Source organism: Dermacentor variabilis, unplaced genomic scaffold (genome assembly GCF_050947875.1).
Source record: "Dermacentor variabilis isolate Ectoservices unplaced genomic scaffold, ASM5094787v1 scaffold_12, whole genome shotgun sequence".
In the NCBI taxonomy this organism is placed as follows: domain Eukaryota; kingdom Metazoa; phylum Arthropoda; class Arachnida; order Ixodida; family Ixodidae; genus Dermacentor; species Dermacentor variabilis.
In genome coordinates, this window is record NW_027460280.1 from 48,823,474 (window position 1) to 48,945,369 (window position 121,896).

The 121,896-nt window shown below is 46.5% G+C and overlaps 1 protein-coding gene and 1 non-coding gene across 3 annotated transcripts; both read left to right on the plus strand.

Moving 5' to 3' along the window:
• Positions 1-28,372: 28,372 nt before the first annotated feature.
• On the plus strand, positions 28,373-100,077 carry LOC142566213 (uncharacterized). Of its 2 annotated transcripts, none has more exons than XM_075677054.1 (3): positions 28,373-28,488; positions 38,084-38,108; positions 92,079-100,077. In XM_075677054.1, the coding sequence occupies exons 1-3, from the start codon at positions 28,444-28,446 to the stop codon at positions 99,260-99,262; spliced, it is 7,254 nt and encodes a 2,417-aa protein (XP_075533169.1). In that variant the 5' UTR covers positions 28,373-28,443; the 3' UTR covers positions 99,263-100,077. The 2 variants fall into 2 exon arrangements, with proteins under 2 accessions (XP_075533169.1, XP_075533170.1); XM_075677055.1 differs by having other exon boundaries at positions 28,432-28,488; positions 38,084-38,112.
• A 20,127-nt stretch (positions 100,078-120,204) lies between these two features.
• On the plus strand, positions 120,205-120,277 carry TRNAK-UUU (transfer RNA lysine (anticodon UUU)). Its single transcript has one exon. It is a non-coding gene; the product is annotated as a tRNA-Lys (tRNA).
• The last annotated feature ends 1,619 nt before the right edge of the window (positions 120,278-121,896 follow it).

Genomic DNA, 121,896 nt, shown 5'->3' on the forward strand with positions numbered 1-121,896 from the left:
TGCTCCGTATATATTTAGGTATATGTATGCTATATGCCGTGCCATGCTATATGACATGTGGTATATGCGGGTTATATTGCCACACCATTCTATCACTAAAGTTGCTCATACAAGGTCTTACATTCTTGACAAAATATTCCAAGAATTTCGAGAATGGCAGCACGCAAACAAATGTCATGAAAAAACCCACCGACAGTGCATGCTTTTCATCTTGATTCTTAGCAGACTTAAATATTAAAAGTGCGAAACAAGAACAGAGCTCAAACCTGAAATCGATCGACGTAACTTTACTGGTGCGGCTGTGCACTATCTACGGGATCGGCCCAGGAAAGAGGTTTCAAACACAGCCGATACGAAAAAGTGGTGGTAAAGCCGCTAAGAAATGCGTTGCCTTTAATTAATAGGCATAAATGAAGTTGCCCGATGACAGGATTCAAACAGAGGACCCCTGTAGCACAACAGCTCGTTTTTACTTTTTTTTAATTGAAATGAATATTAGGAGAGGTTGGCGCCTTTATGGTGGCACCGGCCACTCCTTGTCACTCGGCAAAGGAAACAAATTTGCGTAAAAAGGGAGAATAGTGACACTAAATATGACACTCAGTAGAACACTGGATGAATAAAAAAATATACAGTCCAACAGTACATGAATCGCAAAATTTTGTGCATCAGTTCAGTACACGTACGCATATATAAAGTCAGATATTTTGAATAGCCAAGGCACACAACGCATGCAATACACTGCAAGTACAGAACAGAATTATACATTTTGCGTAAAAGTTGCGATCGCCACATAAATCAATTTTGTACCCAGAATAACATTTATGTTACTCATTTAACGTGTTAGGATCACCTGAAACTTAATATTTTCCCAAAATGTTGGTGTCCTCTAAAAACTTTTCAGAGCAACAAGTGCTCTTTTCTGAAGGCCCGCAGTTGGCCATGGGCCAAGTATCTTTTTTAGGGTGAATGGGCTTCTGTCTAATGTCAACAAATTTGCTTGCAGTACCCTTCTTTGTGGATCGTATTTCGTGCACTCCTCGAGTGCACGAAATTTACTCATATAATGAGTAAATTTGTAAGAGTGCCAGTTGTTGTGCGGCTATGATGAACATGTCGCTCTTAGATATAATCCCGTCAACCGATAATTCTATTTTAGGACATGTTAACATCCAGGGAGGGTAACTAACATCCACTTTGCATAATTCAAATCTTGGTAATAATGCTTTATGTTCTCGAACAACATCGTGAATTTTACTTTTGTTTCTTTCGGTAAGCGCGAGGTTTAATGGATGCTTCTGGTGCTGGGATAAATATGCCGGTATATTTCAACCGTTCTTATGACTGGAAATGGTGGGTTACGAGCTACAGCAATTACTAAAGAACTCGAGGTAGCCTGCGGAACCCCAAGACACACTCGCAGCCCCATTGCCAGTAAACGTTGAAGAAGTTACTCAGAAGTCTGCGAGAAACCATGGAGAATAGGTGCCGAGTAAGCAATTTTTTGTTTTATGAGTGCGTTGTGAACTTGTAGTGAAGAGACTGATCCCCGCGCGTTGTGCCAGCGAGTCGCCGAAGTACGTTTATTACAGCATTGGTCTGCTTTTCAATTGCGCGGATGTGTGATGCCCATGTCAGCTGGCGGTCAAGAATAACTCTAAGAAATTTATGCTCTTTCGCAAGCATCAAAGTCTGCCCATTAAGCGTAAGTTTGAAATTATTCAGCTGTCGTCTAGTGAAAGGAAGTACGGCTGTCTTTGCGTATGAAAGACTCACGTCTCTTTCTTTTAAAAAGGTGTCGATACTATCAAGACCCTGTTACAGCGTTGTTTGACTGTCTTTTATATGAGACCCAGAGGCCCATATGCATATGTCATTTGTGTACAGAGAATAATGTAGACCAGACGGTAGTTTTTGTGGCAAGGCTGCCATGACACAGTTGAATAAAAACGGACTGAGAACACTGCCCTGCGGAACGCCCTGGACGTGTGATGCTATAATAGTTACTCTCTCCTTCTATTGTTTCCATGAACATGTTTCTTTCGTTCAAGAAATTTGATATCAATCGCAGTGGTCCACCGTGTAGGCCAAGCTCTAACATACCAGCAAGGACGTGTATGTGACTTACAATGTCGAGTGCTCTTTGAATGTCTAAGAATACTGCTACTGTCACATTTCCACAAGTTCGTTCATGTTCGACGCATGTGGCAATGCCTAATACTGCATCCATTGTACACCGATGTTGTCGAAAACCGGTCATGTAGTTGGAAAGCGCATTTGTGTGTTCACACCGCCATTGCAGTCGACTCTCTATCATCTTCTCCATTAGTTTAGAAAAACAGCTTGTGAGACTGACGGGTCGGTAGGAGTCAAAAAAAGGGGGAGTCTTTCCTGGTTTCAGTACTGGAATTACCCGAGCTAATTTCCATGAATCTGGAAGAGTCTCTCTTATTCAGATATCATCAAATATCTCCAAAAGAGCCATTCTTCCTGCTGGACCTAGGTTCTTTAACATCAAATACGTAACACCATCTGGGCCTGCGGTTGTTATCGTACGGCATGACGAAAGAGCACATTTCAATTCATTTAAACTACACTCACAGCCAAGTTGAGGATGTTGTGACATAAAGCACGCACGAACCTTCTGTTCTGCTAGTGTTGTCAAACTTGTAAATTGTAGGCAAGTAAACGGAATTCCTGGCCTGGATATAAATTGACAGAATTCGTCAGCAACAGATGTTTCCGGAGTGCTTCGAGCTACGGCAAGGGCTCGGAAGGGATGGCTCTGGGTAACTACAGACCACTAAAAGATCGGACAACTGACCGTATTCTGGGAACTGGAGTAAAAGGAGACAACGACGCGCAGTATATTCTCGCCATCTTCTCGTACCTAATTTTTGTAAGCGTCTGCGCGAAGTTGACTGAACTTTCTGTGCCATCTTGTAGTCATCCAGTTTTCCACTGCGGCGGTAAGCACGTTCTGCGCGTCTTCTAGTTGCTCTTAGACATTCATATTCCCCGTCGACTGCAGCGTATTCATTTGGAACAATGACTCAAGTCATTGTTCCAAAGTCAAAGCAATTGCTTTGTGCATATCTTGTAAGACTCACACAATATATCTGCAAAACTTTGAAAGTTCGGATTTTCGCCCAATGAGGTACTTAAATAGCGACGAAAACTTTGCCAATTAGTATATTTTGAGTAGCGCTGGGTCCCTTCACTCCGTATGAGACGATGTTTTACCAGAATCGGAAAATGATCACTACCGTGCGTTTCTATGTCCGTTGACCATTCAACGCCATTAAGAAGGTCTTGTGAGTAGAGCGTAACATATATACAGCTTGAGTAACGAAACCCCTGCAAGAATGTTGGAGAGCTGTCATTTAACACGATCAGATTACTTTTTTCTGCGGCAGAGTCTACAATGCTTCCGCGGGAATCATTATATTCACTGCCCCAGATCGTTTTTACTTAGCTTACTTTTACTTCAATTCATGCTACCACTACAGCTACGAGTCTTAAATTGCGTGTAATATTCTAACATGTTGCTATCGCATTCATTGCCTCACCCTTTTGGTGAAACTGTGAGATTTTTAAATTTGACGAAATTTTTAATAAACGCCTGCGGCAGATAGCATAATCCTTGTCCTTGAGCTGCATTATTCGAACAGGAGGACATTACTAGCACGAGAAATAGAAACACATATATTCAACTAATTAAGAAAAATTCACTAATTATCTTTATAATTATTTACTGTATGGCACATGTTGCACTTTACTAATTGTAGCCGGTGAGCTTGCAAGACGTATGCACTCGAAATGAATTTCCAGGATGACACCAGTTTCGATATATTTTTTCCCAATGTGTAGGGCAGAATACATGGGCTTTATAGTTAGTTTTTTCAATGCATAAAAGAGCGTTTTGTTAAAGAAGTAAGCGAACAAGAGAGCATTTTTACGGCGAATTTTATGGCACATTTCTTCAAACTGGTGTCTATCTGGAAATTCAGTGGCCATGCTGGATTTTTGTTATTAGTTGAATATGTGTTTCGATTCTTCATGCAAGTAATGTTCACCTCTCTGAATAATCCGTTTGAAGGACTAGAATTATGTTATCTGCAGCAGGCGATTAAAAAAAAACCCTTAAATCTTTAATATGATCACGCCGTATAGGTTACTGTCCATATCACGCGTTCGCCAAATGGCAACGCTAGTCGACATCGCGGCACGTCATTTTGACCCGATTATAAAAGACCGCGTCGTGTAACCTTGTTCGTATCACTTTCACTCCTTGAAAGACGCTCTTCATCGACGTCGTTACGTTTTCACAGCGCAATAAATCAAGCATAGCTATTCCGCCTAGTTCTCTTTCACCCTGGTTTTGAATACAAGCCTTGGGCAGTAACGGCGTAAGGAAGTATTAGAGAAAAGGGAGGAAAGTCGACGTCATAGCGCGTCTTATTGATGATGCGGCACGGCTGGCGGGCTGCATTTCCAGCTTCGGCGCTTGAAGAAACGTGACACACACTGATGCGGCGGCATAGCGGTTAATTGGTGGCTATCAAACAGCCACTTTCCTATCAATATCGCATCCAACCGAATTTTGTTTTGCTGCACAAACTGCGGCAAAAATACTCGGCCTAAAACTTAAAATGTCCATCCAGCAAGACACAGAACTGTTATCATGAAATTTCGATACTGTATCGAATATTGCAAAGTACGTTTTGCTTCAACGGTAGAGTTATGTGCAAGTTCAGAAACAATCAATCACCACTACCTTTCTTGAATCTAAAGTAATAGCGCAAAGTTAAACAAACATTCAGTATACAGAAAAACGAAGTAAAATATCGTTTCTCTTTTAGGATACTTCCACACACACACACACACACACACACACACACACACACACACACACACACACACACACACACACACACACACACACACACACACACACACACACACACACACACACACACACACACACACACACACACACACACACACACACACACACACACGCGCACACACACACACACACACACACACACACACACACACACACACACACACACACACACACACACACACGCACACACACACACACACACACACACACACACACACACACCCGCGCGCGCGCGCACGCACGCACACGCACACGCGCGCAGAAGCCGCTATCTTCATTCCTTCAGGGGGCAGGGTGTTTTTTCAAGCTGCACTTGCAGCTTTTCTTCGCTGTCTCCCCCAATCTGTTGGAAATAAAGATATATTCAATTCAATTCAATTCCTCGCTGCAGTGAAGCATACTGCTAGGAAGAATCGGGACACCTCAATTCTGACAACAAATGCACAAAAGTATAGATAGCAGGTCGAATTGGTGTGGTAAGCGCGCTAAAAACGCAAAAACAACAAACATCTTTTTTGTGTGTGTTCGTTTATAGGGCTGTTTCATCATGCACAAAAGCCAGGTGTCATTCCGCTTCAACATCAGACCTCACCTGCTGCATAGAGTGAGTGAGTGAGTGAGTGAGTGAGTGAGTGAGTGAGTGAGTGAGTGAGTGAGTGAGTGAGTGAGTGAGTAAACTTTTATTTGGTCCAGCAAAACGCGATAAAACGCGCACCCGGCTAATCCCACGACGGGACTGGCAGATCTATAGTCTGCCGGCCCGATCGCGGGCACGTTGGACGGCCAGGATTTGGTCCTCAAGGACGGGACTTCGCAGGAGCGCGTCCCACTCTTGCTTGGTTAACTTCGGGCCCAGCGACCCGCGCTCCCAGAGTATTTGAGGCAAAGTAGCAACCTCACCACAGGCCACGCAAGAACAATTCGGATGAATCTCGGGATATGTGCTGTTAAGGGACGCCGGATTTGGGTAGGAGTTCGTTTGCAGGAGTCTGAGTGTGACCGCCTGCGGCAGCTGCTTAGCTTGGAGTGAGGCGGCGGGAAAACCCTTTTCTCTAAGTAAAAGAATTTAGTAAGTTCATTGTGCGTTCTAGGAGCGTCTCTGTGTCCGGGGAGAGAGTCGCCCGATTCGAGGGCAGCCCGGTCGGTAAAGCCACGCGCAGCCTCGTGCTGCATAGACGGTACACGTGTTTTATACCCCCTTCCTTCCCCCCTTCTCGCATGTCTTCTCCCAATTCCTGGAAACACCCAATTCTCCCTGTAAAATGAATCTCTCTTTTAATGTTTCAGGATGAGGTGGCGCTATGAACTCTCCGTCGCCTCGTCCCGAGAACTCAACCCTCTGATACCTGCAGTGTGATACTGCAGATATATAGCGGACGCTAGCAATCTCTGGTGACAGTTTTGCTGGCGGAATGCGATCCCTTGAACGTCTTTTAAGGATTCATATATGATGTATAACAGGTTGTAAGATAAGAACAGTATGTATAGTTCATGCATGAGACAGTGCTGGAGGGGGAAATTGGGGGCGGTTAAGCCGTTTTTCTGACAACTTCTTTTTAGTAGATCTATTTATAATATTTTTGTAAATAGAATTACATATTTTCTTTTGTACATAAACGCTTCAGGTGTCTGCCCTTAACGCTGCGCCCCTTCTCTAAGTAGAAATGGCTCGCAATTAGTTGATACACTGCGACTGAGCCGCAGTAGTGTTAAAAAGGAACTGTCATGAAGCATTGCAGCTTGATTTTGCCGCAAATCGTAAGCCGAGCATCACCATTGCTGTCGCTGTTTAAACGGGAAAGTCTGCTGTGCGATTCTCTCTACAGAGCGGAAAGCACAGCCCGAACAAGTAGTCGTGTCGTCACCTCTGCCTGTTGGTCCTGTGCTCTTCGCTCTGGACAACGAATTATGCCCTACCAACAAGCCCAAGAATATACATTTGTACTCTATGTAGCTAACCTTAATTGGTATGCATACATATGCGAGCAACATTTTCATCAAAACGCGCTAACATCCGAGAGGGACGAACAGCCTAAGATAAACGAGACCCGTCGCGGTAGCCAAGTAGCTATGACGTTGCGCTGCTGAGCTCGAGGTAGCGGGTTCGATCCCGGCTGCGACGACCGCATTCCGATAGAGGCTGAATGCAGAAACGTTCATGTACTGTGCTTTGAATTCACACACACTTTGAATTCCACATTCGAAATGAATACTTTCTCGTCAGCTTATAACCAAAGCCTTATATGATGGCCGTATGGAGGCCACATATTCATAGTTCGCATCCCGCTGATGGGCAAATATCGGATAAATCTTATTTTACGCGGCGTACGAGGAAGCGCGTCCAGTTCTGTGTTCTATGTGAGTCACACGCGTGATGGATGGATGGATGCAAAACTTTATCACGCGTGAGAAATATTTCAATTTTCGGCGAACGTTGCAGGAAAGACTTTCTTCCTGCAAGGATAAAATTTACGCAATATTACTGGATGTCGACTGTTGCGGGTAGCGGTACGCTTTGTCGGATAATTAATCAATCAATCCAATTAATAGATATTCCCAAATAACTATTGCTACAGGTACACAAAAACCTTGTGAAAGCGGCCTTGTGAGAAATTAGAAACTAGTTTACTCTCATTTCAAAAGTCAAGCCTTTGTTTTGAAGCTTCCTTTTTTTCGCCAAATCAAAGGTGCCAAATAAAAAAATTCACCAAGGGTTACGATACTCCCTAATGCGAAATTTGAGCGCAGCTCTGTGCGTTTTCATTTCGCGATATATTGGCTGGCGCGGACAATCTGCCTCGTGCGGCACGTTGCAAACAAGCTAAGTGTGGCGCGACTGCTTCTCTAATCGGGAGATAGCGAGAGGCAGCCCGCGGATGACGCCTGGGCGCGATTCAGAGCAGTCGCCGCAGACAAACCTCCGCTCATGAAGCGCTTTGTTTTGACGCGCTCGCCGCATGCCTTATCAATGGCGTCGTCGGTGAACAGACGACGCGCGCTACTCTGGCGCTATCTTGGGTCGATCGTCTCCGCAGAAAGCCCCATACACACTAGCACTCAACTCTGTAGATGCGAGATGCCGCGTGCTTTTTCGTTCGTCTGCTGACAGGTTGGCGCTGTGTTTACGTTCGTCGTCCTTCGTTCTTAACGCGAGACATGGCTTACGAAGGTGACGACGTCGTTGCCACTGATCATAATCATGTTGGTGTGCTCTCTTTTGTCGCGGCGTCGCCGCGTTCCAAAGTCAAGGAGAATCGGATATGACACATTGACTCCAAAAAACCTTTCCATCAGGACGTCTAGGTTTAGGCGCACAATTGTAAAACACAATCTCAAATAATGACAATCTAAACGAGCGCGAACGAGACAAAACCAAGCAAACCAAACAAGCACGAGCGAGAGCTGACGCGAGCAGAAGATAGTACGAAACGAGCGGTCCGGCTGACGCCAGATATGAGAAAGCATCGAGCGGTTGGACGGGTTCGCATGACACTATAGTTTCCCGCGCGCACGCTGGAGACACTGGAGGCGCTGGAGACGCTAGAGCAGGCTGGAGACAAGGCAGTGGGGGAATATGGCATAGGTACTAGGAATAGCAGGGGAGAGTTATTAGTAGAATTTGCAGAACAGAATAATATGCGGATAATGAATACGTTCTTCCGCAAGCGGGATAGCCGAAAGTGGACGTGGAGGAGCCCAAACGGCGAGACTAGGAATGAAATAGACTTCATACTCTGCGCTAACCCTGGCATCATACAAGATGTGGACGTGCTCGGCAAGGTGCACTGCAGTGACCACAGGATGATAAGAACTCGAATTAGCCTAGACCTGAGGAGGGAACGGAAGAAACTGGTACATAAGAAGCCGATCAATGAGTTAGCGGTAAGAGGGAAAATAGAGGAATTCCAGATCAAGCTACAGAACAGGTATTCGGCTTTAACTGAGGAAGAGGACCTTAGTGTTCAAGCAATGAACGACAATCTTGTGGGCATCATTAAGGAGTGCGCAATGGAAGTCGGTGGTAACTCCGTTAGGCAGGATACCAGTAAACTATCGCAGAAGACGAAAGATCTGATCAAGAAACGCCAATGTATGAACGCCTCTAACCCTACAGCTAGAATAGAACTGGCAGAACTTTCGAAGTTAATCAACAAGCGTAAGACGGCTGACATAAGGAAGTATAACATGGATAGAATTGAACATGCTCTCAGGAACGGAGGAAGCCTAAAAGCAGTGAAGAAGTAACTAGGAATTGGCAAGAATCAGATGTATGCGTTAAGAGACAAAGCCGGCAATATCATTACTAATATGGATGAGATAGTTCAAGTGGCTGAGGAGTTCTATAGAGATTTATACAGTGCCAGTGGCACCCACGACGATAATGGAAGAGAAAATAGTCTAGAGGAATTCGAAATCCCACAGGTAACGCCGGAAGAAGTAAAGAAAGCCTTGGGAGATATGCAAAAGGGGAAGGCAGCTGGGCATGATCAGGTAACAGCAGATTTGTTGAAGGATGGTGGACAGATTGTTCTAGACAAACTGGCCACCCTGTATACGCAATGCCTCGTGACCTCGAGCGTACCGGAATCTTGGAAGAACGCTAACATAATCCTAATCCATAAGAAAGGGGACGCCAAAGACCTGAAAAATTATAGACCGATCAGCTTACTGTCAGTTGCCTACAAAGTATTTACTAAGATAATCGCAAATAGAATCAGGAACACCTTAGACTTCTGTCAACCAAAGGACCAGGCAGGATTCCGTAATTGATACTCAACAATAGACCATATTCACACTATCAATCAGGTGACAGAGAAATGTGCGGAATATAACCAACCCTTATATATAGCTTTCATTGATTACGAGAAAGCGTTTGATTCTGTCGAAACCTCAGCAGTCATGGAGGCATTACGGAACCAGGGTGTAGAAGAGGCGTATGTAAAAATACTGAAAAATATATATAGCGGCTCCACAGCCACCGTAGTCCTCCATAAAGAGAGCAACAAAATCCCAATAAAGAAAGCTGTCAGGCAGGGAGATACGATCTCTCCAATGCTATTCACAGCGTGTTTACAGGAGGTATTCAAAGACCTGGATTGGGAAGAATTGGGGATAAAAGTTAATGGAGAATACCTTAGTAACTTGCGATTCGCTGATGATATTGCCTTGCTTAGTAACTCAGGGGACCAATTGCAATGCATGCTCACTGACCTGGAGAGTCAAAGCAGAAGAGTGGGTCTAAAAATTAATCTGCAGAAAACTAAAGTAATGTATAACAGTCTCGGAAGAGAACATCAATTTACAATAGGTAGCGAGGCACTGGAAGTGGTAAGGGAATACATCTACTTAGGGCAGGTAGTGACGGCAGATTCGGATCATGAGACGGAAATAATCAGAAGAATAAGAATGGGCTGGGGTGCGTTTGGCAGGCATTCTCAGATCATGAACAGCAGGTTGCCATTATCCCTCAAGAGAAAAGTGTATAACAGCTGTGTCTTACCAGTACTCACCTACGGGGCAGAAACCTGGAGGCTTACGAAAAGGGTTCTACTCAAATTGAGGACGACGCAACGAGCTATGGAAAGAAGAATGATGGGTGTAACGTTAAGAGATAAGAAAAGAGCAGATTGGGTGAGGGAAAAAACGCGAGTTAATGACATCTTAGTTGAAATCAAGAAAAAGAAATGGGCATGGGCAGGACATGTAATGAGGAGGGAAGATAACCGATGGTCATTAAGGGTTACGGACTGGATTCCAAGGGAAGGGAAGCGTAGCAGGGGGCGGCAGAAAATTAGGTGGGCGGATGAGATTAAGAAGTTTGCAGGGACGACATGGCCACAATTAGTATATGACCGGGGTTGTTGGAGAAGCATGGGAGAGGCCTTTGCGCTGCAGTGGGCGTAACCAGGCTGATGATGATGATGATGACGTCTCTGAAGAGATTGCTCTCATTGGTCTCCGCCGTTCGCGGGTCGCGTCTTTGATAATATCCCGCTCCGCGTTCGCTCTTTCATCCTTCGCTGTTGTGCTCGTTCACTCGGCCACGCCGGCGCCGCGGCCGACGCTCGCCGCAAGGAGGGGGTCTCTGCGCTCTAAAATATTTTGTGGCGTCAGTGCCTTCGGCGTACACGGCGCGTTCAAAAGCACTTGACGTCGCCCGCTGCCATTGTTACGCCAGGTATACGCAGCCCAAGTGCCCCTTCTACAGTGCTTCGACCAATTTGGTCAGAGTGTCCGTGGCAAATTATGTATTTTGAGTAGCACGCAGTTTTTTGCTTCATTTCACGTTCTGTGACATCTTAACGCAGCACGGCGGCGCACCTCCGATGTCACGAGCCCCTCCGCTGCGGCACACGTAATCGTTGCGAACGGATGGAAAAATGGTTGCGTTTAGCACATTCTATGCAGTTTAAAGTTCAATGTTTTAATGCTTTGGCATTCTTAGGGCACTTCACGCACTTTCCGAGGCTTTCATTCCTCCTCTTCCTCCTCATTCCAGGGTTATCTATCTATCTATCTATCTATCTATCTATCTATCTATCTATCTATCTATCTATCTATCTATCTATCTATCTATCTATCTATCTATCTATCTATCTATCTATCTATCTATCTATCTATCTATGTTTGTACTTCACCGTTTTCCCGACTGCCTAGTTAACTGCGTATTCTGTGGTTGAATTGCTAGCGCATCGGGCTGAGGTAACAGGATTCAACCACCGTACCAACTTGGATCACTGAGTAGATGGCAATGTGTACATGCCTGCAGCTCTTCAACGAACCTCTATCATGTGCACGCTGGCATGGATCACTTTATAGACGCGGGACTCGGTGTCGCTATTCGAAGAAACTCTTTGACGCTGACTTAGAGTACTCGGTATGTGCCACTCGGCCTGTGTTGTTCTAAAATGAACCTTTTTGATGCCAACTTGGGTCACTGGATATGTGCCAGCTGGAATAGGTGTGTGCCGCTCTTCAATGAACGTATTTGACGCCAACTTGGGTAACATGGGTATGTGCCAATGGGAATGTGCCGCTAAACATCGACGAAAAATATCCCTTAAATTTCTACCGATGGTGAGCGGAATTGAACCCACGTCACAAGGGTTCCTGAAGGACAGCATTCCGACGCATTAGCAGTATACGCGACAAATGCACTAGGTATGTGCCGCTTTTCGATGAACGCCTTTCATGCCAATGCTTTAGAGAGCTGCGCTATGAATGCACTAGGTCAGAATCGAGTTAACACTAGATTCATGAATGCACATTAATCGAGCTAACACTGCTGATGGAAAGAATACCTATCATATTGGCTTAAAGAAGCCCTGTTTTTTTTTTCATTGATAATTATTAACTAAAAGTAGCGAAAAATTGCTTTTGGCCCCCCACGCGGCAAAAACACGAAGATGCACAAGTGGCACATCACGTGACCTTCTACTGTGTACGCGCTCCTGAACTTTTTATGAGTATTGAAATGCAGTACACTTTCTTCTAAGTTTTTTATAACCTACATGCAGATAAGCCTTCGTCTGTAGTGAGTAGAAAAGTGGCGCTTGCTTCGTCTTCGTTTTCGATGAGTTGGCTTGGCTGGTCTTTCGACATAATAACGACGCCGGGGGTCAGCGAGCCACGACGTAGGCGTGTACTTGGGGGAAAACGCGGTACAAATATAAGAAAGGTTTGTACAACTCAAACTTTTTGTACCAGCCTCTTATTTTTAAAGGTGGTTGAAAAAGTAAAAATACTTAACGAAAGGTCAAGTGGTTAACCACAGTTGCACTCACTCCTGTGAGAGCAGAACGATGGGCGGCTTTCACAATGTGCGGACTATCGGCATCACTCTCACTTCTCAGCGTTGCTGGAGGAAGGCCTCTTCCTTTTTTAGAGGCTGCTCAGATCGAAAAATTCTGCTTACAAAAATCCACGCGCTTTTGGAAGTAACTGCTGCAGGTTCCAACACTACCGAGCGTCAGCTTTTCGTTGAGCCATATCGGTTGTCAGTATTGGACGCCGCCAAGCTAGGGTGCAAGCTTTGGAGCGTCACTATGGCAACAAACATGGAGTTTACTACGTAGATGTTGCTGGACCAAACCACGGGGGATGGTATACAGCAGCAGTCATGCATCAGGGAATACAGGTGGATGAGCTCACTTTTCGTGCACCAGGTACAACACAAGCAGAGGAGGTAGCGATCGCCCTAGCTGCCTCGGACTCTAATTGGAGGCGGCCCTGCTTGATTGCTCAGACCTTCAGGCCCAAAAGGCCTTGATCAAGAGAGCCAGGCTGGCGGCTTCGACCAATGGGGTCCCGGACTAGGGACTCCACCTAGTATGTAGGGCTCCTGCGTGAGTCCACACCTCTCTTTCTTGTTTAATAAATGCTTTCCACCACCGCCACGACCTTCAAATTTCACATATGAGGAGCGCAATCTAACCCATGTCACAAGGTTTCCCTAAGGATAGCAACCCGACGCATTAACACGCTGCGTCACAAATGCACTGTGTATGTACCGCTTTTCAAAGAACACCTTTCACGCCAGCGGTTTAGCGAGCTGCGCCATGAATGCATTTGGTGTTTGCTGCTCTTACATGAACGTCTCGCCAACATGGCTCACTGAGTGTTTGCCATTGAGTGCACGGCAAGCGAGGGAACAATTCTCAGGCACGGGCGCGCCACGCTTCTAGTCTCGAAGGCCACGCGTGGACTTATCGGCAGCGCCAGTAGATGGCACAGCATGTCCACAAATAAGTGCGAGAGAGGAGCACGATTGCCGCATGACGCGTTTCTCAGCGTCACACGCACCGACGCGCCATGAATTTCGAAGCCATGCGCAGGCATCGCGGCGGCGGCGCTAGATGGCGCCGAGTGTTCTTAAGGAAGCGCGAAAGAGGAGCACCGCTGCAGTACACGCCTCATACATGATCCGTTTAGACAGTGGCAATACGTTGTGTGGCTATATTGATTCAATGCTAACGCATTACCGTCGACAGTACTCGTGAGATGGGTTTTGCCGAATTTTTTAAAGGCTTTAATTTCTTCAGTAAAATCTCGAGGCTTTTGGGGCAGTTTTTGCAGCTTGGTCAGTATTCGCACTAAAATTAAATTTCGATTTCCAACTTCACTTCATTGCGCGTTTTCACTGTATAGCGTGCCGTGATGCAGCGAATATGCAGTACAAAGCCATATGAGAACATGTGAGATGATGATGAAATGTTCATTCAAGAAGGATGGTGCTCTAACCTGCGGTTCGTCGCTGATAACGGGGTGTGAGTTCATCGTAGAAAAGACAAAGCTTGCTCCCAGGAGTAGCATCTACAACCTGTGTAGTCTCCCATAGTCTGGCGAAAGTCAAGCGAGTCAGTTGTCGACTGGATCCAGAACGCAGCTTATGCTCAATAATACTTTTCTGCCAACGGAAGAACGCGGAAGAACGGACACGTTCAGCCCCATTCCTAGTTCACCACTGCTCTTCGCGCTAAAACAGGAACAGACTACTGATTGCCTGAGCCGGCACTCACTATACCTGGGTTGCCTTCATGTACATCGGTTGTCAGTCCCTTTGAATTTCTCCTATATGCGTAGCGGAATCGAGCCACGTCCCAAGGGTTGTTCAAGGATAGCAACCCGACGCATTAGCAAGCTGGGGCACAAATGCACTGGGTATGTACCGCTTTTCAAAGAACGCCATTCACGCCAGCGATTTAGCGAGCTGCGCTATGAATGCACTGGGTGTTTGCCGTTCTTCAGTGAACGTCTCGCCAACTTACTTCTGTTGCTGAGTGTGTACCACTGAGTGTGCGTCAAGCGAGGGAATAATTCTCAGCGTTCTCAGGCGCGGGCACGCCACGCTTCTCGTTTCGAAGGCCACGCGTGGACTTATCGGCAGCGCCAGTACGGATGGCATAGCATGTCCAGAAATAAGTGCGAGAGAGGAGCAAGATTGCCGGGCATGACGCGTTTCTGAGCGTCACACACACCGACGCGCCATGAATTTCGGAGACCATGTGCAGGCACCGCGGTGGCAACGCTAGACGGCGCTGAGTGTTCTTAGGGAAGCGCGAAAGAGGAGCACCGCTGCCAGTGCACGGCTCATACATAATTCGTTTCAACGGTGGCAGTACGTTGTGTCGCTATATTGATTCAAAGCTAACGCATACCCGCCGACAGTCATCGTAAGATAGATTCTGCCGTAATTTTTCTTTTCCTCTTCACGTCATGTACTACAAGGTTGAACTTGTTTGGGAGACATAAAATCGACTCAAATACGAGCTAAAGTCATTGTACGCAATGAAATAGGCACACGCGTGCTGTTTAGGACGTCGCACAATTGGGTTCCAGCAGAACGTTCTGACACGTACAGGAAGTGTGCCGTCGTCTCTTCCTGTCCGTGTCAGAACGTTCTGTTGGAAACCAATTGTGCTATGTGCAACCAACGAGCTCAAGCAAACACTATTTAGAACGTTGTCGCAGTTTCACAAAAGGCCAAGCAGCTGCATTGGTATTGTTGGATTTCCGAGGTTGGAAGTTTCCTCTGGGACAGAGTTACTGCTACTCCGGGACGCCCGGTAGCTCCCTCTGCCAGGTCGGTGTCCCGAAACCTATAACTCTCTCGCTTCAGAGACGATGTTGCGTACTCAAGAGTGCTGACGCTTGGCTAAGGAACAATTAATTTGGTTTATTTAGCGCTTTTTGCCGGTATTAGGCCAAGAAGAAAAATAAATATGAAAAGAAACATGAGTCGACAGCAAAATGTGCACTGGCGTGAAAAGTCTCAGGAATTGCTTCCTCACACCTCCGCGCTGCGGCTTTTTATGCAGTTCTCTTTCCCCTTTTTTTTTGCTCGATGAGGGAATTCAATGTCCACCTCTCGGCCAATAGGAATTGCATAATCATCATCATCATTATCATCATCATCATCATCATTTTATTTGTGTCCGCTGCAGTACGAAGGCCTCTCCGAGACTACGATCTCCAATTACCCCTGTCCTGCGCCAACCGATTCCAACTAGCACCAGCAAATTTCCTAATTTCGTCGCACCACCTAGTCTTCTGCCGTCCTCTACTGCGCTTCCCTTCTCTTGGTACCCATTCTGTCACCCTAATGGTCCAACTGTTATCTAATCTGCGCATTACGTATACATGACCTGAATTACAGCACAGTCCGCAAAATCCCACCAATGGTGTCGCACTACTTCGCCGGACTCCGCCTCTCGTGTCCAAATTTCGACCCGCCTTCGATGCAATGCAGAGGCAATTTCAGGTGCAACCGGGGTCGACGCTGTTCCACGGAAAGTGTCATAGTTGGCCCTTTGTAGGCTTGACCGTCGCCGCCGCTTCTAAAGAGTGCGGTGGTAGTGGTAACCCTGAAGGGAGGTTCTTTATCTGCCTGTAAATAGCTTGCGCCCGATCCCGTCGTGGTACAGGCGGGCGCTGGTGCCTCGAGTGAAACACATGAAGACTGACTTTGCCGTTTAGAGACACACATGGCTGATGACCCATTGCAGTTTGGGGCCCAAATACTTGTCTCGTTCATCAACTGTGGGTCGTCGAACAGACGAAGACGCGAACATTATTGCTCGTCAGTTATCTTGAGGTGAATCGCGTTTCTTCGCCAGGTCTTTGGCGTCGAAAAGACGATGTAGCCTGGATGACATTTGATCGGTACACTCGCCAGTGCAGCACCCTTTGTCCAGAAGGACTGGCAGGCACAACATCACCACGCAGCGGTAGTAGGCGCTCGACGGACAGTGGCGTACCAACTATTTCTCGGGGGGTAGGGGGGGGAGGCAAATCGCAAACGATCTGATCTCTCTCTCTCCACACACACACACACACACACACACACACACACACATATATATATATATATATATATATATATGTATATGTATATATATATATTCTCGCAGTGTCGCTAGTTTCGAGAGGCGTAGCATCGATTGCGATATCAAATTGCAAATTATTAGACAGCCATAATAAGTAAGGATAGTAGTTTTATCAGCCGTATGAACTTGCAAAACACTCGCTTACTAACTAAATTAACAAGCATGGTGTCAGCGCGCACAGGCAAACATGCACGCATCACACTCGATGTCCGCGGACACTAACTGTCAAAACGCTGGCGTGAGGAAGCGCGGCAGCAACAGCGAGCGAAGTGACCTTCGTTCTGTCTATCGCTTTAACACAAACTGAGCAGCGAGAACACAGCACACGCAAAGCTACGAGCCATCGGCCCACCTAGACTGCGGCCCCAAAGCTGACCGCTTTCAAGACAAAGCCTGCGCGACCGCGCCATACGCAGTTGCTGCCGAAGTACAGCGCCCCCCCCTACTCCCCTCCTCTCGCTTCCTTGCGCGCGACTGCAGGTGGCACGCGTCCTTCCAGCTTTCCTTCCTTACGCAAGCGAAATTGCGCCGCGATCGGCGGCTCATCCTCGCACGCTTTCACATACGGCGCGCAGCGACGGTGTTATCGCCCTTGGAGTTTATAGGGAACACCACGGCAACGGCGACAGCAAAAATGCGCCAGGGGTGTCCATATAATTGCTATCAGAGTAATAAGTGAAAGAGCCTGGAAATGCTTCTGTCAGTTATATTTGTATTTAACAGACATAGACCTATTTATCAATCCCACGTGGTGAACCATGGGAGCCCGAAAATTGTTTGGATTTGCATTCACTTCTTGCAAGTATATAAAATCTCAAGATGATGTAGGAACAAAACGCAATGAGCGCCTCACAGAGGTCCCGGATCCCGCCCAGTAACAGCAGTACAGCCCACATAAGAAATGCACATTTGCGACAAACAATTTTAATAATTCAACAGAGAATTGTACTTGGTGTTTAAGTCTACAGCATAAATGCATCGCTAGTGTAAGTAATAGTATTGTCGAGATTATACGTAACGAAGTACTATCAAAATAAATTACTTGCAATGTTTACAAAAACACAGACGGCAGTTGTGTACGACCTTGGAGATATACAACCCGATTTCCAGCGAAGCTGTTTCTTTTGAACAGCTACAATAAAAAAAAAGTTGCCGCATATATATATATATATATATATATATATATATATATATATATATATATATATATATATATATATATATATATATATATATATGTGTGTGTGTGTGTGTGTGTGTGTGTGTGTGTGTGTGGTGGAAATTTTTCAACACATGTTACCTCGCCATTCAATTTTAGTTGGTAGCTGGCTTGATGATTTACCACGGTGTGTTCCCTCCCTCCCTCCCCGCCCCCCTCGCTAAATTTCCGCTAGATTTGATATCGGTTGAGTCCACAGTTCTCCCAGGGCTACGGTATAAATTCTTTGTTAGGAAAATACATTAATAAAGTTCCCAATCGCTTGCATGCGTAATTTACTGCAAATGTCATAATTAGTCCTCTGTCTTTGAAGTTTAACTACATATTACCCACAATGCGCCCTTTATTTTCAACAACTATCAACAAAGCGCCTTGTTTAGTTCAACGAGGACATCTCTGAAACCAAGTCGGAAGGTGTTATGGCGCCTCAAAATACGGAAAGGAACACGACGGCTTAGTAATTACTTGCAATGCTTCGAAAAGGACCAGGGACGTTAAATTTTGTTGCACAGTGCAGTTACCATGTCCCCATCCCTTTTCCAAAGTAGATAAACCTGTTGTAACCTACAGCTACGTTGGGGCATTAGGTAGCATAGCTGATGGCGGCCAAATGACATGCTCTAACACTCGAATAAGAATTTTTTACAAAAGCTGTGTTTGATCCAACTGCATTTAACTTCGCACAGAGATTTTCTATAGTGTACTACCAATTTTCGTTAAATTTGGTTTTCGCGGCTTTTACAGTTCTGCCAGGGCAGCGTGCTCAATTCTTCCCCGCTCGCTAGACACGCTCATAGCCCTCTAGAGTGCTTGCATACGTAATTTATTCCGAAAGCCCCAATTACCCATCTATTTTGAGCTTCACTTGCACATCACCCATTAACTTGCCCTTACAGTCACCAAACATAACGAAGCGGACTCCTTTAGTTCAGTGAGAACACCAGGTGAGAGAGAGAAAGAAGGATGTATAGAAAGGCAGGGAGGTTAACCAGAGGTGGTTCCGGTTGGCTTCCATGCACGGGGGAAGGGTTCAGGGGGATAAAAAGGGAAAGAGAGTGGAAGGGGGAGAAAGAGAGAAAGAGATATAAGCACGAACAAACCGCGTACACTACAGAGCGGTAGGGGGCGGCGTTCTTAAAGGCTATCGTGAAGCCCCGTAGACCGCAGGAACCTTAGTGACGCGAGTAAGGCCTTCGGCGGGGATCTTCTTTGGGAGCACTGACCTAAAGCTTTGAGTTCTGATAGTGGACGATTGTCCACTATCATAACGCATAACGCATGAAAAAGAAAAAAAAAGGTTCAATGGTTATTCGTAACCCTTCTAAAAGAGCTTTGAGGTCTGATAGTAGACGATTGTCCACTATCATAATATATAACGCATGAAGAAGTAAAAGAAAAAAAGGTTCAGTGGTTATTCATAACGTTTCTAAATGAGCTTTCAGTTCTGATAGTGGACGATTGTCCACTATCATAAGGTATAACGCATGAAAATCTAAAAAAAAAAGGTTCAATAGTTATTCTTAATGCTTCTAAATGAGCTAGAAACGTTAAAACAATGCGACACATTGGAGATAAATTGCTGCCTCTTGCTTCATAGTGTAATATATCTGAAACGCAGCGTTCTCTTGGGACATTGGGAAACGTAGCTAACAGCAGCAGCGTGATACTTTCGAACACTTGCTAAAAAAATTTCAACCTTGTATTTGATCAACCCTCATTTGCCATTGCACATAAACTTGGCGTATTGTTCCCCTTATGTTCGCAAAATTTGACGTCAATTGTAGTTGTAATTATTATGCCAGCGCAGCCGCCTAGGTTTTACACCGCTCGTAAAACAGACCAATAACACTATGGCCCACTTGCATACGTGTTCTACTGGAAAATGCGCACTTAACTGACCCATTTGGAACATTGTCTACACATTGGCCATACCATGACCCTCATTTTCCCCAGATATAAATAAGATGACTTGTTTAACTCACCGAGGACACTAAAGAAACAGACTACGAATCTCGTATGCTGCACGGAAGCACATGGAAAAAACGGGGGTTCAGTAATTTTTTGGAACACTCGCATTTAAAGGAGAAAATTGAAAGTTTCGCAACGCATTGCGCTTAAAATTATCTCTATTTTCACGGTATTTCAACCGTCTCTTATGCTGTTGTTTTAGGAGTCTGGGAAACATTTCGATTAGCGGCAGTGTGACGCCCTGGAACACTTCAATGAGTAACTTTCTACAAACGCTGTAACGAACCTACACAAAATAAACATACCTTGCTGGTGACTCAAACATTGCTTCGTACTTCGAATAAATATACACACCATGCCCCGCATATTTTACCGAGGATACCGGTTGAAAACAAACTAAATGGCGTGTATAACGCATAAAAGTTGGGAGAAAGCGACTATTCAGTAACTGTTTTCAGAGCACATAAGCAACCTATAGTGCAAATTTTCAGTACACGTCACCAAAAAGTTACCTTGATTTTTTTTTTTTTCAAAATACGAAATATCTGCTATTTTTCCTCCTGACAGTAAACGTAATAGTGTAGCTCTTATTTAGAAACAGCCTGAAAATGAAATTGTCACAGTCAGAAGTGATACATGCCTTTAGAAAAAATCAAGTAAGTGTTCTATTGGTATTGAAGTGGCTCTGCACGTTCGAGCAAGGTCATTTTCACGAGCACATCTAGGATAAGTCGTGATTACACAATAACATTCGACAGTTAAACCCGTAAGAGGTTTGATTAGATTTTTGATGGCGATAAAATAGTGAGTAGAGATACTGAGCAACGCTATGTAGCCCATCTCCGGACAGGCATAAAAAGTTCCAGCATTTGATAATCCAACAATTTCATGCCGCAAGGCACACCAATCGTTGAGCGCGGCTGATTATAAACTTTATCCGGACCTCCCCCTCGCCCGCAGGTTAAAAGTAGCAAGCTGATTCGAATACGGATATAGTAGTCCCAATAAACTGGGCATGATGCAAGTTGCGCAAGCGGACATTTATTACTGCGGGAACTGCCCAGCGCCAGGCGTTCTCTGCAACGCGAGGGTGTATGACGGATCCCGCGCGTCGTCTGCCACAGGACGTCCTGAGAAAGCACAAAAGACAATGCTCGCTGTCTAAGTAAGGGATGCGTAGTAGAGAAAGGCATTACTTATGTGGCCACTCTATTAAGAAAGAAAATTTAGCTTCAGCTGTGCTTTTGTTGGACTTTTCAGCATGCAGCCGAAAGTGCCCGCTTTCAAAAGTGTGTGTGTGGGGGGGGCGCAAATGACATACTTTGCCACCCCCGTCTCACTTTTGAAAGTGCGGGGGCAAGTGCCCCCCCTTCACCCCCCTCCCCCAATTAGATACGCCTATGTCAGCGGACCGTATCTAACGGTATCTAACGGCAGTGCGTCGAAGTAGTCCCAGCGCTTACGAAAAAGTCACAGGCCTTTCATGGACTACGCACCTGGACTACGCACACCCAGCGCAGTCACAACGTGAGCTGGAGGAGCAGCTCCACAGGAGCTCCATTTTCGGCAGTACGTACGAGAGTTTTGGCGGCGAAGTCTTTTTGAGTCGTCTTCACGAGAACGATCTAAACTGTCCACCCGGCACAGCGGTTTGCTGAGCCCGACGTTGCCTGGTCGTAGCCGCGCGCGTAGCTCTAGGATTCGCTTCTTCAGAAGCAATTCGTACCTTGCGAGAAAGCGCCATAAAGTGTACCGACCAGTAAACGCAGGTATCGAAACTACGCGGCGCACATGTCCCCTTGACCCGTACTGCGGCCCGATACGATGCTGTTGATGATGATTTATTGGCATCCCCTTTGATACGGGGTGGTGACGAATAGTCACCTAGCCCGCTTGAGATAACCAGGTCCAGCTACATGCAACTGCTACATGCATCTGCTACATGTCGGGACACCTGGTGGTGTACAACGCAATTACAATGCTAAGTTTGCACATATCGACGCTACGCGGTTAGCATGTCACATCGCGTGACAAGTGGCACGATTCGTTGTTGATGCTGCTGCTGCTGCTGCTGCTGCTGGCGCTGATGCGGATGATGATGATGATTTATTGACATCCCCTTTGAAAGGGGGCGGTGACAAACAGTCACCTAGCGTACTTGATTTAATCAGTAATGTCATACATGTTTTTAATTCTAGCATTTTTGCATACATCTCCTTACTCTTCTTTTTCTTCCTCAAGACAATCCATCCATTTCTTGGCCAATCCCCAATAGTGGGTAGGAGCCACGTATTTGGTAGGAAACACAAATTGACTTGTACCGCTACCTACGCAACTGCTACATGGCGTGCGACTTGGTGTAATAATACGCAATTGCAACGCAAAGTGCGCACGTATCGACGCTACGCGGCACGCACCTCACATCTCACGGTCGGCCCCAAACGCCGGTGACTAATAAACGCCTTTACAAGTGGTGGAGGTTGCTTCGGCCTACAACGTCAACCCTGGAACTTCGATCCTGTACACTACGCTCAACAATGCCTGAAGACGCATCCCAGCAAACGCCTCCTACTCCATCCCAGCAAGTGCCTCCTCAGTTTACTTATCTATTGGATACTGTTATCCTTAGCAGGCCCTTGCAGGAGTGAACAATAAGTGCATATGTATAATTGCCAACAGAATATAAGAATGCACATAAAGAATAGTTATCACACTTCGCCGCTATGTTTTATGCGACAAAGTTGTCTACATATTTCGTCAAAAAAAAAAAACCAAGGAACATCCGAATTTACTTGACTAATTAAGTGTTACACACATACAAAACTAACAGTCTAGGAACGAATTTAGCGATCTAACAACGTAGCAATTTGAAGGAATTACGCAAAAAAAGAGTCCTTCGACTTCAGCGGTGAAAGCCTCCAAGGATTCAACATTCGAGCAAGTACATGACAGATTGTTCCATTTTTCTATGGTAGACGGGAAAAAAAGAGTATTTGTAGGTGTCGCACCATGCTATAAATGGCCTGATATACTTGATATAATTTATTCTGGACGAGTACTGGTAGGGCGGCTTGACATGGTCGTTCCTATTAATAGCACTGTTATCGTGATATAACCGATGCATAAATCCCAAAGAAGCAACGCGCCGGCGGACTTCAAGTGTCCGTGCTGCAGCGCCATTACGCAGTATAGCGTCACACTGTCATTCTTGGAATGTTTAGAATAAACGAAGCGACGCACCTTGTTTTGGACTGCCTCTAAATTGTTGATAAGGTACACTTGGTATGGGTTCCAGACTACATCGCCGCATTCGAGGATGGAGCGTGTACCAGAGATTCATAGCATGACAGCGTGACAGTTGGAGGTGCTGTTGCAAGCTTCCTGCGCAGAAACACGAGCTGTCTGAATGCCTTTTGGCACGTGTTGTTAATTTGTGTGTCCCATTTTAATGTACTCGTTAATGTTACCATTGAGTATTTGTACGATTCTCTCCGCGCAACCTTTGGTCCCCTGAGGTTGTAGGTGAAGATCGAGCAATCGCTTTTTCTTCCGTGTTATTGACATGCATGCTGTCTTAGTTGCGTTTATTCTAATTTCCCATTTTTCGCACCATTTGGTAATGCGGAGTAATGATGAATTTAATTTAAGCTGATCCGCCTCTGTTCGAACTGTTCTCTATATGACGCAGTCATCTTCAGATAATCTTAGTGTTAAATCCTTTTCGACTTGAAGGTGCATTTCATTCACCTATATTAAGAATAAGATAGGACCTAACACAGTCCCTTGGTGTACTCCTGAAAAAAACTTCCAAACATTCTGATTCTGCGTTGTTCACTTTAACGATCTGAGTGCGGTTATAGAGGTTACGCGCTTATCCATGACATTGGTTTTTCATCTATTACAATGTTTCTAAGCTTACTTATTAACTTCCAGTGTGTTACCCTGTCAAACGCTTTTGAAACGTATATGAATATAGCGTCCACTTGGTAGTCTAAAATTTATTACTGCGGCAAAGTCATTAACTGTTTCTAAAAGTTTTCTTACTGTCGAAAGACCTTTGCAGAAACCATGTTGTTTAGTGTACAACAAGTTGTTTCCTTCAAGATAGGTCGTAATCGCTTTGTTAGTAATGTGCTCCATGTGCGGCAGCTGGTTAGTGATACGGGTCCGTAATTGTTTACCTGTAATTTGCTGCCGGCTTTGTGTATGGGGATGATCTTTTCACGAAGCCAGACCAATGGAACACCAGCTGTTCTAAGGGACGCTGTGAAAATTGCATGAATGAAAGGAGTCACTTGCTCTGCGTATAGCGTCTGAGAAACATATTTGAGATTTTGTCGGGTCCTGGGGACTGTCGGGTCCTGGGTCCATTTGTAAACGAAGGTTTAGAATTCCTTGTGAAAATTCGACTGGCGCTATTGTTGAATCATGGACTAGCGTTCCGTCGTGCTTGGGATGTTCTGAAGCGCGAGTGAAAGCAGGCTGAAAACGTTCAGTGAACGCTTTTGCGACAATGGAAGCATCGTCCTCAATCGCACTATCTATTTCTAACTGCCCGACACCGTTTTCAGCCTTGGAGAGATAGCGCCAAAATTTGCTTGGTTCATGTGTCATGAAAGTTGTAAGTGTGGTAGAAAAAAAAAGTGATTACGCGCTGTCCTAATTTCCTCTTTAAGCTCAAGGATTAATTTACACGGAATTCAGCGGAGTCGCCTCTTCTTTTGCGCATGCACTGCAGTTTTTTTTTTTTTTTGCAAATACTGTTACACGACATGCACGGTGATCTACATGTGCTTTGACCGTTTTAGTTTTGTAGGGACAAAATTTTCTTCAGAGCACGCAGTCGCTTCATTAAACTTTTTGTCACAAATTTTTTACTGTGCCGTATTTTTCAAGACACGTTTTCAAAACGCGTATGCACGAACTTGCGCTTTTCTACGCCTTCGTGTATGCACGTTTCTTTCGTTCACAAGCTAATTAAAAGCAGAAGTGCCGTCTAATAACTGAGTCTAGTTCGAGTGGCAAATGCATCTGTGACTGCGAACTGTCCCAGATGTAGATCGCGTTCTATGAGTGGTTGTTGTAACCTCGAAAGGAGTACAGAGATAAACTCTTACGGTGCGGAATCTACCAACGAGCAATACTTAACTTACCGAAAGATGTCTTCTGCATAGCTTCCGTATCTCAAACATTGTTTCTCGAAACAGTAATTTATTCATTACACGGTAAAAGTGAGCCTTTATATATAATGAATATTTATAATTAGTTTTTCAGTAGGCGTTTTGAGCTCCTTTGAGACTGCTGCTCCCGACGTCATCGACAGAAGCGTGACGTCGCAAAGTTGGCGCACGCAGTTTACGGCGAGCGCGGAAGTGGCCTATGTGACGCGCATATATAGCAGGCGTATATGCGCGCACCGTGTCATGGATAAGTGAGGGACATGCGCAACGAGACGTCACTGCTTTCTGCGATGGCGTAATTAACGCCGCCGCTTCCATGGCTTTCGCAGTTGCAGTTATTCAGGTAACTGTCATGCTTCACTGTTCGTGGAACGTCACGGTCAGCGCCATACTTCAAGAAATGTCATAGTAAGGATGAGACGCGTGTATACGTGTATTTTACATTATAGTTTTTTTCCCGCTATTATCTCTATAAAGAAGAAAAAAAAAGAAAAAAATGGAGGCTGGGAAAATTAGCTGTCCGGATTTCTCGGACGGCGAATGTTCAGCGTTCATCGTACTTTACGTGAGCGCTACACGCTTATCAATTAATCACTCGAATAATTCGTAAATAAATTGGTTCTATTGTTGTTGTCGTTGTCAAGCCTAACTTTGTCCTGACACTCTTTTTTATATGCGCGCACCCTATTCATATAAGACGAGTGTTGTCTCTACTACTATATGTGCAGAGAGAAATAGGGGGCGGTGTTTTGTGCGCGCTAAAAATGTGGGACGGCAGTACTAGATCAAGGTAATGTCGCAAGCAACACGCAGAGATCAGGCGTTCTGTGGGCAGCATACTCAGCATACTCAGCAAACAGCATACTCAGCTCGTAGTACTAACACAGTATATATACAATTACGTTTATTACATCTTATTGTTTGCTCCTTTCTTGCTCAAAAATGCATTCTGTTTATTTTCACTTGTAAGAAAATCTTTTTTTTTTGCTTTCAAGCGCCTTTTTATTTTCCTCACTGCGGCGTCCTGAGCGCTCGACCCAACGCTGTCTGCGTTTGGCCCAATTCTGAAGCTCTGCTGCTCCTCTAAACCCAAGAGCATGCAGCCTACGCAACGCGGCTTGGGGACCCAGAGTCTTGGGTCCACAATTCTAAAACTCTCTAATAGAGAGTTTCAGAATTGGGGGCCCAAGCAGCTTGGGGACCCAAGAAAATTGCGCGCCACAAGTGCGCATGCGCAGAACCCAAGCCAGTCTTGGGTTCTTGCGTTCGCGTTAACCCAAGACCCAAAAATCGAAAACTAGCGTGGGCCCCCAAGCCGTCTTGGGCCGCCCTCGTGGGTGACAGTGATGACGTACAGGAGATGGTCGCAGAGCAAACTTTATTTACTTCAACTGATTTTCGCCATTTCACGCAGGTGAACTCAGTTTTTTCGCAGCGCGACACAAGAAAACACCAACTAACAGCACTTCGCTTCGATTGGCTTTGCTTGGCTTAGAATCGCACACTTAATTCGTAATACTAACCGGTACTAACACAGTGATTACGTTTCTAATATTGTTCGCTCTTTTTGATCAAAAATGCATTCTATTCGTTTTCACTTGTAAGAAAAGAGGCTCCCTTTTTTTTTTTTTTTGCTTTCAAGCACCTTTCTATTTTCCACACTGCGCCGTCCCGAGCGCTCAACCCAACGCTGTCTGCATTCGACCTAATCCTCAAACTCTGCTGCTCAACTAAACCCAAGAGCAACCGACGCAACGCGGCTTGGGGGCCCAGTGCCTTGCGCCCCCAATTCTAAAACTCTCTATTGTCAAAATAAAAACAACGACAAGTGTTTCCACTCAGGCACTTACACATGTTACAAAGCGATGGGTCTGGTAATATTTTTTTCTAATTTCCCTCTGATATCTTACGTCAACGCCGCAAACTAGATCTCAAAGACAAAAATAAGAAACTTCTACAAAATCAAAGAAGTGCACTAGCTGTAGTTAGCGTACTGGAGAGTCGTCAAAGTTAATTAAGTACTTATATGTCAAACTCCATATATATTCAATTAACCTTTACTTATGTACAATGACTACAGTGACCACTGATTTACAGACACGTTTCGCAAGCATTCTGTCACTGTTAACCTAACGGGATTATTTCTTTTTTTACTTGTTCTCTTGCACGACTAAGCAATACATGGTCGAGAAAGTGGACGACTGTGGTAATGGAGTCCGTTCAAGCTACCGCGCGTTCCCTACGAGCCTGCATTTTAGTTGTTCCTCTTAAGGAGAAATGCCGTGCCTGGCTAAGAGAAGAGCGGGGCCGGAAGTTTCGAATGTGCGCAGGGCAGGCTCCGAGATACATGTCGCTTACTGCGGCTCTGTGGGAAGTATGTGAGCAGCGGCCTGCCCTGGGGGGACATCGCGTATGCCGCGCCTGGCCAGCTAGAGCAAAGAACGCGAGCGCGGCTGTCGTAGGAAGGACTCCTGCCCCGGCAGCCGCCGATGTCATGTTTTTTGGCCGTCACGGTCTTAACTGCCTTGACTAGCGTCAACAGCGATGCCCCTGGGCGCTACGATTTCGCCGGATGGCGACGCCCTGCAGTCAGCGTGATTAGTCTGGTTTTGTGAATCCCAGCGGCGCAGGTAACACGCGCGCTCCCGTGTCTACATTGGGCCGGAATCGAGGTCCGGATAGCAGCAGCCACTATTAATTCTAGATTGTGGGAAGCTTGACGCAAGCACGCACACAATGCTTGTCAGGCTCCGTCAAGCCGGCTGGGAGCCTGAGCCGTGCTTCCTCGAAGCAACCTGGTCGTCAAGCACAATCAGCCAGTGCCGTTTACCTTTGTTCCTGGCGCGCTCTTTCTTTTTCTCGCCGATGCCCTCCCCCACGCCTTCGCTGAATCTGGCCGCAGGGAGGTGGGTGCTCCCTCTGGACCCCCGCGAAGAGGGGGGAGTGGGGTGGTGGGAGGCCACACCGCGGCCAGCGGCGGGTCCAAGCTCTGCCCAACGCTGGAGTCAGCGCGCGACCCCCCGCCTTCCCGAAAGAGCGAGGAGGGCGACTCTTTAGGCCGCGCCGCCCCGGGGAGGAGGGCGCGGGAGAGGAGGCCAACACAGGCAGCAGCGGGGCATGTTTCTTTTTCGATCGACAAATAAAATTTACGACCGGGGCTTGCATAAATAGATTCGTCTTTTCTTGTTTGACAAATCGCACCTGTGGGACTCCGATATCTGTGACGCGTCGTAGATTCATTTGCGTGCACCCTGTGGGAACGGTGTGTATCCACGATATGCGATGCATCGTGAGGCAGCTCTTGTTCTCGTCCTCTTCGCTCTGAAGGTGAGCCCCTGGCCGCGCCCGGCTGCCACGTGCCCGTGTGTGCTGGCCGTCGGTGGTGCGTCCCTTCGCGCGGTGGCCTCGTCGCGTTGCTGGCGGGCAAGGAACGCCCGCTCTTCGTCATCGGTGTGTCTTGCGGATTACTTGGCGCGCGAAATTGCGGAACCTGTGCGCTTCGCGATCGTCATTCGTTGGAGGTCTGTTCGAGATCCTGCGACAGGCCTAAGGCGATAGCCGTGCCCGTGCGTGCAAAAGCGCACGCCGAGGGCTCGGCCTGCGGTTGCTACCCTGTTTCTAAGCCCCAGTGCCGGTCGGTATCGTTTTCTTCGTACATGATCGCTCGCGCCGGTAAGGACATTTTATGCCTATGTGCCGTGTTTGTGTCGCTCGATATGTCCCTGCCTGCCCCCAGGTGACCACGCTTGGTTTGAGATCAGTTCATCCTGATCTTACATTTTCGTGGCGTCCGCGCTGTGGTTCGCGCGGCCGACTTTATTGCGCGAGTGCGGTGAACCAGCAAGCGAGAGTTGGAATCGGCAGCTTACGGCTCCGGGCGGCCGGCAGATTGGTCACGCTCGTCCGGCGTCGCGGCAGTCCTCTGACCATCTGACCATCAGCTTCATTAGCGACAGCCGACCGAGGCAGCTACGACAAAGAGAAGCAGCGCCGCCCACGCGGCGCCCATCAGTCCGCGCGCCCCAGCGGTTCCGCGAAGACTGATGTAATCAGATGTGGGGCCGCTTCACGCGCGCACTCGCTCCACCGCGAGGAGCGACGTCAAGGGGCCCGAAGCTCGTAAAGCAAAGCAGCTGACACAAAGGGGCCAGCCTTCCTGGAAGCCGACGCAGGTGACAGGTCGGCCGAACAATGCGCGGCCGACGCGCTGCACGCCGCTCGATTGGCGTCAACCGCGAGCGACGTCGCGCGAAATGGCTCATTGTGCGCGCGCTCCCCGGAACCACAATGGTAAACCGCCCCGCGTTCGGGCGAAATTCATCCCTCGAACGCGCTAATCGCCGCTAAATGTCTTCGCTTGCCTTGCTAGCAGCCCAACTTCGTGGTCGGCCGGCTAACGAAGGCGCACAAAGCTTCACGTCCACATTTTATCTTGGCTGGCTTTCCATTTCCCTAGCTGTTGAGTTTTCAATTTCGGCCCAGAAGGCTTGGCGCGCATTGTTGCGTGAGCGACGCTCACCTGCGACGTCGATTGGCGCCTCTTTTGCAGCGCGCACGAGATTCGAATGTGTCCTTGCCGCCTGTGCACTCCACGCCAGACGGATTCATTGGAGCCGCTGTTAGGGTGGCTTTGGGAGTGGCGCGAAAGGCGATCGGACGGTGGATTAAGACAGACGGAATGGTGGACGAAGCAAAAAAGCGAGAGGAACCACAACTACGCGCATGCCTTCATTCCACTCGAAAATCAGGGCCTCTATTAACAAAATATACGTAAGCGCAATCCGCGATTGGCCTCGTTATTATTCTGACCGCTATCATGATTGGCAGGAGTCAGAACGCCAACCAAACAGGAAACTTTCTTTCATGAGCGGTTTAGTGAGTAGGGGCCCTGGGCACGTATTGTCATGCCATGCGCCCGTTTAACATGCTCGGCACAGATTTCTTGCTTTGGTAACACACAACTGGCAGAGCGATTTGCAATTCTCAGCAATCGCATGAACCTACTTCTTATATCGTACGTGACCTAGTGCTGTCCGCGAAGAGTAAATCAGGACAGCGAATTTTTTGTATGTATTTTACAATTTAAATGTGATTGAAAGTGGTTACCTTAGGCCTCATCGCACTATAGAGATTTTTCCAGCATTGATTACTTTTGAAAGTTGGCGGGGAAATTCTTCCAGTTTATCGCGAGGCGCTATGGCTCCATCATTGTTCACCGACACGTTCGCGTAAATGCAAATCGCCATGCTCCAGGATACGAAGGCGATACTCTGCACTACGAACGAGAGGGCCCGCATTCACAAAGAATTTCGTACGGAAGAGCGGTTCGTAAGAACAGGCCGTGACGAGTCATGGCACTGACCAATCATGGCGCTGATCAATCAAAGTACTGTCATGGTTGTCACTCTGCGCTCAATTTCGATTCTTAAATTGCAACATTCTAAGGTCGCTGCCTCGTGTCACATGTGTCGGCATTAAAAGCTGAATCTATTGAGTAGCAAAGATGTAAAACGTGGAAATTATATGCGCTACTGCATGGCTAAGAAAATCGCTGAGATATGTGTGCCCGAAATAAATAAATGGCAGGGGCAGAATTCACAAAGCTTTTCGTTCGCAAGTGCTCCTGGCCATTGGTCATACGCCTTCGCTAATAATATATCTCCAGCATCTGGAGTGGCTGGAATTTGCTCTAAGGATCAATTCTAGCGTAATTTTTGTGAATACGTGCCATGCGTGCCGTGTTGACGAAGTGATGGTCAATTCAAACAAATGAGAATGGAATTTCATTACTATATGTAAAGTTATGACAAAGTTTAATATACAGGAGGAGGTCCCGGAGGCGGAGACTGAACTGGTACCTCCGACATGCAGTTTTTAATCATCGCTGGATAAAGCTAACCATACCCGCCTTTAATTCAGACTACTTCATCTCAGGGTAAAACTTAAAACATTACCTCCAAACTGTACCTGGAAACTCATAGTACAATTTCAGTCCCTCTGTAAACTATCTCATGTAGAAATCAAAGCAACCAGTGTCTCTTACAGTCTGCTTGCAGCAGCTACAAGGCGGGTGGCAGTGGGCAGGAACCCCCCTCTCCACACATACACACAAAATTTTATCAAAATCCTGCAGGAATGTTAGGAGTGGAAACAAATAAGGGAGATATGGAGCAGTAGAAAATTTAAATGAATATTGATGATAGCAGACATTCGAAAGAAGGACGCTCAAAAAGGTCAGTGTAGTACGTTGTCAATCCGTTGCCACGGGGCACAACTTTCTTTCTCACGAAAACCTTTTATTGAAATGTTGGAACTAGGCCGAAGCTTACGCCGCTTATTTTTCCTTGAACGTCGCTGGTAATCTTGAAAAAGAGTTTAGTGTATCACACGGACAAGATGACTTGTCTGAATCAAAATAAGAAGCTGTGGCTGAAAGTATGCATTGTGCGCTCATGTTGAAAACTCTGACAGATGTGTCAGAGGTACCCAAACCGAAATGAGCGACAACGCACCTTTGGACTTTCGGTGCCTTACGTGCTTGCTGAGATACGTTGTATGTCTGGTCAGTTTTCCTGGTTGTATACATCGTTAGTTTTCCTGGTGGTTAGTACACCTGGTTAATTTTTTTGACCTAAGCTATTGGACCCAACCTAGGTTAACCAAATGTGGCTGCGAATTGGCTACATACTCTCTTCCCCACTTCGAAGCTAAGAAAAAAAAATGAACCCGAAACTGAAAATCTGCAGAATACATTTAAGCAAGTACGTACGACATATATTCATATGCGTCTTAAGTACAGCAAGCGCCGCGTGCAACAGGGATGACAGATACAATTGTCATTACAGTCTCTCTGTCTCACGCATACCTCGGAAACGCAGTTAAGGAAGCAAAATGACTGAGTTCCTCAGAACTTCCGCGTTTGCTGTATATATTCATCATGTACTTCTGGATGGTGCGTTATCTGTCAGTTAGAGGATAACAAATAGTGCAGTCACACGAAAAATCTTTACGGATTAAGCTCTTTCGATATGCGTTTAAGAGTGTAGCTCGGTTTGACGAGCACAAGCCAGGATGCAAGGAAACGTCTATAAATCGTTGTCTTGTGTCAGAAACTGCTAGCTTTGCTCTCCTGCGGGGTGTTGGTGACGCGGCTGGAGCCCACGCCACTCCCTTAATTCGTAAGGCCCAGTATAAAATATACTGCTGTAAGCAAATACGTTCCTGGGCAAGAAAAACCCAATCATGCCCAAACCTACAAGTTTGGACGACGTTGAACACTGCACCAGTGGCATTCGACTTTCCAGTGGCATAACTTCGTTGCCCGAGCGTCTCTTCGGGAGTGCTATTTCAGAGTGCTTGCACGATGATCCTTTGTTGCAAAGGAACACGTTGTGGGTTTATGCACTTCGCGATACACATTTGCATACGAAGAAGTTACCAAGAGAAAAAAAGCTTTGTGTCATCTTTCTTAGCGATAAAAAACTGATCAGTGCCGAGTTAGTGGTCATGGGAGCAAAGGAGAGAGCAATACGCACAGAAACCTAATGAATCTGAGGAAAGTTACTCTTTCGTCAAATCTGCTGATTTGGCAAGATACAAAAGTAATAGAGAAAAAACGTACTATGAAATGTCTGTAAGTTCACTCGCGCGACAATGAAGCTTTCAATATTGCACACTCGTTCAAAATTATGTTTTGAAAATGGAGGAGCGTCAGTGTCGAGTTTTCCCTAAATCGCTGTGAGTGTTCGTTCTCTGTGTTGCTTGCAAAATTCTCTAGACCTGTGTATCCTGTGTAGTGAATGTACAACTTTTTTTTCTAGATCTTTTCTATTCCCTGCATGCACTCGAGATGTTATTTGATGTTTTTTTTTCCTTTGTCATGTTCCCACCACGCATCGCCGAGAGCCAGAACGTGTGTGCTGTCCGCGACAAAGGTGGGGGGCAATCACCCGGCGCACGACCAAACGCAGTCGTGCATGAATGAACATATTCGCGTTGCACGCAATCAAACCCTCACGCCTGCTTCCGGACTAACGACGGTATTGGCCGCATTCTGATATCGGCCGTCGAAGACCGCTGGATGACGTCAACGCTTCTGGCATGGAGCGCCTATATGCCACGCGGCGTGCTGCTTCTCGTCTTATACGTCAGACGTCTGAACGTCCACTGAGCTCTGGCCTTTTATGGATGGCGCGGTTAGAACGTAGAAACTTTGCCGAGAACATAGAATTCTTATGAGGCCTTTCGGACTTGCTGACCATGCAAGTGCCATAATTATCTGCCTTGTTTTCTTTTCTTTTTCTGTTGTAATTGAGTGGAAATATTATTTTGTCTACAGATAAAACTATATACACGTTCTACAAAAGGCATGATCTTATATGGCCAGGAGAAACAAGGGGAGGGGGTGACGACAGTGCGTCCCCGCTACCAAAATTCCATCTGAATTGGAGGGTTGGCGCTATCTGCCATGGGAGATTCTTAAAAAAAATCTTTATGGTCTAATAAAGTACCTGGCGCTAGTCTCAGGCTTTCTTCTGAAGTAACATTCTTTGTGCACTGACCAGTTTTGATTTAACAATTGCGACAGATGTGCTTAAAATAATAATTTTATGGGAAATTGAGCACTTATTGATGATTATCTCAGGATATGTAATGTATGCACTGACATAAATTTTCAAGAAAGATATTATTTCGCGTCGAATCATAAATAGTAAATGCAGACAGTCGTCGAATTTGGTGTAATGTGTCTCTGCAGCAATTGATTTCCCTTTTACTCCACCTCGTATCATCTGAACCGGTATTCGAAAAAAATGTACTCGCACAAGAGCTTTTTGTAAGAGCACACGCCAGCCAATCGTGATGACAGACATATAATTAGCGAAGGTGTATGGCCAATGGCAAGAAACACTTAATTACGAAGAGCTTTGCGAGTTCGGCCCCTAATGTTTTGTTTCACCATCAAGCGACTCATTGTCAAGCAAATACCGCCGACGAACCTTGATAACATTTCTGATACAATCAGAACAATTTTATCTATAATCTGCAGGACTTTACGAGGAAGTCACGAGATATGAAAATCGGCCAAAGTTTTATCACAGCCATGTGAACGCTAGGCTGGGCGACCTGTTCGGCCATCTGGAATGTGGCTTTACTTTCCATGTGTTGCACTGAGCGTCAAACAGTAAAGGCGTGTGGAACATTTGCTGGAGTCTCTTAATCACCTGGTCGGCGTTTTTACGCGCATGTACAGTCATGCCAACGGGTCATACTTCCTGGACGAGCTGATTACTTCCTTCAACCGTTTCGTGCCTGAACACCTGTAGAAAAACCAAGCAATCTCGCGCCGGCTGCCTGTATAGTTTATGGCTGCACACTCGCTTGCTATAATCGCGAAACCTTCATTATCACGGAACGTTTGTAGCGCGCCCATTTTTTCAAAGGATTCGCAGCGAGGCAACGTGACCCTTAACAACCGCTTGACGAGTTTCGTCAGCGATTGTATTCGAGGCAAGTTCACGGATTGATGGTATACAAGGGTGTGTAGGATGTGTTAGCAAATACATATTGTCACATGACCAAGCGGTTCACATGCAGCATTGTCTTCAGGAAATCTGTAAGCGTTTAAGACATCGTCAGTTGTAAACTATGAAAAGAAAAAAAAACACGGGCGAAGGCAACTGAATAACTAGAAAAAAGGCATGCCCAAAAGGGCAGGTCACCAGACTACGAATACAAAAAAAAAAAGGAAGACAGAACAGTACTGATAACTCATTCCATTTGGAACACTTTATTTTCAAGGTAGGTACTGAACGATACTAAATCATCAGATTCAACGTCTTAAAGCTACATTCGGGTCACGAGTGACCGTTGTGGAGGCTTCTGGATTAATTTTGACTATGCAGCGTTCTTTAACATGCACTTTAAGCACGCAGACATTTTCGTGTGCAGCCGGCAGTAAATTGAGGCCACTGCGATAGAGAATTGAGCCAGCGGCCTTGTGCTTAGCAGCAGAACGCCCGGGCCTATGAGCCACCTTGGCAGGTGGATAGGGAACGAGCGGCTCGAAGAGTATCGAAGCTGCAAATGCGGCTGGTGCTCGCGAGACGCTGATCGGTTTGTGATGCTCTTGTTGCATTCGTGGAAATCGTCTTAATTTTGTTTTTTTCTAGAGGGACAGAAATCTTGGCTTCAAGGTTAGCATTATTGAGGCAAATTTTATTGAATAAATTTCGTATATGATCAGAATTAGTTGACCCAAGGAGGAAATTTCTGAGTGGGCATTCTGCCCCCCCCCCCTCCCCAACCTTTTTTTTTGTCTGCTTGCAACACTACAAGTAGAGCTGCAGGTTCGCCCTTGCTTCTCTTAGACAAATCGCTGATCGCTCTGCAATAGCGGATCACTCTCAAAAAGAGCTTCTGTATTGAAATGTGTAGTTTTCGGAGCCTATAACAGGGAAGACTATCAGAGGGATTATCAGAGTCATGCCTTAACTTAGTGCTTCTAGAACGGAAGTAGACTGGCCCGCTTGGCGTACTTTATTTTGTCGGGCAAACCAGCTCTTGCGGACAATGAACAAACGGATGGGGGTAGGATCACTGTGTAGAGTAAGCTTCGCCGTAGAGGTACCGAGAGGCAGTTACTGCCGGGTGTCGGGAAAGAGCTATTGATTGGTACTTCACTGATCTCTCTAAACTAGGCAACTTATTTTTTTCTTTATTTATTGCAGATTGAAGTGAACGTGAATGTAACTAACACGGAATACTAAAGCAGAGGAAATTTCCACAGTGACATATAATATAAGACGGTTGCCAAGTGCCTGCGGAAGTGTTTAAAGTGTTACTAAATGTGCAACTTTAACAGCACTGACTGCAATATTTTTACCAATAAACGCCAAGTACAGCGATAGGATTCAGATAATTGAAGAAAATCCGTGGCACACAGTTCCATCTTACGGGCGGTCCTTGGTAACTATATCTCCTGTGTTCGCGTCAAAATCATCTACAGATTTAATAGAAAGAAACTCATGCAGTATAGCAACTCCAAATTTGACAAAGAGTAAAGTAGCAATCCCTAAAATGACTGCTATGGGAATACAAGACGTGATACTTTGCAGTCGTAAGATGGTGTACTAATGGCCTTGGAAGAAAATTCCATGCTTGCGGGCTGGCAACGACGGCGAGTAAATTAAACCACTTGCGCGGGGGCGTTGGGCCCGGGATGCAGCGTGCCAGGCTCAATAGCGCATTGGGGTGGTTTAACAGATCGTTATCAGAGGAAAACGTTTTTTTTTAATACCGACCTATCAAGCCATCGCAGTAGAGCGCGGCGAACAGACCTACAAAAACGGCTGTGGCCTGAATTGATGTTCATTAATTGTGCTGCATGTCATACCATGCCAGGATATTGTGCGCTCTCTCTCTCTCTCTCTCTCTGTACTTTCTTATCCTTCTCCCTCCCCCGTTCCCTAGCGTAGGGTAGCAAACCGGAGTTCCCATGCCTTTATCCTTTCGTCTCCTTCTCCCTCAACACGGTATAGGTGAGCGGATGGCGCTGGCGCCGACACGGCGAGGCCTTGGACGTCACAGAAGTGGCACTCCCTTCGTGCATTTCTCGCCGGGCAATAAAGACAGGCATGATGTGGCACGTAATATTGATCTATTGTGAGACAAAGACCGAAAGAGATTTACTCCCGGGGAAAATGATGTGGATCAAAAGTAGTAATATGTTTGTGTGCGCGAGCGCGTTTGCGTTCATGTGTGCGCGCGCGCATGTGTGCATGAATGTGTCCGTGTGTTCGGTGTGCGTGGGTTTGTACGGTGCTCTTTGTTTACGTGACATGAATGGCGGGCTTGAATTCTCTGCGGCGCACGCAATTCGATCAGCTAACCGACCGCAAGCGCGTAACGACGTCAGGAGGGAAAGAGAGGGCCTCCAGCCTCAGCCCTTCTACTTGCACCTGTGTTGCTCCGTTCAATGTATCTGCGGCAGGCAAGCCGCCGTGCTCAGCAACGGCGGGAAGAAACGCGCAGATCTCGATAGTGTGGCTGTGCCTCTTTATTCCGCCTCTTAAACGCATGCAGTATACCGAAATAATTTATTTCATAGGTTTAAAGTAACCCGTAGAGAGCTACCTCCAGGTAAATCGAAACAGAAAGAGACTAGCGGGGTATAGAATGCTGCGTTGGCACGGACATATGCGTGGTTGAGCGTACACATGCTCGCCATCAACAGCGCGTAGTCGCCTGGCGAGCGTTGCAGCTAAGTCTCAGAAACTTTCAACGAGCTGCCAGCGTCATACAGTTTGTATGTGAACCACCAACGTAACGCGTTTCTTTTCTTTCTTTTTTTTTTTGTTGACGCGAGCACGAAAAATAAACAAATATGATTCGGACGTACGTGCATAGTACATAGACCATGCGTAGTGTAGCTAAAGCGTCGGTATGGGGAACGCCCTTTCCTAACTATAGCTCAATGCATCAGAGCAGAAGCACGTCTCGGAAACAACAAAAGAAGTTCATTAACAAATCACCAGGATGTTTGCACTAGAAACCTATATATAAGGCCCATTTATTTTTGTTTTCGTGTATTATATAAGGTTTCTTTGAAGCGTTATAGTAATGGCCACGCAGGTCCGCTCCTTACGTGTCTGCTTCTCTCTCACTTTATATTTTTTCGCTTACAGCAGAACTCAACAATGCTACAAAGCATAAAAAAAGCAAAAGGCGATAAATATTCAAGGAATTGGATCCTTGTAAAAAATGTGTTGTGGGGTCGCTCTGTTTCCAATGTGTTTATTGATGCTAGCTGTTACCATTGTGGAGCAAAGGCGAATGTTTGCTGCCTGAGTTTCGGCAGCCCCATGCGCCGGAAAAGCTAATAATAAATCATTAATCAATGCGCTGCATTGCTTTCTTGTTTCAGATCTCGCAGCTCACATCTGGGCTACGTGAGTAAGCATTGTACTTTTCACTCCTCTAGAGTTACTCAAGGGAACTGGCATGTTTACAAGGACGAAAGAGCTACTATGCTGAATACCGCCCAAAAAAACTATAACAGTTAGGCTGGTTTATAGCAATGTTTCTGGGGCGAGGGGCGGAGGGGGGGGGGGGCATAACCAACGAGATTCTGCTGGGCGCAGCTGGCCCTTACCACAATTTCGCCATTAATGAGTTAGATCTACTTCCTAGTTCACGTAATCGGAGATCTTTATCCGCGGGCATCATTTACGTCACTTGTGAACATTTTAACACTGCCGTGCATGTTCTACTCGTGTGCGCTCCAGAGACGTTGGCTGTGTTTAAATGTGTGCGGTACTTACTCACCTTTGAACATTTAATGAATCTGTGCTCAGAACTTATTGCTTGTAAGATTTTACTGCTACCTCTTGTTCACGCTGCGACATAGCTGTGCTAGATCGTGACATGTACTGGCTTCTTTGCGATAAACGAAGAGGTCAAGGGAGTCTTGAGAAAAGTCGACATTTTGGCGACGGGAGAAAACAGTGGGCATGGGTAGCGCCATTTCAGCGGTGTGAGATCACCGAGCAGAGTCAAAACCAGCGAGTAGTGAAGCACAAGGGGCAGGCTTTATATAAGCGAGGACACTTCCACGCAAGTGTGGCTCGAGTGTATTTACGCACCATCGAGGCGGAAGAGGTTCGGCCGAATGGCAGCCTTTTTCACCCTAAGTTACGTGTTCTAAATGTGGAAATATTCATAATCTCTTTGCTGGCGCTCTTGCTTAATCGTTTGCGTTGTTATTAGCATAGGAAATCTCCAGTCTCCATAGGGCTGGAAAAGCGGTAAACTTGCACCGATGGTGTGGGTACGAACCATATACGTCTTCTGTGCCAGTGTATGAGCGCGAATTAGAAAATTGAAGGATACCTGCGAGCCGCAGGTATCACATGTTCCGTAATGTCACTGCGCGCAAGAAAAACACATTTCTTTCGTACAAACGCACGCGGTGATCGAGAGCCGAAGGAAGAGAGTGTGACTTTATGATTCCGCTGGCGAGCGGGCTCTTCGCCTTGACCGGAAGCGTCAGCGATGAATGCCAAGGAAGCACTTCGGGCGACATCATGCTCGTGCTCGACGACCGTTTAGACAGTAAGACAATTTCTGAGCTTGATGTGTACAGCTCATCAGGGTGATGGTGGACGCGATCTTGTAACTTCACGAACGTGGACAGGAAGCACGGTGTACATTGTCGCGTAATGCCAAATCGCGAAAAGTGTCCTTTCGCTGGACATTTCTCTGCGCATCAGCAGCGCGAGTCGGTTTGTTAACACTATGGTATCCTCTGTCTAGCACACCTTAGAAAAAGACATGCTCGCTTTAGCAAACGCTGAAATCATCGCGCATATACACGATTGCTCTCCCTTGGACAGTTCGGGCTGTGAAGGCGTGAAGATCTATATGTGACAACGCCCGGTAAAAACCGAATCCACAAAGACAGTTCATAACTTGTCAAACTGCATAGATGCCGTGATATTTTGCTTGTGTGGGCGACATAATTGTTGCCATAAGTTAGTACGTATGCATTTTGTTAGGAAAAAGTAAAAAATGAAAAACAAATATCTGCCTTCATTCGCTCTTGCGGTTTGTCTGCATTCACGATAGCCCTTTCTGTAAATTATGCTTGAAAGATAATTATATATTACTTTCGTGGTGCGAATTCTTACAGCTTTCCGCGACATTCCGCTAATTACGAGAAGTAAACAGCGCTAAACAACAGGACGGAGAGAGGGACACAGACCACAGCGCCGACTAACAACCTCTTTATTCTTTATTCTTTCAGTCAGCATATATATACTCTACCGCTATTTCAAAGCAGAGAATCAACAGAAATTCAGCATGCGCAGGCGGAATAAATTGCAATTTATGGCCCGTCGCGAAAATAATTTAGAAAGTTCTGGGTACCGCTCCAACACAAGTTGTTTGGCTACGCACAAATCAAAGTATGTCGCGTGCAGGTGCTCCTCTGTGTCATTCCTTTATTTTGCAGAAGAGCGTTGTTAGGATGCGTTTAAGACAAAAGGAACGCCTCAGTGACTGCGTGGTGTCTTGTTACATGGTCTTGCAATGAAATCTTTGCCACTGTCGTCCTGTTGCTTTAAATAACAACGAAGGCCCATATTCACAAAGCAGTTCTTACGATAAAGCGGTTCATAAAAGAACCGGCAGCGAGCAAGCGTTATAGCGAACGTGGGTGGCCAGTGACAAGAGGTTTCATGAAATAAAAGCTGTAAGAATACGGTACGTGGTTACTTTATGAACATGCGGGTCAGTATGCAAGAGAAGTAGCAGATGCATACCATGTAAACTGAGGAACTTGCACTTGCCAGGATTTCATCACTAAGTGCAAGGAACACTTCCGTCAACACATGCGTGTTCTTGATTAACGCAAAAAACCTAATATCCCACCCACTAAATTTTCTTTAAATTTAACACCGCAAAATCAGGAGCCAATTTATGAACACCATGGGTGGAGGAAGGGGAGGGGGTCGGTTTATACTGATCATTTGGTGCTCTATTAAAGGACACTACAGAGAAATGTGGGATTAATGTAGAATGGCAGGTCGCCGCACACTGTAATATGCAAGTCTTACCGTAAGCGTGGTATGGCGGAAAGGTACGTGAAAACACGGATGCACACGCGCGCGCGCCCACTCGGACGCACATGACGTCCACGCACGCACGCACAGGGCGAGGGCCTAACTTCGATGCATTATATTAGCATACGAGGGCTTATTCGCTAGTTGCCTGCTCCTAAGTTCACGCACTCCATGACGCCATCGGTTAAAAGGGTGTTCCGATCCGCCCCTTAGCCGTGGATGCCGCTGGCTAGCACACCCAGCGCAAACAGACAACCCGAAGTTAATATAAGGAAAGTGAGAGAAACAGAAACAGTAAATTGGATGCAAAGGATGGATACAAAAAAAGAAACAAAAAAAAGTCCATGCAGATTTACAAATACAGAAAAAAAAATCAGGAGAGAAAATATTTACGATCTTTACGTGCAGGGCCTTTCTTCATGAGGCCTGAGCGCTGCCTGAGGACAAGAACATGCCGGACCGAAATTCGCAACAGGATGTGTCCATTGCATGTGTCCGTTGCAGAAAAAGTTCAGAGACGATTGAGCACATCGTAATAAAATGCGAAGATGTTTTTTTGGTGAAAAAAAAAAGGCAGGAAATAGATCGATAAAGCCGGGGTCGTTACAGGCATAGATAACTGTACAACATAGAGATATACGTTTTAATGGAGAGATATAAGGTCAAGGAGAGATAGGCAAAATACTATAGACTGCAATATATGTATATAAAACCCGATTAACTCATGCAAACTACGTGACTACTTGTAGCCGCCCTGTTTCGAACGGGATGCCACTAGATATCATCATCAACAACACCATGGCTAGGTCTAGTACATGGCAGGGTCTAGTACACACACACAAGTAACCGGGAAAGTGTACGCAAGAACAGCCGCCGTCACCGCAGCTGAACCGGTAGAGCATCGCACGCGTAATGCGGAAAGATGCGAGTTCGGCTCCCATTGGCGGAAAATTGTTTTTTCATCCAATTTCATTTCCATTTTTTCTGTATTATTTTCACATTTCAATTATAACCGCATTTAATTTCCTCTGTGCAGCCTTAGTTTGCATTGCCCGTTGGCCTCATGTGGTTGCGACTACGAAAAATTGAACACACACACACACACACACACACACACACACACACACACACACACACACACACACACACACACACACACACACACACACACACACACACACACACACACACACACACACACACACATATATATATATATATATATAAACAGTTCCAGGGTTAGTTCTAGTAGACATACATAAATACTCCGGAAAGTAGATGGGCAAACGTCGCCGCAGTAGCTCAGTTGGTAAGATCCTCGCACGCGTAACGCGAAGACGTGGGTTCATCTTACACCTGTGGCAACTTGTTTTTTTTTTCCCACCCATTTTCATTTCTACGAATTTCTTACTTCTTCGATTCAAATAAATGCTACAAATAATTTCCCCCATGCTGTCTTTCGTGTCATTGTTAGCTTGTGACTAATATTACTATGTGACTAATAATTATCGGGCCATTCGGCTTCCTTTCGTCTCGTTTATATAAATATATATATATATATATATATATATATATATATATATATATATATATATATATATATATATATATCCCTATGATTTTGGCATTCTTCCAAGTCTTCCTTACAGTTAACGTACAGGCATTGCGAATGAAGGTTCGAAGTTTTTGGAGCACCCATGGAGGAAGGAAAAAACTGAGGAGAGGCCCTACCCACTCTGCACGCTAGGAGTACAGTGTGGAGGAAGTCACGTGGTATTTTTCGCTGTAGCGGTCCATGTTATCGGGGCACAATGGCGTTTTTGTTATGGTGGTGCATGCTCACGCGTGTGCTGGCCCGCAGGTCACGTACTGTGGCAAAGGCGTACTGTGTGCAGGATTGCGTTAGTCTCCGTTAGTCTCCCCGCTGTTGCTGTGGCCACGTGGGACTGGAAGACGTAAAAAACATGAGACGAGCGCGCATGCAACGCCGTACATCACACACCACGCCACGGACAAAGGAAGGTCTGGTGATATATTTGCCGTCTTCGGTGGATTTATACTAACGGGTCATCACAGACTGAAACCGCTGTGTTTCAGAATATGTACAATAAGCGCCTTGCAGGTCAGAGACAGCTGTGCAGGGTTCCTGCCTTTGGCGGTGGACGATGCATCTGTGGCACGCAAAACAGCCATATGTGAAGACGGGAAAGAAGTGACTGCTGTGAGTAATTAAGGGGAGAACCCTCCTTACCGCAGATATCTTATCTGTGTGCTCCTCAAGGGGCGCAGGGAAGTGAAGGTTGGTGGATGCGGTGCAAGAGTCAACAAGGCTCGACAGAAGAACCTGCGCCTGCGCACACATCAAACGGCTGACGGTCGCACGTAGACCAAGTCAACGCGCTAGGCGCGCACATACACGCTTACTGTTCGGCACTGCAGAACTTTGTTTCCGTGAAGCTCCGCTCATCGTGAGAACCTAAGGCCGCAGTCGGTGTATTTAAACGCGTAACGACGTTCTCCTCTGCTGGCCTCTTCGTGGGCCCGCTGCATGTGGCTCGTCACATCTCCGCGGTGCGCGCCCGCCCGAAACTTGTTCAACAAAGCAAAACGATTCCCATAAAGCCACGACCAGAATACGTGTTTGTTCTCGTAAGCTGCAGATGGGCTAGCCATAGGTCGTGATGTGCGTAAAGGGGACTGCCGGGCATAGCCTGTGCATACTTGCAGTGCAGTGAGAATGCACAGATTTATTTTCAGAAAATCAGGCAAAGGAGACCGGCGACACAGTCTAACTTGCGGAGTTCAATATGAACTTCTTTCAACGCTAGAGCGCAATACTCGGGCGAAAGGGCTTGGACGACGGTGTCGCGATGGTACACAGCGCGAGTGGTTCCATTGGTCGGATCACTACGGCGCGCACGTCAGCGCAGCCCGACGTGGTTGGGCGCCGAAGGTGAGGAACGTAAACACGACAGGAGAATCTGCCCCGACAAGGTGGCGGCGTAACGCCAACTTCCGGCGTCACTGAGCTCTACAGAGAGTGACGTCAAGGCCTCTCCTCAGTTTTTCTTTCATCCATGGGAGTACCCAATATCCCCTTTAATGAGGTCGACTGTTATTGCATCTTCTCTATCCGATTTTCCCGTGAACCTGTCCTTGCAAGACGCTTTGAATCTCTTCGTTGGTTACACATGGAACTTCCGTCTTCGTCACCACGTCCAATTACGGTTACGCGGCTGTTGTGGGTACTGTACAATTAACTATAAAATTCTTCTGCTGTCGGTATTATATCGTCCCGCTTATTTCGAATGCATACATTTTGTTCTTCCCAATGTGAAGATTCCTTCTCACTTAATTTCATTCTTTACTGCAATTTTGCTGATGTTATGACCGAAACCTCCCTGCCTCTATCATCTCGTTTCTCTCTCTCTCTCACTCTGAAATTATAATTTAGAATGTCACCTATTCTTGTTCGTCAGCTTTGACAGTTAATTGAAACTGATCTCTGGGGTTGGACAAATTTATGGTGTGTCCTTTCGCTATTAGGTCCTTTGTTACTTGGGAGAGCTAGCCTGCTTGCTCTCTTGGTGCCTTAAGTCCAGCTTCGCTAGCGCCCTCTCAAATCGTTTTAGTTAAGTTATTAATCATTATTTCTATGCTATACTCATCTTCGTGTTCCAAAACCTCATACTTGTTTACGAGCACTAGCCTGAGCTCAGTTTTCACCCTTCTCATTGCCAGCTCAAGTCCTCATAGAACTGTTGTACTTCTTCGGCATAATGATTGGATGTTGGAGCATTGGCTTGTAATATCTTTATTTTTATACGTCCTACTAGGTTTTATAACGGCGCCTGTTACCTTTTCATTAATGTTGTTGAATGAATCAATGCTACCCGCTACGTCCTTATGAATTAGAAATCCTACCCCGCATTTTCTGTTATCTGGGAGGCCTCCGTAGCAGAGGACGTGCCCATTAATCAGCACTGTATATGCCTCGCCAGTTCTCCTAGCCTCAGTAAGTCCAATGACGTGTCATGCAACTCCTGATAATTCCTCATAGTACCCTCAAAGCTAGCTTCTGTCGAGGGGGCCCGCGTGTTGAACTTTTCCAGGTTCAGTTTCCAGTGGCCGCCTGACCGTATTCAGACATTCTCAGCACCACCTGCTTCGTCGCCGGTCTGACCGCTGCCTAGGTCAGGTACTTCTCAGCCGCTGGACGTTGAAATCCAAGCGTTAATTGCAAGATTCATCGGGAATGTAGCGGCCATTCGAGGTAAACAAATAACACTAAGCACTCTACTCTAGTCCCCGGCTATTAAAGAGAAAATTGTGGTGTCGTCTCCCTTCTGTCCTTGTTCGCTGGCGCTAAATATGCTTTCCAAGTCAGTTTACCAACACGCCCAACAAATGGCAATGCTGATACTAAAGAGAAGCTTTTTTTACGTGGCTGCCAGGTGCTGCTGCCATCTTTCCGTCCGAATAGCTCGCACTTAAAAAAAAAAAACTACGTGCTCGAACCTTTGTCCCCCAGCACAACAGCCTGATGCTCAAAACTACTGGCCACAATGACACGTACACATGTATCGTACCAACGCGAACGGGCCCTTTGAGATGCTCGCCGCGTGCTTCACGTTGCGTGAAACGGGTGCGCGAGAGCAGATGCGCGTGCGCCAGTTGTTTTTTCTCTTGTTTTAAATGCCAGAGACGCAGGAATGAAATGGGAAAATTTATAGCATTTTTATTACAATTTATTACAAATACCGCGGGGTCAAATAGACATTATAGAGGGGAGTAGGCTATAAACAAAGCAAATACAAAAGTGTCTTATTGTACAATGGTGGCGAAGCATTTCATAAGTTGGCCACAATCTTCAATGTTTAAAACTGGTACAAGAAGGTGGTTCCACTCTTTCGCAGTACGTGGTAAGAACTGAGAACTCTGGTCACTGTTACCAGGGCCGGGTGACATTAGAAAGTTTGGAAAAAGCTCAGGATAGTGGAGTCCCAACTTTGCAAGAATGGTCTAGTCGTTGTGAAATGTAATGAGGTAAGTGATTAGTTCACCGCGCAGCTACTGGTGATAATATATTTTATGAAAAATTTACAAACGAAAGATTTTACGGCGAGGTGAGATGGGGGTAAATTTAGTCTAGACTGCATTGCAGTTGTGCTTGTATTGCGGCTGTAATTAGAGGGTATAAAACTAACGGAGTTATTTTATACCTTTTCAAGTTATTCAGATTTGAATAAGATGGATCCCATAACAGTACAGCCTATTCCAATTTTGAGAGAATTAGTGTTTTGTATTTTAATAACTTAGTTGATGATGATGATATTGAAATGTTGCGCCGAATATAGCCCAGCATGCGTTTAGAATTATTAATTACGTCTTCTATATGGGTGGCCCGAGTTAGATCAGCTGTTATGTGTATATACCAAAATACTTGTACGATGGCACAGTTTCTAATGGGAAGTTATTTAGATGGCAAGGTAGACGCAGCCCTTGACACACGCATTACTTTGAATTTGTTAATATTTAGTTCCATTAGCCAAGTTCTGCACCAGTAATAAAGAGCGTTAAGATCATATTGAAGCGTTGTTACATAGTTCTGACAAGCTATTTTTCTGAAAATTACCTAGTCATGAGCAAATAGATGAACATAAGAAAATCATTCAGGTAAGTCGCTAATATAGATTAGGAAAAGAAGAAGTTCAAATACCGAGCCCTGAGGGGCGCCGGAGTACAGTGTACAAGATTGAGAGGCAGTGTAGCTAGTTGAAACGAACTGCAAGCGATTAACGAGAAAGCATTCAATCCAAGTTAAAAGTTTAGGATCAAGATTTGGCAGGCTCAGTTTGTACAGTAACAATGGACGACATACCTCGTCAAATGCCTTCGGAAAGTCAATAAATATACAATCCGCAAATAAACAGTTTTCGATAATTGATCGCAATTTGTGTCTGAAAAGTATAAGTTGTGTTTCGCAAGAGTATGTTTTGCGAAAACCGTGTTATGATGCCGAGAAAAACGAGTTAGGTTCGGCAAAGTTTAATAATATTTGAGGTTTTACGTGCCAAAACCACTTTCTGATTATAAGGCACGCCGTAGTGGAGGACTCCGGAAATTTTGACCACCTGGGGTTCTTTAACGTGCACCTAAATCTAAGCACACGGGTGTTTTCGCATTTCGCCCTCATCGAAATGCGGCCGCCTTGGCCGGGATTCGATCCCGCGACCTCGTGCTCAGCAGCCCAACACCATAGCCACTGAGCAACCACGGCGGGTTCGGCAAAGTTTACAAGATGTGAAAACAATACATGCTCGATTATTTTACAAGGAATAATGGTGAGTGATATTGGCCGGCAATTAAGCGCGTAATGTTTGTTTGTTACCTGATTTATGAAGTGGAATCGCCTTCCTGACCTTCCAATCATGAGGGATGGAACCTTCATTAAGTGACATCGAAAAAAATTATTGTTAGTGTAACTGATGAGTAATAAACAGTACTTTTTAAGCACTTAGAGTTAATTAAGTCACAGCCAGGTGCTGAAGATTATTTAAGTGACGTACTAACATTAGCCACGCTATCATAAGTTATAAGCAATGGGTGCGTCATTAGGTAATTAAGAACATGTAAAGGTAACATATTTATGTTACTTGATATAGAAACATTATGAATGGAAACATCGATAAGAACTGATGAACACTGATTGCTGGGAATAGTATTACCGGCACTATCAACAAGAACTATCGTATCATCGTCGTTAGAGTTGATAGCCCGCCAAAATTGTTTGGGGTCAGTTGTGAGCATTGATGGAATTGTCTTAAATAAAAAAAAATATATTTCGCTGCTTTTGGTGTCTCTTGAATAGGTGTACGGTAGCGCGATTAAAAGACAGGACAAAAGAAGGCACATTTTAGTGTTGTTACGTCTTCATCAAATACTAGCTTATATAGCTACTATAGGTAGTTTTTAATGCATTTTTTTTTGCAGATTTGTAGAGACGCGTTCTTTTTTCTTTTTTTTAGAAAGATCTTTGAGTTGAGCATTATACTAAGAGGCTTTAGGATCAGTGGCCTCGGTATAAGCTGGAATATGTTTATCTGTGAGTTCGCGAACTTTTGCAACAAACATATTCCGTTTATGCTACACGCTACCACTTTCTAACTACTTTAGAAATACATCAAGAAATGATACGAGCTCGCGGTTAATACCTCTGACATCGGCCTTTGTGTAGTTACGAATTAACTTCATTGTCTTTTTTTAGCCTTGCTCTGTGTTATTTTCATATCGAATGCGAGCATTACGTGGCCATTTATACCAGGAAGATATGCTATATTTGTAACAATGTCAGGATGGGTTTTTAAGATAATGTCAAGGGTAGCGCCATGCGGTGTTAATCTCGTAGTTTGATTAACTAACTGTTTTAGTAGAACGCGGCACAAAGGTTTGCGGAAAAGACAAGTAGGATAGAGGATATATCGCTGTGCGAAAGAATATTGGGGACATTAAAATTGCCTAGGAGAAACAGCGGAAGAGATGAGTAAAGAGAAGAAAATGTATTGATTAGGTCGTGAAGATGGGAGATAAAACTTGGCGGACAATTTGAAGAACGGTAACAAGCTTCTATTAATACTAGGGGTGTGCGAATAGTGATTTTTTGTGACCGAATCGAATACGAATTGAATAGTGCCAGAAGCGAATCGGATCGTATATCGAATAGATTTCTAACAGTCTTCGAATGATGAACAGTCGTCATCATAATTAATAAAAACGATATTCACCTCCTAGTATTCTAAGAGCTAACATGATTCTGTCATTACATGACACGTTATGAAGTGTTGTTTATCAAAGAAGAAAAAACGGGGCATTAGGAACAAGCAAATAGTTTCGTCGCACGCACATGAATCTTCAGAGAGCGCGAATGATAGCTATACAGCCTGTAAAGTACGGCTACATAAACGACGTAGCCTGATCCACTACGCAAGTTCTTGTGTTTTGTCTATACTATGCCTGAGGGGGTGAACGTTTTCCACACTTTTGCTCCAATCATATGTTTAATTGGGCGCAGTTGACATTTTGAAGTATTCGAAAGGTATTCGAAAAATATTCGCATTCACGAGTAGTGACTATTCGTTTCGTTATCCGAAAGTTTCGAATATTCGTGCACCCCTCATTACAGTGGCGTAACAGCTGCGCCAATTGCGCCAAACTGCGCCGAGAGCGGGCCTTTGCGCCATCCTGCGCCAAAACGGCATTTTAGCGGGAAATTGAGCCGAGCCTGCTCCAAAGCACGCATAAGAGCGAAGCCCTCCTCCTGTCGATGCTTCGCAGCTAGCAAAACTGAAATCGAAAGCAACCGCACTTTATCATCATCATAGAAGGAAGCAGTGGCTCGTCCATACAGTTTCTCACCATATAGTTAGAAACTACGTGGGCCCGTCGGAGTCGTCCGGTATGTCATTCGCGCATTTTTCTCCGACGGACGTACAATGTAGCGCGGCTGTACCGTCTTGCTGGCGCTTTATTTCGCCGTTCATCGAACCCGCGTGGTACCGCGGAGCTTGCCGAAGGAGGATGTCACATTCTAGGATTAAAGGTAAGCTTTTTCGATGTTTATGGGTGAAAGCGGGGCTTTGCAAACGAGCCGCTGTGATCAGAAGCGCACCCGGGGCATAGTTAAGAACGGTGCCATTCTTAACTATGCCCCGCTACCGACCTCGTACGCTAATAGTACGACGTCAAATGCGGTACACGGCGAAAACCGTCACTTCCGCAGGTGCTGCCATGTTCTATGACGCAGAACTATAGCGTCAAGTTTGGGTCGCGCTGCGCTGTTTCGGTGAAATAGCATCGCCGAAGCAAACGCTGAACCCTATTTGCATGTCGCGCGTGCGCAGTGGCGCTGACGCTGTTTTCTTGTGTTCTTGCGGCCGCAAAACCTTTGCGGACCTATTAGAAAACTTCGTAATGTGCATATTATGACCTGGGTATATTTTTGATGTCATGTTCAGTGCAGGCACGCATACTGGATCAGTCTTAATTGCGGTGCGTCTTCGCACACGAGCCGTGACTGTCACCCTGTGTAGCGTCCTGGGTTAACAAACGCGTTTGTTGGTGATGTCTCTGTAGAGTCTTCTCTGTGCCGCATCGACAAACCCGTCCGTAGCGCCCTTTGTGCGTCGTTTTATGGAGGTGCGTCGCGTCCTTTGCTGACCGCGCTTGCAGGGTAAGCCTCGTGCAAACCCGTCTCCACAACATATCGACTACATCCGTTAAAATTTGCATGGTTTATGCTAAGCACACGTGCGTTGGACTCTGCGCCAAAAGTGCTTGCTGCTGCGCCAAATCGGCTCGTTTCCTGCGCCAGGACCTACGCCGAAAGGTTAAATATGACTGTTAATTATTACCTTCTGGTAACCAAACTGAACAACAGCCCATACTGATTCTATGTTGTTAGTAGTGTCAGTATATTGAGATGAAAATGCTTGCGTATTGCCAAAGGAACTCCGCCACAGTGGCGGTAAAACAATAAAAAAAATGATGGGCTGGAAGAAACATTTTTTTCATCAATTTCAGAGTGCAACCAAGTTTCGGTTAGAGCTATAATACCGGGATTGCAAGAATCTCGAAGCGATGTTAGTGCAACTTGCTTATTAATAACACTTCGAATGTTTGAAAGCAAGCGTGCATGTGTTCCGACCATTACCCCTCCCTACGATGCGGCTTGAGTGGCAGCGGGTAATGGAATATGCAGATGAGTAGGTGACATCGCATTTGCTTGGCTGCTATCATCGATATTGATGCATGAGGCTGTTTAAGTTCTTTCACGCTGACTGTAGCCTGATATAACGTGTTTTTCGTTTCGCAGTAGCTTCCTGTACTGCAGCTGAAAACTAGGTGCACCAGGTTGTTGTTGTTGTTTTTTTTTTTTTTTGCAAGGTCACTCAATTTGCCCCGGATAATACGCATTCCCAGTGAACAATATTCACTGGTTGTGACATTTCTTTCAGTTCAGTTTTTATGGAAAAAATCTTGTCTTTGACTTTAAAATTTGACAATGTAATTATAATGGGCCGGCACTTATCAGGCGAATATGCTCCTAAGTGTTGAGCTCTCTCAATCGCGTCATCAGGAAGCGCGTAAGAGGCATCTGCCAGATAGTGTCGAACCTTGTTTTTTAGACTGATACCACGATTCAAGAGAGCCTGGGATACCTCAGTAGAAAAAAAATGATTATTGCGTCTTGGTCTGTCCTTCTAACTCGCCAGTGCGCAGTTGCAAAGAGCCAAGGTGAGGATCGGTAGCTTCCAGCGAGTCATGCAAATCACTTATGGCGCGTTCTGCTTGTGTTATAGATTTGGTGTTTAGTTCGAGTGCCCTAACCACCCGCTCAAAGAACACTATTTTATTTTCCATGCTTTCTTGTCCAGCTTTGATCGCCTTTACACCCGCTGCCAACTCAGCAAACCCTTCACCTGACTGCACACAACGCGATTGTAAGCCTTTAAAAATTTGATTAACCGCTTCATTTAGATTCCAAGATGCGCGTTTAGTATGCATACTTTTTTTGTTAAATCGGGAGTGATATTCGCTATGCCTTCTCTATTCATATTGAAGATTTATTCTATCCTGTACCTCATAATTATATGTTGTTCTGCTTCAAATATTCTATTGAGAATTATGGTGGCCCCGATTCTATAAATTCTTGTAGCGCTTGAATTTTACCTAAGCAGCACCTTTGTTTCTTTTAGTGACAAGGGGCTCTATGACGTAAAGCTATTCCAAACTTTTCTATTCCATTTCTGCAATCAGCCCACCACGATAGGTAAAAAAAATTTCGAGTCACCACCCACTGCGCCTCTCTGTCACGCGACGTCACGAAAACTGCGAAAGCGCCCCATCTAATCTATGTGCACACTGATTATGCATGATTAGACCGAACGGAAGAAAAATAATTTCTGGTTCGACGCTGTTTTCGCCATTAGCGAAAACGGCGTCGTAAGACCAATTGCTATTGGTCAAACATTTTTGGGCTATGCCCACTTTACCTGTCCGTCACGCGACGTCACAAAACCACGAAAACTCATCACGTCAAAGTGACGTGTACGCGTTGAACAAGCATTAATATGCCGAACAAAAGTCACAGAAGGAATAGAAGATAACTGCCGCCGATCGCTCAGGCACTGGCTACTCGCACCTGCCGGAGAGCATGAATTTATTTGCGTATAATATAACATTTTGCACGGCAGCATAACGTTATCGAGCCCTTTCAGCACGTATGCGATATCACTCTGCCAACTCCACTTTGCTGAGGATCTATTTTAGCGGCATTGTTAACCTTCAATTGCACGCCGCCACAATTTTCAACCAGCCACCCCAAGCTATGTGAGGGAAGCTGGCCAATCGCAGACGCCGGCACCACCCTCTTCATCCGGCTATCTACTTTCACTGCGCTGGCTCGGCCCCATCGAAACCCTCTCTATTTGAGCGTGCTGCCCGCCTCTTCTCAGCCAATTATATAAGAAAAACTGTTCAACGTAGGCAATGCTATCTGCTTTGAAAGCGAAAGAAAGTGACATCCTATAAATGAGAAGCGCGATTGATTGGGCTTTTCAAGCAACGCTGCGGGTTACCGCCCGATGCTTGCGTCGGTGGTTACGTAAATTTGACGGCAGAGGTTTGGAATAAAAACAGTTTGGGATAGTTTTACGTTATAGCTCCGAAGCTATTTGTCGAGCGAACGAAGAACAGCATAGGACCATGTGTCACTTCTGTTTTATGTAACATTTCTCTTTCATGTATTGATCAAGTGCCACTTGACTCGGACAAAGTTCCTAAAATATTCAGATACGTTGACGATTTTATTGCACATTTGAACAATCGCAGTTGGGCGAAGCATAAATTGTAATAGCAAATTAGTAGACAACTATACGAAGTAAGGATAGTAGTTTTATCGTCTGCATAATCTTGTTAACACTCGCTTACTAACTAAATTAACAAGCATGGTGTCAAGCGCGCAAAAGCAAACATGAACACATCTCACTCGATGACCGCGCCCACTCGCTGTCAAAACGCTGGAGTGAGAAAGTGCGACAGCAACAGCTAGAGAATTGACCTTCGTGCTGCCTCTCGCTTCAACGCGAACAAAGCGGCGAAAACACAGCGCACACAAAGCTAGCAGCGCACTCTGCCCCCGTCGCAGATCGCTTTCGAGAGAGGGCGCTCGCGGCCGCGCCATACGCAGCAGCCGCCGGAGTAGACGACCCCCCCTCGCTCCCCTCCCCGGTTTACTCCCTTGCGCGCGAGAGATTGAGCAGCAGCCATTGTCGTCTCACCCTCGCGTGCTTTCACTTTCATATGCCGCATACGGCGCGCGGCGACGATGTTATCGCCCTTAGACTTTATACGGAACATCATGGCGACGGCAGAAATGCACCTGGAGTGGCCATATAATTGCTATCACAAAAAAGGTTCTAATCTTGTGACTCTAGTGCATAATCGTTATCATTTACAGACCTTGCGTCTGCTTGTAGCTGGTGTCGCTTCTTTGGTTTTAACCAGTGTCCTTGCTGGTTAAAACTGAAATGGTCCTTGATAACGTGGTGACGTATTCTAGTTGAGATTAAGAGTTGTAGTTTGGCAGGCCACTCTAATAGACCACCGGGTATACGTACTCAGTGCCGTACGCTGAGTAGGTAATCGGTGGTCTATTAGAGTTGCAGAGTGGGTGCCAAGGGAAAGGCAGGGCGGCAGAGTGACTGAGTGGTGTGACAAATTTTGAAATTCGCAGGCACAGGATCGAGTCGGTTGTTCCAAGACAGGGGTGATCGCAGATCGCTGCGACAGGTCCTGTAGTGGACGTAAACTAGGATGATAATTATGATGATGAATACGAATCCTTAGTGTCACCTTGAAGGCGACGCGTATGTGTCTCAGCTTGCGTATAAAAGCTCTCAGTCATGCAAGCGAGATTGATAAATGAATATTTGTTGAAATAATGTAAGAGCGAACAGTTACGTTGAAAATATACGTCCATTAATATATTACCAATGTTATCATTTTTGACTGCGCGTTATTTAAGGTTGTTCTCTATTGTTACTAGAGTAGTTTGAACTGTTTCTGTACTTCGATCATGCCGCGCTGTTTCTCTATACCTCGTTTTGGCACGTAAGACCCCACATTTTTGTTTTTCTCTATACCTTGAAGGCGGATAACTCTCCATGGTCTTCCCCTCCCGATAGCCATGTAGTCACCTTTGCGTAAGCTTGTGCGCAATATGCCGTGTGTAGATGCAGTGCGTGCGGAAATGCCGCGTTTGATATAGTCGCTTATTGTGAGCGTGTAACAAAAGAAGGTCGCGCGGCATCCATGAAGAAAGGGCTTGACCCCCCCCCCCCCGCCTTTTCTGAGTTGTTCTATTACGATAGCTTTTCCTTCCGCAACATTGAAGTCCGTGCCACCCCAGCTTCTGATTTAATTCTGTTCTATTAAACTGATAATAATATTCTAGAGTTTTGCGTGCCAGAACCACAATATGATTATGAGGCACGTCGTAATGGGAGGCTCCGGATTAATTTTGTCACCTGGGGTTCTTCAACGTGCGCCCAATGCACGGCACATATTGTTAAGAACGGCCCGCTGAAGTGCAAGTTTTGCCAGCCAGTTGCGACAGCGGCGGCAACTTTTCTTGGAACGCCACCGTTACGCTCTAGCCTCGTCGCCGTTGGGAGTAAACGCGATCGGCGGACCAACTAGTGTTACTGAATCCGCCATCGCGGACCTGATCTGCTATGAGCGGGGGAGTTGCCGCGGGAACGTCTACGGAGGCTCCTTCCCACGCGCCGTTCAAGACGCAAGACAATGGACACCACGGCGGCCGCGCTGTGGGGGTCAGCTCCGAGTTCTGCGAAGGCCGTCTGCCCTCGGGGGGGGGGGGGGAGGGACCTTGAACCTGTGCGGGTGTGTGTGTGTGTGTGTAACCCCTCGGGCCGAGAGGCGGTTCGTCTCCTGGTCGAACGTTTCCCTCACCTTGGGACCGAGGGAGGACCGAGTGTTTATAAACCGCTGTTGTGCGGCTGCTAGACTAGCGCAGTCATGCTAGACTAATGAACTGCAACGTCCTTATGTAGATACTGTAAATAAACCCATATTCCTCGTTCTCGATGAGAAGCAGTCCTTCCCTTCAACAACGTCCTCAGCGTGGATAAGTTGGACGACGGCATGGGCCAGCTACCATCTAATTCATGCCCGACTCCAATCTTGACAACTGATTCCGAACGGTGGGATTGAGCCCCCAATCCTAACAATATGCATTTCGCTCTCATAGAAATGTGGCTGCCGGGACCGGGATCTGATGCCGTGAGCTCGTGCTTATATATATATATATATATATATATATATATATATATATATATATATATATATATATATATATATATTCTCATCTCGGTTGGCTTACACTGGATAAAGTGGTGCTGGCAGCGCGCCATATTTCCCCACGCACTGATATCCTGGGACCGCATTCACTAGATGTTTGGTTCGTAGGAGTTTGCCATTGGCCGACCGCTTTTGCTAATAATGCGTCTAACATCGCTGGCACCATGATCTTCAGTAAAAAATTTTCATCGTGAAACCTTTTCCCGCTGGCTTTGGCAGTCGTTTTTCCTATGGAGTGATGGATTCATGAAACAAGGCGCTTCTAAACAACGCGCAGCCTTAGCAAAAATTTTACACGCTAACGCACGTGTGGTCAGATCTACTGAAGAATTATGTGGTGCGACTACAATGGAGATGACCAAAGTCGCTTTCCCGAGCGTCTCAGTTCCGGGGATGCTCCCTTCAAAGCGCCGAGTGGACTCCGGTCACAGGCCTTGCTGCTTTGACAAAGGATACACGTGCCCGGCAGACAAAAAAGTCAGTTTCTCCCGAAAAGCTAAACATCGATTGCGAGAACAAATTATTAGACAACTATACAAAGTAAGAACAGCAGTTTTATCGTCCGTATAAACTTGTAAACATTCACTTAATAACTAAATTAACAAGCATGGTGTCACGCGCGCAGAAGGAAACATGGACACATCCCACACGATGACCGCGCATACTCACTGTCAAAACGCTGGAGTGAGAAAGCGCGTCAGCAACAGCGAGTGAATTTACTTTCGTGCTGTCTCGCTTCAACGCGAACTAAGCGGCAAGAATACAGCACACACGAAGCTCTGAGCCCATGGCGCACCTAGACACTGCACTCATCACACATCGCTGTCAAGATAGGGCCCACGCGGCCGCGAGCTGCCGCCGGTTGTCGAACGCCTCCATCCCTCGCCTCCCGCCAGTGCCTTGCGCGCAACCGAAGACGGCGCGCTTCTTCCCCGCTTTCCTCCCTTGCGCGCGCGAGATTGAGTCCCCATCGCCGGCTCACTCTCGCATGCTTTCACTCGCACATACAGCATACGGCGCACGACCACGTTATCGCCCTTGGACTTTATACGGACCATCACGGCGACCCCAACGAAAGAAATGCGCCTGGAGTGTCCATATAACTGCTATCGCAACAATACGCGCAGGGCACGCGGCCTGAGCATCCCGAAGGAGTTCGTTGCTTCTTGAGAAGGCAAAAGCGCATCCCTCCAAGTTTGTTTATAGCGGTAACGGGCGTGTGAGCGCGTCAGGCGCGTATCGCTCGTCCATCTTACGCACGCCGCCACGGCCAATTTATCCTCTCAATAGCAAACCGTGCCACGCGTCGTACGACTGCGCGTACGCGCGTTATTGTAGAGCGTCAGCGCCGATCGGTGGCGGCAATTCAGTTTGCGCGGGCCCGCCTTTGCTTCGCGCTGTTTCTGCTCACGCTGCAGCCTGTCGCTGTCGTCGACATCAGCGTGCAAAAGATGGTGGCAGTAAATCAGCAGGAAGCTGCGCTCCGTTACGGCGCATCGCGACTCCCCCACGAGCTGCAGGAAACAGCTTGAATCGTCACTTCGCGGCACGACTGAATGACACCTGAACCACGCGCGTATGTCACAAGTTAGGAACGTGAAAGCCGACGCTAGAGTCGCTCTGCATTTTCCGAGCCCTTTCTACGTGAGCTAGCAAGCGTTTCAGAGTAAACATCGGCATGTCATTGTGTGGCAGTAACCTACGTTTTTGCGCGTCCATGCCAGAAACGGTATGCGACATAAGAAGAGACCGATCAGCCAACACGATATCATAGCAACAACAACAGCAAACAAACAAACAAACAAACAAACAAACAAACAAACAAACAAACAAACAAACAAAGAACAAACTTGCCTGTTTCGGAACATGAATTAATCGCTGCCTGTTCATTCTCTTTCCACGTGCGACAGACTGCTCAATTTCCTCTTAAGGCCGAACTATACACGTACGCTTGCCGGCGCGCGAGAGCTCGCGCTTACGCGCTTCACGCATGGGCAGATGGTGCAGGGCTGATTTTATTTATTTATTTATTTATTTATTTCACAATACTGTCAATCCCGATTGGGATTATTACAGGAGTGGGCATATGGTCATCAAAAAAGTACAATTTGAGCAAACACTGAGCAAACAAGGAGTTAGCATAGAAAAACATGGACGCTTTCATTTATTGAGTAACACACTGGTCTTCACACAGTTGCTCTTGCAGAAGAGAAAAAAAAATATAACTAAAAGACTAAGTAGTGATTGCGATTGCTTCTTCTAGATGATTGGTAAATGTTTCTAGTGTGGGCTGGGCAGTAATAGCAGGGTTTAAGCAGTTCCACTCTCGCACAGCTCGCAGAAAGAATGAAAAGAAATAAGTATTGTTGTTACAAAGAAATTCCTCTAGCGTGAAAGCGTGTTTATGCCGAGTCGGTCTAGTGAGCTTGTACTTTAGAAAAGTGGCGGGATCCAGTTTCAGTGCACTGTGTAATACCAAGTATAGGAACTTCAATCGTTGAACCTTGGCTCGAATTTCTAGGGTAGCGAGGCCTGCGCGAGAAAGAAGTTCGGTTGGTGAATCTGTACGTTTGAAACGGTTATAGATAAATCGGGCAGCTTTTCTTTGTATGCGTTCCAGCGTATGAATTTGGTTTTTGGAATGTGGAAACCATACTATGTTGACGTATTCGAGTGCCGGTCTGATGAGGCTGACGTAAGCAAGCTGTTTTGTCTGGCTGGTGGAATGCGATAAGGTGCGTACTGATGGTACGCGTCGAGGCGCGGCTCGAGCGCAGATATCATCTCCAGGCAAATATCTGTGCTCTGGCTGCCTCACGAAAATGCGAAACGATGCCTACCAAGGCGAAAACAGTAAACCAAGTGGACGCGCGCTGGCGCGCGTCTTGTAGGTTCAAACCGCCATTACTCGCGAGGTGCGGCAAACGCAAGGCGCGTGGGCGCGAGCTTTCGCGCGCTGGCACGCGTACGAGTAGTTTGGCCTCTACGTCTACACGGACACGTTAACTGCCTTGCAACCAGCATTTCCTTCCTTTAAACAACATCAGTGTTTCCTAATCTGTTTTATCCCGCGGTGTGAGAAGACATAGGCTGTTGCACCTCGAATGCCGCGATTTGCTGGCTTGCCCTCACAAAGTAATTTGAGCTGTGTTAGGGAATCACCCTTATCCAACGCCAAAAGAAGCTCCTTTTAGCCAGAAAAATAAATAAATAAATAAATAAATAAATTGTGGGGCGTAGCGCCCCGTAACTCCACAGTGCAGATATGCCGTAGAGGATGGCTCTGCATGGATTACGTTGTACCACATGAAGGTCCTTAACGTACACCTAAAACACGGTACGCGAGCGTTTTTGCGCACCGCCACCATTGTAACGGCTGCTGCAATCGGTACTCGAACCCACGACTTCGTGCACAGCAGCAGAACGCCATGGCCACTGAGGCATTACTACACGGCGGGCCATGAATAGATTCGAATGAAGAGTACTTGCAAAGTACATCTCTATGTCTCATTTTAATTTTATTTAAACACCAAGAATTAGCAACAACAATGACGACAAAAAAAAACAATGACGTCTTTCATCTAAGGGCAACTAGTTTAGAGCTGCCACCAGAAAGCCTATTTAGCCCCTTATTATTTGTACAGGCTACAATTATTTCAGACTGACACAATACTTTTTTACTGCTACAGCGCTTATATTTATTCGTACTTTCTGCAATACTCGCGGATCTCCAACATCCGTGGACTCCTTTTCAACTATCATTTTTCGCAGAAGGCATGAACCTTTTGCGTCGCGAGTGTTTCATTATGTCAAAGCTGTCAACTCGGGCTGCACTGCACGCGAGACCAGCTATCGCCAGCATGCGGCGACAAAGATTCCTCTATTTATCTTCAGCTCAATCAAAACGATTCTGCTTACCGCAAGAGTTCACCTATAGACGTAATCAATTATTATTTTAACCGCTTAATAACGAAGCTGCCCTTCGGTAGGGATGGTAATTATATGTCCATAAATGCTGTCAAAAGGAAAGCTGTGCTGTTCAGACCAAAAAACCACGGAAGAAGTTCGTAGGTTGTATTTCACGCCACTCATTAAATTGACAACCACGAGAAACGTCAGGTTATCAACGGTATCAGTAAATGTCACTTCTGTAATGGCAAAATCTCGCCTTTGGAGAAGGAGCGGAAACGAAGGACAATTGCCGCCGCCGCCCTGAAGCTCCCGCTATAGTCCGCGCTGACATCATTGATTTCTGACAGTCTAGTTCATTCCTTATCTGTAAAGAACGATTACATTTACACTGAATTCTAAAGGAATCAAAGACTCAACGTAGCAGGATTTGAGAACCTTGCCTGCGCCAAAAGGACCCAAGTACGAGAAGGTATATAACGAAATCCACGACTTCAGGCTAACGTATACTAACCTCTGAGGTGAGGAAGCGAAACTAAAAAGTGATGAGCATCTTTCTTTTTTCTAAATCAATACATATTTTGTTTTGAAAGAATGCAGCGCCAGTATAAACTGATTTATTGTTGCTTTTTAATGTTCATGAAAGACATGAAAATTATGATAATGGACACTGCACCTTAAGCTAAGTGTCTTGTTGCTTTTCTGGAAGATGGTGCCTGTAAATAAAATCATTTGTGGGGTTTAACGTCCCGAATCTCCATAAGGGATGACACAGTAGAGGGCACCGAATTAACGTGGACCACGTCTTTAACATGAATCAAAAACATGGTACTCGAGCGCTTTCCCAATTCGCCCCCATCGAAATGCGGTCACGGCGGCTAGAAGTCGAACCCACGACCTTGTGCTCAGCAGCAAAACGCCATAGACGCTAGTAACCACGGAGGGTGCACAACAGTCACGCGAAGCCACTATTTCAACATGCGAATTTGTTGCCATTGAGGACAACAGTTCTACTAAAAGAGCTTTATTTATTTATTTACTTCAGTACTCCCAGTCTAGGTTCAGACCGGGAGTCACGCGAAGCCACTATTTCACAACTAGCCACAACAGTCACGCGAAGCCACTATTTAAACATGCGAATTTGTTGCCATTGGGGACAACAGTTCTACTAAAGGAACTATATTTATTTATTTGCTTCAGTACTCCCGGTCTAGGCTCAGACCTTAGGCAGGAGTGGGTTACAATTGTTTTCATACATACAACAGATATACAGTAAACATATATGAAGAGATGCAGCAATAAACGTTAAGAATTGGAAGATTGCGACAAGGAGCTTAGTTAGTGAGAACACTGTACAGCAAAGTTACAAAAAGGAACAATATATATACAAATAGACGCAAAAAATTGACATCAAGACTCATATAGTACGTCAGAGTTATGTGTTATGGAATCGAAGGCATGTAACTATAAGATGATACTGTCGGGCACTCGACTACAACTGCTGGAAGTGAATTCCGATTGGTTATAGTTCTTGGGAAAGAGTAATATCGGTAAAAGTTGATGTTACATGAAAGCTCAGTTACTTTTGTAGTGTGATAGGAGCGAATGGGCCGTCGGTTTACGTCGCTTAAATATGTATTCTTCATAATACCTAATTGTCCGTGGTAAAAAAGATAAAGAAGTTTCATTCTCTCACGGTGCCGCCCAACTTCTAGTTTTTCAAGTTTAGCGTTTTCTAATTAAACTCTAGGTGATGCTTGCCAACTGTATTCGTTATAAACAAATCTAGCCGATTTTCTCTGTATTTTTACCGGTGTTGAAATGTTTCTTTTTATGTATGGATCCCATACAGCTGCGGAGTATTCTCGTAGTGGCCGAATAAAGGTTTTGTACGCTAGAAGCTTAATTTCTTGTGTATACTTACCCAAACACCTCCTTAAGTATACGAGTTTTTCTATCGCATTTTTTTTATTGATATGATACAAGGAGATTCAAAGCCGGGGCACAATTTAAGGCCCCAGCTTTGAATGGGTCTAGCCTACAACATACAGGGTTCAAGAATACATATCAAATAACCTTTTTTTACAAGCACCAGAATTTCTCAAGGGACGTTTTCACAGTAACACTTTGACGTAAGAAATACATGGCACATGCAATATACAAGTTAAATGACTTCACAATTCTGTAGAAGGAAGTCTCAAAAATACGAATGATACTGTCGCCTAATAATACAGTCTCTATTCAGCGGGTGGTGCATACATCGCGTAAATGCATTATCACATGTGGTCACAACAGAACAGTCAACATAACATAATCCACAAACACATACGTATATACAGCGACATTTAAATGAAAGGAACATTAAAAGCGTTAATAACGGCCAAGAATGCCGCTGTCTTCGAGAAAAGTTTTTAGTGCTTTTAAAGCGCTCTTCTGCAAGGTTGTTGTTGGCCAAAGACCCAAAAGTTTCCTTAAGCTGAAAGGTCTGCGGTCTAATGTATTTAGGGTTGATGTAAGTCGGCGTTTGGTGTGTCGTGTTGTGGGCAATCTAGAAGGAGGTGATGTATAGCTTCATCTACAAATCCACAATCACATTCGGAGGTTTCCGCACGGCCAATTCTGTGTAAGAAATGTTTTGTGTAGGCAGTGCCTAGTCTTAATCGATGAATAAGGGTTTCCATATTTCTGTGTAATGACAATGGAAGTTTGAATTGAATAAACGGATCAATATGATACAAATCCTAGGTCTTAGAATTCTGGTCAAGCCACGTAATTCTACACATATTGAAAGACGTTGTCCTTATAATGCAGCGTAATTCATTCTTTGAAAGTGGGAGCGGAACCACATCAACTTTGAGGTGTGCTTGTCGTGCTGCTTCATCGGCTGCTGTGTTGCCAAGAATGTTACAATGCCCTGGTATCCACTGGACTGCTATTTCATGCTTCGTTTGGCTTGCCTTTGTGAGGTCTTTAAGTGTTTCGTACATAATACTATCACTGACTGTTTTTCCTTTTGTGCTGCAGAGTGATGTTAGAGCCGCCTGTGAATAGCTGAAAATTAGCCATGTTTGCGCATCTCTTACTGACGTTATAAATTTTATCGCACATAATGTTGCGAATAGTTCAGCCGTTGTGGACAATGTCGCACGAGATAACTTAAATGATTCTTGTTTATTTAGGTGCGGTATAATGAATGCGGAAGTTGAAGAGGTTGCTGTACTGGAGCCATCTGTATAGACGTGTCTGTATCCTGAATACCGCATATATATGTGGTAAAGTGCTAGTTGTTGAGCAGCTTGAATCAGCATGTCTCTTTTGAATATCCCGTCTACTGACAATTCCATTTTTCGAAGTATAAGCAGCTATGGAGGATATTCGACGTCTGAGTTCCAAAATTCATTTCTTGGCAATATATGAAGACTTTCTGGAATTTTCGTTATATAAACATAACTTATATCTCGTTTCATTATGTCTAGAGTCAATGAGTAGCTTTTATGCTGTGTTTGAAGACAGAAATAATGTCGGCATGTTTCTGTAGTTCTCATAACTGGAAACGGTGATTGGCGAGCCTCAGCTATTACAAGACAGCTAGAATAATATCATAAGCCAACAAACAAAGACACAAAGGACAACACAGGGGAAATTACTTGTGCTTAATAACTGAAATGAAGGAATGATAAATTAATGGAAAATGAAAGTGGATGAAAAAACAACTTGCCGCTAGTGGGGAACGATTCCACGTCTTTCGCATTACGAGTACGATGCTCTACCAATTGAGCCACCGCGGCGCCGTTTTTCGTTCAACTTTCTGGCGTATTTATGTGTTACTACGAGAACTAATCCCATGGGAGTGTTAGCCAGCGCCACCACTCACAAACCTTGGCGACGGATGTGGAACACCCTTTCTGCCGCATCTCGTTCATTACATAACGAGGGTCTCGAATCCGGCAACAATCATGCATTCAGGTAGCACGAGTGGGTTTAGTGACCAGTTGCCTTCGCCCAAAAAGATCGCGTACTCGTGACGCCTGCGGCACGAGTACGTGATCGGCACGAGCACGAGAGCTCTTTCGGACCGGCGTCTGATGGCTCTTAGCTGTTGGTACTCTCAGTCAACTGCAACATACTCTTTTGAAATTGACACCTTCTTTGTGCATATGCTCCCATTATCCTGCAAAATTCAGTAAATATTTCCACCGTTGTACATGTATGTTGATTAATTTGATCCATTAGGCGGTACCGAAAAGCTTTCCGGTTGGTTAATCTGCTCTAACGCCTAATATGATATAGTGCATGTTCGGTGATTTACAAGGATGGGAAAATGATCGCTTCAGCGCGTTTCCATATCCGTTGTCCATCCCACACCATTCATTAGATCTTGTGAACACACGGTAACATCTGCGCAGCTTGAATAATTATATCCACGAAGAAATGTTGGCGATCTATTGTTTAAAATAGTCAAGTTGCATTTATCTATGATGCGCCGTGCGTGGTTGCTCAGTGGCTATGGTGTTGGGCTGCTGAGCACGAGGTCGCGGGATCGAATTCCGGCCACGGCGGCCGCATTTCGATGGGGGCGAAATGCGAAAACACCCGTATTTAGGTGCACGTTAAAGAACCCCAGGTGGTAGAAATTTCCGGAGTCCTCCGCTACGGCGTGCCTCATAATCAGAAAGTGGTTTTGGCACGTAAAACCCCATAATTTAATTTTAATTGAGCTATGGCGCACTCAATAGCATTACCACGTGCATCAAAATGATCACTGCCCCAGATAATGGTGTGTGCATTGAAGTCTCCACATATAGATACATTAGAAGGAGCTATTTTGAAGATATCCACTAGCGCTTCTACTGAAATGTGGTTTGAATGTTGCAGATATAGATTAATCACTGTTATGCACAGCTTACCAACATCAACATGCGATGAATTCTGGAGAGTCTCAATCACTGGACTGACTTTGATAAGATGGTAAGTCCTTTCTGACGCACAGGAGCACTCATCGCCTTCTTTTGAATATAGTCAGTGTGGTCGTTCCATCTGAGATTGTTAGAAATGACGACTCCCAAATACTTATACTTGCTTACTGCTGTTAAAGATTTATCATCAAAGGTGTATGGGAAATTTATTGGATACTTCGTGCGAGTAATAGTCATCGCGACGGTTTTCTTTTTGTTAATGGTCATCTGCCACTCTGAACTCCATGTATATTCGATCCAGAGGTGCGTTTAGTAAAACCTGATCATTAGGTGAAGTAATTTTCAGATATTTGATGCAATCGTCGACAAAGATCCGTATCTTGACAGAAATGTTCTGAATAATGTCATTAATATACACGAGGAAAAAGAGAGGATTAAGGACGGATCCTTTTGGAATGCTTGAAAGTACTGAAATCACGCGAATTTACGCCGTCGATGGACACGACTCGACGTCTACATGATTGGTAGGCTTCTATTCAAGCTAGTAAGGTGGCGTTTTTTAGTATTGGTTTTAGCTTCAATATAGCTGACGTCTAATTTTAACAACAGCGCAAGTATGTCTTCTTCTAGGATACATATATCATTAATAGCTTCTACTTTATCAAACTCCTGGAATTCTGGTGTGCGGCCATCATCGACAAAAGATACAGAACCAAAATAAGTATTAACTGCTTCGGCAATTACTGCGTTATCTATCTCAGGGATACCATCGACGGAAAGAGTAGGGGCGGATTTCTTTTTTGATGAAATGTGTCGACAAAACTGATCTGGTGATGACGTAAGAAAGATTTTTAGGCGAATGCTTTCGGAAGAATCTTTGGCCTTTTTAATGCTATCCTTTAGTTGTTCCCGTAGTTCCGATATCTTATCTGAACCGCCGGAACACGGATTAAATCTGAGCTGTGTCCTTACTTTATTTAGTTTGAGCCGCTGGCGTGCGATCTCCTTCGTCATTCACGGATTATGTGTACGCTGTAATTTACGTTTGTGTGGAACAAAGTTTTTTACACAGGTTAATACAAGATTCTAAAAAAAAAACACCAAATATATTCGACAGAATATGCATCCTATTCATACAATGAAATGCAAAAAACGTCCGTGTACAGTGCACTGTGGGCACGTTGAAGAAACCCAGGTGGTGAAACTTAATCGGGGGTCCCCCACTACGACGTGCCTCATAATCAAATCGTGGTTTTGGCACGTAAAACCCCAGAATTTATATTTGAAATGTGCACACGAATTTGCACCACAGTCTTGGGAGTGTCGCGGCGCGGCGTGCGACCGCTGCATCCGGCTGAGTGAACCAGGCGTCAGTTGCATGCGGTACCACGTGCATCACCACCTTCCGTATTCCGAGGTGTAACGAGGACGCTTCATTCGAGCGTGAAGCCGCGCGGCACTTGATGAGCTTTTGATCGGACGCATTGAAGTACGATAAATTGATCATTTGTGGCACTTTCGCGGAATTAAGGCATCTTGGCGTAATTAGTGGGTCAAATGTATACATTAAACATGGAAAGAGAGAGAAAGCGAGTCTAAAATTTTGGTAAGTTATAGCCCTTTCAAGGGACACTGTAGAGAGGGAAATGATTTGACGTGTTCTGTAATTTGCACCAAAACGCCACTCTTATCGTGGGAGGAGGTCTGGCAAGACGCATTAAATGGGGGCGACGGAAGCATGCTGAAATCATTCTTTCGCTCTTTTACAATAAGACGTAATGATTTCAGTATGCTTCACGCACTTTCAGAGAGCAACAACAATCCAAATACGAAAAAACTACCTTAAAAATTGTAATGCCACACTGGTGTAGCGGCGTTGACGTTTCGTCGCAATATGAAAAAAAAAAGAAGAAATAAGAAGACACTTGAACCCCCACTTTATCGTCTAATAATGAACCTATTAGCACACAATTAATTATTATAATGATTTAAAGATTATCTCATCAGTCTAGACTTACTAAGTATTTCAATTTAGTGTCCCTTTAGGGATGCTGAATTCTGTCATCTCTCGCTTTGTTACGTGGACAAATGCACAGAGAGAGAGAGAGAGAGAGAGAGAGAGAGAGAGAAACAACTTTATTTGCCACTGCAGGGTAGGAAGCTAGGGCAGGTAGGGCCTAGTGTGGCTCCCAGGTGGGGGCGACGTCTTGGGCGCACGAGACGAGTGTGAGTTGCGTTTTCTTGTCTGCTCTTGTCAGCAGCACATGAGGGCGTTGTTGACCCAGCCCCTCCGCCCACCACCCGCCCCTCTTTGCCATGGATGTTCGTGCTACATGGAATATGCTACGCTGGAACGTCGCCACAATCAGCCGGGCCGCGTGAGATTATCTACGTGTTTGGGGAACAGCCAATGAAGAAGGCCCCGAAGGTTGACCAAAACAAGAGGCATATAAAAGCTACGCTGGAATCGCCGGCGAATGTTGACCTAGTTTAAGCGTACACCAAGGACAGAATGCACGGAAGTGTGAGATGGCCATTAAATCTTCACCTCGGGCTGTATTCACAAAAAGATCCCTTGCGCTAAAACTGTTCGTAAGAGCAGGTGCCAGCCAAACCTGTGTATTTGACGCCTGAGGCCAAATTCACAAAGCTTTTAGTCCGTAAGTGATCTCTGCCATTGGTCCGCCGCCTTCGCTATAGTGATATATGTCCAGCGTCAGGAGTGGCTGGAATTCGCTATTACGAACAATTTTAGCCTAAGATCTCTTTGTGAACTCGGCCCCGGTTTCTCTGACAGCGAGAAAGAATTAGGACCACTCTGAAAGGGGCGAAGTCGCCGAGCATAGCGGCAGCTGTGAGGATTTCAGTATGCAGAGCTGTTGTTGCGTTATGTCAATCACTATCCTAATGTCGGCATAAACTGTGGCAGAGCACTTCGTGTCTGGTCACACAGTATAGGCGTAGATGAATGTAACCAGATTTCTTTTCATAATTCTATACCCATTACCAAAAGCAACCTTACCTACCCGTACCACATTTCGTAAATGCTGACGTACAAACAGCGAAAAATAAAAGCCACGAAACGCATTAGCAAAAAATTGCTACGACGTTCCAAGATAAGGTATCCAAGTTACGAAACTATCTGACCGAGGCAACCTACCGCGGAGCACATTGATCCGAAACTAAAACCAGGAAAAAAAAAATGAAACTCTTCCTTTCGTCCTTCTCGCTTGCGCAGCTCTGCGCAGCCATTTTTGTATGCAAGAAAACGGCAGAGGCGCGCACGGTGCACGTTTTCTTTCTTTTTTTTTTTTTTGTCGCTCTTCGCCGCATTGGAAGCTTTCACCTTCAGATGGCACCGTGCTGCCATATTTTAAACAGACCGAGTTCGTGCTCCGAGGATTGCAAGCAATAATAGCAGCTAAAAAAAAAAAAAAGAATGAAAAAGAAAGCAGCCAGAAAAGAAAGAAAAAAGAGAGAAAGAGAGAGCAGACCGAAGCTGTCGCTCGCTCACCCATTTTCTGTTCAATTTTTCATAGTGTTCCTTCACCGAGAAAAAGAAAAAAAAAAAAAAAACGTACGCGCTGACAGCGCGTCGGGCAGCTCACCTCCCCTCACTTTTTTAATGCCGGCTCTGTTCGGCAACGTCATAATGATTCGCTTCTCTCTGAAGCGTGCAACACTTGCACCTCGGCAAAAGCGTGGAGACGGGTCTTTCTTATCTTTTTTTTTTACGTTTCCTAGCCGCGCACTAGCAAAGAAAGCGAAAGAATTATCGAAATTTACTGCAACAGAAAATAAAAAATCTGCATTTGAAGCCTATTGCTTCTCACACGCGGATATAAACATTCATACGTCTCCCATACCTTTGCTGACGCCGTTGAGGAACGACGAGCGCTTTTTCCTCTGGCCCGCATGGTTGCGTATATGCAGCCAGAAACAAAACAACGGGAGGAGGCGAGGCGACGACGCAAAGGGCCGTCATTCGTGGCTTTCACGGTGCTCGGTAGCAGCAATCGGCTGATATCGAGTTGAACGCTCATGTGGAAGAGCTCGGCCCACCACGTTCTCAAAAAAAAAAAAAAAAAATGTGGGGTTTTACATGCCAAAGCACTTTCTGATTATGAGGCACGCCGTAGTGGCGGACTCCGGAATAATTTCGACCACCTGGGATTCTTTAACGTGCACCTAAATCTAAGCACCACGGGTGTTTTCGCATTTTGCCTCCATTGAAACTCGGGTAAAAGGGTGAAAGGTACAAGTACCAAGAAGGACGATATTGCCATAGGGTCGCGGGACAAAACGATTGCGACGTCTCTGAGGCGTCGAAACTCATGATGAATTTATACCCTTGTCACTCAGGCACTTGGGGCGCTGTCGAGTCCAATCCGAATCGGGTGCTTCTATGACGGGCACTTTCGACCACGATTTTGCACGATCCGGATCCAGTAGTACATAGCGATCGCAGGCCGTCGTCTGCACCGTAATGCCGAGTGAGCTCAACCAACTCGGTGCGGACCGTGCAACAGCTGTGCCATTCTTGATCGCGAGCAAAAAATTTGATCCGTGTCGGGCTTTATCGCGATCAAAAGTGCCCGTGTTGCGCCGGTATTAAAACGTCAGAAAGAGTAAATTAAATTGTTTCGGTTTATTAAACAAAATATGGCGCTTGACGCCGTATATTTGTTGTATTTAGGCAGCGCTTGTTGTTGCTCTTACGCCAGAATTGTTCGAAAGAGAAAATTTCAGTCAGTTCTGGCGCATGGTCAAACTATTAGCGAAAGCGGCCGTCCAAAGGCAAAGATCACTAACGAACGAAAAGCTTTGTGAATTCCGACCTAACGCCAGTAACCGACGCATCTGTACAGCGGTAATACAGATGGCTATGCGTATGCGCCGACTCGATATATATGTGCTGTCCTGTATTGGGATATGACTTCGAAAGTAGACAGTGCTAAAAACGGGACTACAGAGAAAGACACAAGACGGAGTGCCGACTACCAACTGAAGGTTTATTTCGCGAAAGGCGGTTTTTAAGCCTTAGAAAAGAAGGATAAGAGATAGAAGAAGCAACACATCATCAAAAAAAAAAAAACGACACTAGGAAATCAAGCTAAAAGCGAGCGGCAAAATTCGACGTATACAACGCGTGCCTTAATCGCACAGGTAAGCGATTTCTCTATAGTACTGCTCAACCCAACATATTACGCCGCGCAGCGATGGTGTAGTTTGCGAGATACCTCGAGAAAAAACAGCTTCTGCCGTCTGCCGTAAAAGCAGTTTCAAATGTCCGAGCGTTGATGCACGAGCGAGGGTAAAATATATGCTGACGCATGTTGCCTGAAGCAACGCCAATCCAAGGAAATGGCAAGGGCCGTGTAGACTCAAAAGACACCGATTTCTTCGCAACGGAACAGTGGCGTCATCTGTCACTACGTAGCATGTTTCGCTTTCTCTTTCTTTAGCGATCACAGATGGCGCCACTGTTCTGTTACAGTGACATCGCGAACTGCCTGTGTGTGGCCATAGGCTAGGCTTTCATTCCTCGATATTTAGAACCTATCTCAAGTGGACTGCAGCGATAACGCCCGAATTTTGCTGCCGAGGTGAGAAAGTGAAAGTATAAACCACCATTAACTTTCTGTGAATGGCGCAAACGAATTAGAAAAGGTTAACTGTTCGGCCTGGAAGTGGGCCAACTGCCGCCTTGTCGTCAATGACGTAATTTAAGTTACATCCGGAAGTCTTCGCTAACCCAAACCTAGAGGAACACTGATTCTGCAGAAGTCTGAACGAAATATTTGCTTTCTTTAGCTTGAGCGTGTACGCTTTTGCAAGCGGCAGTCGGTTCATATGAGCGACGAAAGCACGGAATGAGCTTCTCACAACACCACAGCGGCGCCAACAAGCTTTGGAGTTTTTTTGTTTCCTCTTCTGTTGTCGACATCGCCCTCAGAGCATAACATAAGGTACAGGCACGGATCAAGTTTTTTGGTCTATAGAGACAGACAGACAGACAGACAGACAGACAGACAGACAGACGGACGGGCGGGCGGGCAGATAGATAGATAGATAGATAGATAGATAGATAGATAGATAGATAGATAGATAGATAGATAGATAGATAGATAGATAGATAGATAGATATAGGTAGATGCCGTTTTGTATTGGAATAGCGGCGTGTGTCACCTTGTCATAATTGAGAATTTGTATGACCGTGCTTATGTGGAGTCGACCGAACAGCAGTGAATGCTCCGTAAATGTTGGCAGTACCTGACAGGGATGCCACCCTGTGATTCAGAGTTAGATATGCTACGAGTCACGACCACTATCGAAGCGGTGACGTGTGAGACTTTCTGGTGTTCAACGGTTGGCAACCAGTTGCGGAATAATCGGCACCCTTGCACGTGCCAGAGTGCGTTCGGAGAACAGACGTGTAAGACGGCGCGGCGCCTTCATGCATTTTCCAGGTGCTCCCGCTCACGAAAATATGTTCATTTTCATGTTCGAAATGACGACGGGAAGACCCGCTTTGTGTTGACTTGAAAAAAAATAAACTTGTTTTGTGAGAGTTTAAGGAAAGATACAGCGCTACACAGACAAAGACTGGGGGCCGTAGTCACAAAAATCTATAATGCTAGAATTGTTAGTGTAAGAGCAAATTCTAGCCAATCCTGATGCTGGACGTATTATCAGTGGAGGCGGCTGGTCAATGCGGGAAAGAGCACTTACGAACGAAAAGCTTTTTGAATTCAGGCTCATTGGCCACGGCAGCCTTCGCTAATGGGGGGGGTTTTAGATTTTACGCACCCAAAGTTGGGGGGGGGGGACGCAAGCCGCCGGGCGTACAAAAGAATGCAAAGGGCCTACATTGGAGTTTGGGTTTTTCGCGTACGCAAAGCCGCTTGGCGTACGCTATTTCTAAAGCTCCATAATAACATGCGGTTCCGGCCTCGCTCCGCGACCGCCTGATCATCCCGCCGCTTCCCTAGAACATGCACCCGACGCACCACGTCGGGAGACGCAACAAACGAGTAAGCGACCTTCAAAAGAAATTTGGTAACAGCAACGAAGCGGTGTACGTAGACGCGGCGCGATATGGAGAAGCGAGAAGCGCACACGCGATCGCGGTTGTAGACCGCACGTTGCCTCGCGAACGCCACGGTGACCACGGGTCACACGGAGGCGGCCGAAGAAGCCGCGATAACCCTAGCACGCGCCGCGGTGCCGAACGCTTCGATCGTGATCCGCGGCTTCGCGCGCGGTCGCGCGTCTCGCGGGAAGCGGTCCGCATACTCCAAATTTGTGACGACCGCGACTCGACCTCGCCCTCGCAACCCCAAAATTCTGCGGTCTTCCTCCTTTGGACCCCTGCACACGCCGACGTACCGCTCGCGGGCAACGAGGCGGCCCACGCCACGGCTCGAGGTCTCACACGCCGAGCCGCCGCAGATTACTTGGCCGCTACCTCCGTCCCCGAGAGCGGGGCGTCGGATCTGCCGGATCTAGGGTGCCTCGATGTGCGCGCTCCCCTCCGCCGCCGTGAGGGCGCGCGCATCGAGGCACCCTAGCCGGATCGGGAGGCCACGGCAGAAACGCAGCAACAAGAATCACAATGGGCGCGGGGCGATCGCCTGACCACGTTCAGAGACCTCACCCAACACTGCAGGCTCGAAAAAGGCACGTTCCCGCCACCGCGCACGATATATTAAACAGGAACGCGGCCGGGCTTGAATAGGTGTGTGCAAACACACACCTATTCAAGCCCGGCCGTCGTACACCACTGTTACCCAGGATTATACCCGACTGATGTGTGTAAAGTGTGCGGACACAGAGCAACGCTGCGACACATGCTCTGGGAATGTGCCAACGGTACTGAAACCGCCGCCGTTCGCGACGCGTCCATAAGCGCGGCCCTTGCCAGCGTACGAGAAGCCTCGAGCTCGCTTTTTCCCGACGCCGCCCCGGTTGCGGGGGCCGCCAGGGACCTTCCCCGTCGGCGTAGCCGCCGCTGGGAGGCGGCTCTCAAAAGTTCGGAGCTGGAAGACCAGCTCTGGGCCGTCCGGCAAGCCGGAGATGCCGCCCGAGCCCAAAGGCTTCGAGCCGCCACCTGAGGCCACCACAACCAAAACTGCCGGACCATTCTTTTTAATAAAGGTTATTTTCTTCTTCTTCTTCCATAAAAAGATGTCCTACATGACAATTGGCTGGAACCTGCTCTTATTAACACTTTTGGGCGTAAGAACTTTTTTGTGAATACGGGCCTAGAAGGCTAGAGCAGCCCAAGCCCGTGTCTCGTTTGCCGGTGTTGCGCTGTATAATGAACCAACCAGCTCAAGCAACAAGTTTAATTTTGTATGACTGTTGGGTAGAAGAACAGATAGTGGTTATTACTTCTGTGACGGAATTCACGATTAAAATTCATGTGCTTTAGGCCGGCCGGCCTTCGCTAATAAAACGTCTTACATAATGATTGACTAATATCTGTTGCAGTTTTAGCGTAAGAAACTTTTTGTGAATACGGCCCCTGGTTTCTTTCTCAAGCGTTAATATAGCGACAGCGAGCCCAATATTAGCGAAGGAGGCAGGCCAAAGAAAAGCAGTTCTTACAGACGAAACGCTTTGTGAATTCGGCCCGGGATGCTGGTCGCGATGGCAGGTTTTCGGTGCGCTGCAATAAGATACTAGTTCAGTCGATTTTCTTTTTTTCCGACGCAAGCACTTCTAAAGTTTAATGAATGAAACGCCTTTCGAGCATGTGTGAGTCGTACTGACATTTTAGCGTAACAAACTTGCGAGAAGCGTGTACTGACATAGTGATGCCATGCACGCCCCCGCGATAACCGCTGTACTTAATTTAGACGATCACTCAGCCGTCCGTCTTCAAGACTACAAGTCTTAGCATGTCACTGACGGCGGCTTGAAAGCGATTTTCCTCTCCGCGAATAAACTGCGAAATCAAAAGCAATATAAACGCTTCTGTTGCCTGCGCAGTTTCCTGTGATGCACTGCGAAAGTATGCTCTCAATCCTTTGTTACACTTCTAAGCATGTCAAGGAGTGCTTTTTTAAAGTGTGCTTCCTATTTCATCTTCCATTGTCGCTTTCTAAAGGTTATCGACGACGAAAGCTGCTTTTACTGCGTCTTGCTCGCATATAGCTTCGTAACACGTGGCGAATGACGAACACTGGGAAATCAGCGCCAAAGAAAGAAGAGAGAGAGAGAGAAATGTCATTGTATCTGTCACTTTAAGAGGACAGGTACGCGCTTGGAGACAAAGCGTTTCCCGATACTGTATGTCAACAGGAAAAAAAATAAGTAAACTACTCCAGCTGCTCGTATATAGTTGTTTGTGACAGCGCTACGGAGAGCTTCCGTGACTACTTCTGAATCTCTCTCCCCGCTACCTGTCATTCTTCTCGTTTCCCTTTCTAAGCACCCCCTCCCTTTTCCCCCTTGAATCTGTTCACAGTATTGAACAAAAAAGAATGCACCAGTAATATCTCGGTGTGGGCTAGTTGCTTCATCTTTAAACTATGTTCAAACAGCGCGACTGAAACAGGGACACACAGATAAACAAATTCCACAAAACACGCGCCGACTGCCGACTGAATTTTTATTTGAAGAATGCCAGCCTTTATACAGCATATCCAGCCTAGGCATGCACACACAAATACGTGTACATGGCACACTCATAGTCCATCATGCAAAAAGGCCATTTATTTTTCTGATAACGCAAGAGACCGCACGCTTACACAGCTATCGCCAACCTTTCTAATATAAACTGACTCTATTCTGCTAAGTTAGTAGGCACGCCTGTAACACGTGTGTTCAGGTACGTTGACCCTAATCTAATTGTCATGAATAACGACGCATATGTGCATTTTCATGGCGCGGTCGAATAATTTTGGGGCATGTTCATCAATTGGATAGTAAAAATGTCATGTACGCACAATGCAGACAGGACTTCAATAAGGTTTTACCATACCATACCACGTTTATCAACTCATCGGGAGGACTCGAGTTCACATTCGAACTGCCGAAAGATAATCGTATTCAGTTTCTTGGCATTAACCTCTCTTCTTCGGATGCGCATGTGCACTGGGCGTATCACAAAGAGAGAGAGAGAAAGAGAGAGAAAGGCAAATGAAAGGCAGGGAGGTTAACCAAAGATTATCTCCGGTTGGCTAACCTGTACCGGGGGAGGGGCAAAATGATGCGATAGGTGAGAGAGAGAAGCATAATGAAACACACACACACACACACACACACACACACACACACACACACACACACGCGCGCGCGATACACACGAACTGTTTCTGTGGGCACTGTCACGCAGTCTGCGAAGGCGTTCCTATAGCGTTACTAAGTGTCACCGTCCAATCCTACGTCACACAGTGTACAGCCATAATTTGTCACAAAGCCCCGTGCCTTTAAGTACCGCAGCATTGCCTTCATAGCGGATCGCGCTGATGTTCGCGTAGGCCAGTTTGGATGTTGTTTTCCGTTATTGGGCGCTTGTCCAGTTGGTCTAGGGTGGCTCAGAGGGCTGCTCTTTGCGGATTGAAACGAGAACACACACAAAGAAGGCGCGCGATTATTTCGTTGCACCCGCAGAAGCCACACAGTGGGCTGTCTGACATTCCGATAAGAAAGGAGTACGCATTTGAATATGCTACTCCAAGCCATAGACGGACTAGAGGGGTGCAGTTACGTCGTGGAAGGTCGGGCAGAATAGAGCTGTAAATTAGGGTCCAGGGTGTAAAGGCGTGCACTTGTGAACTCGGATGAATTCCATTGAGCTAATGTTAGGTCACGCGCAAGTGTGGAAAATTTTTTTTTTCGCTGCGTACGTCGGCTCTCGACAGAGGAATGGCAACGCAGTAGACGCCGTCATGGGCAGATCCGGCAGCTGAGTCCGCTCGATCATTGCCACAGTGACTAGGCAACCACTGATATATTATATTGTGTCCTTCGTCAACTATTTGCGATGGTGGACTTCTCTGATATCTGCGACGAGCTGCTCATGTGATCCATGGCGCAGCGCTGAGAGCACACTCTGTAGGGCTATATGACAGCGCGAACTCTAAATTGATTGAGAGTGGCATTGCGGCGAGGTGTATTGAGGCAGCACTAGCATAAGAAGTCGTGCGAGCACGAGATTGAGCAGAGTTCATCGAATCGGACAGCACGGTTAACGGAAGCATGTTTTCCCAGTTCTCTCATCAATTCAATATGTGATACCACCTTACAGAAAGAAAAACGAATGAGTTTCGAACCAGCACGCAGAGAAAAAAGACAATATAACTGCGCACATGGCGCTGTATGTGCACAAGTTATCGCGCTACTTTACACTCAACTGCTCCAAGAATGTCGTTGTTCGTGCATTTCAAGTTGAGGAGAGCGTCAGTCACGAGAAATTCGGCAGAAATCAATAGTATAGAGAAAGCGGCCACAAGGAACCCTAATACATAAGGTACCATCAAGCCTGATCACACAGTTTAGACGTGTTCTTGCACGTCTGTTTTTGCAGGCGTGTATTTGGCGGCTGCATGGTAGCTCACGCAGCCGTTTATTACTGCGCCTGGCGAGGCAAAGAAGAGCCTGTTTTATGGTATATCGATGTTCGACCAGCTTAACTCCTTTGCTTTGTTCACCGGTAAAGCTCACAAGCACTTAATTAAATATCAAAGTGACGTCGCTGCGTAGTAAAATAAGTTGCGAGACAGCAGATAAAGACTACACTACATAAAGAAGGCATATGGAACAAAGCGCGGTGACATTGAGCAAAAAGCAGCCTCACTGAGCTCTTTAAACACTTTGAACTCAAACGTGATGCTTTTACATATAGGCGTAAATGTTTGGCACTGGCATAACGCTCTGGCAGAGTCACGTTCTCTTTCACGAAATGCTGAAAGCTCAGGACAGCTGCATTAAGGACACGTAATGCACCAAATATGGTCCAACGTTCGCCAATATAGCGCAGGCATGACTCACTCACTCATGGGTCAGATAGGCATTTAGGAAATTTGCGGACGCATTACTTTCTTTATTTCGATTTCCCTTCATCGCTCAAAGCGCCAATTGGTAAGTGTAGACCATAGCCAGGACGAAACGTATACATAATATTTCTTTTAATGAGACAGGTAAACCTAAATAGGTTTATTTGGTAAAAAAAAAAAACTGAGTTTAGCTAACGGTTTTATTATTGCGCTGAGAAAAGTTATTCTTCAAAGACTAAGTACTGTTACGTCACGAGATCACCAACGAAGTCTTCTGGCCCCATAATCGCCGCTACGCGCTACGGGGTCAAAATCAAAGAAAGGGTCACACATCCAGGATCCCTCCACACTGCAGATGCATCTGCACACTGCAGATGCAGCGCCATCCATAATACACTTTAGTAAGTTAGAAAAATGTTTCCATTGAAGGCTTTATTTGGGCGCAAAGTGGCGTAAAAGTTTTCTGTTAAGTGTGATGAACGTATTCTTGACAACGGGCGCGCGCGTTTCTATCTTGGTGGCCTGTTCAGGGATCAGGACTCTTCCTTGCAATGCTTTGAATAAACCACAGTTTGTTCGAACGCAGAAGCTTTCACATGCACACATGACGATGAGTCTAAATAAGCGGTTGCATGCACGGTCAACAGCTACTCTTCAGAAACGTGCACTTGCTGTTCTTAATTACTTATTTGGATATACAGACACACTGGCATAAGAAGTGAATTTGCATTTTGCCTGGTGAAAATGATATTTTAAGTATATTCATGCACATACGTATGACAGTGTGATTTTTTTTTTTCTATCGCGTCATTTTGTGTATCTGTCGTGTATCTTTCTCGACCTTTTAAACTGTATTTTTTGTGCGGTGACATTTCCTGCCTTGAAGAATTGTCGCAATGTCATCTTACAAGGCGTTTCTTTTACCTTTCTGGTGTTCTGTTACATATGATATATTTCCATATTCCTCATGTGAAAAGGAGCAGTCGGCACCATGTATTCGTGCCAACGTCTCCCTATATATTTATTCATGTCAAGATAGACATACTGCGATGCAATCAGTGCATATACGATGCCACAACTGAGTTTATAAGTAACAAATAATGTAAAAGAGATGAACGGAAGGCAACGGAGGATTTGGCGATGGGTATTTTCGCACATCGCTGGACTCCCCCGCTCGTAACAGTTAGCTTGCCGCACTATTTCAAAAACTTGAAGTGCTTCCACGGATAAGGTTCTAGAACATAAGTATGCTTTTACAGCAATTAAAGGCAGGAAGTGGTGCATATTAACGAGGTGCAAATAGGTTAATCAGAGATAGAGAGAGATAGTATTAAAAGAGGGGTGAAGTACCACGGGAGCTGGCGCGGACTTCGAGGGCTTAGGCGTTGTCAAGTGCTTTCCAGCGTAGAGGTCGTGAAATAATCCTTGTTAGCGACGCGCCTTTGTCGATAGAGCTGGAAACCCTGAACAGACCGGATCTCGGCGCTCGGTCGTGCCTCGTTCCGCGCGGGCGCTGCGCCCGCAAGCATCTGCGAAACACGTCGTCGTGCCGCGTGCTGCAGGAGCCCGGTGCGCGTGCGACGTTTGTAGGCGCGCTGCTTAGTCCAAGAGAGACGAGGAGAGAAAGAAGAATGGCTGCTAATGGCATAGAGGTGGTGCCACTAATGCCACTGTCGTCTCAGGTTCAGGAGCTTTCTTCAGGGATGGTAGCAGGCCATTATGACAATATATATATATATATATATATATATATATATACTCCTTTTTTACAACCACTTCCGACCGATCTATTTTAATGTCGTCCTGACGTCCCCAACTAAGGGTTATCAAAATATGTTTAATTCTCTTTCAAAACCAATTAACGAATAACAACTACAAGGGTCCCTGCACGGAAAAACTGAGTGCCCTTCCACTCTGTGAAGAAGGGTGACAAGCGAAGATGTGTATGTGGGCCCCTTAATGGCGAACTGCAGCACCGCTGCGAGTCGGCCCGGTATTAGAGTATCTTCGGGATCGGCCCACCAATGGTGAGTGCTTAACGCCTGCTTGACATCCGCTGTGGATCGGCCCGGCATTGCACAAGCTTCGGGATCGGCCCGCGAACTAAAAAATTGTTGGTCGATGTCCACGGAGACGAGATCCGCCAGAAACGTAGCCATAAACAGCTTCACTGTGAAAGCACTCTTCTAAGCTAACGGTGAAGCGCTTACACCGGCGCTCCCCCATTCAGAAACGAAAAAAAAGGAGAGAGAGCCTTTCGCAGGCTGCGCCGAGTCACGTGCAAGAAAAGCACGCGCCGCGCGACGCTCGTCCGTGCCTGCGCATCACCGAGTCGATCTGTCGGCACCCTATTAGCGACCCAGCGTTCACCTCTGCTCGTTAAATGCACGAAACGCGGTTACAGGCGCCGTATCGGCGAAGCCAGCGAAGTCGAGGACGAGCAGCCTTTTGAGGCGACGCCACGCGACCGGTTTTTCAGGTGACGCGCATATTCAGCAGCGGTCGGATGCAGCACTCGCGTCGGTGCCTCTTGCAGCGTGCCGGGCCAAGAATGAATAAGGAGGCTTTTGCAAGGCGTGACTCGCTCGTGTGTCGTCCCGCTGTACTTATTCTGCGCGTCGTCGTCGTCGTGGTCTTCGTTGCACGCGCTGCGTGCGTGCACGCATTCATTCACCCGAATCTATGGCGGTCGCGCACGACGTTTCTCGCGACTCCTTACGCTGTGTATTGCCTCGTTTTTATTTCAATACTCCGCGTGCTTTGTATAGCGATCGCCCCAACGAGGCGCTGTATGCTACAATTTACCACGCTGACAGTTCAGCATACCGAGACGGTTTTGAATGGCGAGGCGTCAGCTTGATGTGGCGAGATCCCATCGAGCAAGGTGTCCTCTGGTAGTCTGACGGTGCGAGGGTGTACATAGCGATGACAAGACATCGCTATTTCAAGACAAGACATCGCTATATTTTTCTCGAGGTGTTCGCTTCAAGAACAGAGCTGTGGCCACTGATTTCGAGCGCTGTGGGATATTGTATGGGCCGATTAATTGGGATGAGAATTCAGAGAGCTGCAAACGCTTTTGTGGCGACAAATCTGAAGAGATGCCGTGGTTTTCAACAGGCAACTATGGTGACTACATCATCACTAAATAAATAAAAATTGTCTTAAAATAGATTGCAGCGAGATTCTGCTGCCACAGAGTTCGATATTCACTGAAGTCAAGGAAATAGTGGAGGAGGTGACTTTCTTTCTTTTTCCAATAAATAGGGGCCCGCAATCACAAGAGAGTCTTTACGCTAAAGCTGTTCGTATATAGAGAAAATGCCAACCAATTGTGATTTTCGACATATTAGAGAAGGCGGCTGGCCAGTAGCAAAAAGCACTTACGAACGAAAACCTTTGAATTCCGATCGAGGAGAAGAGCATGATGGAAAAGCGACAGGCCACCGGTGTAGGCGAGGCGAGAATTTCATAAAATGCTTAACCATTCAAGGCGCTATTCTATAGAATTTCAAGCCCGACAGTTTAGGTCTCTTACTACATGAGCTGTTACAGTTAGTGAAATATTGTGTGCTGGACATGTGCCTGTTCCTCGCGTCTATATTCTTTGTGCCTTTCCCGATCCGTTTATATATTGATTGGCATGCTCGCATGACTTTTTTTTTATTGCTTTGCCGTAGGGTCGAACGCTCCACTCGCTGGAAGTGTAGAATTTTCGATCTACGAAGCAGCGTCAGAAAATAGCAAATGAGAAAGGACAAAATAAATCGAATTAAATTGTGCGGAGTCTAACGTCCCAAACAACCCACGGGAAATGATAGACGCCGTATTGGAGGGCGCCAGATTAATATCGGCGACGTGGGGTTCTGTAACGTGCATGCAGTGCAGGAGCGTTTTCTTTTTTTTTTTTTGCATTTCGCGCCCCGATCGGAATGTGGCCGTTATACGGTCGGGAATCGAACTCGGGACCTTGTGCTCAGCAATTGAACGCCAGCTACAGCGGCGCGTAGGTGACAGAGAACAACTGGCTCATAATGGAAAGGATTTTCGTGTTTCTGTGACTTCTTCTGTCCGCGTACGCGAACGTTGTGCTTGCAATGTGACACTCAAGATAGAACTCATTTGCAACTGCCCAAGAACAAGTATACTTTGTGAGCATACATGCTGTGAACGTTTATATTGTGTGAACATTTATGTTGTTTTTACGTGAATGTCTCTGTGATTTTTTGTACAATTGTTTTTGTTATGAACTTTATGAGCAATACTACCGTTTCAGGAAAGAGGCGTAGCCTGCGCCACAGATATATGCACCAACGTCTGCTTAAGCACAGTTACTAAAAAATAAAAAAAGAAGGTAGTAAATTGATGGCGGAGAGGCCAGCACATCGCGCTAACAGTTACAGGATGGACACACAAGCAAGAACGTGCGACGGAGCTAAGGATGAACGAGCAACGAACAGCGCAAAAGATGCGCAAACATTAGCAAACTCCTACGCATGCAGCGCTTATAACCAGCGCTGACGTCTTTTGCGCTCTTTGTTCTTGATGCAGTAATGTACCAACCGCACCACTCAGCACTATTCTGCTAAAATTGAATAAACGAGAAGAATTTGTCCGATGCAAGAAAGAAACTACAGTAGCGGATCGATTTTATTGCGGTCTATATTTAGCAGCTGTTGTCGTAAGCGGGCAAAATTGCGTCGTGGTGCACGTTCGCAGTATACGAAGCTTTCCGGCCTCTCGCTCGCTCGCGCTATCAAGGTCCACGATGCACACGATCGACGGAGGCAACGCGCCCAAAAGCAGTGGCCTGACGTGCACGTGGCTGCGCTCTCTTTGGTAAACACTTAGCAGGAACTGTTAGCAAGGAAGACCTCTGCACTGTGGCGAGCTGCTCTCCGTCCTGGCCATTCTCCCGTCTGACAACGAGCTTGCGCGGCGCCGCCATTTGCATTCGTGGGAGCCGCTCAGCTGGCGCACGCGTTTCCGACGGCGTCGTGTTTACTCCATCGGCACACGATCGCAGGTACAAGCCGTGCGCCTCCCCGGCGAGAAGGGGGAGAGAAAGCGAGGCGAGAAAGGCCGTGTTGTGTGCTGGCGGCCTCGGCGGCACAGGCTGGCGCTAACGAGCGATCATTCAGACGTGGACGCGCGAACATCGGTGCAGAGCCGGTCAAGTCCGCCGCCCTCGGCAACGTGGCCGCCTTTCGCGTTCGGTTCCTGCCGATCGGGGAATCACTTATCGTCGAGGAATCGTATAGCTTACATCGGACTATGGGGCTGACCGAGGCGCTCCATGGCGCACGCCGCTGCTTCAAGGCGAGGTCGACAGAGCGGAGGCCGGCCTCAGAAAGTCAGCATTTTCGCGCGTCCGATGTTCGAAATGCCCGCGCTGGCCCAGTAATATACGTTTCCGGCTTCCCCACTATTGCCGAAAAGGAGGCGCGGCACTAGTGGCGACGGTGGTCATCACTTCCATGTATAAGGCGACCAGTGTTCCGGAATGGACGCCCCCATTCCATTCCAATTCCATTCCGGGGAATTAGAACTTGCCGCAATTCCATTCCTTTCAATTCCTCGGAATTAAAAAAAAGAACTTAGCATATTTCCACTCCGGGAATGGCCGGACAGTTCGATTCCATTCCTGTAATTCCTCAACGTAGGAAAGGCATCTTAGTAGCTTTATCGAGTTAACGATGAACATGCCATAAAGCTGATGACATCAGAGGCGTTATGAAGTGCAAAAATACGCAAAACACTTCACCAAGGTCGAGTGATAGTAGTATGGTGACATACCTCGTGCAGTATACAACCGCCCCACAAATTCCCATAGGGGCAGTTCTCCCGCTACCTATAGTAATTGCATGGTCAGCATGTTTTAACGGGTTGCGGTGTTTTAATATTGTTTAAGCTTAAATGTGTTAATGCTAAAATTACGACATAGCGTATTTTTGCTTAGGTGTTCTCGTGATTTTTAAATGCTGCAATAAAGGTCGCAAGCAGTGCAAGGTGCAAAAAGAAGCTTTATTTTAGTTGTATTCATCGAAATTTTGCAACAGAATGGCATGACCTAAATGGGTGCTTCACCGTTCAGTTTTAAAAACCCCAACTGTAAATGACGGCTGCTTCAACGGTTAGTTCTAAAAAAAATGTGAGATAAAACAATCGGCTTTTATCTAACTATGTGTTGCGCTTCACAAACATGAGCTGCTTGAAAGAGGTGCTTGACAGCCGATTTCGCTTGGCTGTCATTATCAGGGATGCCGTAGAAAACGCGTTCCACGTCAGCTGACGTCGCGTTCATACTGCAAGCTGCCCTTGCGAGGCGGGAAAGCAAGGGAAAGCGGCTAGCGTTCGCTTTCCAATAGGTCAAGGGCTTAACCGAGTCTGCGCAAGTTCCCTCTGTAAGGTAAACAGAAATTTCTCCTGCAATGGATCCAGGCAGATATTGTTTTGATGGGCATTTTCATTTTGCCTCATGATTTTAAACATCAGTCTGCTTGTCCCTGCTTCAGGGTCTGCATTCGCGACGGTGCTGGCGCTGTCCTGCCCTAACAAAAGAGGCCCCGTCCCCAGCACAGCAGAACGCATCTGCTTGACCGTTGCAGCTGAACACCAAGAATACTTAAACTGTGGGTCTAGAAGGGCAACCATTAAAAAAAAAACAGAGTCAGTCCACGTGCTTGCGAAGCGCTTCTCCAGGCTACGCCGTAGGCCTATAGCTGCCTCTTTGCCAAGAAGTGTGCCTTTGCTTAAGATTTCCGCAAGGGCAACTTCGATATTTCGCAACGCGGGAGGCAAAATCCCGGCTGTCTCGTGCCTCTTCCGCAGTGACTCCGTGTCTTCCTTTACAGGGGAGAGAAGCTCAATAAAGTCTGTCGGCAGCCTCAGTTCATATTTAGACAGTTTAGCCTTCTTGCACGCGCGCAGAGTTTCTGTCAGGCCGGGATGACCCGAAAAAATAGTAACAAGCTTTCTCATCATTCGCAGCTGTGAGTTCCACCTCGTCGCGTAGTGAGATTCCAAATGCAGACCGGCCACATTCGACACTTCTTCCGTGTGGGCGGTGCTCTTGCGTATATAGATGCGACGATGGCACCGCATATTTGTACGACTTCCTCGGCATTTCAGTCCTAAAATTAAGCGATGACGACATTTAGTGAATATTGCCACTGCAAGCACAGGTAGCGTAAACGGCAAACATGCAATGCAATAGAGTTTCAAAAAGAGAATGGTGACATATGTAATCGTATGGTACTGCACTCAACGACGCACTGAGGCTCTTCAAGACTACATTAGACAAAGTAAAGTGGGGACAGACACACTCGTTTTCTCCAGCCCTACGATATATTGAGTGCACAGTAATGCATAGGCTGCGCCTTCCTGTTCTTTAGGAATAGATGTCGTGCACGTAGTGTCATGGCTACAGCACCACGGCTGGTATTATCTTAATGAAATTGGCTTCGTAAATGAAATAAACATACTAGCAGCAAACTGCCGCTTCGCTGCCAGGCAACTGCGTTTGCTGGCAGAGTGATTTGTACTAGAAGGAGTGACGTAGGCACAATTTCATTTTTCCGGACGGGGCGGGAGGGGTGGGGGGTGAGGGTAATGTAAAGTGAAGGAGGGGGAGATCACGAAAGGAGAAAAATAGCAAGGAGCACAAAATACACTAAGACAAAAATATCTTGAGCAAATGTAACTTCAGGGCACCGTGAGCGTTATTTTCAAGATGTGCCAGTTTTGTTTTTGTTTGTCTTTAGAGGTATTTCAGAACGGTAGATTGACGTGGTGAGAGCAGACCTCGAAGTCGTGTCAGCTTGGTACATGGCCTGCGGCAGAAAAATGATCCACAACCACTATTTGATGGGAAGCAGAGTTCGTGACCTCGGCCGTGGCAGCAAATGCACCACGAATCACCAAGATGAAAAAGCGAAGCACACTCAAAAATTCTGCTAAACATGAGCTGGGGGTAGTTGCATAATAAAGCTTTAAATCATCGAAACTGTAATAAGCACAGTTGTGTGCCCTTACTTTTCAAACTACAATTATTACATTCATACATTCTGTGTCCATGCCTTCATGGCAAATTATTTAACAAAGCTTGGCTCAAACAATGTTCACGAAGATAGTAATAAATGAACGACTTATCACTGGACATAAGATGAAAACAGTATGTTCTTTATTAGCGCATACCTGCCGAATGGCGTCTTTTACAGCAAGCTGCAGGCTGTGGGCGGCGCAGCCAAATCGAAATTGCTCCAACTGATGGAGCTCGCTTAAAAGCTCCTTGGTTAAGCGTTCCCGGCAGTCGTCGAAATTGTCATCGTCATCGTCCTCTTCAGTCTCCCACCTGGTAAATGCAAATGCCTTTATAATTGATGAAGCGTTATCTGTCACCACGCGAAGGACCTGGAAAATGAAACAAAAACAGTGAATGGAGGCGAAATTGTACGAAGATACATGCACATTTCACCTTGTGAGCGATGTTCCACTGCAGCAACGCTGCGTCATACTCGAAGTGGATCCGAGCAGCTGTGTGGCTCCCCGTCAGGCGAGTGAAAGTGAGCAGGTACGTGTGAACCGTGAAGTCGCTCTCCACGAATGTTACTTCGACAGCCAGGAAGCCCTCCGTCGACCGCGACGTCCAGACGTCTAGTGCGATACAGACGTACTCCGCTCCCGCCGAAGACCATGATATTTTGGTCTGCAGCGCTGATAATTTCCCGGGCAAGAACTTCTCTCTGAGGCCATCCCGCGATGGCAACTTGTAGCCCGGGACGGCGACCTGAATCTTAAAGAATATAAAGCAGTTACTTTGATGAAAGGCGACTTATAATATTGTCAAACTTAACGTTACGAATTGTTTGACAACAACCTCTCGACAACACGAAAGGGCTTCATGTCAGTGAAAATCATGTTTATTATGGCGTTGTCACGAGCAGCCTTTCGATGAACAGGCACAGAGCTGCACCCACCGGTGAACGCCGACGTTATATTCGGCTGGCTTGGCAGCCCTTTCTCTTGTTGCGTATACTCACGTTCGTGCTTTCTTTTTAGGTGTCGTATCAAATTAGATGAAACTCCGACTACAGCATGTATAGTTTCGGAGCAAAGCTTGCAGAGTGATGCTTGTTTGTTTTCTTCGGGGATAATTTCAGAAAACTGTTTACAATGTGCCATGTTGGCGGGCTTACCGCGTGCGTGAGCCGCTGGGCGCAGGAGCCAGTGTGGCAGTGCGTTATGGAAGCGCATTTTATTTGCAATAGAAGGCTGGAAAGGACGGTGGTGGTGGTGGTGGCACAGAAAGCCGAGATGGATGCTTCGAAGCGTTGTCTAGCATTCACAGTATGAGCGAGCTACTATATGAACCATTGGGCTTCTCTAGCCGCCAACAGGCGCCAGCTAAAGCGCCAGCGCAGCGGTGATGCCACCTATAGACCTCCCCCCACCCTCGAACAGAGCAAACGTGGGTTTTCTTCGGCGCGAATCGTCGCGTCGGGGCTCGGGCAGACGCAGCCGAGGCCGCAGTTGCGTGGGCTCTCCCGCTTCGGTTGGCTTCGTGAACCAATGCTTTCAAAAGTTTATTCTCTCTCTCTCTCTGTGTATGGGGGGAGAGGGCGCACAGTTCATCGTGTACGACTGTGTGCTGCGCTGACCTGCAGACCTGCGTCGACAGAATTTCGGGCAAAGGCGTCCGTGTGTCTAGACAGGGGGAACAGTATTGTAAGAGGGTTGGTGGGAGAGCGGAGTACGAGGTGAGACGGCGCGCAAGTTGGTATGCGCTTGCAGTAAACACAAGCGCTTTTTATATTATGCGTCCGAGTCGCCGACGGTGACAGAAGCAGCAAAAACAATGTGAAGGGTGGCGAGACAGCAGGCGACCGGGGCGAAGGCGCCGACGAGGTAAAAATAAAATCGCAAGGAGAAAGGGGGGAGGGAGGGGGGTGTATGCCGCCGCCGTAGTTTCGCGTGACGGGTACCAACGGCATAGAACCGCGTTTACGCGAAGAATCGAGACAAAATTAGGAGCAACTCAGTCTAAAAGGACAGAATTGTAGTCGGTTCTGTTACGTCTCAACACCATAAATGCGTTAAACACCCGCCCATCCATCAGCGCCTATCTAGACGTCAACGCAGCGCGGACACAGACTCTAGACGGGTCCTCAAAAGGCCACCAACCCCACCATTACTTGACAGCCTGAACTAAGGATGGAAGGGGAGGCCCCATCCAACGGCTACCAAACAACGACGGCGACCCTGGATTTGTAGGTTGCCGATTCTGCCGCATATCCATACCATCGGGATTTGGAGGCGGAGTTATTGCGGAGTGTTGCGAGCATGGGCTTGGTATCGCAACGGAGTCGACGATTGTGATTTGCTGCTGGACAGTCTTGAGATTCCCAAGTCGACTCGCCCATGGAAGACGACGGTATTAACAGCGGAGGTTTTTCGAGCAGTGGACTGAGGGTCCTGGTGTGAACTCGGACGTTTAATTTGCTCCTGCATGGAGTGGCTTCCGCAACTGGAGCCGCGTAACTAAGCCATTAAACACTTTTTCCTTCATTCCTACAACCTGACGTAGCTGTCGATGGGCTTGGTGTATTCCTTGCCCTAACGCCACCCTAAGCCGCAACAACGCGTTGCTCATAAATGCCCCGTGCTTGTAATGAGCCAAACCATTTTAAAAATACTGCTTTATTGTTAAATTCGACGCTCTGACTCCATCAGCATCGTCGTCGTCATCATCATCATCATCTTTTATGTCCATTGCCGGACGACGGCCTCTCCCCGCAATCTCCAATTGCCCCTGTCCTGCGCCAACCGATTCCAACTAGCACCCGCAAACTTCCTCATTTCGTCGCACCACCGGCCTAGCCTTCTGTCGTCCTCGATTGCGTTTTCCTTCTCTTGGTACCAATTCTGTCACCCTAATGGTCTAACGGTTATCTAATCTGCGCATTACATGACCTGCCCAGCGCCATTTTTGTGTCTTAATGTCAATTAGAATATCGTCTATACCCGTTTCCCGCTTACACGCTTCCATCTATACACGCTTCCCTTTTCTTGGAATCTAGCCCGTAACCCTTAATGACCATCGGCTATCTTCCCTCCTCATTACATGTCCTGCCCATGCCCATTTCTTTTTTTTTTTACTTCAACTAAGATGTCATTAACTCGCGTTTGTTCCCTCACCCAATCTGCTCTTTTCTTATGAGGTGTCCTCATCTGAGAGACAGTTACTGCGCTGCACTTTACCCCAATTCTTCCTTCCACAAATAAGAATCTCTATCTCTCCCTTAACGTTACACCCGTCATTCTTCTTTCCATAGCTCGTTGCGTCGTCCTCAATTTAAGTAGAACCCTTTTCGTAAGCCTCCAGGTTTCTGCCCCGTACATGAGTGCTGTTGAGACACAGCTGTTATAACCTTTTCTCTTGAGGGATAATGGCAACCTGCTGTTCATGATCTGAGAATACCTGCCAAACGCACCCCAGCCCATTCTTATTCTTCTGATTATTTCAGTCTCATGATCCGGATCCGCGGTCACTATCTGTCCTAAGTAGATGTATTCCCTTACTACTTCCAGTGCCTCGCTACCTATCGTAAACTGCTGTTCTCTTCCGAGACTGTTAAACATTACTTTAGTTTTCTGCAGATTAATTTTTAGACCCATCCTTCTGCTTTTCCTCTCCACGTTAGTGAGAATGCATTGCAATTGGTCCCCTGAGTTACTAAGCAAGGCAATATCATCAGCGAATCGCAAGTTACTAAGGTATTCTCCATTAACTCTTATCCCCAATTCTTCCCAATCCAGGTCTCTGAATACCTCCTGTAAACACGCTGTGAACAGCATTGGAGAGATCGTATCTCCCTGCCTGACGCCTTTCTTTATTTCAATTCTTTAACGTCTCCCTCTTTGTGGTTTAGTATAATGTTTGCATTCTTCCAGTTTTCTGGGACCCTTGCAGTCGGTAGATACTTCATATAGAGAGCCGCCAGTTTTTCTAGCATTATGTCTGCTCCATCTTTGATTAAATTGACTGCTATTCCATCTTCTCATGCCGCTTTACCCCGTTTCATGTCTTGCAAGGCCTTTCTGACCTCATCTCTAGTTATAGGAGGAGTTTCTGTATCCTGTTCATTATTGTTTTGAATGGAGTACTCCCGAGTCCTCTTGGTACTGTACAGGTCAGTATAGAATTCTTCCACTGCTTTTATTATACCTTCGAGATTGCCGATGATATTGCCCTGCTTACCTTTCAGTACATACATCTTAGTTTGTCCTATGCCAAGTTTCTTTCTCACTGATTTCAGGCTGCGTCCATTTTTTACTTCTTCTTCAGTCTTTCTCACGTTATAATTTCGAATATCCCTTACTTTCGCCTTGTTCATCAGTTTCCGCGAATTCTATCCTATCTCTTGAGTGGGACACTTTCATGCTTTATCGTTTCTTTATTAGATGCGTTGTTACTTGGGAGAACTTGCCTACTGGTTGCCTTGGTGCCTTGCCTCCCACTTCACTTGCTGCCTCTGAAGCCAACCTAGTTACGGTTTCATTCATTAGCTCTATGCCATCATCATCTCTCTGTTTTAAGGCTGCATATTTGTTTGCAAGTACTAGCCTGAATTGGTCTGCTTTTATCCTTACTGCGTCTAGGTTGACCTGTTTCTTCTTGACCAAATTAGCCAGCTCTTTCTCTCTTCAAATTGAGGTGAATCCTAGCCCTCACTAACCTATGAACACTGCACTTTGCCCTACCTATCACTTCTATATCCTGCACTATGCTCGGATCAGCAGAAAGTATGAAGTCAATTGCATTTCTTGATTCACCGTTAGGGCTTTTCCAGGTCCACTTTTTGTTGCTACGCTTCCTTAAAAAGGTTTTCATTATTCGAAGCTTATTCCTTTCTGCGAATTCTACCAGCATGTCTCCTCTAGTAATTCATACATACATCTCTCCATACATACATCTCCTCTCCACACATACATTTCTCCTCGAGTAACTTAGATCAACGGTTATAATTGTGCTTTCTGCCACAGGCAATCTTAGAAGAAATGGTGCAGCTAAAAAAAAAACACCCTCTATAGTATCGTAGTTCACAAATATAGTAAGTCGAAAGTCTTACTCCTATTTGGTTTCTGAACTAAATAATAGGTTAACGCAGAAACTGCGGCCGCTGAGGGCTAGAGCATAGATTTCATACAGTAATTACTATAGGGGATTCTAGCGCCTACGCGAGTTGCAAGCGAGGTTGTTGAGCCAGCATGGGTAGTTTGCACGAATCTGCCTAACTTCGCTCTTCAAACGGCTTCGTAACTATGTAATCTCGTCATTTTCAAAGTATTCCGTAATCAATACTTCAATAAGCGTTCCTAAAATTGACAGATGCCTGGATTCGAACGCAGGACCTCTAGCACAAAGGACCGACATTGAAACCATTACGCCACAGATGCTTGCGTCGACAAGCAGCACAGAACGCCGGTATGAATTTCTCGCGTGCAAGCCAGCGCGTTGAGACGCTTGGCGCCTCTCGATTTGACCACTTCGAGAGGCTGAACCGCTGCAATTAGTAGCGACTGGGCATGTTCGCAGAGTCTTCTGCGCTCAGAAAAAGCATAGACAACTCGGAAGTTTACAACAATGAAGGCAGATAAGCCACAGGAACAAAGCCACAGCAAAGCCGCAGGAACATCTGAATCCACAAGCACGAAGACACATGCATGTACCACCCATCATTCCCAATCTGGCTGAACGATTGCATCGCCAGCGTTCTCTCTAGTAATTATTGTGGGAAGCTCTATGGTGCCAGAGGAAATTTGAAAGTAATCGCAAACAGACTTACTATGGCGCTGAAATGTCTGTCAACCATGGAAGAAAAGTACTTTTCGGCGTATCTCGACAGGAGACGCGCAGCGAATTTTGATGACAAACGCGACCTGGAATCGTCAGCACTGGCAGCGGAGAAACGCGGTACAGCGCTCGAAGAAGGGGGGGGGGGGGGGTAGAAGCCAAAGAACGCTAGTCGCCTTAAAAGGGGAGAATGAATCAAATCAATTCGGTTTATTAAAGTCTTGACAGCGTACATTTGTTGCGGCGAGAATATTTAGAGAGCGTATTTTGTTTCGTTGCGTATTTCTGTAGAGCACAGAGCCGGTGGCCGGCGCATCTTTGTCGGTAGTACAGATATACAGGGTGTCCCAACTGTCATGCACCAAGATTAAAAATATGCAAATCCCACGTAGCTGGACAGAACCAAAGTAATGTTGTTTGCCGTCGCTTGGAGATACTCAGATTATGTTTTTTGCATTCCGCCTAACTACATAATTAGTCTTAAATAATTACTCAATTTCTCAAATATTATGATTAGATGAAAACTGTCAATGAGAAAATTGTAGAGCAACATGAGAAACTCCCGATACAGCTTTCTGTTGCTCAATACGTGCTTAATAACATTGTTTTTCCGAGGGTGAAAGAAGCCCGCGAATGCACGCAAAATTTCCGCGCGCTGGCCGCTCTAGGCACTTAGCGCGCTTTCGCGGGCTTCTTTCACGCTCCAGTTAGCTGGGACACCCCGCATATGTACGTATACGCCGACTCGATATGTGTCCTGTGTTGAGCCATGTCGGGAGATGACGTCCTTTTCGTGAAACGGAAGTCTGCGGGAGAACTCGAGAAAAATCGTTTCTGCGGTAAAAGCTCTTACGCTAGAATTGTTCGCAAGCGAAAATTCCAGCCAATCCTGTTGCTGGACGTACTATTAGCAAAGGCGGCCGGCCAATGACAACGAGCACTTACGAACGAAGAGTTGTGTGGATTCGGCGCAGAGCAACAATCAGCACAGCACGGTCGCAACATCGCGAGATATAGCGTGACTGCCGCGTACGGCAATGCGCGATACTGTTCGGACGCTGTTTTTAGGTGATCATGAAAAAACCAACAAGCTTGAGTTTCGAGCGAAGTTCATCTAGATTTGCGGGCTCTTGCAGTTATGTTCCATCGGACCCCTTCCGAACAGTTTATAACTCATTCATTGCTGCTGCCGTGCGTCAGTCGCGCATGCTCGCGAATCACATCAAACAGAAAGTCCTCTTGAACGACTTCCGAGCCATGAACACTGTTTGATAGTCTTGCACCTTTTGGTAGGTCATGACACCAGAGTGCTGAAAATCATGCGATCACAATGGCAACGACAGCATGTGAGCATTAGAACTACCTCTTTATGCAGGTGTATAATGAACGCTGTGAACGACTCTTTTATGTTATGGCTTTTGTTTTGCGCGCAGTTAAAAGATTATCATAAATGATCAACTAGCCAGAATTTCCACCTTACAGCAGCAAGGCATTTATTCATAATTTTTCAGCGAATAATCCGAGGTTTGATTCACAGTATGGCGTCTTCACTCAATTGTCAGCTATCATGAGTGGTTGCATACATTTACCTCTTATAGGATCTTGACGACCTCAGCTCGCCATGACTGATGGTCTCTTTTTGGCTTATGAAAAACCCTCCTTACAACGTGGATGGTTCAGTAGACATTCTATCATCATCGCTTCTATTAGATTTGTCGCTATGTATACACTCGCATCACTGTGTCCTAAGCATGCCATTAAGACATGTCACGTCAAAAAAATCTGCGCTTATGGTAGCTTTTTCGAAAACTTTCTCTTTCCCACTTAAAGAGAGCATTAACTGACACTGTGGAATCATGCACGTCGGTAGAAGACGATCAGGGGCGCAAATTATTTTTTCAGTATTTGCTGTCGACTGTTGAGAGACGTAGCATGTTAATGAGTGAACTGACACTCGTATGCTCACGATTGATGAAAGGCGAACCTTAAAGTTCGGCAGTCGCGTGCAGCGACAGTTATAGATCTCACCGCAGTGTCGCCTTTTTAACTGGTCTCCACCTATGTGATCGGAGCAGTTGCAGTTGTGCCACTTCTTCCCGACACGGCGCAAAACGCGACGGGCACATGATCTGAGCGTATGTCTTTGCCGCTCAAAAATTGACGCCGTGGCATGCAGGCGGTCCTGGAGGGTGCGAGAGCTTGGTGCGTGCCCTGGGTCCCGATGCACGGTCGTTGCGGCCATACCTGCAGAGGCATCTGTCCGTGCCCGGGGTGGCCATGCGCGAGGACCTGTTCGAGTGCCTGCTCGACGAGCTGCCCCGGTGGCCGGCCGCGCAGTTGGGCGCAGACCTGGGACGCATCGCGCAGCTCGCCGAGAGGGCCACGCCCGCGGACGGGCCGGCTCAGGCCCAGATGCTGCGGCTGCTGTGGTCGGCACCGGCGCAGAGGCTTCCCGGGGACGTGGCCCGGCGCGCCAGAGCCGCGGGACGCGCGCTGCTGGGCCGCGCCACCTTGCCGGAGCCTGTGGTGCGCCGCTACGAGGCCCTGTTCGAGGACGGCCGCCGGTCGGCCGAAGCCCGCCACGTGGCGCGCTTGCTGGCTGAGCACGCGTTCGACTGTCGCCACGTGCCGCCCGGGGACTCGGAACTGGACCGGCTGCCGGCCACGTCGGCCCGCCATGCGCTCGCCATCCTGAGTCACTTCGCGCGGTCGCGCTCGTGCGCCGGATCGACGCTGATGCCGTTGCCCGACGAGGCGTCGGCCGGCCAGCTTGTGTGGCAGGCGGCGACCCTCTTCGACCACGGCTACCCAAAGTCGCTGGGCTTGCAGGAGTCTGAAGCAGCCGACTACTCGCGGGCGCGCACGCTCGAGAAGGAGCGCGCATACAACGACATGCTACGCTTCGTGCGCGAATCGATGAGAAACGCCAGCCTCTCCTCACTGTCCCTCGAGTTGCTGCTAAAGATCGGCATAGACGTGGCTAGCAACTGCCAACCGCCGGGCAGCACCGTGTCGCTTATCCGCGGCATCGTCACCGAGCTCCAGCGCCGCGGAGGAATCAGCCCGGAAAACAATCGAGTGTTTAGCCACCTACTCACCTCGTTTCAGCGCCAGAAGAACTGCACCAAGGTCAGCATTCGGGACCTAATCAACGCACACGACTACCTCGTTCCTCAGCTACTGGAAGATTTTCAAAAGAGCGTCCTTTTTGAGTCTCCAAGTGTCCGCGCCTACCTCGTGACGGAGCTCAGCATTTACGCAAAAATGGCACATCAAATCCCTGCCGAACGTCGGGTTGCACTTCTCGGTGTCGCCACGGCTCTGCTTACAATTAGTTGGCCACCTGGCAAAGTTCTTGACCTCCTTATCGACAGCGCGTCGCTCCTCCAGTTCGGTAGCATAAGTAGGCAGATGGCCCGCAAAATGATACCAGCGTTGCTTCGCATTCACACTAGGCCGTACTATGAATGGCTTTCGCCGAAGCGAAAGTCCTACCTATATTTGACGCTCTTGCGACTGATTGAGCAGCTCGATAAGATGGATGACAGTATACTTGTGGCCATTGAAACCGTCGTTGCCAGTCCATGCGAAAAGCTAAACCTTGTCAGTGTTTTGTTCCGCATGCTTGAGACTCCAACTGTTAGTAGTAAAGCATTCTCTTACATCGAATGTCTCATACTCTACTTGCTAAAAGTTCCGCGATGGTTCAAGATCGACTGGAGCGTTATAATCATACCACCAGCACCAAATGGCCCTTGTCATCCGCGAACATGGCACAGCACAACCGGTACGACGGAATTATCGGTAGAAACTACACCAAAAATAACTTTTACAGAAACACCATCGAGTGGGATAGAAGAAACATCCACGCCAGGAAAAGAGCTGACCACCAGGAAGACAACAGCGTACGGCACAACCACCCCGACAGAGTCGGCAACTACAGAAATAGAAACGACTACGGAGACATCGCCAGAAGTGTCAACAAGACCTTCGTTTGCCGAAACAACGTCAAAAGAAACTACAGTGACGCCTTCGTCCGGGATATCAACTTATGAAACGACAGGTACCAGCACTATGGAGACAGAACTTACTACCACCATTGCCACAAGCACGCCAACCGGATATATGGAAACTACAGGTTCCGCCACGGTAACACCAACATCTATGGAAACGTCGACTACAGCCTCGAACACAGTTCCCACCACAGAAATGACCGCAACAACCACGCCGAGCACATCAGAAACTCTTACAGGAACTCCATTTTCGGAGACCACATCCACCATTACGGGTTCAGAAACAACGGCTACTAGCACTACAGAGCAAACAATGTCGCAAACGCCGTCGACAGAAACAAGATTATCGACAACTGAAACTCCAGAATTCTCTACTTCAATCGAAACAACCGCTGCGACGCTTACGACAATGTCGACAGAACGTACGGCCATGACAACCGAGCTGTCTAGCGAAACTCCGACTATGACACCTGCGATCGAGACTACAACATCTGGGTCGACAACTTATACATCGACACCTGCAGCAACCGAGTCGACAGAGACAACTTCTATGGCTTCTACTACGACGGAAACACCCTCAGCAAGCCAGTCCACACTGACAACATTCACAGTATCCACAGCGACGACTTCTTATGAAGCCACGACTGCAACGGAATCCACGACCACTACATTTGAGACTCCGACGTCTACACCTTCGCTTGAGACAACCACATCTACTGAAACCACCCTTGTTACTACTGGTACTCCTGCGGGGACTCCGTCAACTTGGGCAACATCAACTGCAATCACAACTGAAAGTGTAACAGCAACTCCTTCAGTGGGGACAACACCTCAAGAATCGAGTACGACCTCAACGACCACTGAAACACCCACAGGCTCTTATTCTACAATCATGACTACTTCTACAGGATCTACCACTGTATGGACATCAAACGAGACTCCCTCTGAAAGTTACTCGACAAGAACTACGAGTTCAAATGAGACTCCATCGGAAACTTTCTCGACTGCAACGACGACTTCTATGTCGACGGAGACCTCTTCGCAATCGTACTCGACTGCAACGACGACTTCCACGTCGACGGAGATTCCTTCAGAAAGTTATTCAACAGTAACGACGACGTCGACAACGGAAACGCCCTCAGAAAGTTATTCGACGATGACGACGACTTCGACCTCGACGGAGACTCCCTCCGAAAGCTACTCGACAGCAACAACGACGTCGACATCTACCACGACACCCTCAGAGATTTATTCGACAGTAACAACGACATCAGCAACAGAGACGCCATCTGAAAAATTTTCAACAGTGACGAAGACTTTGACATCGACGGAAACTCCCTCCGAAAGTTACTCGACTGTGACAACGACATCGACATCAACCGAGACTCCCTCCGAGAGTTACTCAACTGTGACAACCACGTCGACATCAACCGAGACTCCCTCCGAGAGTTACTCAACGATGACAACGACATCGACATCAACGGAGACTCCCTCCGAGAGTTACTCAACTGTGACAACGACATCGACATCAACCGAGACTCCCTCCGAGAGTTACTCAACTGTGACAACGACGTCAACCGAGATTCCCTCCGAGAGTTACTCAACTGTGACAACGACATCAACATCAACCGAGACTCCCTCCGAGAGTTACTCAACTGTGACAACGACATCTACGTCAACCGAGACTCCCTCCGAGAGTTATTCAAAAGAAACTACGACTTCGACGGGGTCTACTACAGCGCTCATTGAGTCGACGAGTGTTACGGTGTCCACATATGGCACCACAACTGAAACACCTGCAGGCACACCTTCAACTGAGACAACGACTACGAGTACAATTGTCAAGACATCAGCCGAAACACCTACAGAAACTCCTTCGGTAGAGACCACAACGGTGGCGGAATCTACTACGACTTTAACATCGACCCAGACACCAACGGGAGGTTATTCATTAGAGACTACCAGTACTACGGGTCAAGAGACAATCACGCCAGCAACAGAGACTTCGACCAGCGTGACGCACCCGCAACAGACTACAGTGCCACCGCGGCCAGACAATAGGGAGAACGACACAACCACGCCGACTGGTTTCCGCAGCACCATCGTAACTACGGACAACATTCTATCAATGGGTACCACGGTCGTGACTCTACCTACTCCGACACCAGCTGTTAACCAGTTCACGGTCCCGCCGTTTCCCGAAAGTGCTACGGTAAAGTTCAACATAGAGAAAATATCGCATCATATAACTCACACAAATGAGTCTACTGGTAACATTCTAAAACTCATAGAGACTATATCAAATTGGTCGCACCCAAAAGATATCCCCAATATCATCGAAGGAGCACACAACATTACCGTTGGTCACCCTGAAATTGAGCGAGCAGTGGATGAGAGGCTCATTCAAATAATTGTGAAAGCTTTGACTGCTGAGCAACTTCGAGGAATAACTACCGACAGAACCGAACGCTTGGTATTGGAACTCTACAGGATACTTAAAACTGGGGTAAGAATTGACTTGACCATCCTAAGAAGTATCCTCACGCTGAAGATGACGGCTACACTTCGAGAAAATATCATTTCAAGCCTGGTCAACAGAACATACCATGGGCCTACGGAAGAAGTCCACAAAGTGTTAGAGATTCTACTGCCGTACCTAGCAGTGCATCATGTTGCCACGCTCACAACGAAGGAGTTCATCCATTTGTTGGTTCAGTACGTACAGACAACCAATAGGAGTAGCATTGATGGCGATCTGAGACATTTCTTGATCGAAATATTGGAAGAAATTACAAGAAATCCCAAAGTGCCGGAAAAGCAAAAACAACGTCTGATTGCTATATTGGAAATTCTCTTGAAAGAGTTACCTGCACCCCGCACAAATTTCAGTGCAATTCATAGGTACCTGCAAAATCCAAAGGCTCCCCTACCAGACACACTTTTACTCTCGATACAACCGAATCCTCGTGGTACTGCACCCGGTTCTCCAGCCACAATACAAGCGTTAGCGTCGGTCGTCAGAGAATCCGCCGGAAACCCGGTAGTAGTCGGAAACGTAGTTTCCTTGCTCCTCAGGTTAATAAGCACAAACAACGTTCCGAGACTACAGATAGGGCCACTGCTTACCAGCCTCAACAAAATTGTTCATCGAAGAGACCTTATCGCGCCCCACTTGCGAATGATCGCTCTAACAGACTCTCTCATTCTATATGGCAACGACGGCTTCCAATATTTGTCACCTACTGCGCGCTCTACTGTCCTGACGACCCTGGTTTCTTTGTTGAGTGGACGTGTAGACGATTATCTGGTTACACGTCTGCTCAGTTTCAAGCCGCCCAACCATAAACCAGGACGGACGTTCGAAACCTTGCGCAAGGATGTGGATAGCGTGAAACCCAATGGTCCTGTTGAAGGCTTAACGGCAGTAAAGCAGATTCTGCTAGTTTTAGGGTCCATTACTGCCAGCAAACCTTCTTCGCCTGCGAACTTGCATGATATAGCTGTAAAGTTGAACTCCCATCCTCCCGAAGAGTCAAAATATCCACGCTCTATACAATACATAATTGCCAGCCTACTTAAGAAGACTCCTGTGCAGCTGTCAGCAATTCCAAAAAGCGCCATGACACCTCTGTCGTACGTTCACTGGCCGACGTATGAGTTACCACCTGGCTTGGTTGACAACATTGCAAAAGAAGTCGAAGATCGTGATTACAAAATCACCCATCTTACGAAAGAGCTGTCGCTTGACCTTGTGTCGCCTGCTCTCGATCCTACCGTTCGAGGTAACTTACTGGTAGTAGCCATGCGTCTGCTCACGACTGACCAGATGACTGTCACTCTCGCTCAGCAATTACTTCGCGCCATTCACGCCGCAGTTACGCTGGTTCCCTCGTTGTGGCCAAGAAACAGCCTACTGCTCCTTCAGGACATTCCAACAGCGATAACAAGGCCAATCATCCGATCTCTCCCACCTATACAGACAGCGATACTTCCTTCACTATTGCACCACATGATAAACAGGGCTCAGCATATTCCAAAACCCATCCTCGATACACTAATTAAGTTCGCGCCAAGCCAGGACTATGCAGTGGAAATAGTTACGGATATTATCTCAGCGCTACTGAAACACAGCGACGTCCACGAGCAAGCTAACCTTAGCATGAAACTTGTCAAAGTGTTAGATGAGAGAGCTGGGACGAGTGCGTTGCCCATTAAAGAAGTAGCAGACTTGCTGACACACTTTAGAAATCGCCTCTCACGATTGGTCAAGGGCACTTCCGAGTTGAAGCCAGTCATCAAGTACATAAACGAGGTGCTACGCAGACTCCAGAGCGAGCCTCTAAGCGCGTTGCGAAACCTCAAAAAGTACCTCAGGACACTGCCAGGTCCTGCGCCAGTCGAACTTGTGCGCAGCATATTTGAAGACTTCCCCAGCTGGACGCCGAACGACCTTCAGACGGTAGTTGGCCTGGTGCGGGATGCGCTCATTGCGGCCCGGAGTCGTGAACCTGAAGTGGTGGGCAGCATCGCTGCAGTGGCCATGCGTCTGCTCCGCCTCTACAACTATACGGACGGCACCGAGAAGCGCCTCGTCAACGTCATCGATCGGGTGCCCGTGCGCGCCGACATTATCCCACAGCCACTCAAGCTCGTCCTAGTCAACGACATCCTCTTTGTTCTCGCCACAAAGGTGACGCAAAAGTCCGAGAGCAACGTGAACGTGCAGACATTGCTGCGGCTGCTGGACACGGTGCTGCGCGGCGGAGCCTTGCCTACGGGCACGGCGAGCGTCGAGGGCCACTTCATCAAGGCTGTGGCCGCCTTCGTGGACAACAAGTTCGCGCTGCGCAAGGTGACGCGCGAGTTGCGTGTGCGCATTGCCGACCTGCTGCGCAGGCTCGATCTTCAGCAGTACATCCCGCTCGAGATCGTTGTCAAGATCGACAAGCAACTTCGCAAGGAGATGTGGACGGTGATCCGCAAGGTGCACACGACAACCGAGGAGCGCTCGATCACGCAGTTCCTGCAGTACCTCCGGACAGCAAACCGGGACGAGATCGTGCGCATGGACGAGGGCAGCATGCGAAACTTGCCCAAAGTGATGCTGCCGCTGCCGCCGCGCGCGCTTCGAAACGTCATCGCCGGCGTGGAAGATGTGTTGAAATTCAACCACGAGATCATCCACCGCGACCTGGCCCGCCAGCTCCTCACGATTGTACAGACGGCCATCAGTAGCACTATGTTCCCGGCAACGTTGCTTCCCCGCAGCAAGATCGTTATGGACGCGCTCAAGCGAGACATCCGGCACGAGAGCGCCAGGGGCGGTCTCTATCCGCCCGCCATGTAAAGACTGCGCGTGGCTCATTGGTGCTTGCCACACAATAAAAAAAAGAGTGTGCCACATCCGTGTGCTTCGAGAGTCTGCGATGCGCGTACCTGTTCGCCAGCAGACAAGGAAGGATTTGGTGCAGCCATGGTAATGGACAAACTGTCAAACCGCGCTTCGGTTTCTGGAAGACGGGCAAACGAAAACGCGCTTCGGTCCATCAACCGCTTGTGTTCTTGTCGCGTGACAAAAAGAAAAAAAAATGAAAGCTCCCTAACCACCGATAAGAAACGCTGAAAAATATTCTTGAATCAAGGCAGAACTTTGGTCCTTTTCTTTCCTGGCTTTGCAGCCCAAATTTAAATGAGCTATGAAGTGTGCACTATAGCATTCAGTATCATTGTAGCGGATGATCATACGCTATGGGTATTTCATTGTGAATCTGTTTTTACGCGCCCATTACTCGGCTGTTGCACATGACGAACTACAGAAGCTGGCCACTAGTGCCTGGTCAGTCTTGTACAAACTAAATCCAGACAGGCTTCTTTATATTTGCACTTAGCATTTACTAAAAACACGCCCGAATTTTATTTTTCCAGTGAGCGCCTGTTGCGTGTCTAGAGACCGTTGATACTCGCACGGCGCGGATTGAAGCAATGCGAATCAACAATCAACTTGCGGTTTTAAAAAGAAAACGGTAACGGCATATTCAAGATTGTACAAAAAAGAGAAGAATAAAGTAAATGAAAGCAGGCCTAGGTCAGACTACGATAAAGCAAAATATCGCGACAGTGGTGACTGAAAATAAAATAAAATAAAGGAACATTTATAACTCACAGTTATCTTTTATGTTTGCGAGCAAGCTCACCCATCGTTGTCACACTTTACGGCGCACCACATCGTCAGCCGAGAAGAACATTCATGAGACGCCCTTCTCGAGCAAACCACTAGTATACATCAAAACCAAGTGAGGGGGAGAAAAAGGGGTTCCTCCTATCGGCTCATTATCAGGTTCATGAGGCTTGATATATATCACTTGTAAGTCGAAGCGGCCCCAGCAACCCAAGGGCTGGCGGAAGCCCGAAAATCTACCATACATAACGCCCAACGCATCTTTATGACAACTGCTTTTGTCCAGGATGTCGAACCGAACCGAGCCCGAACCGAAAACCGTACCCGAGCCGGAATTTTAGCCGGAACTAAACCTGTACCCGCACCGATGATCTTATAACATGCCTGAACCCGAACCGAACTTGAACCAAAAAAAAAAAAAAGTAACAGCGGTTACCGGTTCGGCACGAAGCGGTTCAAGCCCATATATGGTTGCTCAATAAATAAGCGATTCTTCGAAATACTGATTTCTTCAGTCGGCACACACCACGAGCAGATTGTTGCGACTCCTGAGTTGCGTTACCCTGCGCGAGAACGGGAATAGTCCTAAACAGAAACACTTGTACTTCTGAGGTCGGCCATGCCAATTCTGTTTCACGGCCGAAACTTTGCTTCAGGGGCTCAGCCGAAGTGCCGTTTCCGTTGAATCTCCCAATTCGGCCGCTGTATGTCAGCTTGCTACTATAACTAGATAAACAGCAAAACGCGCACGCTATAGTATACGCGGAGAGCAATAATGATGCTGTTATCGAGAAGGGAAAAATAGGAAAACACACCGGTTCATCATCACCGCAGCTTCTTGTGGCAGTAACACTGTGGTCGCTAATATGAATGCAGCCACCATCTTAGTGTACGGTAACAACGGCGCTACACGGCACGGTAAATGTGCTTTCTGTTGCGTGCCATGGTTCAACGTGCGTTTTGCGCTTCCAAGCGGATTACGACGCTCTTCGATTTTTCGAACATTTCTCAGGAGCACCATGTGCGGGACATTTTTTGTCCGTGCTTGGTCAGCGCAAGACCCTGTGCCATGTGCAGTTGCGTAAGAAAGAACCTCGCGGAAACATCAACGTCCTCACTTGCTTGTATTTCAAGCAAGAAGCAGAAAACTGAGCGAGGTGTCAATTGCAAACTTCTTTCTTTGCTGCAGACTAGAAGTTTAGAGCTGTAATATATGTAATACAATGTAAATGTCGTGCTCTCTCCGACAAAGAAAAACGTACAATAAGTGCACAAACAAACAAACAAACAAACAAAATAGGATCCACCACGGAACCACGCGGCCGCTCTTTTCGTTGCTGGCATTCCTTTCCATTCCATTCCATTCCTTTATTTCAGCATTCAACTTTAAGTGTACAAATGCTAGGACAGGAGCAAAAAGCCGCTATTTTAAGCGGCTTGACAAAGGCCCCTGCCCCTACAGTATTTGGCAGCAGACAGTTTGTGAACACTTTTCACGCAACAATACACCGGTACATAAAATATATCTTGCAAAACATGTCTAAGGGAATGATAACATGCGTTTTTCAAAACACACTATAACCAACTTTCTTTTTTTTTTACCAGCAATACATGCCTTCTCTTAACAGAAAAATACAGATTTATGTAACGTGGTGAAACAACACCAACACATCTCAACACCCGGATCTACTCTGCATCCTCAAGGCCAATTCTTATAGTTTCGTACGAATACTATGAGGGACGGCAACAGTTCTTGCAGACTAAAGGGAGGACGACTGATGCAAGTGGAGACATGCACGCAAAAAGTCGTCGAGTAAGCATGTCTTGTCTTAGGCAGCCTATGAATTGGCTGTTTCGATATAGACAAAGCAACTCTATATTTGGCCCATCTCAACACGCTTAAAGTCTTTCAAAATGATGCGCGGTGCTACAGTATTGCCTTCAGCTCTTTCAACGAGCACTACATTCTACTGAATGCATGTGGGACGTGCCCTTCTTCCTTTTCATTACTTTTACTGTCACCGTGCACCAAATGTGATCGTATTGTATCACATCCATAAAACTCTTCATTTCCACTTTTTTATAAATTGTGAGCATTCGACACTCGATTCGATACTCGACGGTCGTTATTATCGAATATTTGCATTCAATTCGATTAGAAATTTTAACTATTCGAACGCCCCCGTAAATTTCTACTGCAGCCATGGGCCAGGGAGCCCATTCCTTCCACTTCCTGACATAACCTATACGCATGCGCCCTGCGTACTATAGTCAATAGCACTCTGTAGAATGTTGCCATCGTTGGACAAGATAAAGTGTACCGTGCCGAACTGGTTCGCGAACCCTCATAAAATTTCTTTTTCCGAATCGGAACTGAACCGGAACGAAATCGGAGCGCGTTGAACCCGAACCCGTACCAAATCAGTATTTTTTCCGGTTCGACGCCCCGCTTTTGTAACCATGCACAATAAGTTTTCGGACACGCGCAGCCACATCCCATGTGATGGCTCCGCATAGGTAAATATAAAAATTATGGGGTTTTGCGTGCCAAAACCACGATCTGATTATGAGGCCCACCGTAGTCGGAGACTCGGGAAATTCGGACCACCTGTGGTTGTTTAACGTGCACCTAAGTACACGGCTGTCTTCGCATTTCGCCCCCATCGAAATACAGCCGCCGTGGCCGGAATTTAATCCCGCGACCTCGTGTTTGCCGTCCCAACACCACAGCCACTAAGAAACCACGGCGGGTGCGCATAGGCAGACATGGAAAACCGCTCCCCGTGTGATGATAACAACTAGAACGCCGATGTGTTGATCGCACACTTCGGGAATGAATTTTTCAAAATTGGTGCGATCCTGAGAATTTGTTCCAAGTGAATACGCCCTGCGAACTCACCGGCTGTATACCATTCCGATAAACTGCAATGTGTACCGCAAAAGTAATTAGTTAGAAACGTAATTACCATATTTATCGAATCTAGGCCAGCCTCGAGTCTAAGCAGTTTCGCCTAATTCGGAAGGTCAGAAGATAAGAAAGAATACTTTTCTTGAACGCATGCCGACCACGATAATAGTAAACGACGACAGCAACAACAACAACAACATAGGAATGACCTTTATTACCGCAGTCCAGCGCCAGTCACGTAGTTACCCCAGCTCACTACACCACTGTTCCGGCATCACCTCCTCGTCTTGCCGAAAGCGCAATTGAAAGAAACAATGCCTCTGCCCGCACTGCGCGCATTGAATGCGGTCAAAATAGTGCACCGTTACAGTGAGATACATATAGTGACGGTGAGGCTGCGGCAGCGTATAGTAATGGCTACAATGCTGTCTGTTAGCGCTGGCATTAACGGCATGCCATTTTTTCCAGTTCCGACAGCTCGTAACGGATCCTCAAATCTAAGCCAACGCGGAGTTTCTTCACCAATGTTAAAAAAAGTAAGAATAAATAGCAGACTATCGGCCGAGATTCGAATAACTAATGAATTAATTCTGGGATTTTACTTGCCAAAACCACGATTCCATTATGAGGCACGCCGTAGTGAGGGACTTCGGAATAATTTTTACCCTCTTGGGTTCTTAAATGTGCCCCCAATGCACGGTACACGGGCGTTTTTGCGTTTCACCCCCATCGGAATGCGGCAGCCGCGGCCGGGATTCGACCCCGTGCTCTCGGACCTAGTAGCACAACATCTTAGCCACCACACCACCACGGCGGATGAGACCGTGAGTAAATGCGGCAGTGAAATTTCGCTAATTAGCCGATTACACATTTAGATTTCTCGTGCAATTATTGTCCGTCTCTTCAAGATATATATATATATATATATATATATATATATATACCAAGTTTGCTTTATCCCGGCCGCGGCCGCCGCATTTCGATGTGGGCGAAAAGCAAGAACGCCCGTGTAGCGTGCATTGGGTGTACGTTAAAGAAACACACGTGGTAAAAATTATTGCGCAGCCCCCCACTATACGGCGTGCCTCCTAACCAGATCGTTGTTTTGGCACGTAAAACTCTAGAATAAGAAGATGATGGTAATTTTTGTTTAGCTGAACCAAATTTTTTTTAAAACTTGTCTGTGGCAGATATAGCGCAGTCCTAACCCTTGAACTAAGTTACTCAATGAGGTCAGCATTACTCTTGCGAAAAAATCAAAACGCATAATCGACGGGTTAATTCATAAAATAAAAATTTCTCAAATAACTTCCTATATATTTATTTTACGGCACATATTGCAATTTACGAATGGCAGCCTGTGAGTCCGCAAAGCAAGGAACGAATTCTCAAGGAGATACGAATTTCGAGATATTCATTTTCAAAGTGTGGAACGAAATACATTGACGTTGCAGTTATTTTTGTGCTTCAATGCATGAAACAACGTTTTCTGAAAAAAAAGTAAGTGAAAAACTTTTGCCACAAGTTTGATGGCGCATATCTCGAAACCGATGCGATCTTCAGAATTTTAAATGATGGGGTTTTGTGGGGACTCCGGAAATTTCGACCTCCTGAGGTTCTTTAACGTGCACCTAAATCTAAGTACACGGATGTTTTTGCATTTCGCCCCCATCGAAATGCGGCCGCCGTGGCCGGGATTCGATCCCGCGACCTCGTGCTCAGCAGCCTAACACCATAGCGACTGAGCAACCACGGCGGGTATCTTCAGAATTCGTTCCAAGTCTATATGACTTTCAAATTCACTAATTACAATTCGTAAATTGCAATATGTGCTGTAAATGAATTAGAAACAAAAATATAAGTGAAATTTCGTCACTTGGTCAGTTATGTCCACCCATCGAGTAATTTAGTTCTAAGGTTAGAATTCTGCTATCTGTAGTAATTGAGGACACAGCACTGTACTCCTGCTAGCTGGCCCATCTGCTTATTAAAAATTTGGTGCACCTAAATTAAACAATTTATGTATATACACGTATATTGGAGGCGAGGACATACATGGCGCCACCGGCCCTCAGTGCCTGAATGACGTGTAACTTTCGATCACGTGTCGGATTTTCTGCTTCAGCATCTTCGTTTTTCGTTGTATTGCTGTATTGCAGCGGAACTTTGGTTCATAGTAGTAATTCTGCAGAACAACACTTGTTCTTTGTTTTGGTTTTAAGTTTTTATACGCTGTACGAGAACATACGGTGTTCCTCCATGCCGATGTGGATCTCATATATATCGCTCTACATATACTATCGCAGAAACAGAAAACACAGTAGCTTCTACAGAAGCTCAACAATTGCTAAACTACGTTGGGCAAATTTTAAAGAGCTCATGCACATGTGCAAAATAACAGGTTGCATTCGCACGATTGAGGCTGTCGAATACGTGAAGCGCGATGTACGTGACTAATGCAGCCAGTCATGCACGTGGCCAAGCGGCATATCTTGTAAGACAATGGCATGTACCTTGGTTTACATATCTTTCTCTCGTGTCTTTACTACAACTCTCCCCCCTCCCCCCCAAAAAAGAGAGAATCGTTCTGTGTGGTTTATCACCACGTCAACTTCATTTATTTCACTCAAGGGCAAACGCTAGCTGGCCGTACGGAAAATAATCTGTTAAGCCTAGGACCGCGACTAGTCTTGTCTATATTTTGTGGTGTGTGTGTGTGCGTGCGTGCGTGCGTGCGTGTGTGTGTGTGTGTGTGTGTGTGTGTGTGTGTGTGTGTGTGTGTGTGTGTGTGTGTGTGTGTGTGTGTGTGTGTGTGTGTGTGTGTGTGTGTGTGTGTGTGTGTGTGTGTGTGTGTGTGTGAAGGCAGCGCTATTTTATAGCAATACATTTTTTACGCGGTTTAGGCATTTTTTTAAGATTATGGGGCTTTACGCGCCAGAACCCCGATCTGATTATAAGGCACGACGTAGTGAGGGACTCCGGAATAATTGGACCGCAAGGAGTTCTTTAACGTGCGCCTAAAAATAAGTAATTAATTAAATAATGGGGTTTTACGTTCCAAAACCACTTTCTGATTATGAGGCACGCCGTAGTGGAGGACTCCGCAAATTTCGACCACCTGGGATTCTTTAACATGCACCTAAGTCTAAGCGGGTGTTTTCGCATTTCACCCCCATCGAAATGCGGCCGCCGTGGCCGGGATTCGATCCCGCGACCTCGTGAAAATAAGTACGCGAGTGTTTTAGCATTTCGCCCCCAACGTATTAAGCATTTTAGCGGCTCGAATATATTTTGCAAATGGAATAAAACACCTGGCGCACGTTGGTACATGCACATTTGCCTCTAGGTATTTTTTTTTCGCAGACTGAGTAAAAATGACAAGTTTCCGTGAAGATAGCGCGATGTTCACGAAAATATTCTTCGAATTCGTTGTGAACCAAAAAAAAAAAAAGAAAACGTGCTTTGACAGGTTAGTATAAGTGTCGAGATGGACCATTTATTATTGCCATTCATTCATAGAAAAGGTAAGACAGCTCACCCAAGTTCATTGAAGCAGTGCTAGAATTAAGTAGTGCACAGAACGCGAGCGAGGGAAAACAAGCGAAAACTTATTGCGTGTTGCGGCGAACGGCACAAAACAGCTCACGGAACAATTTAACCACTCAGCACGTTTGTTGTTCCGTTTTCACAAGACATGCATGCGCGGCCTGACTTGCACAATTTCAGTTCGCGTACTCAAAGCGAAAATCCAAAGCGAACATATAAAAACTACATATAGAACATATAGAAGTTGCGGACTAGCCTTGGAACGTAGATTATCCGTACTTTGTAATAGCTTGCTGCAAAGACATATTATCGTTAGTCACCCGCTTACTCTGTGGACCGTCACGAAACGTTGAGCTTCAAACATTTGTGTGTTGTCGGTTTAGTCACAGTCACCAATGCTTCGGCGTATTTATTCAAATGTGCGTCCATTCACTTATACTCTTGATACGTTGGCGATAGAGTGGGCGTAAGTTTGCGTGAGTTCAGGAAGGGATACTCTACAATTAAGCACATCCATGTCATCAATTAGGAAATCGAGAAATATGCAGAGTTCAATCAACCTATTTATATGGCTTTCATAGATTAAGAAAAGGCACTTGCCTCTGTAGAGATACCAGCCGTCATAGAGGCATTACGTAATCAAGGAGTACAGGAGGCATACGTGAATATCTTGAGCAATATCTACAAAGATTCCACAGCTACCTTGGTTCTCCGCAAAAGTAGAAAGATACCTATAAAGAAAGGGGTCAGGCAAAAAGACACAATATCTCCAATGCTATTCGCAACAATACTTGATTAATAAAATCGAAGGAGTACAGAATTTAGCTTTGCGTTTTACTTATTATGTTTACTGCCGTCACTCTAGTGTCAGTAACTTACGTAATAGGGCCAACCTACAAAACTTGAGCAGTGCAGGATAATATCTAGATAAACATTTATTTACCAACTTTATCACGAGAACTTTAAACTATCACGGGAACGATATCTTCAGGATCATTTCAAACGATCAAAGAGAACGCACCACAGTAAAACTATTAGACAACCAGTCAGCCACATAATGTTCACAAGTACTCTTTATTTCCTCGCGCAATTTACTATTGGAATACGTTATCTGAGGAGGCAGTGAACTCCGCCTCGTTGGAATCATTTGTCCAATGTATTAGTAATATCAACTTTTGTTGAAATTCGAGTCCAATAGCGGAGTACACTCTGAGTTGATGATATTCCCTTGCTCGAGCATTCATTTATATCATCTATGTCCAGTGTATTGCCATGTTTTTCCACTTTTGTATGTATTATATTTTTGCAATTACGCCAAGTAATTAGTTTAAATTTACTTCTCTTGTTTGTATTCTAAGTATTCACTCCTGCATGGGCCCGAGAAGGGCCTGCAGTATCTGTTAATAAATAAAAAAAATTACATGGAATAAGTACTCAAGCTATTAAACTGGGAAGGCTTGGGAGTGAGGATCAATGGCGAATATCCCGGCAACCTTCGGTTTGCAGATGACATTGTCCTGTTAAGCAACACTGAGGACGAATTACAACAAATGATTGAGGACCTTCACAGAGAAAGTGTAAGAGTGGGATTGAAGATTATTATGCAGAAGACAAAGATAATGACCAATAGCCTGGCAAGGGAACAAGAGTTCAGGATCGCCAGTCAGCCTATAGAGTCTGTGAAGAAGTACGTTTATCTAGGTCAATTACTCACAACGTACCCTGATCAAGAGAAGGAAGTTTACAGAAGAATAAAAATGGATTGGAGTGCATACGCCAGGGTTGCCAGATCCTGACTGGGAGCTTACCATTTTCATTTAAAATAAAGGTGTACAATCAATCCATCCTACCAGTGCTAACATATGGGGCAGAAACTTGGAGGTTGTCACAGAAGCTCAAGAACATGTTAAGGACCGCGTTAGAGCGATGGAGCGAAAAAAATGTTAGGCTTAACGTTAAGAGACAGGAAGATAGCGGTGTGGATCAGAGAGAAAAAGGGAATAATCAATATTCTAATTGGCATTAAAAGAAAGAAATGGAGCTGGGCAGGCCATGTAATGGGTAGGATGAATAACCGGCGTACCATTAGAGTTACAGAATGGGCGCCAAGAGAAGGGAAGCGCAGTCGAGGACGGCAGAAAACTAGGTGGGGTGATAAAGTTAGAAAATTCGCAGGCGCAAGTTGGAATCAGTTGGCGCAGGACAGGGGTAATCGGAGATCGCAGGGAGAGGCCTTCGTCCTGCAGTAGACATACAAATAGGGTGACGATGATGATGAAGAAGTTTGCGTGTGAGTTGGGAGAGAGAGAGTGAGAAAGAGAAACAAGCTTTAATGATATGCTGGACATGTTAGCCTGCATATGGCTGTTCGCCTGACATGTAACTCCACGTGCTGGGTGATGATTATGATATATACAGTGATAAACACTTAACAGCACATGCAGCCACACAGGGACACACATACAATATAGAAACAAGTTTCGTTAAGGCGCGTAGCCCGCAGGAACGTATGCAGCGCTTTCGTGGCGCGTAACGCGCAGGTGGTGCTTTTCCATGGGCCGAGAATGTGCCGCAGTTCCAAGCTCGAGTGCCGCTGAAGGTGTAGTGCCGCCTTCAAAGACTATCTCTCTGATGCGTAGCGGCAGTAGTCACACCGAGCATGTTGCAGGTCCTGTTGCGACAGAGTATGTCGCAGATCATGTTGCAGGCCAAAGCACATTGGCGAGTCAGTCAGTTTAACCTTGCACTTGAAGTAGTTCGTGTAGGCCGCGTTGAGTTTGATGAGGTGTAGGCATGTTTGGTCTTTCTTGTCTATTGAAACCTCGCGGCATGTAAAAGTCACACGATCGATAAATTTTGTCTAGGGCTCAGTACTGATGGCTTGCATCTGTCTAGAGCGATCGCTGGAAACGCCAAGCATGTGCAGATACCAGTGTCACCGCGTCTTTTCTCGGGAAAGGTATCTGGACCATTTCTCTCGAAGTGTCGTGTCCAGCTTTGGCAGCATGTCCAGCCTGGACGTTGCCTTGTTTTCCGCAGCGGGCTGGTAAGCACTGCAGCACAACGCTGTGATACAGCTCGCAGGCTTTATTACACGGGCGTCTGATGTCCATGACGAGTTGTCCCTGCATGCGTGGCGACTTCGGGGACTGCAGGACCGCTCTTGAGTCGGTGAAGATGGCCCAAGACTCAGCTCTCTGGTCTGTGATGTAGATAAAAGCTGCCGGCAGTGCAGCTAGTTCAGTGGCTGTAGCTGAAGTGCGGTGACTGAGAGTGGCAGGGACGGTAACACTCGCAGACGGAATCTAGACACCGATGGCAGATAATGTTGGCGTAACGGAACCACCAGTGTGAATATGACGGTGGGCTCTGTAACTGGCTTTAATATGCCCTAGAGCAAACTATGTCAGCGCTGGGCCGGGAGTATTTTTCTTGCTCTTGAACGCAGGCACGAAAGTGACAATTGATCACAAAGGAAATTTCCATGGTGGTTCCATCGGCCTAGAAGGGCTTTGATAATTCACCGGGAGCACGCTCCGCACCACGGGAACACTGTCTGAAGAAAGCAGATGACCCGGCACTCTGGCAGCAAAGCGCATATGAACTCTAAGAAACTCTTGCTGCAGAGACACTAGGAACCGATAGGCGTCTGCTTTCTGCAATGTATTTTTCGGTAGTCCGAGGCTGTCATGGTAGTCCCAGGCTGTCACACCCTCATGGCTTTTGCTTGCGCACCAGTGCGTCCTTTTATGTTGGTTTGGGAAGTGCCTGTGGCATAGGAAGGCTGTACCGTAGGATACCCTCACAGAGAGCCGCATACATGCGTAGCAGATCATTTACGGAGCATCCCCCAGTGTTGCTTGATAGTACACGGAACATGCTTGCGCATGACCCAATTTTTTCTTTTAATATTGGAATATAGGGTGTCCACGTCATTAGTCTGTCGATTTTCGCACCCAGAAACTTGACTTGACACATACCGAATGGGCGAGTGCGCAACCTTTAATGAGACATCACGCGTAGTGAAAACAATGACGGCGCACTCTGGTGACAAATTTAGAACTAGTGCGAATAAAAATTATTGAATAGATTGACAGCTTTCTTCGATATTGCTCGTAGAACACGTCTGTTGCGACCATAGCTCCCCTTACAGGTGTCATCTGCATATAGGGAGATTTCAACTGATGTGGGAATGTACTTCTCCAGTCGAATAAGAGAGATGTTAAATAATGTCCGACATAAAACAACCCCCTGGGGAACTCGTCGATGCATTGTGTGCGGAGCTGTGTCCCTTTCTTTTGTGGAAATATAGACTGATCGATAAGTGAGGTAGTCTCAGATCCAGCGGTACATACTAACACCAACTCCAACGGACGTCAGAGCGTATAAGATACCCTCATGAGGCACGCTATCGAACGCTCCCTTGATGTCGAGGAATACGCCGTTAGTGATGTTGCGTGATGATGATGATATGTGCTGTTTTATGGCGCAAGGGCCAATCATGGCCACAGAGCGCCATAGTGATGTTGCGTGTAGCTTTGTTGAGTTTTACGCAGTTGATCAGGCTAATCACGTTGTCTATGCTGTTGCGGCCCCTTGTGAACCCTGACATTTGCGGAGGGTAGACATTCATGTTCATCAGCAATCAGTCCAGGCGCGTCAATACCATCTTCTCCATAAGCTTTTCGACGCAACTGAGAAGAGCTATCGTACGATGGGGGACGAAGGTGTGTACGTGGTCTGGTCACTGCCATGATTTTCCATTTCTGCGAACCAGGTCGTCGAAGACATGAGGTGCGCGGCGATCATGGGTACATCGAGTGCACTGGATCGGTCGTTCTTGTAGAAGGTTGGCTGCCCGTCGTTAAGAATCGCCAGGTTATTTCGACATGCTATATCAAAAAGGCATTTGCCAGGCTTGAGGACAGGGATAACACTGGATAGTTTCCAGCAAGGTTCAAGGCAGCCACTCTCCCAGTTGGCATTGAATATGGTAAGAATGCACATATTTGCTTTGTCGCCTAATGTGATAACTTCGCGTATTTGACGCAGTCAGGGTCAGGAGATGTCGCCTTGTTCACCAACGCCAACGCGCCGAGCAGCTTTATGATCGAAAAAGGTTCTTCTGCTGCAATACTGCTCCCTGCCGCTGAAGCCTTCTGTGCTGCTCAGGGCAAAGCTGTGAGCGTCGCTGCAGCAGTGATCTGTGAATAGAAATTTTCCACTACGTCCAACTCGCTACTGTTACGGTACAGCGCAGCAGAACTGAAAGGATGCAGTTGAGTCAGCTGGGTTTTCAGGCCGCGCACAATGCTCCATATTCTTGACAGCAGTTTTCGGGATCAAGTTTCTAACAGAAGACCCCCACTCATAGCGCCAGTCTCGAATCTGGCAGCGTTGGTGCTATTAGGTAAGCATACGAGGGTTTGGTATCTCCGTGCCTGCATTCTATGTCAACGTGTTACGTGGCGCCGTATGGCAAAAAAGGATGTTCCACATCCGCCCGCTATGGCCCTGAGTGGCGCTGGCAAACACTCCCAGGGCTAGATCTAGTGCACATGAACAACCAAGACAGTGGACGGGATGATGGCCGTTGCCATACCAGAATAGGTAGTGCAACGCACGCGTAATGCGGAGTTTGTGGGTTCGTCTTCCACCGGCGACAAATGAGATTTTCGTTCACTTTCATTTTCCCTGTTCCGCGTTACTTTCTGCATTTCAATTTCAAACACGCCTAATTTCCCCTATGCTTTCCTTGGCTTCTTTGACTGTTGGCTGTATGTGGTCATAACTAACAAAAAATCAAGCCCCTCTGTTTCCCTTCTCGTTTTCGCGGGATTTTGGACGTAAAGCAACGCCGTTAGTACGTTTTTGAACGTGTCGTGTCGGCGGTCAGGCATGTTAGCAATATAGTCGTAAGCGTTTGACATGCATGGCCGTAAATAGTTTACTGTTGGTCAGAGAACCCAGTATTATTGTTGATATAAAGAAGCGTTAGCCTAGCTGGGTGGTGACTTTTGATCAAATTGGTATACAATTTGAAGTAAGTGCAACAGAAATGACATATTGCTTTTGACGTATGCTTCTACAGCGTGATTTTTAACTCGAAGCTTTCTTTTCATGCTACCCTCGTTATTGTTGCAAATGTCTTAATGCTTATTATACTTCGCGAGCTTTGCGGTATCTATCTATCTATCTATCTATCTATCTATCTATCTATCTATCTATCTATCTATCTATCTATCTATCTATCTATCTATCTATCTATCTATCTGTCTGTCTGTCTGTCTGTCTGTCTGTCTGTCTGTCTGTCTGTCTGTCTGTATGTCTGTATATCTATCTATCTATCTATCTATCTATCTATCTATCTATCTATCTATCTATCTATCTATCTATCTATCTATCTGTCTGTCTGTCTGTATGTCTATCTATCTATCTATCTATCTATCTATCTATCTATCTATCTATCTATCTATCTATCTATCTATCTATCTATCTATCTATCTATGTCTATAACCGTTTGCCGCCAACTTCGGTCGCCGGGTAGTCCATGATCTAACATGATCTAATGAGTAGAGCATCGGGGGGGGGGGGGAGAGAAACAAGCTTAATGATATGCTAGAGATGTTAGCCTGGCTGTTCGCCTGACATGTTACTCCATCATCATCCGCATATTATTCTGTTCTGCAAACGCTACTAATAACTCTCCCGTGCTATTCCTAGAGCCTATGCCATAATCCCCCACTGACTTGTCTCCAGCCTGCTTCTTGCCTACCCTGGCATTGAAGTCGCCCATCAGGAGGGAACGGAATAAACTGGTACACAAGAGCGCCAATCAATGAGTTAGCGGTAAGAGGGAAAATAGAGGAATTCCTGATTAAGCTACAGAACAGGTATTCGGCCTTAACTCAGGAAGAGGACCTTAGTGTTAAAGATATGAACGACAATCTTATGGGCATCATTAAGGAGTGCGCAATAGAAGTCGGGGGTAACTACGTTAGACAGGATGCCAGTAAGCGATCGCAGGAGACGAAAGATCTGATCAAGAAACGCCAATGTATGAAAGCCTCTAACCCTACAGCTAGAATAGAACTAGCAGAACTTTCCAAATTAATCAACAAGCGTAAGACAGCTGACATAAGGAAGTATAATATGGGTAGAATTGAACATGCTCTCGGGAACGGAGGAAGCCTAAAAGCAGTGAAGAAGAAACTAGGAATAGACAAGAATCAGATGTATGCGTTAAGAGACAAAGCCGGCAATGTCATTACTAATATGGATGAGATAGTTCAAGTGGCTGAGGAGTTCTATAGATATTTGTACAGTACCAGTGGCACCCACGTCGATAATCGAAGAGAGAACAGTCTAGAGGAATTTGAAATTCCCCAAGTAACGCCGGAAGAAGTAAAGAAAGCCTTGGGAGCTATGCAAAGGGAGAAGTCAGCTGGGGAGGATCAGGCAACAGCAGATTTGTTGAAGGATGGCGGGCAGATTGTTCTAGAAAAACTGGCCACGATGTATACACAATGCTGCATGACTTCGAGTGTACTGGAACCTTGGAAAAACGCGAACATAATCCTAATCCATAAGAAAGGGGACGCCAAAGACTTGAAAAATTATAGACCGATCAGCTTACTGTCCGTTGCCTACAAAGTATTTACTAAGGTAATCGCAAATAGAATCAGGAACACCTTATAGCTTCTGTCAACCAAAGGACCAGGCAGGATTCCGTAAAGGCTACTAAACAATAGACCATATTCACACTATCAATCAGGTGATAGAGGAATGTGCGGAATATAACCAACCATTATATATAGCTTTCATTGATTACGAGAAAGCGTTTGCTTCAGTCGAAACCTCAGCAGTTACGGAATCATGGTGTAGACGAGCCGTATGTAAAAATACGGAAAGATATCTATAGCGGCTCCACAACAACCGTAGTCCTCCATAAAGAAAGCAACAAAATACCAATAAAGAAAGGTGTCAGGCAGGGAGATACGATCTCTCCAATGCAATTCACGGCTTGTTTACAGGAGGTATTCAGAGACATGGATTGGGAAGAATTAGGGATAAGAGTTAATGGGGAATACCTTAGTAACTTGCGATTCGCTGATGATATTGCCTTGCTTAGTAACTCAGGGGACCAAATGCAATGCATGCTCACTGACCTGGAGAGGCAAAGCAGAAGGGTGGGTCTAAAAATTAATCTGCAGAAAAATAAAGTAATGCTTAACAGCCTCGGAAGACAACAGCAGTTTACGATAGGTAGCGAGGCACTGGAAGTAGTAAGGGAATGCATCTACTTAGGACAGGTAGTGACCGCAGATCGGGATCATGAGACTGAATTAATCAGAAGAATGGGCTGGGGTGCGTTTGGCAGGCATTCTCGGATTATGAACAGCAGGTTGCCATTATCCCTCAAGAGAAAAGTTTATAACAGCTGTGTCTTAACAGTACTCACGTACGGGGCAGAAACCTGGAGCCTTACGAAAAGGGTTCCACTTAAATTGAGGACGACGCAACGAGTTATGGAAAGAAGAATGATGGGTGTAAAGTTAAGGGATAAGAAAAGAGCAGATTTGGTTAAAGAACAAACGCGAGTTATTGACATCTTCGTTGAAATCAAGAAAAATAAATGGGCATGGGCAGGACATGCAATGAGGAGCGAAGATAACCGATGGTCATTAAGGGTTACGGACTTGATTCCAAGAGAAGGGAAGCGTAGCAGGGGGCGGCAGAAAGTTAGGTGGGCGTATGAGATTAAGAAGTTTGCAGGGACAACATGGCCACAATTAGCACATGACTGGGGTAGTTGGAGAAGTATGGGGGAGGCCTTTGCCCTGCGTTGGGCGTAGCCAGGATGGTGATGATGATGATGATTAATATAGCGACACACCGTATTGCCAACGCCGAGACGCGTCTTGCAGGAGGCGTACTGCAGCTGGGCTCCTCTCACGCGCTTCCGCGCGTCGCACGAGTGAATATGTATTGAGACAAGATTGTCTGAATATATATGACGCGGGTTCGATTCTGCCCAGCACTGGATAAATTTTAAATGATTTGTGACGTAACGTCTCTTAGTTCGGCCAGCACTTGCTAAAACTGCATGTAACGAAAACATGTTATACCGTTGCAATCGTACTACCCACGCGCTATACTTTGGTATTGTTGTGTATAGAAAAAATTCACCGACGATTATGAAACACCCTAACGCGAAATTTGAGTGCAGCTCTATACGTGTTTTGATTTCTCGATATATTGACTGGCGCGGACAATCTTTCTCCTACGGCACATTGCAAACGGAGCGAATTGTGGCGCGACTGCCTCTCTAATCGGGAGATCGCGACAGGCAGCGCGTGGGTGACGCTTGGGTGCGATTCACAGCAGCCGTGGCAGACCTCCGCTCATGCAGCGCTTTGTTTCCATATATGGTATCGGTCGACGCGCTCGCCACATGTTATCGGTCAACAGACGGCGGTGTGCTGCTCTGGCGCCGTCTCGTAGCGGTCGTCGCCGCAGAGTCCGTCTTGCGCGGCACTACACTTTCACCATAACCCCCTCCTCCACCTTCCTCCTCACGATCTCGTATTACACGATCCCACATGTGTCGCGTGCGCGGATAACACCGTTGTGGCGCCACGCATGACACAATCGGAGCTAAATTTAGCCTGGCGCGCGGTGTTCAAGGAGGCTTAGCTCGGGAGTACGTTTGTCGATCCGAGCAGGAGTTGCCGCGTTTCAGAGAGCTCACTATGTCATAGTAGGTATAATTTATCATACTCATACTGGTGGTCATCACGAGTTATAAGGCCTACAAGTGTGCAATTTGTTGTACTAATTTCACGCTCGCTCGGTTCTGACAACCCTGCGTTCGACACTTAGGGTCCAGAGATGGCGTGGCTAGACTCGGGCAGCAAGACAAAGGGATACACAGCGCCTTTGACCATGGCGGGAAGTGTCCGCCTCCATAGGGAGCACAAGCGCAGGCGACTGAGGGTAGCGAAGGAGCCCCAACCGTCTGCGAGTGCGGCGGGCTCGAGCGGCGCAGGGCAGCCTCGGACGCCGCCAGTAGGGGGCCATTTCTGTATCCTAGCGCCCAAACACCTTCTGCAAAACGAACGGGCCCGCTGGAGCGAGCGCGATCGCAAAATTTAACAATAAGGGCCCCCTCCCCCTAGCTGTAACATAAGCCTGTAAGCTTTCTAATGCATGATAAATGTAACGTGCACATGTGGTTACGTCCGTTTCTGTATATAGTGCCCATACACCCTCTGCAGTACGCACAAGACATTTCACGTATGCCCCATTGAGGCTGAATCCCTGATACAGCCTACCCGATTTTTCGTCATCGAAGAACGGCATATTCTTGGAGGCACATACCGTGAGGTGCATGTTGCGTCAAAGAGGCTCATAAATGTGCGGCACATACCCAGGGGTGCATATCCAGTGAACCAAGTTGGCGTCAAAGGAGGAGGAAAAGAAGGAAGGCCGACCAGCCGCGCGCCCAATTTGGTACCATACACGGGCGAAGGGATTTAAGGAATGAAAACAAAGGAAAGGGAGGGAAGAAGGTACTCTCAGTGTGAACACGTGCGATTTTACATTAACTTCACGCCTACAATCGGTCACTGAGGCCAGTCGATTTCTTGAATCGTAGCGATGCCCGCGTCGCTTTGTAAGCCTGCGTCGCGTGGGGCCATGGTCCAAGAATCTGTCTCTGAAAATGATCTGCTGTCTCATCGGTTTAACACATTGCGAAGAACGTCGCGTTCGATGTCATAAAGGTTACAAAAAACAAAACACGTGCTCGATCGCCTCTTCACAGTTGCATGAGTCACAGATAGGTGTGCCAGACCACGGCCGCTGGATTAAAAAAAAAAAGATGCGGCCTGCACGTCAGGCTGGCTGCAATGGGAGCGATTATCTCAACCGTAGTTGCATTCTCGCCGCGTGGCTGGGCCGAACGGCGCTAGTTGTCGGGGACGGGAAGCGTCGGCTTCCACGGGCGACGGCGTTCGAAGCGCGTTCCTCACGCATTTTCTATGCGGATCTCGGACAACAGCCCCCGACTGGTGGGGCCGCGGCTGGTGACAGCGTTTTCGATGCACGCAGCAAGCCGCCCCCCCCCCCTTTTTTTTTTTATCCAGCGGCCGTGGTCAGACATTCCAATAAGGAATAAGTGGGCTTTCGTAAAAGCCACCCCTAAGCGGGGGGGGGGGGGGACGCAGTAAAGTTGCATCACGGCGGCAGAAGTGCGATGGAATCTGCAGCGTCAATGTACCATAGGATCCAGCCAGTGGAGTCGACAGTTCGAGAAAATCGGGGTGTTCCACGAATTTTCAGTCTTGGTTTGAGTACGTTAACGAAGACCCCTCCCGGTGTCTGTCCTTGATAAGGGTTTAGGAACTATCAGGGTTTCTTTATGGGCTGACCAGGCGGCAGCGTCAGCAAGGTCATCACCGAGGATGCCACGGTGCCCCAGAAGCCATTGGAAGATGATGTCGCGTCCGTATGCGGGCTTGGTGAAGAACCTCTAGTCTCAAACACCAGTCTTGCGTCGTAAGGCTGACTACAGACTCTGAAGGGCTTGGAGTCACAAAAAAAGACCCCCTTTCGAGGTTTTGCTTGTGCGATGTAATTAACAGCAACACGTAGGGCGGCAAGTCCTGTTGCCATAGAGCTCATGTGAGACACCTTGAACTTCATTGTGACTTGTAAGGCCGGGTTAATAACAGCGCCTGTGGAGCAGGTGGCTGAGACAGACCCATCGGTGTAAATGTGCGTTTTTTGGAAGAATAAGGCATTGCCTGTTGCTTTCCGCATATCAAACAGTGCTTAAAGAGCCTAGAAGCAATACAGAGAAAAGCCTTAATATTCATTTATAATACATACAACTGTTATTGCTATAAATACAACAATAAATACATTTTTTTCTTGTGCTTTCCTTTGAACGCTTTCTTTTGGTTTTCTACTTGGAGATGTCATCCTGCACAACTTGACTATTTGTCAACGTGAAAGTCGTCATGTTAGCCCCGGACAAGCTGACTAAGTTGTGCAGGATGACGTCTCTGGTAGAAAACCAAAAGAAAGAGTGCAAAGTAAAGCACAAGAAAAATATGCGGATCCCACGCACTGTGGGAATCGATGTAAGCGAAGCTTAGTATGCTGGTTACTTTGATTGACGATAATTAGTGGTGTTGCTGGCGGCGAATGTATAATTTATTCGGCGTTTAGTCGAATACGAGAGTGGTGAGTTGATGTTAAACTTTACCGTGCGTGCACCACTGCTGTTTGTCTGCGTAGCCCACGGAACACACAGGCAGATGTGTTTGTTTGAGGCGTTGTTGTGCGTCACTGTTCATAATCTCAGAGAGGGTTGAGCATTATCATTGTCTCACACGGCACATCGCATCATGGCAGAAGTGTTCAACTTTAGTTCAACCTTTGTGATTTGCGTGAGATGAGCCAAAGCAACAAGCGACATGATCATTTGCTTCTTACGAACATAAGTTACTCAGAAATCCGATCAAATTTGGCGCTAGGCATAGAGTTTCACATTAATATAACTAGACGAAAATCTGGCACTGCGATCGTTCAACTATCATGGGAATGATGCAAAGTACAGACTACGCATTGGGTATTCTGTTGACTGGCGAATTAGTCTACAGGTATTTTTTGGCAGTTTTGGTTTCCGCTCCAAGCGCAATTGCTATAACCCGTAGTGGGACGGTGCGACGCAAAGCTCTGTGCCTTTGTTCTGTTGTTCGAAGTGACGATAGCTTATAAACGGATAGCTTATAAGCTTATAAAAGCTTTATAAACGGTGGTTGAGGCAACGCTCAGGAGAGCCCCCATAGACACTAGCGCCACATTTCCCTCTAGGGCATTTATTTAGAAACTATATGGTGCCAGGTGAGTGCCGTCCATAGAGGTTCCTACAAAAATTACTAGAGGGAACTCTGGCGCTAGTGTCTACGGGAGCTGCAATGGGAGCAGTTGTCCCAGCATGGGAATTATGGGAAGTACATGGATTTGCCTAAACTTCGTTTTTTTTTTTTTGCTTGAAACGGTTTTGTGACTTTGTAAACTGGTCATTTTCAACAACGTACTGCGTAATAAATAATTAAATAAACATCGTTAAAATTGCCCGGCGGCAGGATTCGAACACAGGAACTCTAGCACAGAAGCCTGATACTGAAACCATTAAGCCACGGACGCATGCACCGACAAGCGAATGAAACGCCCTTATGAATTTATCGCGGGCATGCCAGTGCCCTGAGACGCTTGGCGCGTTTCGATTTGGCCACCTGGACTGAATCGTTGCAATTAATAGCAATTGTGTGTGTTCGCGGCGTCTTTTGCACTTCGAAGAGTACAGATTGTGCTGAAACTTACGCCAGTAAGATTTATATAGCGTAATATACAAATCCACAAGCACGAAGATCAGACAAATCCATGTACTTCACATCATTCCCATGGTGGAACAACGACTGCAGCGCCAGAGTTCCCTCTAGTAATTATTGTAGGAAATTCTATGGGTTTGGGCATAGATTTTCTTATTGTAGGAAACTCTATGGGTTTGGGTTGCTGGATCGACACAAGCCCAAACCCACTTCCTTACGTTAAGGCCAGAGGCGCAGGAAGAGGCAATCGCGTGGCCCGGATAGCTCAGTCGGTAGAGCGTTAGGCTTTTAACCTAACGGTCCAGGGTTCGAGTCCCTGTTCGGGCGTGTTTTTTTTTTTTCGTTACCTATTCTAGTTATTTTAGTGTTGTCCATTCATTCACGCAAATAGTAAAACAAAAACAGTAAAGCAAAAGAAAACTGCATGGTAGAAGGATACACCCTGTGAGAGCACGTCTATGCGAACCACCTGACCCAAGCGTGCTATTAAAAAGACGAACTGTGTTGGTTGGTGGAGCACTTGACGAAGTTTTCTGACATGTCTGATGCTATGGTGAACTGTGACAAGTGTTTAGGCTCGTGCTTAAGAAAATAAAACTGAAAACCACCGTGTTTTCTTAATGTTTTTGCATGGGAAGGACTGACAAAATGAGAAGTTGCCTGGGAGTGTGCTTGGACTAAGGAAATCTGAAACGTGGCAAGGCCACCTCACGGCTGAATTTAATTCCTCATTGTAAAGTTTCACGAATGGCACGGAATGAACCTTCCGTCAGAAAACCGGGCTTTTGTTTCCAACTCCGTGTTTCTTCAGAGTGTTTGGTACACAGCACAAATGTCTCCCGTATTCTGACATGCAAGTAAACCAGGCACAGCGGTTTTGCGCAATAATTATCTGGGATTCGCGGTTTGAACGCATGACACGCAGCAGCGTTTACATGAGCCTGGAAAAAGGAGGTCTCGACCTAGTGAACACTGAACTTAAATTGAAGGTTCAAAGATACTTATTTCTTTGCTAGCCAGATAGGGCTATCATGACGTATTCTTAAAGACAGCTTGAAGGGGCTTTTCTCAGCGATTGGTTGGAGGATGCTCAGGGAGCATCGAGAGCTCGGGAACTGTTTTCTTTTTGTTTGTTTGTTCTGTTCTGTATTTTTTTTTGCTTGCTTGGGTTGCGACGTTATGCCTCATGGCAACCCAAGCGAAAAAAACAACTATGGTTTTACAGAGTGCTAGAGCATACAGCGCGTTTCTTTGAGCAGAAGTACTCCATTGAATGCCTACAGCAAGTGAAACGACAAATACTTTCATGGGACACTATTGGCATGCTCGTTCCACCGCCACTGTACCGTTCTAGAATGGGAAGCCAACTCGTGTCTGGTGTAATTAAAGCATCTATCACATTACCAAGTTTGTCCTGCAGTCAAATACTTTTTTGTGAAGTTCAACGTGGAAGTACAGCCTGTGAAAACATGGCTTAATAACAGATGTTTATTCGTCCCATTGTCTGCAGATAGCTCATTGTGCCCGGTTCTGGAATACTTATGGTATGTGTTGATGTGATGTGCGGCTGCAGTTCGCGTTTGGCATAAGATACGGGAAGTCATTAAATAGTAGCAGTTTTGCCCGAAAGACGAAGCATCGATTGCGATAGCAAGTTGGTGAACAGCTATACGAAGTAAGGACAGTAGTTTTATCGACCGTATAACCTTGTAAACATAGGCACACTAACTAAATTAACAAGCATGGTGTTACACACGCAGAAGCAAACATGAATACATATCACTCGATAACCGCGGAAACTCGCTGTCGAAACGCAGTGAGGAAGTGCGGCAGCAGCATCAAGCGAATTGACCTTTGCGCTGCCTCTCGCATCAACGCGAACTAAGCTGCGAAAACAGCGCGCGGCGGGCTCTGTCCCCGTTGCAGATGACTTTCAAGATACAGCG

What these genes read in the sequence shown, in the direction of transcription:
- LOC142566213 (XM_075677054.1), top strand. Translation starts at nt 28,444, where the DNA reads ATGCATCGTGAGGCAGCTCTTGTTCTCGTCCTCTTCGCTCTGAAG. An exon ending in TCGTCCTCTTCGCTCTGAAG is followed by an intron (nt 28,489 to 38,083) that starts GTGAGCCCCTGG and finishes TTCTTGTTTCAG; the next exon opens with ATCTCGCAGCTCACATCTGG. An exon ending in GCAGCTCACATCTGGGCTAC is followed by an intron (nt 38,109 to 92,078) that starts GTGAGTAAGCAT and finishes CGTGGCATGCAG; the next exon opens with GCGGTCCTGGAGGGTGCGAG.